This window comes from Nelumbo lutea, chromosome 1 (assembly GCF_056320005.1).
Source record: "Nelumbo lutea isolate HS-2025 chromosome 1, American lotus-T2T, whole genome shotgun sequence".
Lineage (NCBI taxonomy): Eukaryota > Viridiplantae > Streptophyta > Magnoliopsida > Proteales > Nelumbonaceae > Nelumbo > Nelumbo lutea.
This window is the reverse complement of record NC_142684.1, coordinates 85,445,176-85,589,354: the sequence shown is the minus strand read 5'-3', so window position 1 is coordinate 85,589,354 and position 144,179 is coordinate 85,445,176. Positions and strand designations below refer to the sequence as shown.

Sequence of the window (144,179 nt, the reverse complement as noted above, 5' to 3'; positions counted from 1 at the left end):
CTGCTTGTGTTTTTGGCCCGATCAGGGCCGGCTTGGTTCGACCAGGGGTCAACCCCAGGTTGTGTGCAGCTCACGCGCGGACACCAAACGATTTTAAATTTTCAAACGTCGAAAATGCACGCTAAACTGACTTCTCCTCGGGGGTGTGCAACCGGTTTTGCGGGGAGCCGTTGGATGGTTTTGATCTTGGCCGTTGATGCGCGAGTACAGTGGCTATAAATAGTGGGGGGGGGGCCCTGGTCACTTTCCTTCGCCATTCTTCAGCATTCATTTTTTGAGCTCGCGTCCAAGGCTGTCAGCTCACATCATTTTTCGTAGTCTGGAATCTTTTCCCAGTGAGTCCTCAGCCCTCTTTTTGATTCAATGTCTAGCTCGGGTAGCTTAGATAGTCTTCTAGGAGGGTCAGATGCTGGTTCTACAAACCGAGTTGCTGCCCTGACAACCTTAGTGAGTCCGAGGCGGGGCCCGAAGTAGAGCTCGAGGAAGAGCTCGAATTCGAGCCCGTAGGTCAAGTCACCTCGGGTAGCTTGGCATCCACCTCCCATTGAGGTCGGGTACCAGATAAGTTCGGGCCGTCCACTATGACGCCCAGGAGGCTTTGGTCCCTTGTCGCTCAGTACAACCTATCCGGGGAGTATACTTACATTTTACCCTCGAGCGACTTCCCTTGGGAGCACGGTCCGAACGAGATTGTGATATTCCAGGAGCAGCTCGTTGCTCGGTTGTGCCTTCCTTTCCACCCTCTCATCGTCGAGGTCATGAATCACTTTGGCGTTACTGTTGGTCAGCTCCACCCGAACTCCATTCGTAACCTTGTTGGGACCATCTCCCTTTGTTGCGAACACTGCCTTCCTTTGGACCTGGAAATCTTTTCTGCCATTCTTATGCTCAAGAAACAAGTGGGTCCCCTGCCCGGGTGTAGGCGGGCCTACTACTTGTCACCTGTCTGAGGTTCAAGCTCTTGCACGATCTTCCAAATAAGGTCCCGCCATTCGAAGTGCCATGGGATGGCCGTTTCCTACCGAGTGGGGATTGGCTGTTCCTGACCCTAGTGCCACGTTAGACGAAGAAATGGTGAAGGGCCTCCAGGACTGGGCCTGGCTTGGACTCAAATGCAAAGTCTACCTGACGGAGGCCAAGCTTATTCAGGCCGGTCTGAGTTCGGGTAGGTTTCTTGCTCAGAGGCTTGCTTTTGCTTTGTTTTTATTCTCGTCTTTTGACGCCGAGCTTCTTTTTGCAGGTGTTATGGAAGCAGAGAAGACTCGATGTGCGAACTTGTTTGATGGTATGAGGAGGAGGAAGTGAGCTTCTAAGCGGGTCTGTGTCGATCCTTCCCGGGTTGCGGAGCCCGAGGCACCGAGAATGGAGCCTCCTAGGGAGCTCGAGGCGGCCCCTCCATTTCAGGAAGCGACAGGCGTCCTCTATGCCGAAACATCTTATACCCGAGCTGTGCCTTCAGGCTTGGGAAGTTAGGATGAGGTTGGGAGCATGCTGATGCCGAGCTACGCTCTCCGAAAAAGTAAGAAGGCTACTTGCCCTAAGGAGGTCGTGGTGTGGTCCGATCTTCCTACTAATCTCATAGGCGCTCGTGCTGCATCTCACGCCATGGTGGTAAGTCGAAGTAGTTTTTTTTTTTTTTTTTACCGAGCTGATTTGTTCTCGTTCTGGCAGGTGAACTCCTCTATCCATGCTTTGGCAATCCAGGTGGAGAGGGGCTTGAAGCGAGAACAAGCTGCTGAAGCGGCTTCCCGTGCTGCGCGAGTCGAGCCAATGAGGTCTCGGAGGGACAAAGAGGCCTTAGGAATGGTGGTGAGACACATGGCGGACCTGAAGTTGGACCTGGAGCATCAGGTCGAGTACCTTCAGGATGATATCAGAGAGAAGATTGGGATCTTCTCTCATGCCGTTGAGGAGGCGAAGGTGAAAGTCGTTGAGGATTACATCGCTTCGCCGCGATTTGACGACTGGATGGTGGGCTCGTACAGAAGGGGTTTCAAGTTGAGCCGATGGATGATAAGGAATACGTACCCCGAGCTCGACATTAGTGCCATAACTACTTCACGCGTCAATCAGGAAATAGCTGCCGCAACTGATGATGACGCGGATTCCGAAGATGAAGTGGAACCATCGGGTATTGTCGAAATCCCTTCTGAAGGCGAGGAAGATGTACCTCTGGGCTTGTGAGCTTGTTTGTGTTTTTTGTTTTTTGTTTTTTTTTTGGATGAAGTGTAAACAAGATTATTTTGCAATGAATAGTTCCCCTTTTTTGGCAAAGTGTTGGCTAGTTATTTTCTTTTTTCGCCGAGCTGACTATGTTGCTGAACTGCTAGACTTAGGCCCCGAGGCGAGTTAACATAGTAAGGCTATGTGCCCGATCTATTCTCCGCCTGGGTTAGTTAACAGGATGAATTGGGCCTTGGGCTATGCACCTCGGGTCAGTAAAGCTATTTTCTTTCGTTGATGAGGTGCCGAGCTCATCTTTAGCTCAGTATTCTGGCCCTTACAGTGCTGAGGTTCTTGTTAGCTCGGCATTCTGGGCCTTAGGGTGCCGAGGTTTTTGTTAGCTTGGCATTCTGGCCCTTAGGCTCTGGTAGTGGCTCATGGCCTGCTTACGGTGCCGAGGTCATCTTTAGCTCGGTATTTTGACCCTTACGGTGCCGAGATCCTTGTTAGCTCGACATTCTGGGCCTTAGGGTGCCGAGGTCTTTGTTAGCTCGACATTCTAGCCCTTAGGCTCTGGTAGTGGCTCATGGCCTGCTTAGTTTGATAATTTATAGGTAAAATCATCTTAAGTTGACGATATTCCACGCCCGGGGTATCTGTTTACCCTCTAGGGTATCGAGCTCGTATGCTCCTCCGAGTACTCTTTTTACTCGGAAGGGTCCTTCCCAGTTTGGCTCGAGTTTGCCAACGCCGGGTTTAGGTACCATGACCTTGCGGAGAACCAGGTCGCCGATGCGGAAGTTTCATTTCTTAACTCTGGCGTTGTAGTATCGAGCTACTCTTTGCTGGTACGCCGCGGTCCTGATGTATGCGAGGTCCCTCACCTCATCAAGTAGGTCGAGTTTGGTACGTAGCTCGTCGTTATTAGTATTGTCGCTGTATGCTTCCAACTGAGGTTGAAGGGAGTTTGGCGTGCTTTTGGCACTTCTCGCACTTCTTGACTAGCCCGACGGTGTCTGCTTTCATTGTTGGCCAATAGTACCCCTGTCGTAGTGCTTTCTGGGTGATGGCCCTACCCCCCAGGTGTCCGCCACATAGGCCTTCATGAATGTCGTGGAGTACGAGCTCGGCTTCGGAAGGTCACAAGCAGCGCATGTAGGGGATCGCGTATGATCTTCGGTACAGTCGTCCTTCTATCATGACGTACTTGGCTGCCTGGCACTCTACCCTCCTGGCGGCGTTGCGGTCTGCGGGGAGGGTTTCATATAGCAGGAAGCTCGCGAGTGGACTGCTTGGGCGACAGGAGCAACCTCCTCTGCCCCCCGGAGAATGCTAGGCCGAGGTAAGTCCTCTATGTACACAGTTCTCATGATGTTGTCACTGGTGCTGGCTAGCTGGGACAGGGCGTCGGCCTCAGCGTTCTTTTACCTCGGGACTTGCTTGATGAAGTGTGACTAGAAGCTAAGCAGAGACTCTTTTACCTTTGCCAAGTAAGCGATCATAGTTGGCTCGCGGGCTTCGTATTTCCCTGTAACTTGGTTTACCATAAGCTTGGAATCGTTGCAGATAATTATGTGTTTTGCCTTCACCTCTTGCACCAGGGCTAGCCCGGCTATCAATGCCTCGTATTCTGCCTCATTGTTGGATGCCACGAACTCGAAGAGTAGCGCGTACTCCAGTTTCATGCCACTCGGGTTGTGGAGAACTACACCAGTTCTGCTGCCCTGCTGATTTGAGGAGCCATCTACGTGAAGGATCCAGGGCTCTTCATCCCAGTTCTCGCTTGGCTAACCGAATTGGATGAGACCTCACGATGCTCGGACTCAACCGGCCTAGAAGCACCGAGCTCACCCGAACTGGAAGCCTCGTACTCAACCGAGCTAAGGACCTCGGAGCTGAATGTGCATTTTGCAACAAAATCCGCCAAGGCTTGGCTTTGATAGCAGTTCGTGGCTTGTATTGGAGGTCGTACTCACTGAGTTCGATGGCCCACTTCGTCAATCGACTAGAAACCTCGGGCCTAAGCAATACTTGCCTCAAGGGCTTGTCGGTGAGGACGATAATGGTATGGGCTTGGAAGTATGGACGGAGTTTACGAGCCGCAATGACCAGCGCATAGGCTAGCTTTTCTATCTCTGGATATCTCGCCCTCTTCGGGCCGGGTCAAAACTAGGATACTGGCGAGGTATTTTTTGAGCTCGTCAAATGCGAGCTGGCAGTCCGGGTTCCACTCGAACCCTTTGCTTTTCATTGCCTTGAAGAAGGGCAGGCAACAGTCTACTGATTTAGACATGAAACGACTTAGAGCGGCTATTCTGCCATTTAGCCTCTGAATCTCTTTCACTTTTCGGGGTGGTCTCATATCTAGGATGACCTTTATTTTATTCGGGTTGGACTCAATACCGCGTCGGTTGACGATGTACCTCAGGAACTTACCCAAGGTGACACCGAAGACACACTATGCTAAATTAACGTAGAATTTGAAAGACATAATGCAAGTCTTGTATTAATTCATGTGAGAACCGTGTCTTGACGACCATGTCGTCTACATAACACTCTATCTTAATAACAATTAAGGGTCGAAACAACTTATTCACAAACCTTTGAATGGTTTCCCCAGCATTTTTCAGTCCGAAGGGCATAACCCTGTAGCAGTATAGGCCAAAGTCGGTTGAAGGCGGTTTTTTCCTCATCGGATGGGTTCATCCTGATTTGTTGTAGCTCGAGTAGGCTTCCAGGAAGCTTAGCAACTCGTGTCCCGAGGTCACGTCCACTAGGTGGTCGATCCTGGGGAAGGGGAAGCAATCTTTCGGGCAAGCTCGGTTTAGGTCGGTGTAGTCGACGCACATGCGCCACTTGCCGTTTGCCTTCTTTACCAGAACAGGGTTGGCCACCCAGCTCGGGTAATGAACTTCCCTTATGAAATCTGTTGCGAGGAGCTTATCGACCTCCTCATCGACCACCTCCAGCTCTCTGGGGATAGGTTGCGTTTCTTCTGTCTAATGGACCTAACTACAGGGTCAGTATTCTACTTGTGAGTTATAAGGTCGGGGTTTATACCGGGCATCTCTGCCGCGGACCATGCAAAAACATCTAAATTGCTGAGTAAGAAGCATACCAATTCGGATCGTAAGGGCTCCTCCAGGGAAGCACCGACCTGAAGCGATCTGGCTGGGTCCTCTGCCGAGACAGGGATGGAAACAGTTTCCTCCGTGGGTGCAGCTCGCTCCTCATTCTGTTCCACCGGTCGCTCCAGTTCGAGGTTGCTAGTTACCTTGGCCTTTCTCTTAAGGGCGGCGACGTAGCACTTGCGAGACTCGAGCCAGTCGCCTCGCACTACCCCAATGCCAAAGCCCGTGGGGAACTTCATAGCTAAATAGTAAGTGGACACCACGGCCTTTAAAGCGTGGGTGATCGGCCGACCTACTATGGCATTGTAGGGGGAGGGGGTTGGAACCACCAAGAAGTCGTGCCTGAGTCTTACCGTGCTAGGCCACATGCTGACTTCCACAGGTACTGAGACCTTTCGCAGGGGTTTGACCTCCTCTCTGCTAAAGCCGACCAGTAGGGTGTTCGTGGGCTTCAAATCACTCTCTCGGAACTGGAGTTTGTCGAAGGCCGCTTTAAAAAGGATGTCTGCCAAACTGCCGAAGTCAACGAGTACGTGCCGAACTTCAAAGTTGTTGATCTTCGCCTTTATGACAAGTGCGTCGTCGTGGGGGTAGTGGACCCCGCGTGCATCGTCTTCAATGAAGAATATGGGGTCTTCCAACCTAGGCCGCTTTGGGGGATTTTGTTCTTCTCTGGCAGCTTCTCGGGTTGATGCCTAAGCTGCTGCCGAGGTGCATCCTGCTACGATCGATCCTCCAAAAATCACGTGGATTGTACCCAAAACTGGTCTTTCCTCCGGGGGCTGCTTCTGCAGTTTGGTTGGCCGGCTGCTGGACTCGGGAGCATCTCTGCTATGCTCTCCATGCCGACCTGTCTTATTACTATTATTGTTATTATTATTATGCTATACAAAACTTCTCAGGTATCCGCGACGGATAAGTTCTTCTATCTCGTCGCGGAGATTATTACAATGTTCGGTGCTATGACCGTGATCTCTATGGAAACTGCAGTACAAGTTTTTATTCCTCTCGTTTGGGTTTCCCTTCAGACGAGGTGGCCATTTCACGTACGGGGTGTCTTTGATCCTCATTAAGATCTCAGTCTGCTTCGCGTTTAAGGGTATGTAGTCCGTCCGACCTGCTAAGGGAGCTCAGAATGGCAGGCTTGGCTTCGTCCCCCGAGCTGGGTCTTTCTTCCTCCTGTCATCTGGGTTGGAGGGTTCACCTTCCCTCTTCCTTTTTTTGATCCCGCTTTCAGTCCTTTGGTTGATCTCCTCCTCTGTTCTTATGAATTTGTTCGCGACCTTGAGGAATTCAGCTACGGTCGCGGGCTGGTTGACTACCATGTGCCACTTGAACTCCTTGTGTGTCACACCCCTCTTAGCTGCTGCGAGCTATACCATGGGGTCTAAGCACGGTATCTGCAAGCACGCACCATGGAACCGTTTGACATAGCCCCGGATGGACTCTCCTTCCCTCTGGACTATTCCGAGAAGGCTTTCATCGATTCAGGGGCACCGCTTGCTAGTAACGAAGTGCACGGTGAAGACTTGCACGAACTAGGTCCAGCTTCTTATCGACCCGGGGTCAGGTTCCTATACCAGGTGCGGGCCACTTCCTTGAAGGTGGTAGTGAAAGCCACACACATGCAGGACTCGCTGGCCCTCACCAAGTGCATTTGGGACTAGAAAGCATTGACGTGGTCATTGGGGTCAAAGGACCCATCATACTTGTCTAGGGGAGGAATTTTGAAATCTTTGGGCATGGGAACCGCAAGGAGTTCTGATGACAAGGGGGAAGGAACTGAAAGAATAGGGGCAACTTTTACCTCGTCCGAGTTTGTTTCTTTACCTTGGAGCTCGGGCAGGATGTGAGTGGTAGTTCGACGACTTCGTCGGCGTCTTTGCTACAGAGAAGGCCTGGTATTGGCGCTACTTGCCTCGATGTTGCCGAGCTCAATTGGCCCGGACTGTTGGTAGTCCGCGGCCCGGATGCCAAATTGGTTCTCTACGAGCGGGAGCTCGAACTTAGAGTGCCGAGGTGCTGACTTCGGCAAGGAGGTTCCTGATCCACCAGTGAGCTGCGAGGCGGGGGTGATTGGTCTTTCCCTCCTGCTCGGGGATGAGGCTTGGCTCTTGGACGGGTTCTGAAGCTTGGAGGCTTCCCCTCAGTGAAAGCGCCCGCCCTGAGAGGAGGGCTTGACCGGCTTCAGAGCAGGGTGCCGAGGTGGGAGCTGTGGTTGGTTCAGAGGCAGTTGGAGGAATTGTTGTTGGTAGTGATGCTGGGAAATGTGGTGCAGTATTTGCTGCTGATGGGGTTGATGTTGCTGGAACTGCTGCATTTGGGCTTGCATTGCCCACATGCACCGCAGCAGGTCATCAAGCTCGTTCTGGCTAGTTGCCAGGGGGACAGCGGTTGGTTCGACGAAAGTTGTCTCAATAGGGGGTGGGTGGGAAGGGGAACATTCACAGGTGCCACCGCACTCGGTGCATTGAGGCTCGGGATTCCGTTTGTTGAGAGGGGAACAGTGAACTGTCTGATACATATAGTGGCGAGCTGAGGGTGTTTCCTACAACATTCAAGTCGGCGTTGTGCCTGTTGTTGCTGGAGGAAGCCATGGAAGCTAAGGTTTCTTTGAGAGAGAGAGAGAGAGAGAGAGAGAGAGAGAGAGAGAGTTAAAGGTTAGGGGAGGCTTTTTGAAGTCTTCCCACAGATGACGCCAAATGATGATGCGCAATCCGGTCGGTCCTAGCTACCGGTCACCTTACCTTTGACATGAAGATGCCTGAAACAAGGAAGAAATTGGAGACTTCCGGGGAGGAACCCAGTTGGAACACTCCGAAGCTCAAGTCAGTGCTCTAGAGAAGGCAAAGGAAAATGAAAGACTTCAAGACCAAAAAGCACAAAATATCACATACCTCCTTCTTTGGGAGATGGGGGCCTTTTATAATCACCTTGTACACTCACTCCCATACCTTTGCCAGATCGAGCATCATCACCTCCGCCAGATCGGGTGTCACCATCGTTGCCAGATGCTAGTTCGGGTGTCATAACCTCTGTCAGTTGCCAGTTCGGGCATCATAACCTCTGCCAGTTGCCAGTTCGGGTGTCATAACTGCCACTGTCCTTGTCAGGGCCGTCTCTGCCACGTCTGAGATGGCGGTGGCAGGTGGCCGTTGGAGGGCGGCTGTCATGTGTCAGACCCCTAATCAGTCAGGCGCGCCGCTTCCGTGTACGGGTTTCCTGGGCGTCAGGTACGGTTGTTCAGTCAGGCGACTTGGAGCCGAAGTGGTGTGCGAGGTGAAGTCTTGAGTTCGGATAGAATTGTGGCCTGAACTGGCCCGTGGTGGGTCAGCTCGGGTTTTTGCCCTTTGCGCTCCTTATAAGGCTTAGGACCTCTAAGGGAGAGCTCGGGTTCTTCCTTGGGGAGCTCGGGATTCTTCTCCTCAGAGCTCGGGTTGTGGGCTCGCTGTCGTGTCGAGCTGGCGCTTCTGCCAGGTCACTCTCGGTTGCTTCCACGTGTCGCATGGCCAAGGGGTCGGGCCAAATCTCCCTCCATCATTAACCAATAAATATTATTCTTTTATAAAAACAATAGTAAAATAATTAAAATATTAAAAAAATTAAATATTATTTTATTGATAAAACATTAAAGTTTTAAAAAAATTAAAAAATTAAGTAAAATAATTAATATTTTATTAACAAAAATATTAAAATGTGAAACAAACAATAGGGTTTTAGCCTTTCAGGGAAAGTGTGAAGTAGGGGTTCAAAAATCAAGTGTGGGCGGTCATCCCTAACCATGAGATTTTGCCGTGGATAAGAAATTGGGGTGTGGATGGGACCGGTCCACGATATAGTGTGAACCGGTCCCATATAAACAATCTACAGAACAGATGTTCATCCCATGGACATAGTGCGCCTAAGTTTGGAAGAATTAAGATGTCCTTCTAACAAGTGTGCCTAACACTGATCTCAGCCACATCCCACCCTACTTTGAGAACATCTCCCCATGAATACTAACAACTACAAAGATGTTCCTGATGTGTGGCCATACATGGTGTGAGGTCGCACGCTGTACGAAGAGCAGATTCGGACTCAATTTGGAAACATCTCATGAATGACGAGGGGTCCAACAAGCTTTGACACGACCCATTGGCCAATGGCCATTGACGTCCCTAAATCCGATATTAATCAAACTATCAAAGTATCCGATACGATATGGGATTCCCATTTTTTTAACGCTGTGTTCGGTTTGAAGAAATACCTTTCCGTACTTTTTTTTTTCTTTCAAATCAAACACAGCATAAGCGTACAAACTGACCCAATATCTCAATCCAGTGGCAGTGGGTCTCACGTTGAGCGCCAATCCACTTGCAATTGCGTGCGACTGGTGCAACCGTGAGCAAGAGATATCTCAGAATCTCTCACTCAGATCAAGAGTCAAGACTCAAGACTCAAGAGTTGACCTCATTGACGGAGATTGATTTACTCCGCTCGATGGATACAATGGATGCACCAAATAAAAGCGTCTCCCTGTCCCCGATACAGAATATTAAGCAACGTGAATAACGGTCTTAAGTCTTAACCCAGATTTCCACATAAATAAATATAAAATATAATCCTGACCAGTCAGTTGATGGACTCACCTCTTCGTCACAGCCGTTGAATGCTTTAATCGGTCAAATACGTCCTTCAACCATTCTCATATTTAAAGACAGTCTACATCTCCAACGGTCCTGATCAACGTAGTTGGTGAGACAAATTCCTTCGAGCATGAACTGGACCTTTATTAAAAAAAAAAAAAAAAGCTTCGAAACACAAATGAGCACGTTGTTAATTTGTCACGAGCCTTGTTATTTTATACGATTCAGAGCACGCTGTTGGTCAAATAAGCCTTATTTTATATTAATGCCTTCGTAGAAAGTAGAAAGATGAAGATCTGTGGATTCTTCTTTGCTGCTATGTATGACAATTTGAGCAGGTTTGATGGCCACCACCATCCCATGCCATGCATTTGACGACTTTGGATATGCCGACCATAACACACTTTGTTGGATGCATTCACCTAGTGAAACATCGGTTACGTTGTATTTTAAGTAGTCAATATTTTTAATGTGTGGCTAGATGAGCATCGCAAGTAGTGGTGGATTTGAGTCAAGCCGATTTAAATATCTGGTTATTTGAGTTTGGCTTGTTCATAAATTGTTAGGTTTAAATTTGAATTTGAATTCGAATCGAATTAGAGACTTAAGTTTGAGCTTGATTCGAGTCAAAAGTTCAAAAGTTCTAATTTGGTTCGGTTGCCTCTAATAGAAAGTCTCCCTCAATTAGTGTTGAGTCAGATCTTCCTAACAGTCAAGGTTTCCTTCAACTATTGGGGCACTGAGCCGAGGTCTCCCTCAGTGGCTGAGGTGCCAAGCCGATATCTCCTTTAGTAGCCGAGGCTGTGTACATATATACTCGATTCAGCTCGTAACTCGCCAGTCTCACGAGCCAAGCTTTATTAAGTTTGAGATTGACTCGATTAACAAACGAGCCTATATATTAGATTTGAGTTCGACTCAAAGCTCGAGTTAGACCAAACTGAAGTCGAACAGCTCGACTTGTGACCACCCCTAGTGGCCAGTAATATATTGTGGCCAGTACATCCAGACTCACATGGGTCAATGGGTCAGGTGTGTTTGAGATAGGATAAATCAGTCCCCAACCAATTTATTAATTGCTTGAATAAGACAGGCTTTAAATTGAATCAATAATTAATTAGAATAAATAGATCTGACCCGATTAGAACTAAGTAACTTCACATTTGTAATTAGGGTAGAGGTGGGTATTTGTAGTTTTGTAGTTTGGGGTATTGACACTTACATGCTTCAATTTTCAATTGCAACAACCAAATATATTTAGCTTTCAAAAATTCACACTCAACTCTAACACCATTAACCGTGAGAGGTAAAATACCCGTATTAAATTCCTTCCATGCAGTCCTGATAATGAGTTGAAACAAGGTCAGTCTACTACAATTCTGAAAAGGGCCCATTGTGACAAAATATGTAAAGAGTAGTTTTGGAAGTTTGAATTGTTTCCAAGTGTGTCTGCCGGACTCGTTGATTTTTGAAAGTTCAGAATACTCAGTTGTTTTGCTTGAAATTTGAGGCCTTAAATGTCACTACCCCCAATGTATAGGGTAATTATCTGAAATTTTGCCTTATAATTATCCATGATTTTACTTATCTATGATGTGGAATTGTAATAATTGGTTAAGAGTTTCTCTGTTATAGTAATCCAATTTATGATAATAACATCTTAGAACTTCATTTTTTATAATGTAACCTCAATAAAAATGACAAAAATAATAAAATATTTATATGTTATGGAAATAAGATTTTTTTTTTGAAAATTATCTTATTTACTGTACATGAATTTATTCTTTTACAAGCATAAAATATAACAAAAATAACATTTTGGAACAGCAAAAACGTTCCTGACCCAACTATTAAATCCAAAACACAAATCAGACAACCAGAACTGATATAATCGAGTCTGTCTGATTAACCCAATTGATGGTTGCTGAGATCGGAGATAGTAACCCTTTTTGTACTTGGTCAGACTTCACGGCAGTTCCTCACTTCCATCAATCACTTTCTTATAATTCAATATTTTCTGCAACTACGTACAAACCCAAGTAGCCCAGAGGAAGGATCTATGATGAAACAAAGAAAGACTCTTGGAGCTTTCTCTCTGGGATGCGCTGTTGCTTTATATAAGCAGTTCAGTGTAGAGTACGGCAAGCTTTTGGGTTCATGAGTATGGCCAGAGAGCCAAACCAGGTGATAGGCGGGAGTACGAGTCATCAGTCGTCGCCGAGGACGAGATCCCCTGCTCCATTCCTGTGCAAGACGTACGGCCTCTTAGAGGAAGAAGAAGCCTTCGATCATGAGAGCCGTCGCTGTAAAAGAATTGTGTCGTGGAACAGCGAGGGGAACGGATTCGTCGTTTGGTGCCCTGAGGACTTCTCGCAGTTCATCTTGCCCAGATATTTTAAGCACAATAACTTCTCTAGCTTCATCCGTCAGCTCAACACCTACGTAAGTTACTGGAAATTAATTCCTAATTATTACAAATTTAATAACATTCAACTGGGTTGATGAGCTCCACCACTCATGCAACCGTGTTCATCCACTCGGACCATATTCTGCAGCGTTTGGATCGAGGAAACTAGCTTGCCATGAGCTCGTTAATGGCTGAGGCTTTTTATCCAGATGCAGGTCGTAGTTGCAGAAATAGATGCGGGTCTATGAAAACCAAGTTCAAACCATTCTTCTTCACTATAAAGTTGCACCTTTTGGGGAGTTGAATAAAAAAAAAAAAAAAAAAGAAATAAAAGTAACAGTCTGAACCCAGAAATCTGTCTGTCGATCCAAACCAATACAACCACCTAGCTTACATGGATTATTATTATTTACAGCTTACCAAGAACATGTTTTCTGTGTTTTCTTTGAAATCAGATGATTTTGATTTGTTTTTACATTGGAGAACACCCCCTTAAAACCTTCCTATTTTAATTATATCTTCATTTGAAATACTAGAGTAGAGAAATAAAAATAGCTGAATTGATTGAAGGAAAGAAAGAGGAGGGGGGAGACTCCCCATCATTATTTAGACCCTTTAAATCTTTGGTTTGGGCTTAGAACCTCATGAAACCATGGATATAGTCCTTGTATAATATGTAGGAGCCCTGCATGAAAGCAAGCAATTATCAAACGATTCTCTACATATATATTTTTCATTATACATTAATACCACCAATTTTACTTCAATAACTGTGCAAATCCAAAGCAGGGATTCAAGAAATCTGCCTCGGACCGATGGGAGTTCCAGCATGAGAAGTTCCAAAAGGGACGTAGGCAGCTGCTTGTGGAGATCACTAGAAAGAAGTGTGAGCCAAGTGTCTTCCCAGCTTTCCTCCAAGCCTCTACCAAAGACAAGGCCACCGCCGTTGACAAAACCAAACATCTGCTGCTACGGGAGAATGAGACCCTAAAGAAAGAGAAGTCCCAACTGCTAACGGAGATAGCACATTTCAAAGCACTAGAGACTAAGCTCCTGGAGTGCCTTTCCCAATTCCCAATACATAGGTAGCCACAGTTGAGTATAAAATAAGAAAAGGAGAGTAACAGTAGAAGAACCAAACACATTCCTCTAACTTTGTAATGGGGGTGGGGGGCAAGGAAAGAAATTCTTGGTCTCCTTCCAATCCATACCCACAAAATTCCATCCCTGAATCACTTTCAAGGTCGACTAGTCAACTGAGCATATATGGAAATTAAGCCTTTATGATGTACTTGGAAATTACTTCATGCAAGAATTTTTTAATGGGATCTGAGTTTTCTTGTCCAAGACCACCATTCAATTGCAGATAAGTGTATATAGAATATCAGGTAAGCAACATAAATCTCTTAAGACGAAGTTCGATCTGTGTACTTTTTATCCAAACCATCTGAGTTTGATTTATCGCATTCTTCTGGATTATTAGGAAACATAAGAAAAAATACGAATTGAATCATCTAACAAGATCACCAATGGCACATTCTGGGTCCGCCCTATGCACATGTATACACTATACTATATATATTAAGGAAGAAATTGACCCAAATAGATCATCACCAGGAGGAAAAAAAAAACTATATGTTGATATTTCAGAACACACGATTCCAATTAAGTCCCATCCTGTAAAAAAAATATCATCAAATGCAGATTGATTCGGGCTTCAGCCTTATAAGACAATCGGAGGGTTTATTCATTAGCTGAAACCAGATGGAAATAAATCATTCCTTACAAGCTAGCTAGTGGAGTCAGTGATGCCACCTTTCCCAAAACCTTTCTGGGTTCAGTCTCTTCTGCTTCACCAAATTAAGATCGGTAGAATAATCTCCGGAAATTTGCTGTTGTTCGCTTCTAAATATCTGAGCCGCCATGCAGAAATGTTGGGAAGAATATTGGGCAGTTGGAAAACTCCTTCGACACTCACAGACATCATTATCTGTTAGGATGTCGAAGCTTCCCAACTTGACCCATTCTCGTTTAAGATGTCAAACAACTCTCTTGGAAAGCTAAATCCACACTTTGGCTCTACGCAAGGTGGAATGGTATGAATCCTGAGCAAAAGAAAAATCCTGAATTAATGCTCATCTAATTCTTCCGTTTTGATTTCTCAGTTCAGGAATCAGGAGCAAGCGTTGAAAGAGAAAGAAATGGCTTATCCTTTTAGTGTACTATGTTGAGTTTGATAGAAAATAAGAGAGAAACAGTCTCGATCGAGGGAAATTTTCTAGGATTTTCACAGCCAGAGACTTGTCCACAGTAGATGCAGGGAAATGGCCATCCATAAAGGAGGTCGAGATCTTGACAAAATCTTCTACTTGGTAATAAACAAGTCATTTCAATTGAACATGACCTCGAAGCCAATAAACCCCAAAATCTTCTACTTGGACTGAACACCTTCAGACTTGAGAGCTTGACTAATGGGCCGGATTGGACCGGTTCAGCCATTCTTATTCTAATGATTTTTCGTGTAGCTCATGATTTCTTAAAGCCATATTAACGTCTACTGGAGAATGACTGTTCAGCACACTTTAAAATTTAAGCCCCAGCCACCGTACAGGATTGATGTCAAATTCATGGCTAGGATGCGGTTTATATGGGCGACTGTAATTTCAGAAATTTGCATGGGCTGCAGTGTATTTGTCCTTGGTTGTGAGTAGGAATGACAACGTCCCCACGAAAATCCCCTTCTCCGTTCCCATCCCCATCCCCGTTAACGGGAACAAGGTTATTTCCATTTCCGTTCCCATGGGATCTCCATTTTTTGTGATTTTTTATAATATTAATTATTTTCTTTTTATTTTTTATTTTATTTGAAAAATAAAAATATGATAATTAAAATTTACAATCCTATTAGAAAAGATTCAATCATATTTTTAAAATATTAATACATACATGTATGTATACATATATGCATATATAACGTATGCATACATATATACATATATTAGTGGAGATCCCATGGGGTAGGGATCGGGGTCCTCGCAGACCGAGGAGTGCTCTCCCCGTCCCTGCCCCATCCCCACTAACGGGGATGGAAATTTTCCCATCCCCACCCCATTCAGGGCGGATCCCCACGGGGATCGAGGAAATGGGGAAAATTGCCATCCCTAATTGTGAGACTTTTAATATAAATAATTAATTTTGTTATGAAAAAAAAAGAGAAATCTTAGCCCATCTAGCCCGTAAACACGACAAGTGCAAAAACATTGCCATTGCTTCACTCATACTCAGTTTGAAAGGAGTACAAATATAAATTTGTAGAATGAAAAACCTTGTATTTTATATTATTTTATGTGTATTTATATTATATAGATATTTATATTTCAGTATTTGTACTCTCTCCAAACTGAGCTTCATTTTCAATCCTTGAAAACAAGTATTTTGCATTCTTTGGTGGTGTTTTGTACCTTTGTCAAGAAAAAGGTTCCAACTCATCAAAAGTAGGCGTTTCTTCCAATGATGGTCTTATTTTTTGTTTGGTTAAATGGTTTATTAGGAAAACGACTGACTTGGGTTCTGCAAAAAATGTTTATCCGGCTTAATTGTCATAAACTGAATAAAAGAAATCTGATTTGCTCCTCAAGAACATTGCAGATGTGAATTGGGAACATCACCCTTACTTTAATTTTATCATTAATGGGTAGATGTTCCCAGTACAGTACATGACCGGGATGTATTGTGAGGTTGCTGTGAGGAAAGTTTTGTGAGTAACAAATTCGACTCTGGATCTTGTGACTACAAGAACTCTGCTCACATCTACCCACAACACACTACCCCGTGCATAATACTATGTAGGTGGATGGATGTTACGTGGATATTGATCCAGACTCTCAACTGCTTGGAAGAAACTCTAGAACAAAGTAGTGTTTAGTACCAAGGTTTAAAATATTGATACATGGCGATACGCCGGTAGGGCGTATTGGCCTGTACCATTATTGTTTTTTTATGTATTTCTTTTATTTTTTTTTCAAAAATGATTCAGAGGGGCCGATTTAAAGCCGGTCTACCCCCTGAACCACTCACTGACCTGAAACACAACCTGTACAGATATATCGGGAAAGCTCTAATACAATACATATCGACTGATACGTGATGAAATTTTGATCCTTGTTCAGTACTACAATCTCATTCTTTTGGGTGAGTATCCCAACTGCTGCAAAGAGCACACATATCAAGGGAAAGCATATTTCTTACATTTCCTTGTATTATGTTGTAAATAATACATCATAGCCCAGATGGGTATCCTCATGCCATTTAACAAACATAACAACATCTAGTAAGATGAAAAAACCGCAAAATGCCCATTAATACTAAAAATTAATTAGGCAATGTTTGTTTGCGGCGTAAAATGTCATCAATGCAGAAATCCATTAATGGAGTTTCACACCAAACAGTTTAAAAGTCCATTGAGCTTCACAAAACGTGATTATCAATATAATATGTTATGGGCCCGCGTGTAGGATCTCGTCACGGGTCGGTCCACGGGGAGAAAGCCCTGCTTTCCCTTGCATGCTCCCTTGCGTGCAAAACCTATTGTGGAAAACCGAATGGGTGATTTGTCCAAGAGACCACCCGAACTCTCCTTACTCTTCTCTTGACTGGGAAAACTGAATGCCTTTATTTCAATTCGTGGCTCCTTAAATAGGAGATTACAAGAGGAGACATTCGACTAAGCTAGGACAATCCAACTTTAAATCAAACTCCTACTTCTAATAGATTTCTAACAGCACTCAGTTCTTATCTCTAATAGATAAGAACAGAACTAGATATGTAAGAACAGAACTCCTACTAAGAAGATAAGATAAGATGAGATTAGGATAAGGGATGAGGAATGGATTAGCTGGCGGCGAGTTGATGAGCAGAACCGACGTGGTTAGACAAGTGCGGACCCACCCAGATGAGCTGTCATGTGGGTCCCACCCTACTACTACTGTCGGGCGGTGCACGCGTCTCACAGTGCTGCTGTCTTGTGGTGCGTGCCGCTGCCCAGTGCTGCTGCCGTGCAACGCATGCTGCTGCTTAGTGTTGCTGTCGTGCGGTGCGTGCTGCGCGCTGCCAGGCGGTGCGATCGGCACTGCCGGGCGGTGCATGCTGCTGGGCGGCCCGCTGTGCGTGCTGCTGCATATGACTGCGCCGTAGTGCGCTGTCGGGTGGTGTGTCCATAACATCACACCCCTCCTGGACTACGAGCTTGTCCTCAAGCTCGAATTGGGTGTCAAAAACACCCTCAAAGGAATCCTGGGTGGCTTTGCCCTACTGGATCGGGTTCCCATGGAGGGGGTTCATCCTCATCTTCCTCTTGTTTCACCAGGAGGCAGAAAAGTCTCTTGCACCTGTGCCCTGTTGAGTAGAGTTCATTGCAATTAAAACATTGCCCCCTCGCCCTGCGTTCTGCCATCTCAGCCCTAGACAAGTGCTTAATAGGGGGTGTACTGCCGCTGCTCCCCACACTGGATGCTGATCTGAAATTGGTGCTCGTCTGTGGCTTCTGTTCTGGACTGGCTACTGGATATGGAGCCATTCCGAGTGGTTCCCTGTTGGCTGCCAGCGAAGACCCTCCTCCAATAGGCTTCGGATTTGTCCAAGTCGCTATTGGGCATCCCATGCTGGATGACCCTCGGCTAATCTGCAGTTTGCGCTCGAAGGCTCGGGCTAAATTCATTGTCGTGACCAGGTTAGGCGGGCTCTACATCTCTACATCAACTCTCAAAGGTTCGGTTAGACCAGCTGTGAATATATCCACCTGCTGGTCTGGGCGTACTGAAGAGGCCCTAGCGAGAAGGGTCCGGAACTGCCGCTAATACTCTACTACGATACCGGTCTGCTTGAGATTAATGAGTTCCCCCAAGGGGTTGTTTGTTAGTGGGGGTCTGAACCGAAGGAGGCAGTACGACTTGAATTGCCCCCAACTAAGACCTGGTTCCTCCTGCTCCACTCGGTAGAACCAGAGTTGCGCTTCTTCGGTCAGGTGGAACGCGGCCAAGCTAACCTTGTCCCTGTCATCGGTGCGCTTGTTGCAGAAGAACTGTTCGCAGCGGTGCAACCATCCCCGTGGGTCTCCAACACCGTTGTAGGATGGAAATTCTAGCCGGCTATACTTGGGAATAACAGCGGCTGTTGGGGCAGCGATCTGCTGTTCACTGGACGTCTTCGCCCCGTCCAGATGACGGTTGTTGGTGGTGGCGGTTCCCTCAGAGCTTCTTTCTTTGTTGGAGAGGAACGCTTCCAGCAGGCGTCGCAACTCCCGGACATCATCCTTGACCTCACGAACTTCCAAGCAGGTTTCGGCGAGCCTAATCTCTAGCTCGTGGACCCTGGAAGACAACGACTCATGTTCCCCCATGACAGTAGGCTCTGATACCATAATGTTATGGGCCCGCGCATAGGATCTCGTCACGGGTCGGTCCACGGGAAGAAAGCCCTACTTTCCCTTGTGTGCTCCCTTACGTGCAAAACCTATTGTGGAAAATCGAATGGGTGATTTGTCCAAGAGACTACCCGAACTCTCCTAATGGGTGATTTGTCCAAGAGACCACCCGAACTCTCCTTACTCTTCTCTTGACTAGGAAAACTGAATGCCTTTATTTCAATTCGTGGCTCCTTATAGGAGATTGCAAGAGGAGACATTCGACTAAGCTAGGACAATCCAACTTTAAATCAAACTCCTACTTCTAACAACACTCAGTTCTTATCTCTAATAGATAAGAACAGGAGTAGATAAGTAAGAACAGAACTCCTACTAAGAAGATAAGATAAGATGAGATGAGGATAAGGGATGAGGAGTGGACTAGCTGGTGGTGAGTTGGCGAGCAAAGCTGACGTGGTTAGATAAGTGCGGACCCACCCTGATGAGTTGTCGTGTGGGTCCAGCCCTATTGCTGCTGTCGGGCGGCGCACGTCTCACGGTGCTATTGTCGTGTGGTGCTTGTTGCTGCCCAGTGCTGCTGTCATGCGGCGCGTGCTGTTGCTTAGTGCTATTGCCATGCGGTGCGTGCTACACGCTGCCAGGCGGCCCGCTATGCGTGCTGCTGCCTATGACTGCGCCGCAATGTGCTGCCGGGTGGTGTGTCTATAACATATTATTACATTGAATTTATCAGTGTAGTATTTACATCAATAATCGATGTAAAACCTCACTATAAGTGACGTTTTTCACTTCATCCAAACGTTGACAAATCTGAATCGGGAGTGGAATTTTACATCAATCTTGATTTGCATTGCAAACAAATGCGACAAAACCAAACTAGTGATGAGGTTTTACACTGCAAACAAACACAACCTTAAGAATACGATCAAAGGGGTGAATAAAACAAAGGGAAAATTCCCAATTAGTACCTTGTACTTTGGGTCTAGTGCCACTTTGGTCGCCGAACTTTAAAATGTGATAATTCAATACCCAAACTTTTAAAACGTGACAATCCAGTACCTACTGTTAACCAGCTGTTAAGTAGCATTTGAAAAAGACACAAATGTCCTTCAAGTGTATTTAATTTTCTTTATCAACCATCTAAATGTTCACAAAAAATTAACAATCCCAAATTTTTTCCTTTTCCATTCAAGAAAGTTGAGGTACGTTTGAGTGGGCATTCTCGTGACCCCAACTTTCTTGAATAGAAGAGTCAAGGATCTGAGACTGTTAATTTTTTGTCAATGTTTGGATAATTGATAAAAAAATTAGATGACACTCAAAGGACATTTGTGTCTTTTTCAAATGTGACTTAATGGCTAATTAATAGCTAATTAACAACATGTACTAAATTGTCATATTTTGAAACTTCAGGTATTAAATTGTCACATTTTAAAATTTGAAGATCAAATTGACATTAAACCCACCCTATAGGATACTAATCAAGAACTTTTCCTAAAACGGACCGTGAAGAAATGGGCATGTGGGAAATCGGTGCAGAGATGGGAAAAAAGAGTTCATCCATTTGCTTGGATGCTTCACACCAAGTTGCTCAGAAATGAAGAATATCTGGTGATCCCTGATCACGAAGACCGGCATCGAGTTCCTCCTTTGATTGAATATCCTTTACAGACCCACCCATCTCTGGGCCTCTGGCTGCCTTTTCGAAACAACCCCTCTATTTCACTAAACGGCAGGACAAAAGAACCAAACGAAAGCTTCTACTTCGTGCTTGCTTTTTCGATTTCTTATGTGATAACCAATCTTCAGATGGAAACTGGAAAGGAAAGACCATGGACCATCTTCGTGCTTACTGCAATCATCTCCGGTGAAAAGATGATACATGAAACATCTTAGATGGGAAAACTTATGATGCGAGAAAGACATGGTATGAAAAAAGTTTTGACCAATCAAAATTCATTCATGAATTTTGATAAATAATATCAGATTAGCTACTAGTTTATGATTTCGGTTGTTTGATTTCAGATATCATATCTTTCTAATATCATAATGGAACCCATCTTAGATATACCCTACTTAATCAATAAGAACGGATTTGATTAGGTAGGGATTTTTGGGATCGATGTGGATTCGAGTTGATTGCTGTTCAACACCCCTGTTTGCGTTTAAGCTTGGAGCCAAAAGTGTTGCTTGCAGCGGGTTCGTCAGGATGGCGGAGTGTCTTATAGTCAAAAACTAAAAGTCAAAGCTCAGGTGCACGCCCAAAGTGTTGAGTACCGTCTGAGAGGGCCTTCAATGGCAGCTTCATTTTGTTAGGGGCAGTTTGGGAGGGTTGAAAGAAGTTAGCTAAACGGGTTCTGCTTCATCAGAAGATGTTCTCAATACACGGCAGAGATGATGTGGGACGCCTCCTTGTGAGGTGCAGATCTAAACTCCAACAATAAGCAACTAGTCTTCAAAGAGGCCGAAATGGACAACCACTCATGGAGTTCACATTGTCTTCCCACTAAGTGCACCCCACAATAGATCACAACCATTCATTGAGACATCTCCACATGACAAGTACAAATGATGTTCTCAATGCATGCTGAGATGTATTGTGGGGTTTACTTTGTGTTCTCGAGATTTTTCACCATATATGTCTTTAGGGGTGCAAGTCAAGCAGGTTGGGTTGGGTTTACGGTCAACCTAGGCCCAACCCTAACATTTGGTCTCAAGGCCTGAGGTCAAGCCCAACCTGCATTGTAATTTGATGCATTCGGATTGGGCTCAGGCTCGGGTTGGTCAATGAACTTGTTTTAAAATTGTATATATATATATATATTTTATGTAAATATGTATACAATTATGTAGAGGAGGAGCCAACTATATTGGTGCCCCCCCCTCCCCCACACACCCACACACACCAAAAAAAAAAAACATGAAAAGTCCCACTAAAATGTTAATCTCTCTCTCTCTCTCTCTCTCTCTCTCTCTCTCTTTATATATATATATATATATATATATAGTAGGGCTTAGGTTTAAAGCTAGGCCCAGGCCCTACCCGAAATTAAAAACCCCGAACCCAACCCAAGTACCAAAAAATTCAAAACTATCCCGTACAAAAATTTGAGCTCGGGTTGGACCTGTCCAAGTTAAACCCCTATGTGGAACCCACCTTAGAAATCCAGAGGCCACTTGTGCTTCAGCCCTTCCAAATGGGCACTAGGCTAAGTAGTGAGGACTGTTTGGGATGGTTTTCAAGTGGCTTTGCTTTGGCTTTAACTTCCAAAGGTGGGAAGTGATGGAGCGCGATCCGGCTGGTCTTAGCTGTCCATGACCTTGCTTCTGAACGGGGTAGCAGGGAACCTGAAACGGAGGAGATGGGGAAGCTCCAGGGGGAACCCGGTGTAGAAGCTCCGAAGCTCAAATTAGAATCCTTCAAAAGCAAGGTAATACCAGATAGCGCAAAGTTTGCATACCTTGTTTGTTGGGGGCAGGGGGCTCTTATAATCACTTCATGCACTCGTCCCGAGGCCCTTGTCAAGTCGGGTATGATTACCCTTATGCTTGTTAATTCGGCTGTCGTATTTTCTGCTGGGATAGAACCGTCACTGCCTAACCGTCTTTCTAACTGGAGATGGCGGTGTCAGTGACGGTGGCAGGTGGCCGTTTAGAGTGCGACTGCCAAATGTCAGATCCCAAGTCAGTCAGGCACGGTGCCCTCAGGCACGGACTTCCTCAGTGTCAGGCATGGTACGACTTGTTTGGTTTGGTGCCCAGAAGGTGATGCGGAGTGCTGAGCGAGGTGAAGTCTTGAGCTCGGAGGTATCTATAGGGTAGGTAAGTTCGACGAGGTGTATCCCGAACTGTTACAAGGTGGCCAGTTCGGCGAGGTATATCCCGAGCTGTTACAAGGTGGGTCAGTTCGGCGAAGTGTATCCCGAGCTATTACAAAGTTGGCCAGTTTGGCGAGGTGTATCCCGAGCTGTTACAAGGTGAGTCAGTTCGGCGAGGTGTATCCCGAGCTGTTACAAGGTTGGCCAGTTCGGCGAGGTGTATCCCGTGCTGTTACAAAGTTGGCCAGTTCGGATTACTCTGGTTTTGGGCAAAGGGTGAGTTCGTTCCCCCCGTAGGGAGTTCGGTCCGCTAGTGTCCCCTTGTTCCCGCCTAGGCTTGGTCCCTTTTGTCGAGCTATTGTTTCTGCCATATGTCATGTAACAGTGAGGTCGGGCCAAATCTTCCTTCATCAATTGCCCCCCACTCCTCGCGCCAAGGATCTTGCCATGGTGTGAGGAGTTTCGTGAGGTAGCAGGTGGATTTGTCCCATCCTATGAATCTTGATTGCGCGAGTTGCTTTTTCCAGGGTTCTTTCGGTTTCCGAGAAGGCTGGAAACGTGCCTACTCAAGAATGCTGACGGTTGTGACAGCGCACGTTTTAAATTTCAAAAATTCGCGCCGCTGGGACGTGACAGCGGGTCATTCAAAAAGGCGTGCCACTGCTGTATGTGCATGAGCGACTGTCAGGGAGACGTGTGGTGCATTAGTTTCGGAAAGACGCGTGTCGAAGCGACGTCGGTTTCAAAAAGACGTGTGGTGACGTTTCTTTTTTTTCGGAAAGACATGCGCCAATCACGTCTCGACCTTATGGGACGTGCGGTCAGTGAAAACGTGGGCCGTCGGATCGTCTTCGATCTGCACGATCGATTCTTGGTTACTGTAGCTACAAATAGTGGGGGACCCCAGTCGGTTTGTCACTTCTGTATTTTGTCTACTGAGCTCGCGTCTAACCTTTCAGCTCGCGTCCAAGTTTTTTCCAGCTCGCGTCAAGGCTGGTTATATAGCCTTCACGGTTCTTTGGCTTGTTCCAGTCTCCGGAGCCATCAAACTTTCTTCCGGTGAGTACTTTCCTGAATCCATCTTTTCCCCAATGTCTAGCTTTGATAGCTCAGACGATTCTTCAAGTAGGGCCGACGTAGGTTCCACCAACCGACTCGTGTCCCTCGACTGCCTTAGTGATCCTGAGGTGGAACTTGGGGACTATGAACCAGTAGCCGTAGCCGCTTCGGGCAGTTTGGCGTCTACCTCCCGCCGAGGTCGGATGCTAGACAGGTTTGGTCCTTCGACCATGACGCCTGAGGGGCTTCAATCCATACTTATGTCTTACAACCTTCCTGGGGGGTATACATATTTTATTCCTTCGGGTAGCTTTCCTTGGAACACGGTCCCGACGAGATCGTGATTTTTCGAGAACAGCTCGCTGCGGGGTTGCAACTTCCTTTCCATCCCCTTCTCGTCGAAGTCGTAAACCACTTCGGTGTCACCATTGGCCAACTTCATCCGAACTCTATTCGGAACCTGGTGGGGACAGTTTCCCTTTTTTGCAAGCAGAACTTCCCCTTGGACTTAGAGATATTCTCCTCTATCTTGATGCTCAAGAGACAGGCGGGTTCTCTTCCTGGGGAAGACGGGCATATTACCTTTCTCCTCGCCAAGGTTTTAAGCTTCTGCACGATCTTCCTAATAAGGTTCCGGCGTGGAAGCGGGACTATTTCGGCGTGCGAAGTGCACAAGGATGGCCCTTTCAGACCGGGTGGGGTGAGGCCGCTCCTGATTTAGGCGTGACTCTCGATTAAGAGACGGTGAAGGGCCTCCGGCAATGGGCACGACAAGGTTTAAAGTGCCACCACTACTTAACGGAGGCCAAACTTATTGCAGCCGGCCTGAATTCGGGTAGGTTTCTAGCTATGCAGTTTCTTGCTTGCTCTGTTCTTTTCATTTTTTCTGATGTCGAACTCATTTCTACAGGTGTGATGGATGCAGAGAGAACTTGTGGGGGGCGTCTGTTCCAAGGTATTAAGATGAGGAAGCGGGTCGCCAAGCGAACTCGTACCGAGCTGCCCCTGGATGAGGAGCCCCAAGTTCCAGACCACATGCCGGAGGATCTGCCCAGGGAGCCCGAAGTGACTCCACCGATGCACGAAACTGCCGGGGCGCCTTACGCTGAGACCACTCATACGGGCGCTCCTGCATACTCAAGTGCTCCTGCTCACTCCGGGTCCGCTCATACACGGGCGAGGCCCTCGAGCTCGGGGGCTCAAGGGGAGTTCAGGAGTGTGTTGACGCTGAACTACGCTCTTCAGAAGAGTAGGGAGGCTACTTTCCCTGAGGAGATCGCGGCGTGGACCGATCTTCCCTTGAATCAGGTCGCTTGCCGCGTTGTAACACATGCCATGGTGGTAAGTTAGATTCTGTCTTACTTTTTCATTTTTTGTTGCTTCTGCTGTTATTGCTAACTTGTTTCTTTTGGTTGGTGAATTCTTCAATTCATGCCTTGGCGGCCCAAGTGGAGAGGAGCTCGCGACAGGCGCGAGCTGCTGAGGCTGCTGCTCATGCTGCTAAAGAAGCTTTCCGTGCTGCAGAGGCAAATACTCAGGCTGCTGAGGGGGCTGCTTACGCTGTTGAAGAGGCTCCTCGCGTCGCGATGGCCAGGCAAGCAAGGTCTCAGCGTGACGCCGAGGCCATGGGGGTAGTTGTCAAGCATATGGCCGACTTGAAGTTGGATTTGCAGCATGAAGTCGAATATCTTCAGGAGGACATCAGGGAGAGAACACAGATTTTTTCCCAAGGCATTGAAGACGCCAAGAAGAAGGCAGTTGAGGACTACATTGCCTCTTCGCGTTTTGACGATCTGATGGTGGATTCTTACAGGAGGGGGTTCAAGTGGAGCAGGTGGATGATCCGGAATACGTACCCCGACCTCGATGTAAGTGCCATATCCATTTCGCGTATAACTCAGGAGATAGCCATTGCTGCCGATGGCAAACCGGACTCCTAAGGAGAGGCAGGGCCTTCGGGTGTTGTTGAAGTGCCTTCTAATGGCGAAGTGGCTCCGGGCATGTAATTATTATTTTTTCTGTAAGTCCTTTCTGATGGCCAATGTACTCCTGTTTCTTGCAATGGAATAGATAGTCTTTTTGCCCGTGTTCTTTTTCTCCGAACTGATTCTTTGTCGATGTCACTTTGTCCGGGTTATTATACTTCCGCGATCTGTTCTATCGCGAACTGGTTTTTTGCCGAGCTGATAATATGCTCGACTTCTTTGCTTGTTTACGTAGAGGTTTCTCTTGGCTTGCATCGTGGCACATAGGACCTGATTTCGTCCACTTCGCTTGGTGGTTTATAGGTAGTATCGCCTTAAGTTCACGATGTTCCACGCTCGAGGTAGTTGTTTGCCTTCCAAGGTTTCGAGTTCGTATGCCCCCCCGGGCGCTTTTTTTACTTTATAGGGCCCTTCCCAGTTTTGTCCAAGCTTGCCCACGCCGGGTTCGGGCATCATAATCTTACGAAGGACCAGGTCACCGACTCGGAAGCTTCGTTGCTTTACTCTGCTATTGTAGTAGCGAGCTACCTGCTGCTGGTATGCCACTGTTCGAATGTGCGTGAGGTCCCTTACCTCGTCCAATAGGTCAAGGTTGGTATGTAACTCGTCTCCGTTCGTCCGATCTTCGTATGTTTCTAATCGCAATGTTGGTACTTCGATTTCCGCCGGGATCACTGCTTCAGTGCCGTAGGTGAGGTTGAAGGGGGTTTTTCCCGTGGTGGTTTTTTCAGTAGTTCGGTGAGCCCATAAGACACTCGGTAGCTCTTCGGCCCACAATCCCTTAGCTCGATCCAGACGTGCTTTCAGTCCGCGCAGGATGGCTCTGTTCATTACTTCCGTCTGACCGTTTGCCTGCGGGTGCACGACTGACGTGAAGTTTTCCCGAATCCCCATGTCCTGGCACCACTCTTGGAACTTGATATCCTCGAACTGCTTGCCGTTGTCGGATATTAGTACCCGAGGTAACCCGAAGCGACATACTATGTTCTTCCAAAAGAAGTTCTGTATGTTTCGAGCTGTAACAGTTGCCAGAGGTTCGGCTTCTATCCACTTCGTAAAGTAATCTACTGCAACAACTAGGAATTTTCTTCCACCTGTTGCTGGTGGGAATGGCCCCAGGAGGTCGATGCCCCATTGTGCAAAGGGCCACGGGTTGGCGAGGTATTTGAGGTCGGAGGAAGGTTGATGGTGGATATTGGCGTGCTTCTGACACTTGTCGCATTTTCTGACGAGCTCGACAGCTTCTGCCTTCATCGTTAGCCAGTAGTATCCTTGTCGAAGTGCTTTTTGGGCGAGTGCTCTGCCCCCCAAGTGTCCGCCGCACAGGCCTTCATGAGTGTCGCTGAGTACAAACTCGGCTTCGGCAGGTCGCAGGCAACGCAAATAGGGGAGCGTGTAGGACTGTCGGTACAACCGTTCGCCTATTATGACGTATTTGGCTGCCTGGCACTACACCCTCTTGGCCGCATTGCGTTCTGTCGGGAGGGCTCCGTCTATCAAGAAGCTCACGAGTGGGCCGATCCAGCTCGGCTTTGCCTCCAAGACGAGAGCGACTTCCTCTGTCCCCTCGAGAATACTAGGCCGAGGTAAGTCCTCTATGTAAACAGTTCTCATGTTGTTGTGACTTGTACTGGCTAACCGGGACAGGGCGTCGGCCTCAGTGTTCTCTGACCTCGGGATTTGCCTGATGAAGTGTGACTGGAAGTTGAGTAGGGCTTCTTTTACTTTGGCCAAATATGCGATCATGGAGAGCTCACATGCTTCATACTCGCCTGTAAATTGGTTGACCACGAATTGAGAATCGCAGCAGATGACCAAGTGTTTTGCCTTTACCTTTCGCGCTAGGTCCAGCCCGGCGATCAGTGCTTCGTACTCTACCTCGTTGTTGGATGCCACGAACTCAAAGCGTAGTGCCTATTCTAATTTTGTGTCGCACGGGCCGCACAAGACTATTCCAGCTTCGCTGCCTTGCCGGTTCGAGGAACCATCCACATGAAGGATCCAGGGCTCCTCATCCTAGTTCGCGCTTCGCCTGACGAGGAGAGATGCCACACTGGCTGCTACTTCACGGGGTTCGGACTCTATGGGCTCGGGAGCTCCGGGTTCGCCCGAACTGGGACCTCAGGCTCGACCTGTGGGGCTTCGTGTCTGAAAGTGCACTCGGTGATAAAATCTGCCAAAGCTTGGGCCTTAATAGCGGTTCTTGGTTTGTACTGGAGGTCGTACCCGCTGAGTTCGATGGCCCATTTCGTCAGCCAACTGGAAACCTCGGGTTTGAGTAAAAGTTGTCTTAGAGGTTTGTCAGTTAAGATGATGACGGTGTGAGTCTAGAAGTATGGGCGGAGTTTCCGAGTTGCTGTCACTAAGGCGTATGCTAGTTTTTCTATCTACGGGTACCTTGCCTCTGTTCCCTGCAAAATTTTACTAACATAATAGATGGGTCGCTGGACCAGGTCTGTTTCTTTTATTAGTAACGAACTGACCACCTCGTCGCTTGCCGAGAGGTACAGTTCTAAGACCTCGCCCACCTCGGGTCGGGCTAAGGTCGGCACACTAGCGAGGTAACCTTTTAGCTCGTCAAACGCGAGCTGGCAGTCCTGGGTCCACTCGAACCCTTTGCCTTTGATTGCCTTGAAGAAGGGTAGGCAGCGGTCTGCTGAATTGGACATGAAGCGGCTTAGAGCGGCTATGCGGCCGTTCAGCCTCTGAACCTCTTTTACTTTCCGAAGTGGTCTCATATCTAGAATGGCTTTTATTTTATCCAGGTTGGCCTCAATACCGCACCGATTGACAATGTACCCTAGGAACTTGCCCGAGGTGACGCCGAAGACACATTTGTTGGGGTTCAATTTCATGCTAAACTGACGCAGGATTTGGAAGACAGAATCTAAGTCTTGTATTAATTCTTGTGAAAACTGAGTCTTGACGACCATGTCGTCTACATAGCACTCTATCTTCGTGCCAATCAGGGGCCGAAATAGCCTCTTTACAAGTCTTTGGAAAGTCGCCCCGGCATTTTTTAGTCCGAAGGGCATGACCTTGTAGAATACAGGCCAAACTCGGTTATGAAGCTGGTTTTTCCTCATCGGGTGGGTCCATCCTAACTTGGTTGTAGCCCAAGTAGGCGTCCAGGAAGCTTAGCAACTCGTTTCCCGAGGTCGCGTCCACTAGGCGGTCAATTCTGGGGAGGGGGAAGCAATCTTTCGGGCAAGCTCGGTTCAGGTCGGTGTAGTCGACGCACATGCGTCACTTGCCGTTTGCCTTTTTTACCAACACTGGGATGGCCACCCAGCTCGGGTAATGGACTTCCCTTATGAAGTTTGCTGCGACGAGCCTCTCGACCTCCTCATCGACCGCCCTCCAGCGTTCTGGGGCTAAGTTGCGTTTCTTCTGTCTAACGGGTCTAACTACAGGGTCAGTATTAAGTTTGTGAGTTATCAGGCCGGGGCTAATGCCGGGCATGTCGGTCGCGGACCAGACAAAAATATCTAAATTTTGAAGTAAAAAACTCACTAGTTCGGTTCGTAGGGGATCCTCGAAGCTCCGATCTGAAGTGTGCGAGTTGGGTCCGTAGCCAAAGTCGGGATTGCGACCGTTTCCTCCATGGGCGAAACTCGTTCCTCACCTTGCTCCGCAAGCCGCTCTAGTTTGAGGTCGTCGGCCACCTTGGTTTTTCCCTTCAAGGCGGCAACATAACACTTGTGGGACTCGAGCTGGTCGCCCCGCGCTACCGCTACACCGAAGTCCATAGGGAACTTCATGGCCAAATAGTATGTGGAATCCGCCGCCCGTAGGAAATGCGTGATCGGCCGCCCTATTATGGCATTGTATGGGGAGGGGGTCGCGACTACCAGGAAATCATGGTTGAGTCTGACTGCACAAGGCCATGTGCCGATTTCCACAGGGATAGTTATTTTTCCGAGGGGCCTGACTTCCACTCCGCTGAAACCCACCAGGGGAGTGTTCGCGGGCTTCAGCTCACTCCTCTGTAACTGCAGCTGGTCAAATGCTGATTTAAAGAGGATGTCCGCTGAGCTGCCCGAATCTACGAGTACGCTTCTGACCTCAAAGTCGTTGATCCTTAGTTTAATGACAAGCGCGTCATCATGGGGGTAGTGGACCCCTCGCGCGTCGTCCTCCGTGAAGAAGATTGGTTCTTCGGTCTTTGGTCTCTTTGGGAGGTTCCATTCTTCGAGGGCCGCTTCGCAAACTGAAGTCCGGGCTACTGCCAAGGTACACCCCGCTACCACCGAACCTCCCACGATTACATGGATGGTTCCCCGAACTGGCCTCTCTTCCGGAGGCTGCCGCTGCAACGGTTCGATAGGTCTGTTGCTAGACTCGGGGGCATCCTTTTCGTGCTCTCCTTGCCGACCTGCCTTATTGTTATTATTGTTGTACTGTACAAAGTTTCTCAAGTATCCGCGACGGATGAGCCCCTCTATCTCGTCCCGGAGGTTATTACACTGCTCGGTACTATGACCATGGTCTCTATGGAAACTACAATACAAATTCTTATTTCTCTCGTTCGGATTTCCCTTTAGGCGAGGTGGCCACTTCACGTACGGGGCATCTTTGATCATCATTAAGATCTCCGTCCGCCTCGTGTTTAACGGCGTGTAGTCCATCCGAACTGCTATGGGAGCCCGGAACGACTGGTAAGGCTTCAGCTCCCAGGTCGGGTTTTTTCTGTCGACCGGGTTGGAGAGCTCACCTTCTCCCTTTCTTTTCTCATTCCCGCCTTCGGTTCGTTGGTTGATTTCTTCCTCTATCCTCATGAACTTATCTGCGAGCTTGAGGAATTCGGCCACGGTTGTGGGCTGGTTAGCCACCATGTGCCATTTGAATTCTTTGTGCGTCACCCCTCTTTTGGCCACCGCGAGCTGCACTGCGGGGTCCAACCGCGGTATTTGCAAGCATGCTTCGGCTGGTGACAAAGTGTGCGGTGAAGACCTGCACGAACTTGGCCCAGCACTTTATCGACCCGGGGGCCAGATTCCTGTACCAAGTGTGGGCTACCCCCCTGAGGGTGGTGGTAAAGGCCACGCACATGCACGATTCGCTGGCCCTGGCGAGGTGCATTTGGGACTGAAAGGCGTCAACGTGGTCGTTGGGGTCGAAGGACCCGTCGTACTTGTCCAGAGGTGGGAGCTTGAAATCTCTGGGTAAGGGGACCGCCAGGAGTTCTGATGCGAGGGGGGAAGGAACCGAGAGAATCAGGGCAGCTCCTACCTCGTCCGAGCTCGTCTCTTTCCCTCTGAGTTCTAACAAGGCACGGGTGGCGGTTCGGCGACTTCGCCGACGCCTTCGTTGCTGATCGGGCCTTGTAATGGTGCTACTGGCCTCCGTGTTACCGAGCTCAATGGGCCCGGAATGCTGGTAGTCTACCTCCAGGGTGCCGAATCAGTTTTCGGTGAGCAGGAACTCGGGCTTGGAGCGCCGGGGTGCCAACCTCGCGGGCGAGGTTCCCGACCCGCCTGCGGGTTGCGAGGCGGGGATGACATTTTTCTCTCTTCGGCCAGGGGACGAGGCATGGCTGTTAGGGGGGTTCTGGGGCCGGGAGGCCTTCACCTGGTGGGGGCATCCATCCTGCGGGGAGGACTTGACTGGCCTCAGAGCGGGGTGGCGAGGTGGAAGTAGTGGTTGGTTCAGTGGCAGTTGGGGGAACTGCTGTTGATAGTGATACAGGGAGATGTTGTGCAGTACTTGGTGCTGGTGAAGCTGGTGTTGCTGGAACTGTTGCATTTAGGCTTGCATTGCTCGCATGCACTGCATCAGGTCGTCCAACCGGTTTTGGCTGGCTGCCAGGGGGACGACAGTCGGTTCAGTGAAGGTTGTCTCAATTGGGAGAGGAAAGGGGATGCTTGTGGCAGGAGGGTTTACGGGCGCCACTGCTTGTGGCGCGTTCAAGCTGGGGGTCCCATCCACCGAAAGGGGGATGGTGAACTGTCCAACGCACACCACGGGGACTTGAAGTTGTTCCCCGGTGGGGTTTGTCTCCGTGCCACGTCCGGTGTTGCTGGAGGAGGCCATTAGTGTTGGGTTTTTTTTAAGAAAAGGGGTTATGGAAGTTTGGACGGAGGCTTTTTGAAGCGTTCCCACAGACGGCGCCAATTGATGGAGCATGATTCGGCCGGTCTTAGCTGTCCACGACCTTGCTTCTGAACGGGGTAGCAGGGAACCTGAAACGGAGGAGATGGGGAAGCTCAAGGGGGAACCCGGTGTGAAGGCTCCGAAGCTCAAGTTAGAATCCTTCAAAAGCAAGGTAATACCAGATAGCGCAAAGTTTGCATACCTTGTTTGTTGGGGGCAGGGGGCTCTTATAATCACTTCGTGCACTTGCCCCGAGGCCCTTGTCAGGTCGGGTATGATTACCCTTGTGTTTGTCAATTCGGTCGTCGTCTTTTCTGCTGGGACAAAATCGTCACTGCCTAACTGTCTTTCTAACTGGAGATGACGGTGTCAGTGGCAGTGGCAGGTGGCCGTTTAGAGTGCGGCCGCCAAACGTCAGATCCAAAGTCAGTCAGGCGCGGCGCCCTCGGGCACGGACTTCCTCAGTGTCAGGCATGAAACGACTTGTTTGGTTTGGTGCCCAGAAGGTGATGCGGAGTGCTGAGTGAGGCGAAGTCTTGAGCTCGGAGGTATCTATAGGGCAGGTCAGTTCGGCAAGGTGTATCCCGAACTGTTACAAGGTGGCCAGTTCGACGAGGTATATCCCGAGCTGTTACAAGGTGGGTTAGTTTGGCAAAGTGTATCCTGAGCTGTTACAAAGTTGGCCAGTTCGGTGAGGTGTATCCCGAGCTGTTACAAGGTGAGTCAGTTCGGCGAGGTGTATCCCGAGCTGTTACAAGGTTGGCCAGTTCGGCAAGGTGTATCCCGAGCTGTTACAAAGTTGGCCAGTTCGGATTACTCTGGTTTTGGGCAAAGGGTGAGTTCGGGCCCCCCGTAGGGAGTTCGGTCCACTGGTGTCCCCTTGTTCCCGCCTAGGCTTGGTCCCTTTTGCCGAGCTGTTGTTTCTGCCACATGTCACGTAGCAGTGAGGTCGGGCCAAATCTTCCTTCATCAGGAAGGCTGAAGCGTAGCGGCTTCTGGCTTTCCCGGGTAAGCCCACCTGCACTTGGGCAATTTAGTCTATGATCAATGTTTAATGAGAAACCCGAAAAAGCCCAAATATGGTATGGTTCAGCCAAAGAAAGGGGTTTTCACTAAAGTTTCTTTGAAATAGTTTGTACAAAGGGGTTCAATTAGAGTTTCAACCCTCCCAAGCGAGCTCTGAATCATTAAGTGAATTGCTAATAAAACTTCATTTTGGAAAGAGTGCAAATGTCGGTTCAATGCATATATGCATTTTGATTCAATTTAGATAGTTTGGTAAGAATGCAGTGATAGTATTCACAGATTTCGAAACATATTTGCACCCAAAATAAGAGCAAATTAAAGTTTACATAAAAAAGAATGTAAATTTTACATTCAAAGTTGATCAATGTTAAAAAAAGGTATATTTTAAACTTGAAATTCTTATTTCCATCCATTATTGATGGAGCGTGATCCGACTGGTCTTAGCTGTCCGCTGCCTTGCTTTCGAACGGGGTAGCAGGGAACCTGAAACAGAGGAGAAGGGAAAGCTTGGGGGGGAACCCGGTGTAGAGGCTCCGAAGCTCAAGTTAGAATCCTTCAAAAGCAAGGTCGTACCAGATAGCGCAAAGTTTGCATACCTCCGTTGTCGAGGGGCAGGGGGCTCTTATTGTCACTTCGTGTACCCGTCCCGAGGCCTTTATCAGATCGGGTATGATTACCCTTGTGCTTGTCAATTCGGCCGTCGTCCTTTCTGTTGAGACAGAACCGTCACTGCCTAACCGTCTAACTGGAGATGGCGGCGTCAGTGGCGGTGGCAGGTGGCCGTTTAGAGTGTTGCTGCCAAACGTTAGATCCCAAGTCAGTTAGGCGTGGCGCCCTTGGGCACGGACTTCCCTAGTGTCAGGCATGGTACGACTTGTTTGGCTTTGGTGCCCAGAAGTGTATCCCGAGCTGTTACAAGGTGGGACAGTTCGGCGAAGTGTATCCCGAGCTGTTACAAGGTGGGACAGTTCGGCGAAGTGTATCCCGAGCTATTACAAGGTGGTAGTTCGGCGAAGTGTATCCCGAGCTGTTACAAGGTAGCAGTTCGGCGAAGTGTGTCCCCTTGTTCCCGCCTAGGCTTGGCCCCTTTTGCCGAGCTGTTGTTTCTGCCATGTGTCACATAATAGAGAGATCGGGCCAAATCTTCCTTCATCAATTGCCCCCCACTCCCGTCCTTCGAACCTTCACTGTACGAGACGCTTTTGCTAGGGTTCTTTCAGTTTTCGAGAAGGCTGGAAATGTGCTTACTCAAGAACGCTGGTGGTTGTGACCGCGCGTTTTAAATTTTAAACCAATTCGCGCCGCTGGGACGTGACAACGGGTCATTTCAAAAAGGCACGCCACTGCCGTACGTGCGCGGTCGACTGTTAGGGATACGTGCGGCGCGTGAGTTTCGAAAAGATGCGTGTCGAAGCAACGTTAGTTTCAAAAAGACGCGCTGACGTTTCGCTTTTTTCGGAAAGACGTGTGCCAATCACGTCTCGACCTGAAGGGTTGTGATGTCGGTAAGAACGTGGGCCGTCGGATCGTCTTCGGTCTACACGGTCGATTCTTGGTTACTGTAGATATAAATAGTGGGGGACCCCGGTTGTTGTCACTTCTGCGGTTTCTCTACTGAGTTCGTGTCCAACCCTTCAGCTCGCGTCCAAGTCTTTTCCAGCTCGCGTCAAGGCTGGTTATACAGTTCACAGTTCTTTGGTATTTCTTCAAACATTCCGGTGAGTACTTTCTTGAATTCGTCTTTTCCCCAATGTCTAGCTTTGATAGCTCAGACGATTCTTCGAGTAGGGCCGATGTAGGTTCCACCAACCGAGCCGTGTCCCCAGACTGCCTCAGTGATCCTGAGGTGGAGTTTGAGGACTACGAACCAGTAGGTCGAGTCGCTTCGGGCAGTTTGGCGTCTACCTCCCGCCGAGGTCGGATGCTAGACCGGTTTGGCCCTTCGACCATGACGCCTGAGGGGCTTCAATCCATACTTCTGTCTTACAATCTTCCTGGGGGGTACACCTATTTTATTCCTTCGGGTAGCTTTCCTTGGGAACACGGTCCCGACGAGATCGTGATTTTTCGAGAGCAGCTTGCTGCAGGGTTGCGACTTCCTTTCCATCCCCTTCTCGTCGAAGTCATAAACCACTTCGGTGTCACCATTGGCCAGCTTCACCCGAACTCTATTCGGAACTTGGTGGGGACAATTTCCCTTTTTTGCGAGCAGAACTTTCCCTTAGACTTAGAGATATTCTCCTCTATCTTGATGCTCAAGAGACAGGCGGTTCTCTTCCTGGGGGGAGACGGGCGTATTACCTTTCTCCTCGCCAGGGTTTCAAGCTTCTGCACGATCTTCCTAATAAGGTCCCAGCGTGGAAGCGGGATTACTTCGGCGTGCGAGTGCACAAGGATGGCCCTTTCAGACTGGGTGGGGTGAGGGCGCTCCTGATTTGGGTGTAACTCTTGATAAAGAGACGGTGAAGGGTCTCCGGCAATGGGCATGGCAAGGCTTAAAGTGCCACCACTACTTAATGGAGGCCAAGCTTACTGCAGCCGGCCTGAGTTCGGGTAGGTTTCTGGCTATGCGGCTTCTTGCTTGCTTTTTTTTTTTTTTATGTCGAACTCGTTTCTGTAGGTGTGATGGATGTGGAGAAAACTCGTGGGGGGCGTTTGTTCCAAGGTATGAAGAGGAGGATGCGGGTTGCCAAGCGAACTCGTACCGAGCTACTCCTGGATGAGGAGCCCCATGCCCCAGACCATACGCCTGAGGATCTGTCCAGGGAGCCCGAAGTGACTCCACCGGTGCACGAGACTGCCGGGGCGCCTTACGCTGAAACCACTCATACGGGCGCTCCTGCGTACTCAAGTGCTCCTGCTCACTCCAGGTATGCTCATACGCGGGCTGGGCCCTCAGGCTCGGGAGCTCAAGGGGAGTTTAGGAGCGTGTTGAAGCCGAACTACGCTCTTCAGAAGAGTAGGGACGCTACTTTCCCCGAGGAGGTCGCGGCGTGGACCGATCTTCCCTTGAATCAGGTCGCTTGCCGCGTTATAACACATGCCATGGTGGTAAGTTAGATTCTGTCTTCTTTTTTATTCTGTTGCTTCTGCTGTCATTTGCTCACTTGTTTCTTTTGGTAGGTGAATTCTTCGATTCATGTCTTGGCGGCCCAAGTGGAGAGGAGCTCGCGACAGGCGCGAGCTGCTGAGGCTGCCGCTCATGCTGCTGAAGAAGCCTTTCGTGCTGTAGAGGCAAATACCCGGGCTGCTGAGGCGGCTGCCTATGCTGCTGAAGAGGCTGCTCGCGTCGCGATGGCCAGACAGGCGAGGTCTCAGCGTGACGCTGAGGCCATGGGGGTAGTTGTCAAGCATATGGCGGACTTGAAGTTGGATTTGCAGCATCAAGTCGAGTATCTTCAGGAGGACATCAGGGAGAGAACACAGATTTTTTCCCAAGGCATTGAAGATGCCAAGAAGAAGGCAGTTGAAGACTACATTGCCTCCCCGCGTTTTGACGATCTGATGGTGGACTCTTACAGGAGGGGGTTCAAGTTGAGCTGGTGGATGATCCGGAATACATACCCCGACCTCGATGTAAGTGCCATAACCACTTCACGTATAACTCAGGAGATGGCCAATGTTGCCGAAGGCGAGCCGAACTCTGAAGGAGAGGCAGGGCCTTCGGGTGTTGTTGAAGTGCCTTCCGATGGCGAAGAAGTGGCTCCGGGCATGTAATTTTTTTTTGCCAATGTACTGTTTCTTGCAATGGAGTATGTCTTTTTCCCCTTGCTCATCTTCCCCGAGCTGTTTCTTTGCCGGGTTTTTAAATTTTCGTGGTCTTTTTATGTCGCGAACTGATTTTTTGCCGAGCTGATAATGTGTTGTCTACGCCGAAGTTCCTCGGCTTGCCTTGTGGCACATAGGGTCTTTTTTGCGCCCCCGAGCGCTGTTTTTACTTTATAGGGCCCTTCCCAATTAGGTCCAAGCTTGCCGATGCCGGGTTCGGGCACCATAATGTTACGGAGGACCAGTTCGCTGACTCGGAAGCTTCGTTGCTTTACTCTGTTATTGTAGTAGCGAGCTACCTGCTGCTGGTATGCCGCTGTTCGGATGTGCGCGAGGTCCCTTACCTCGTCCAGGAGGTCGAGGTTGGTGCGTAAATCGTCTCCGTTCGTCCGATCGTCGTATGTTTCTAATCGCAACGTTGGTATTTCGATTTTCGCCGGGATCACTGCTTCAGTGTCGTAGGTGAGGTTGAAGGGGGTTTCTCCCGTGGCTGCTTTTTTGGTCGTTCGGTGAGCCCATAAGACACTTTGTAGCTCTTCGGCCCACAATCCCTTAGCTCGATCCAGACGTGCTTTCAGTCCGCGCAGGATGGCTCTGTTCATTACTTCCGTTTGACCGTTTGCCTGCGGGTGTGCGACTGACGTGAAATTTTGCCGAATCCCCATGTTCTGGCACCACTCTTGGAACTTGATATCCTCGAACTGTTTGCCGTTGTCAGAGATTAGAACCCGAGGTAACCCGAACCGACATACTATGTTCTTCCAAAAGAAGTTCTGTATGTTTCGAGCCGTAACAGTTGCCAGAGATTCAGTTTCTATCCACTTCATAAAATAATCTACCGCAACAACTAAGAATTTTCTTCTGCCTGTTGCTGGTGGGAATGGCCCTAGGAGGTTGATGCTCCATTGTGCAAAGGGCCACGGGCTGGCAAGCTATTTGAGGTCGGAGGCAGGTTGATGGTGGATGTTAGCGTGCTTCTGACACTTATCGCATTTCCTGACGTGCTCGACAGCTTCTGCCTTCATCGTTGGCCAATAGTATCCTTGTCGAAGTGCCTTTTGGGTGAGTGCTCTGCCCCCCAAGTGTCCGCCGCACAGGCCTTCATGAGTGTCGCTGAGTACAAACTCGGCTTCGGCAGGTCGCAGGCAACGCAAATAGGGGAGCGTGTACGACCATCGGTATAACCGTTCGTCTATTATGACGTATTTGGCCACTTGGCGCTGCACCCTCTTGGCCGCATTGCATTCTGCAGGGAGGGTTCCGTCTATCAGGAAGCTCGCGAGTGGATCGATCCAGCTCGGCTCTGCTTCTAAGACGGGAGAGACCTCCTCTGTCCCCCCGAGAATACTAGGCCGAGGTAAGTCCTCTATGTACACAGTTCTCATATTGTTGTGACTCGTACTGGCTAACCGGGACAGGGCATCGGCCTTAGTGTTTTCTAACCTCGGGATTTGCCTGATGATGTGTGACCGGAAGTTAAGCAGGGCTTCTTTTATTTTGGCCAAATATGCGATCATGGAGAGATCGCGTGCTTCGTATTCGCCGGTAACTTGGTTTACCACGAGCTGAGAATCGCTGCAGATGACCAAGTGTTTTGCCTTAACCTTTCGCGCTAGGTCCAGCCCGGCGATCAGTGCTTCGTACTCTGCCTCGTTGTTGGATGCCGCGAACTCAAAGCGTAGTGCGTATTCTACTTTTGTGCCGCTAAGGCCGCACAAGACTATTCCAGCTCCGCTGCCTTGCCGGTTCGAGGAACCATCCACGTGAAGGATCCAGGGCTCCTCATCCCAATTCGCTCTTCCCCTGACGAGGAGAGATGCCACACTGGCTGCTACTTCACGGGGTTCAGACTCTATGGGCTCAGGAGCTCCGGGTTCGCTGCAACTGGGGACCTCGGGCTTGACCTATGGGGCTTCGTGGCTGAAAGTGCACTCGGCGATAAAATCTGCCAAAGCTTGGGCCTTGATAGCGGTTCTCGGTTTGTACTGGAGGTCGTACACGCTGAGTTCGATGGCCCATTTCGTCAGTCGACCGGAGACTTCGAGTTTGAGTAAAACTTGTCTAAGAGGTTTGTCAGTTAGGATGATGACAGTGTGAACTTGGAAGTACGGGCGGAGTTTACGAGTTGCTATTACTAGGGCGTATGATAGTTTTTCTATCTCCGGGTACCTTGCCTATGCTCCATGCAAAATTTTACGAACATAATATATGGGTCATTGGACCCGGTCTGTTTCCTTTATTAGTACCGAATTGACCGCCTCGTCGCTCGCCGAGAGGTACAATTCTAAGACCTCGCCCACCTCGGGCCGGGCTAAGGTTGGCACACTAGCGAGGTAACCTTTTAGTTCGTCGAACGCGAACTGGCAGTCTTGGGTCCACTCGAACCCTTTGCCTTTGACTGCCTTGAAGAAGGGTAGGCAACGGTTTGCTGACTTGGACAAGAAGTGGTTTAGAGCGGCTATGCGGCCGTTTAGCCTCTGAACCTCTTTTACTTTCCGAGGTGGTTTCATATCTAGAATGGCTTTTATTTTGTCCGGGTTGGCCTCAATACCGCGTTGATTGACAATGTAGCCTAGGAACTTGCCCGATGTGACGCCGAAGACACACTTGTTGGGATTCAATTTCATGCTAAACTGACGCAGGATTTGGAAAACAGAATCTAAGTCTTGTATTAACTCTTGTGAAAACTGAGTCTTGACGATGTCGTCTACATAGCACTCTATCTTCGTACCAATCAGGGGCCGAAATAGCTTATTTACAAGTCTTTGGAAAGTTGCCCCGGCATCTTTTAGTCCGAAGGGCATGACTTTGTAGCAATACAGGCCGAACTCGGTTATGAAGCTGGTTTTTTCCTCATCGGATGGGTCCATCCTAACTTGGTTGTAGCCCGAGTAGTCGTCTAGGAAGCTTAGCAACTCGTTTCCCGAGGTCGCGTTCACTAGGCGGTCAATTCTGGGGAGGGGGAAGCAATCTTTCGGGCAAGCTCGGTTCAGGTCGGTATAGTCGACGCACATGTGCCACTTACCGCTTGCCTTTTTTACCAACACCGGGGTTGGCCACCCAGCTCGGGTAGTGGACTTCCCTTATGAAGTTTGCTGCGAGGAGCTTCTCGACCTCCTCGTCAACCGCTCTCCAGCGTTCTGGGGCTAAGTTGTGTTTCTTCTGTCTAACGGGTCTGACTACAGGGTTAGTATTAAGTTTGTGAGTTATCAGTCCGGGGCTAATGTCGGGCATGTCGGCCGTGGACCATGCGAAAATATCTAAATTTTGAAGTAAAAAACTCACCAGTTCGGCTCGCAGGGGGTCTTCGATGGAAGCTCCAGTGCTTAGTGTGCGAGCTGGGTCCGTAGCTGATGTCGGGATTGTGACTGTTTCCTCCGTGGGCGAAGCTCGCTCCTCACCTTGCTCCGTCGGCCGCTCCAGTTCGAGGTCGTCGAACGCCTTGGTTTTTCCCTTCAGGGCGGCAACGTAGCACTTGCGGGACTCGAGCTGGTCGCCCCGCGCTACCCCTATACCGAAGTCCGTAGGGAACTTCATGGCCAAATAGTAGGTGGAGACCGCCGCCCGTAGGATATGCGTGATCGGCCGCCCTATTATGGCATTGTATGGGGAGGGGGTCGCGACTACCAGGAAATCATGGTTGAGTCTGACCGCACAAGGCCATGTGCCGACTTCCATAGGGACAGTTACTTTTCCGAGGGGCCTGACTTCCTCTCCACTGAAACCTACCAGGGGAGTGTTCGCGGGCTTCAGCTCGCTCCTCTGTAACTGCAGCTGGTCGAATGCTGATTTCAAGAGGATGTCCGCTGAGCTACCCGAATCTACGAGTACGCGCCTGACCTCGAAGTCGCTGATCCTTAGCTTAATGACAAGCACGTCATCATGGGGGTAGTGGACTCCTCGCACGTCGTCCTCCGTGAAAAAGATTGGTTCTTCGGTCTTTGGTCTCTTTGGGAGGTTCCGTTCTTCGAGGGCCGCTTCGCGAACTGAAGTCCGGGCTGCTGCCGAGGTACACCCCGCTACCACCGAACCTCCCACTATTACATGGATGGCTCCCGAACTGGCCTCTCTTCCGGAGGCTGCTTCTGCAATGGTTCGACAGGTCCGTTGCTAGACACGGGGGCATCCTTTTCGTGCTCCCTTTGCCGACATGCTTTATTGTTATTGCCGTGCTGTACAAAGTTTCTCAAGTATCCGCGACAGATGAGTCCCTCTATCTCGTCCCGGAGGTTATTACACTGTTCGGTGCTATGACCATGGTCTCTATGGAAACTACAATACAAATTCTTGTTTCTCTCGTTCGGATTTCCTTTTAGGCGAGGTGGCCACTTAACGTACGGAGCGTCTTTGATCGTCATTAAGATCTCTATCCGCCTCGTGTTTAACGGCGTGTAGTCCGTCCGAACTGCTAGGGGGGGCCGGAAGGACTGGTTCGGCTTCAGCTCCCGGGTCGGGTTTTTTCTATTCACCGGGTTGGAGAGCTCGCCTTCTCTCTTTCTTTTCTCGTTCCCGCCTTCGATTCGTTGGTTGATTTCTTCCTCTGTCCTCATGAACTTATCCGCGAGTTTGAGGAATTCGGCCACGGTCGCGGGCTGGTTGGCCACCATGTGCCATTTGAACTCTTTGTGCGTCACCCCTCTTTTGGCCGCCGCGAGCTGCACTGCGGAGTCCAACCGCGGTATTTGCAAGCATGCTTCGTTGAACCGCTTGATGTAGCCCCGAATAGATTCTCCTTCTCTTTGGACCACTTCGAAGATGCTTTCCTCTGTTTTGGGGCACCGTCGGCTGGTGACGAAGTGTGTGGTGAAGACTTGCACGAACTGGGCCCAGCACTTTATCGACCCGGGGGCCAGGTTCCTGTACCAAGTGCGGGCTACCCCCCTGAGGGTGGTGGTAAAGGCCACGCGCATGCACGATTCGCTAGCCCTGGCGAGGTGCATTTGCGACTGAAAGGCGTCAACGTGGTCGTTGGGGTCGAAGGACCCGTCGTACTTGTCCAAAGGTGGGAGCTTGAAGTCTTTGGGTAAGGGGACCACCAGGAGTTCCGATGCGAGGGGGGAAGGAACGGAGAGAGCCGGGGCAGCCCCTACCTCGTCCGAGCTCGTGTCTTTGCCTCTGAATTCCGACAAGGCGCGGGTGACGGTTTGGCGACTTCGCCGGCGCCTTCGCCGTTGAGCGGGCCTTGTGCTGGCGCTGCTGGCCTCCGTGTTACCGAGCTCGGTGGGCCCGGAGTGCTGGTAGTCTACCGCCAGGGCGCTGAATCGGTTTTTGGTGAACGGGAGCTCGGGCTTGGAGCGCCGGGGTGCCGACCTCGCGGGCGAGGTTCCCGACCCGCCTGCGGGTTGCGAGGCGGGGATGACATTTTTCTCTCTTCGGCCTGGGGACGAGGCCTGGCTGTTGGGGTGGTTCTGGGGTCGGGAGGCCTTCGTCTGGCGGGGGCGCCCATCCTGCAGGGAGGCCTTGGCCGGCCTCGGAGCGGGGTGGCGAGGTGGAAGTAGTGGTTGGTTCAGTGGCAGTTGGGGGAACTGCTATTGATAGTGATACTGGGAGATGTTGTGCAACACTTTGTGCTGGTGAAGCTGGTGTTGCTGGAACTGTTGCACTTGGGCTTGCATTGCCCGCATGCACTGCATCAGGTCCTCTAATCGGTTTTGGCTAGCTGCCAGGGGGACGGCAGTTGGTTCAGTGAAGGTTTCTCAATGGGGAGAGGAAAGGGGATGCTTGTGGTAGGAGGGTTTACGGGTGCCACTGCTTGTGGCGTGTTCAAGATGGGGATCCCATCCGCCGAAAGGGGGATGGTGAACTGTCCAACGCACACTACGGGGACCTGAAGTTGCTCCCCGGTGGCGTTTGTCTCCGTGCCATGTCCGGTGTTGCTGGAGGAGGTCATGAGTGTTGGGTTTTTTGAAGAAAAAAAAAGGGGGTATCGAAGTTTGGAGGGAGGCTTTTTGAAGCGTTTCCCACAGATGACGCCAATTGATGGAGCGCGATCCGGCTGGTCTTAGCTGTCCGCTGCCTTGCTTCCGAACGGGGTAGCAAGGAAAGCTTCGGGGGGAACCTGGTGTAGAGGCTTCGAAGCTCAAGTTAGAATCCTTCAAAAGCAAGGTAGTACCAGATAGCGCAAAGTTAGCATACCTCCGTTGTCGGGGGGCAGGGGGCTCTTATAGTCACTTCGTGTACCCGTCCCGAGGCCCTTGTCAGATCGGGTATGATTACCCTTGTGCTTGTCAATTCGGCCGTCGTCCTTTCTGCTGAGACAGAACCGTCACTGCCTAACCGTCTAACTGGAGATGGCGGCGTCAGTGGCGGTGGCAGGTGGCCGTTTAGAGTGCTGCTGCCAAATGTCAGATCCCAAGTCAGTCAGGTGTGGCGCCCTCGGGCACGGACTTCCCTAGTGTCAGGCATGGTACGACTTGTTTGGCTTTGGTGCCCAGAAGGTGATGCGAAGTGCTGAGCGAGCCGGTCTTGAGCTCGGAGGTATCTATAGGGCAGGTCAGTTCGGCGAAGTGTATCCCGAGCTGTTACAAGGTGGGTCAGTTTGACGAAGTGTATCCTGAGCTGTTACAAGGTGGGACAGTTCGGCGAAGTGTATCCCGAGTTGTTACAAGGTGGGACAGTTCGGCGAAGTGTATCACGAGCTGTTACAAGGTGGCAGTTCGGCGAAGTGTATCCAGAGCTATTACAAGGTGGCAGTTCGGCGAAGTGTGTCCCCTTGTTCCCGCCTAGGCTTGGCCCCTTTTGCCGAGCTGTTGTTTCTGCCACGTGTCACATAATAGAGAGGTTGGACCAAATCTTCCTTCATCAATTATGACTAAAAATTATTTAGTAGGAAAATAAATTTATCAATGCAAAACTAAATCAATTTCGCATTTGCATGAACTAAAATTAAAATACACTCTTCATATTTGTATTTATACCATACTTGCACTATTCCCAAATAAAGCCTAAACCATTATTGGCAAATCTGTATGGTGTATATATTCACTTCACTAAGTGACATCGTTTGTCATATGAAGACCATATTGGAAGCTTCCTACACAGACCCACCTATTTATGTTGTTGCATGATAGTATTTGATGCTTTATATATCCATGATGTTCATCAAATTGAGGATGTTTTGGTACTATGATTTCTTAGAGTAAATCCATTATATTGGGCCCCATTTTGTTGTGGTTGATGTCGAATGTTTTGAGCCACACCGCACTCCGTGTGATCTTCCTGTGTAACATGTCTTCGAATCATGTACATCACCCCTTTTTTTGACTGAAAAATAAGGTAGAATGTTAATGCTAGTTCGTGGGATATACTTACTTGTTTTTTCACTTTTTTTTTTTTTCTGATTTTGTTCGCGGTGCAATTTTATTTGCATTGGTACGGATGTATGAGTGCAAATGAAAAGAATAAACTTACACTATAATCTAACAAAAATAAAGTATAATTTGAAATAAGAATAAATAAAAAATTGCACTGCCTTATTTTTGCATCACTGCAAAATAGATTTACACTACAACCAAATGCAATCTAACGTTTTATCACAACTAGGGGTGCTTATAGTTCGGTCCATTAGTCTTTTTTCCAATCGAATTGGTCCTTCGGTTTTTGGAAAATTGTGAATCGAAACAAATCAATTAAACGATTGATCGGTTTGATTTTTGACTAGCTCAGTTCTTTAGCTTTTTGCTTTTTTTTTTATATATTTATAATATTATAAATAAATATATAATATAAATACTAGGAATATTAGATTATAAATAATATATAATACCGAACCGAAACTGAACTGCCCTTTTCGGTTCGGTTCCCTTGGTTTGGTTTGCAGGTTTTTGGTCTCTTATGAGCACTACCCCTAATCACACCCATTCAAGGTTTTAAAAGATGGTCTTAATTTACATATGCAACAAGGTATTTTGAGCTATTATTTTCTATAAAGAGGAAATAGGGATCCATTGCAAGCTTATTAAGAGAGTGTTTGCAATTTGCGAACATGGCAAACACCTCCCTAACCCTAAATGATTTTTCTTTTTTCAGAAAGTAACATGGTTATTCATAAAATCATGGCATCTGGTGTTTGATTTATAAATGGACACAATAGTAATTAATTATCAAGGATCGAAGTAACATGATGAAAGAGACCCAATCTAGTAGATCAATTGGGCCAAGCATTAGTTGGCCATAAAGAGTATGGCCATCCGCTGGATGATTCAGGAAGTACAAATTCTGATTCACCTTTATTTAATTTCGTATTTTACTTTGGCCTCAATTTCTATTTTATTTCATCTGCTTTGCAACACCAACAAAGCAAAACATAAAACTAAAATTCAGATATGCACTCTTGTACTTTTGCATCAGTTCAAATGAAATTGAACCGCAGACAAACTTTGCCTATTGAGATACATTGCATAATTTATTCTTGAAAGCAAACGGTAAAGAATTGCACACCTCAATGAGAGAACGGTCGTGAAATCATTACTTTCCTCTCCAATAGGCAAATAGCCAAAGCCAAGGTTCAGAGTAAATCAAGCCTGTAACTCCACACGCGTATTTCCAGTCACGTGGCGTAGACTGCTTGGTGCTGAGTTCTGGTCTGCTACCAACAAAACCATGCATAATGGCAAACACCTACCTAACCAGGCTGTTGGGACAGTGTGGGGAGTGTTCTATTGGTAGCAGATGCCTATCTCTTGGTGTTTGCTACAGGGATGGCAGTAAGTGGGTTTGGGGAGGGATTTCATAAATTATTCTAGACTCTTTTTTATATATCCGAACGCTTCAGACCCTATTCCCCCTGCATTTTAGGGTGTAATGGATCGGATTGGCTGGTTGAGTTATCCATATCTAATTTTTTATTATTAGTAATAAATAAATAAAATAGTATGAATAAACATAAAAAATTTTAATTATTTTCATATGAATTATAAAACTCCAAAACCCGATTTTGCCCTAAAAGTTAATTTTCAACATAAGGGAGCTCACATCTGTACTCCATAAGAGGGCACCCCACAACTTTTCACAATACATCTCTGCTATGTATTGGGAATATTTCTTGGTGATGGTATCAGAATTGATTATGTCATCATTGGAAAATGTTTCCAATAAATGGTGGGAATATGCAGTAGAACGTTGTGGGCCCACTGTGGGGTGCAGATGTGAATTCAAGAAAATCCTCCCTCCTTGGAGTGAATAGAGTTAGGTGAGAGCACATCTATATTTCATAGAGCGCTCTCCATGGCACATTCCAACCCTATATTGAAAACCATCAAACCTTTAAATTCAGATCTGTACTTCATAGAGGTGTTTCACAACATATTCCTGTCGTATATTGAGAATATCACAATGTTTCACAACACATTCCATCGTGTATTGGAAACACCACAACAACATCTAGATGTTCCTAATACATGGCGGGGATATGCAGGACACTATGGGGCGCAGATGTGAACTCGCCGGATAGGATAAATACTGCCACCCTACTTTGCTGTAATGATAAGGAGGGCGAAGAATGCCACCACTGGATCCAATCGTGCAAAAAGCTAATCGTCAAGCTGTCTTTTGGAATTGGTGACCGAGTTGAATCACGAGCAAAGAGACGCTCCCACTGACAACCTCCATCACACCATGGAACTTAAGAGGGAAGGACCCACTCTTATATCCAATCAGACTCATTCATCTAAGAAGAAGATAGTCCAGCCCTACGACCACTTCCATGCACTTTTTTGTATCGATCTAACGGTTGAAATTAATCAGTCGACCTCATTGGTCACCGTCGCTCCTCGCAGTGGGACGGACCACTCGCGGAGATTGTCGCGGTCCACCCCTGGTGACGTCAACTCGTCAAGATCACAGCATTTGGAGCGTACGACAGTCGGTCATGGGGTCTGAAGCTGCTGCTGCAAACGCGGGAACAAGACAAACCCCCTCTAAATTCTTTTTCAATTAAAAAATAAATAAAAAAAGATGTCTTTATTATTCAGATTTAGCGGCGAAAATGCTGGTTTTGAGGTTTTCTACTTTTCTTCCTCCAATTTAAAGCGGCTCGTTTCAGAAATCAGCTCAAGCCACTCTCGATCTTCAAAGAATCTTTTACTTTAGATTAGAAGTCTGAGAAGCGAGAACCCGAGAAGGCTGAAGCTGTTGTTGAGCAGGGTCGATTTGGAGCCGAGCTAAGCTAAGCTAATCCATCTAACTTTACCCAGATTCTCTGTCATTCACTCTGAAAGCACCCACTTGAAATTAGTTTAGTGAGAGCACACACTCGCTTTATCTCTTTTGCAAAACAGGAAAAGGATTTATGAATTACGATGGCAAAAGAAAAGTAAGGGAAAAAAAATAAAAGAATCTGCAACCCTTTTCTTACTCCCCCAGAGAGCTACTGCTATCTCTTCCACTTAAGTTAAAGGTTAAAGCTTCAATTTTTGTTCTCCTTTACTCTTTCTCTCTGCGTGCTCGCCAAAGCTAGCTTTTCGAGCTGCTAAGTGCTAACCTCTGTCATTTGCTCTCTCTTGCCTTGGTGAGGACTGAGGACAGATTCAAGGAGAGAGAGAGAGAGAGAGAGAGAGAGAGAGAGAGAGATGAGAGGTCCTCTGGGGGCAGTCATAGGGATGTACCCTTCAAGTGATGGACAATCCGAGGTGGGTGGGATCATCAAACACAACAGGAAATGCAGAGATATGGTTGCTCTGATTTTCTTTATTGGTTTCTGGATAGGAATGATCGTTAATATCAGCTTCGCGTACAATCGAGGAAACCCATTAAGGTAAAGCTAAATGCTACCCATATCATGTACTTCGTGATTCCTCAAATGGGTGCCTGATCTTCTCGCGTATTTTGTTTTTTAAGCACTTTAGAGGTTGCGTTTTGTTCTCTCATTTCTTTATCTCTCATTCTATCTCCATCAGCTTTGAGGTGTCTTACTTATTAAGGCATAAGTTTTTTGTTTTTTGTTTTGTTTTTGCTTTAAGTTTGCTACTACTTTTGTAGATTTGTCTCTTGGGCATTTTGATTGATTTTGCTTATGTAAAGGTAACCTTTTGTGGGAGTGTTGGTCCTTTGCAGTCTGTCCATTTCAATATGGAGGTGCTTTCAAGGTAATTTTTTACTTTCTGAGTTTTTGTATAATGGGACTTGGGGGGTTAGTGCAGAGATTTCTAAGATTCTAGTTGTTGAAAGTGAATTTTCTTGTCTGCAAGATCAAGAAACAGAGCGTTGGGTTTTGGGTTAGTGACAAATTTAAGCGGTGGCTCCAATTCTAACTTTTGGGGGCTTCTATCTAGTTGGGTGGTGGACTTCTCAACTTTGAAGGCCTTAAACAGTGCACAAGAGTTCTGAGTTTTTGAATACTCATTTTAGTACAAAGCACAACTTTGTTGATTATATGGGGTATTCGGAGGTAATTTTGAGTTCTAATGATTTGAAGGCCTGATGTGTGTGGTTAGTTATCTGGCTGGTTTTTTGATACTCTTTGTAGAGACAAGTGTCTGATATCTCCGATCAGTCCTTGGATAGTTTGTTGTCCATATAATTCTATCTATATGGTTCTTTTACTTCTGGTTTTCTGCAGGCTACTCATTCTATGTTTTCCTCTTTTTCTCTCATTGTACAAAACAAGATGGAGGTCTTTCTCAAAGGCTGGGCTGAAGTTTCTGTTGGCATGTGAAAACTTGAAATATGATTCGTTTTAATCTCTTTAGCTCTTATGTTAGTTGCTTAGTTTTCCTGCATTATACTCTCAGCAGAATTGCAGTCATAACCATTAAATAATCGATCCTGCAGATGGAGAATTGGATATGTCACACGATTTTGCATTTCATAAACCAAGGTTCTGTGGTTCCTGAATTCCTCGGCACAGATTCTTTGTTGATCAACTTTGTTTCCCGGGTTGAAAGCTATTATGTGACTGTATTTGGGCAGGGTCCATGTAGTTTGGTGACTTTGATTTTGTTTCTCAACAAATGAGCAATCTATCTTCAAACAAGGAAAGTTTAAACGTATATTGAAGTTTCACAAAAGAAATTTGTAATCAGAGGCTTCAGAATGTAGTAAGAGGCCAAACTTGAGAGGTATGACGTATGATTAAATGTTGTGCAAATTGGAAGAAGAGAAAGTGAGAACTATTCAATAAGGGAAAAAGTTGAAGAGAATAGTGCCCACAAACTGGGGTTAGATGGGTACAGGCATGTTTTTGAGTGATGTGGCCAAATGCCCAAATCAAACCAATTAAATTGAAGGGAGTAAAGAATATAAGTTGCTATACTATTCATCCTTTATGGGATAGAGTAAGGAAACTAAGAGCTATACTTGCAATAAAATGATCATAACTGAGACCAAGGTGTTGAGATAGATGAGCGGAAGGGCTAGGATGGACAAAATAAGGAATTTGTTTGAGGAAGCTTAAAGGACAGCTCCAATGGGTGAACAAGAGTGTGATTTTGTTTAGCATATGCAAGAAGGATAAATGACATCATTCAAGAGTTAAAGACTATAGCAATAAAAGCTTCAAGTATTTGTATGTTTTGGTGGAAGATATGGTTCCATATAGAAGGGTGATGACAAAATAGAAATTTCCACCCCCTTGACTTGTTGATTAAGACTTCAGAAACTTGGTTTGAACATGTTTTAGTATTTTCTCTTTGTTTTGGTGAAATTCCTTGATCATGAGATCATTTGAATGATTTTTAGGACTATAAGGTTCTCTATTCTAGGCGATTTTCCCACCTTAGTTGCTTTCACATTTATCAATATATATGATAATCTTTTTGATTCATTTCAACTTTATGCACATGTTCATGTATATTATACATCTTTTTTGTTAATATGAAAAATTAAATTTTGTGGATCTTTGCAGGCTAACATATGGCCTAGACTACAAAGGAAATGTTTGTGGAGACAAGCATGCTAATCCCGATTTACGTGAATTGGACCTCAGATACTTTTTAAATCCCAACCAGGTTTATGAAGCTGGCACGAAGAACAGCCAATTTAAGTTAGCAAATGCCAGGACCATCTGCTTGATGGATTGCCCTATCCCATCTGATGATTCTCTGAATTGGGTTTGTGATTACCCAGAGGGTGATATTCGTATCTCAATGGATGACTGGATTGATAGAAATTATGATTATTTTGAGTTCCTTACACCAGACATGAGGAATACCTCCCTTCAGCTGCAAGGTCCTTGTTACCCTGTCATATTTCCAAGTGTGAATGGTAAGACAGAGATCTTATTCTGTTCTATATATGTGGAAAAAGTGCTCATCTGTACGGGCTGGCATACATTCATCCACAGTTCATGAATCTCCTTGTTGGGGCAGGGGGATTTCTATTTATCTAATTATTTTATATGTTTCCATTTCCTTTCCAGTATATTGGAGCTGTCAATATATTGCACGTGCATCAAACATGTCTTTGCGGCATTGGCATGAGATGGGTGGAGTAAATATCAATGAAGACATTATAATAGATAAATCCATTCACAGATCCATCAATTCTCGATCTGCCACCCTAAAGGTTGGGAACTTCTTAATCTTTTTTTCTTTATAGCCAACTTTGACACTGATGGTATTGTAATGGACACAAACAGAATTCTGAAATAAGAAATATGGATTTGGTATTGTTAAGAAACTTAGAAAGTAAATAATAACAAACCACATGAAGAAATAGGAATATAGGTTTTAGCATGGTTCAAAATGATCACCTATTTCCATTGTAGGTTGATAATGGATGAAGTGGCTGATCTCAATGACTTATTATGTTATTTTTAAAAACTTTTAGTGTATGATAATCAACCCAACTTAGTTTTGGCCATTAAGGAGCTACAACCTCCTTAATAACTTATTTACTAAAAGACAAAATAATAAGCCATTCAGTTCGGCAACTTCAGCTGTTATCAACTGGCCCCCACTCTCTTATAAGTTATAAGTCAGACACTGCAAGACTATACTTTAAATAATCCCATATCAGATGGCTTCAGAGGCAAGCCATTTACAGATAAACCATGTATTCTGCACTTAGTGATTTTCTAATCTTAATGAATTTCTCACCATTAATAAAAACAAAGCCCCCGCATAAACCCAAATTACAATAATACCTTAATAACATAAGTACAGAAATGCCGAACCATACTTCAATACTTGATTATTGTATTCTTCAGAACACATGCATATTCTAACAGAGATTATTCAAGGTCCCATTTTTTCACTGTAAGGGGACATTTTTTTGTCCAATCTAGAATGTTTCGGTTATAATTTTTGCTCTATTAAGGCCAACACTTTGTTTTATGTCCAATACATCTAATAGGAGTAGCAGATAGCATCAGTTTTGTAGGTATTGTATTTTCAAATTACTAAAGCCACTTCACATGCATATGTCCAATAGGTTGTTGAAGCAATTAAGAATCTGTGTTATTTCTGAAAATGTGATTTTGTGGATTGATGGCACCACAAAGAAAGAGAAAAAAATAACAGAAGAAACAAACATGCAAAACACAAGGATTTAATGTGGTTCAGCAGATTGCCTACAGCTATGTGCAAAGACAAATAAAGAAATCCACAAAGGGTACAACAATGTCAATGAAAACTTCTCTTTCCAAGATGATGCTTTCTCTCCAAGCCATGACCCAGGAGAAACACTCTTTTGACACTGATCTTATGAAAAGGATCCCTACACCAAACACTAAGAACTATGGGAGTGGGATACAAATTGTATCATTGTCATCATCATCCAAGACTTGGCCCTTCAAGGATCCACTCAACCTAAAAACTTAAGCTATTATGTGAGGTCCCTGAATAGGTTTTTATTCTCTAACACACCCCCTCATGTGAAAGTCTATTGGGCTTGAAGCGTGGACAAGCACAGGCCCACCCATACCTTGTGCTGAAATTTAATTAATTATAATGTAGGCGGCGGAGATCAAACTCCAGACTACTTGGTCAAACAGATTCTGATATCATCTCAAGGAACTGTTCAACCCAAAAGCTTAAACTGTTAGGTTGAACAGTTCCTTGACAATCCAACTATATGGGGTGGCTACATGAATCCTATTTCGCCATTCTGTTCAGTTTAAAAGCCTATCCATTTGTTAAATTATTGGCACATAAATCATTTCCTACTACTTCTACCAATGCCCTTTTTGGTCTACCCCTAGCCTGTCTAGGCCCTTCAATATGCAACAAATCACTTCTGCTTATGGGTGCTAGTGATGGTCTTCTATGCAAGTGATGAAACCATCGTAGTCCACTTTTCCTCATTTTATCACCTATTGTAACTACTCCTAGTTTCCTTTGAATGATTTCATTTCTGATCCTATTCTTCCTTGTTTTTCCACTCATCCATCTCAGCATACACATTTCTGCTACACTCATTTTTTGGACAGGTTGCTTATTGTCTGTCCAACACTGCTCTGTACACAGCCTAGTTGGCCTTACAAATTGTATAGGACCCCAAAACATATAATGCTATAACCAAGTTTTACCTGGTGGAGAACCCCAAATGCTCTCAAATCCCAAAAAAATATCTCTCAAAAAAGTTTCAAAACAAATTTTTATAGAATGTAAAATGATCCTTTTCCTTGTCATACAAGAAAGCTCCAATAAAAGTACTTATTAGTTTCTAAATAGGAAACTGCCTAAAAGGACCATACATTACGTGAATTGAAGGCACAAATTCTAACATTTTTGGATCTTCTGGGTGGTTGTTTCTTATGACATATTGGCAGAAACCCTCCATGATGGGTTCTTTTCTCATGATATTCAACTCATCAAACATTTTACCACAGAAGGAAAAAAAAGGAAAGAAAAGGAACCCCCTTCAGAACATTTATCATTTTATCTCATATACGGCAGAGACACTTAATACTTTCAGTAATAGCTTATTATTCTGTTTTATCTATTATGTTATTTGTTTTTTTGACATACACTGCCTATCTTATATTCATTATTTCATAATTTATCATTTATCTATTATCTGCAGAGATATGTGGCAGATATTGGGAAAGCATGGCCAGTGCTGATTGTTTGTGGAGGAATCGTGCCACTGTTTTTGTCAGTTTTCTGGCTATTGATGATTCGGCATTTCGTTGCCGGAATGACATGGATAACAGTCTTCCTGTTTAATTTTCTTATAATATCAGTCACGATGTTTTACTATCTAAAAGGTCCAGTGAATTCTCTTTCATCACTTTGTGTTGTTTTCTTATAGTGTGTTTACTGTCAAATATATGGCATTGTTAAAATAGGTATATATAGTTGCCACACAGTGTTTTGGACATTGTCAATTATTCTTCAAAATTTGAGAAGTCATCTTCTTTGACACGTCTAAACTTCCATTACCATTTAGAGCTTTAACATGATGAGATTCTGTTGTGATTCTGTTGAACCCTCACATTGTCCAGTTTTTGTATGGTCCCATCCCTATTTTCCCACTTCATTTGCAACCTTCAGGGTTGTAAGATTATATAAGCAAGGAAATATAAGTTTCTCCCCATCCATCAAAATAAATACGAGGTTCTCTCTTGTCTCCTATAACATTTTAAGTACAGTCCACCAAGCATGTAGTGCTTGTATGTCAGAAAATTGCATTGTAGAAATTGTATGATATCACTTTTCTCCTAATAATTTTATATTGAGGCAAATTATAGTGTCATTTTTGTGTTGTTCCTTTGTACAAAAATCCACCTGCAATATATGATAACTTCACCTGCTTGAGTTGGGTGAACTTCATAGAATGATGTGCACCATGTGCTTGTATGTGCTCTTCACCTTGTCTGCGAAAATGTGAAAATGAGATTGGTTATCCTTACTATCTGCCCAGTAGGTACCTATGATTTCTTCTTGCTGTTTTAGTTCCAAGTATATTTCAGATGTTGTCTTTTATAAAAGGATCAAATTCATATTATTTTGAAATATGCTTGGTCATTGCTTGAGCACCTATGGAATGACATGTGATCCTGATTTTAGTTTGATTTTCATGCTTTTAGCTGGATGGATTGGACATGATGCCATCTCCCCCATCATTGGTGAGAGTGATCCTTACTATCATGTATCTGGAAGGGTATGTTCTATATTAGCTAAGTACTTGGCTAGAAATTCCTTTACCGGAAGTTACTTCACTCAACAAATCATATTTCTTTCAGGAGGAATATCACATACGTGCTGTTGCTGTTCTTATGACCGTTATAATGATTATTGCCATCCTCTCATCTATTGCCATCATTCGACGCATACTTATGGCAACATCTGTCCTAAAGGCAAGTGCGATTAAATAATTCTAGACTTGACATATGTACTCTTGATTTAACAAAGGATACTTACACATGCCAATGCTTCACATGGTAATCGGGCTCTCGTCTGTTGGTCTACTGGGATAAATTCTCTGACCATGCCTACTTTATTCTACACTTGACCATAATAATCTAATAACATAGGATTACTCACACATTACATCCTCAAAGTTAAAATTGAAAAACAAAAGATGGAAAATTTACCTTGATCAACGGTATAACCTTCAAGCCTGACATTCTATCCCCCAAATTCCTCAAAATTGAAAGTGAAGTTAATCACTCTGTGACAGACATAAGTGCAGTTGGAAGTATCCAATAATTTTAGAGTATTTGGATATTTTTGAAATCACAATATTGTCATCACAAAATGACATTGGAGAAATCTTATTTTGATTAATGACTGAAAGTTTTATTCAAAAAGGACAGAAAAAGGATAACAGAATTCAGATTTTCTCAACCCCCTGCTGTTGGGTGGATTGATGGGACCAAACATTACAGGCTGGTAGCCATAACAACGAAGACAGTAATACCGAAAAAAAATGCTTGAAGAAGTCTCCTACCCCAGGAAGGACTGGCTGCAATACAATAAGGTCCTCCTAACTAGGAGTGTAATCAAAGCCAAGTTGAGTATTGGGCTATTCGAGCTTGACTCAACTCAAAAACTCAAAGCTCAAAATTTGACTCAACTCAATTATAAATAAATTAACATTACAAATATTATTGATAAATATATTAGGAAACTGGGTTATAAATTTATTTATTTAGATGTAGCTGGAATTCTCCATCAGACTTGCAGGGCCTATCCCCCCCCCCCCCTTTTTTTTTTCAGGTGACGGATAAAAAGGGGAAGGACTATGTGGAGAGGACCAAGGGCTGCAGTATGTTGGACACTTTTGGAAGAAAGAAACTCCGGGATATTCTCAGAAGCTGAGAGAGGAGCAGTAGATCTGAGGGCTATCATACATATTAGGGCGGTACAGTGGCTGAAATCTTTGGAGCTATTCACAGACTACACTGTGGATGGCATGTTGAGGAAGTGGGTGAAATTGCAAATTGCACACAGACCAAGTTAGTAATGAGTGTAGCTTGGACCCCTCCACCTGGTGGATTCTTGAAATTAAACTTTGATGGCTGTAGTAGGGGAAATCCGGGACAATCGGGGTTTGGGGGTGTTTTTAGGGATGAAAATGGGGTCATTTCTACCATTTTCTCAGGCCCAATTGGAGTGGGTGACTCCCTTAGAGCTAAGATCTTTGCAATTATGGAAGGAGTCTGGAAAGCTAAGGAGTTGAACATCAGGAAACACATAATTGAAGGGGATTCAGAGGTGGTGATAGGGTGGTTGATTAAAGATCACAATGGCTTATAGAAGTACAACAATGAGAGGAGGAAATTCAAGTGGCTGGTGCGGGAGATGGAAGTTAAGACATGTTGGGTTAAAAGATCGGTTAATTCCCTAGCTGACGGTTTAGCTAAACAAGGAGCAGAAAGGGATTCACTGTTTTGGTCTAAGCTGTAACTTTAGTGTTTTTTTCTTTTTTTTACTTTTTTTGAGGTTCTTTGTTGCTCTTGGAAGATAAGTGTGTTTGTCTTCCTCTTGTAAATCTTCTATTGATGATTTAATGAAAGTGTTATTGATCCAAAAAAAATATTTATTTAAATTATAAATAAATCAATACAAAAATGGGCTTTTTACAAAAAAAAAAATTAATAAAGTTTGATAAAATGGCAAAATAAGATATGTTTACAAAAAAATTGCAAAAATAGTGATAAGAACAAAAAGTTAATTTTTTTGGACCAAAAGTGATAAGAACAAAAAAATTACAAAAAGTTATGTTGCTCAAACAAAAGCAACATAACCGATTCATATCTTTCAAAGAGGAGAGAGACGATTAACACATACCAGAGAAACGACTTTGCTTGGTCATATTCTTTATTCCGTTCAGCCCAGGTTTAGTTTTAATTCAACCCTTTCTTCTTTCCTCTATCAATCTCTTCTTGCAACCAATATCAAAGACAACCCAGTTGTGAAATACCTTTCTGGGCTAGAAAAAAAAGTAAACAGAAGAGTTGGTCATAGCAAGCTGCAAGACACAAACCTGAGTTTGCAAACTAAAAAACTCCATTTGTGTCTACTTTAACACTTCCAAATTCCGAATCCCTTAATTATAACTACCGATCTTGATCCCTACTCTGTCTTCGGTCAGAATTTATCTTTTTATTGATCAAATGGTTTATTCATCTCTTTAGTTCTGGGTTCACACTAAAAACAACGAACAGGGTGAGTGATTTACAGAAAAGAGTTCATCCAATTAATCCTCTGGTTAGATTTTTTTTTTTTTTTTCTTTTTGTTTACTCTGATGAGAAATGACATCCTGATCAAGTGATCCATGGCGGGTTCTTCTAGTTTTTAATGGATTCGATTTTACCATGTCTAGTTCTGCATAATATTTGGTTTCTAATTCAGGATCCAACAATTCACTGGCAGCAATGTTTCCCACATCAACTATAATTGGTATTGGTACCCAACATTTCTATCCCAGATTGGACTTTTATTGATGATTCAAAAACAGATAATCTGTAATGGTTGGACATCTATCAAAATGGGTTGCTAGGTTACCCTGAGATTGGGAGATTTGAATAGATAGAAGGATGATAGTTGAGAATGGAACAGTGTTGTTGCAGACGTTTTTTGAAATTAGGAACTTGGAAGGCAGTGAAAAATGAGAACAAAATGAAAAATTTTCAAAAAAAAACATCTCATTCATTCATGGATTCACAGTGTGCTCCAATCTTGTAGCAGAGTAATGTCTGTTGTTTTTTTCATCACCTATGACTGAACGAGGGAAAGTGAGGGAACGAGAATGAGAGAGAGACGAACACAAATGATTATGAGTGGGTATATAACTGAGGGTAATTTGGTCCACAAAAAATAAAGTTTTCCCCAACTTACCATTTTTGTAATTATCTTTTAAACATAACTGAATTTGTCAATAAGATAAACTGTCATTTTATATGTAAAATATCCTACAAAAATCAATATTTATTTATATTATAAATAAAAATATATTAAAAATAGTATATTAGGCTTGCAAGCCTCTCAAGATGGGTATCGTGTAGCTCAAACTCAACTCGGACTTGATTTTCTGAGTCGAGTTTGAGTATTTAGTGAGCCGAGCTCAAGTAGCTTAACTCGCTTACATCCCCACTTTTGACTCCTCTTGACAGGATTGCCTTGTAGAGAATTAGTTGGTTTTGGACTCATGAATGAGATGTATTATTTTACTTGAGAACTTTCACGGATTTTGACTTCTTGTGACTATTACTTGCTCTAATGCAGGTTGCTGCAAAGGTCATAGGAGAAGTTCAAGCTCTCATAACTTTTCCTATCATACCATATGTTATACTTGCGATCTTCTACATGTTTTGGTTTTTGTCTGCTCTGCATATGTTCAGCTCTGGTCAGATACTCCAGAATGACTGCAGCTCCAACTGTTGCGCTTATGATCTTGTGTCTAAGCGGGTGAACTGTGATCGTTGCTGTGGTTACAGCCTCCATTACTCACCTCATGTTGCACTTGCTGTCCTTTTCCACCTGTTTGGGTGTTATTGGGCCACACAGTTTGTCATTGCATGTTCCTCCACTGTGATTGCTGGCTCTGTTGCTTCTTATTATTGGGCTCATGGTGAGACCTCGGTAAGTTAGTACATACACGGCACATGGTGGCATGGTATGAACATGAAACTTAAAATAGGGGTTGGCAGGTCTGAACTATTTAGGGAGGGCATCAAGACCATGGGTACTAATAAAACTAATTACTGTTTGTACTTGAATTTGCAATTTCTTTTCTTGTAAGCTACATGCTGTTGTATACTGGATCTTCTTTATTTATGATTAGCAAAACCTCCTTTGTTCATGACATTATGTTAGTGAAAAAAATAAAAAGAAACTTGACCTTGCTTTTATTGTTGTATTGCCAAGGTAGAGTAAAAACTGATTCAGTAAGTTCACGCCATAGTTATCAAGGCATTTCCTAGGTGACAAGGTGCTAGGGGAGAGGGGGGCTAAATACCTGCCTTTTTTTTTTCTTTCATTGCATGTGCTATAATGTTCTTGAATTCAATGATCTTTTGCCCTGCTTTTCTGCCTGGATCTTGATGTAATATACAAATAAATTTGGTTTCATTTTCACTTGGCCCATTGCATTGTTTGATTACTTGCATTTATGCTATTAAGGAAATTCATGATTTTGCATATGCCTTGTTGCTTTGCTGATGAGATTATTTTATTGCATAAGATATTGCAATCTATCATTGAAATTGCATTGCCTTTTGAAAAAAAAAATAATATAATGTACCTTGATTTCATTGTTATTGTTTGTTCCTTTTTATTTTTCAATATAAAATAACAATATAGTGGAAATATGTTATATACCAATATGGAACAAATCCTGTAAGTTAAAAGTTTTTCCCAAAACCCACCGTCTATACCATGCCTGGTGGTGGCCTAAGTGCTTAGGTTACTTTCACCTTGATGATTATTGTTGGCACCCGAGTTCTTTAATGTGAAAATGTTGTACGAACAATTTTCTAAACCTTCTGCAATCCGTTACCTCAATGTTCATGAGTATTTTTTAAAAAGTTACCCTGTTACCTGTCTCTGAAGATAGCTTTATTCTCTGTTGTTTTCAATTGAGAGCCCATGGTTTGTTGCAAGAAACTATTTTGTGTGAAAAGTAACACTTCAACAATTCCCTCCTTGCCCTTCTTTAATTTAATAAGGAAAGGAAAATGTTCTTATCCTTTACAAAATAAGGTATGCAAAATTTCATATTCCCTTGTGCTTCCTCTGCATCTGACTGAAGATCTTGAATTTTATTAATGCAGCAAGAAATTCCATTTCTTCCAGTATTTGCTTCAATGAAGCGGCTTATGCGTTACAGCCTTGGGTCAGTGGCTCTAGGTTCTCTACTCGTGTCATTGGTTGAGTCTGTTCGCTATATACTTGAGTCAATACGTCGCAAGTTGAAAGTTGCTAATACCACACCTGTAAGCTGGCCTGGCAAAGTGAAATTTTGTAGTTCTCGGTGTTGCTTTACATGTATCCAGTCAACCATCAGATCTGTCAACCGCAATGCCTACATAATGGTAAGCAGAGGAAAATTGATCAAAATTTTTTTCTTGATTGGTGATAGTAATTCTTTTCTTCGTGTGTTTATATTAAAGAATGATATACAATGTTGTACCAGGCACCCCTGTTTTGGGCTAGCCCCTTCTACCTTCCCCTCTTTTTATCTTTCTTGAGCATATTACATAACCCCATCATTGCACACTTCTCCCCTCAAAAGTTGATTCCTAGTCACTTGGGATCCAACTTCGGTATATTATCTACTCCATTTTGAATTGTTTTACCTTTCTCATAACATGTGCATATGTCTATGGGTTCATTCTGCTCAAGTAAGCCATATTATATTTACATGAGAGTCCCCTTCCACCGCAAAACTTCTGTAATGGAGAGATTTGGCCCATCTCATTCCTTGTAGGACTGCTATCAATTCTGCCTGCAGAATCATCAAAACCAATATGAACTTTAATTTCTGATTACGTCATCAGTGAAGAAATTAGCAAACGCATGACACATCCAAGGATTTTACCCAGTGAGCCCCCTCAACTGCAACTCCTGATTATGTCATCAATGAAGAATTTTCTTTAGAATCATCAAAGCCAATATGGAAAGATGTCATATTTTCCTCCACTTTCCACAGACTATTGTTCAGTAAAGGGAATTTTAGATGGGATGGGTTGACAGGAAGGAGACAAAAATGGTCTCTGCCTCCCGTTTGGAGGCATAGAAGATTCATGATTAGATTGACCCTGCATATTAAAAATTCTCTATTGGATTATTATTTCCAGCTACTGCAAGTTATCCTTGGTTGATTTCTACATTCTACCCTATTACAAAGAACTTCGGTGATTGCTCAGAACCCTCCTGCGGTTAAGGTAGTAAAGGGGAAAAACAACAGCCAAGTTCTCTAACAATTTATGACAGTTGTATTACAATTACCTACCAAGATCATTTGATTGCTAATTTTATTTTTCAAATTATCATACAGATTGCTATAACAGGTAAAGGCTTCTTCAAAGCTTCTGCAATTGCAACAGGCTTAATCATGAATAACATTCTCCGGATAGGGAGGGTGAATGTGATAGGAGATGTTATCCTTTTTCTTGGGAAGTTGTGTGTCAGCCTATCCAGTGCTGTCTTTGCATTTCTGATGTTGGATACTCATAAATACAGATCTGCACACAACAAGATCTCTTCTCCTCTGTTCCCAGTTCTGGTAAGCCTTTTGTGGTTTCTTGAATTATGTGAATTGATGGTAAAGATGCATTAAATGTTTAGAAAATGAAATGATCTTGAAATTTGTTGAACTGGAACTAAAATAAGTCATCAATACATTCATCGATAAAAAAATGGTCATTTCATTTATCAAAAAAAAAGGTCATTGATACGAAGCAGCACATTACAAATAGAGAATGAACCAACAAATTACTAATAGTTGATTCTGGGCACCTACTTAAGTGAAGTATTCAGACAGGAAGGTAATATCTTGGCCTCTCTAATGAAGAATCTAAGCGCCATTAAAAAAATGAAGAATTTAAGTGCCCATGTTCCACCAACAGCCCTATACACCCCTCAATGTTTACCTGACAATCTTCTATCATCATTACTTTCCAATTGTATGAGCCACCAAACTCTGAATTAATACCCCTTTGCTGTTCATAACCACTGTAGACCTGTTCATGGACCGGGTAGCCCGATGGTCCGGCCCGCATCCCGATTGGGCTTGGACATGTAATTAGGCCCGTGGGCCTGACCTCGGGACCAAAACAGCAAGCCCGACTGTGCTTCGGGCCAGGCTTGGGATTTGTCAAAAAAGCCTGGCCCGAGCCCAGCCAGGCCCGGCCCGACTCAGCATTATATATTTTATAAAATATATAATATATGTTTTATATAATATAAAATATATAACATTTATTAGAATATATATATATATATTAGTAATTTAATATATACATTTTTTTTATTTTTTCTTTATAATCTCTCTTTTCTCTATTCAGCCGCTTCAGCAATAGCAGCGGCATGAGCTAGACTTCGGGCCCGGGCTTTGGGCTTTTTATGAGGGCCGGGCTTGGGCTCGGGCCTTAGAAAAATCTGTTAATGCAGAGTGAAAGCCCGGCCCATGAACAGGTCTAATAACTAGTAACGGCCTGCCATCCCATCTTTTCAGAATGCAGTCCATGGAGTAACTGCCTCATATAAACAAGGGAATCCCAGCCAAGAGTCTTTGTTGAAGAAAGTTAGCTGCATTGATATTCTTTGGCACAACAATAGAAAACCTTAATCTTTGGAGGTCACCTCATAGTGCTTTAGCCTGAGTAGAAAGGTTGAGGGTGTAGACTTATGATTCCCAAATACCTGTACAAAGGTGCTGTATCGTGTTGGATACTTCAATTTTAAGTTTAAAATTTCATATCCAATACCATACTCAGCTGTCCTTACATAAAGGGTGTGAAGGGTATTTACCTTGCATCCTGATTTTAGGAGGACAAGTTTACCCCTGCATATTTGACTGTCTTTAGTGGCCATTGCTTGGTGTCATGGTACAATCTTGAGCTGACAGGTGTGAGAATGTGGATTCATAGTATGAGCAGCCACTTCGTACCAAAAAGAAACTAGTTCATCCCTCCCAACATTGGGTAATGGTGTTTTTATATTTGACCAACTTCCTAACATCCGCTAATATAACTATATATATATATATCAATGTAAACAACAATGACCTTGGTAATTTGTAAAGTGGCATTTACTGGGAATCAAACTAGATAGAAAACAAAAGGATAACGAGGCTTCAATATGGTTCAACTGACAAATCAATGAATACTAATGAAACAATATATCTATGTTTATCCAGGTTTGTTGGTGGCTCGGTTATGTCGTTGCCACACTTTTCTTTGCAGTGGTGGAAATGTCAATCGACACTATTATCCTTTCCTTCTGCCAAGATTCCGAGGAACATCAAGGGAATGCTCAGCATGCCCCTCCCCTTCTCATTGAGACCCTCAATGATCAAAACGAGATGCAGAGACTGACACATGGATCCTCCTGAAAATTTTTTTCCCCTCTTTGTTTCTTTATTTGTTCAAATTGGAATTCAGAAAGCTTGAGATTTTATTATCAGGGGCTCTTGATTTTACCAAGTTGCCTGCCTGTCTTCCTCTTTGTTTTCTTTAGTTTCCTTTTGTTTTCGATTTATACCGTTTCCATTTCTCGAATGTATATATTATTAAAGGCAAATGTAGGACAAATTCAAGTTTTTGATCATGGATTCTATAGCATAAGGGGAAAAAAATGTACTATTGCTAAAAGGGGTCTGGGCATGGATACTGTGCCATGTTTAAGCTTTGGGATAAGTTAATCATAGGAAGAAAGATTGAGATAAAGCCCCTTGTTTGGCATGGTGAATCATGATGCCAAAAGGGATTTCTATCATTCACCATTTCGGTGCAATGAGATGCGCGTCAAGATGCATCTCAATGTCACCTTCATCGTTGCTCCAGTAATTCACTGGAAGATAATGGAGTTCCATTTCAGAGCTATAGTGGTTACTGACTAGTTTAGCTGAAAAGATGCCATACCAACAAGAACTATTGTTAATTATTGATTTTATTATAATTATTATTATTCCATGTGTCGCCCAAAATGGGTATAGCACAAAATAGCTTATAAAAAACAAAAGAAATAACAAATGGTCAAAATGGGAATTTAAACAATTATTTTTTGATACACAACTTAAGCACTTAAATTTGAGTATTGATTGATGTTGGTATAATTTCAGAGCATTCAGCATTACGGATTCGGATTTATTCCTTAAGTCCAGATCTACTCCTGACACCAACCTCACAACACGTCCGTATTTGATGTGAGGTGCACTCTGTAAGAAGCAAATCCTGATCCTTGTTCATCAGGAAATTGGATTTAATACTCACAAAATTGTTCACACGTTCTTACAGCCCCTTGCAACCAGCTGTGTATCGAGTATATTTCCCTTTGAATAAAAACATAAATTCAAAGATGTGAAGATACTTATATGTTGTCATTCATGGAAAGGTATTCCCAATGCACGGCTGCAATGTAACAATAAGTAAAATCTGAATTGCAACCTTACCACGACCAAACGCTCTGGAATGCCCCTTATCCTTACGGAGGGATTAATGTTGGATCTAAATTCTAAAGCATGTTTCAAAGTATCGACACTTCGGTACCAAGCTCTTGCACAAACCCACCCCTTTGATTCCCTTCACCGGAAAAAAAAAAAAAAAAAGAAATGAGCATAGGGCAAAATTAAAAACGGGTTGCACCACGACGAAATAATGTTAAACTTGCTTTGCCAGTGAAATTTGAGTAGCGACCATATGCGGATCTGCCAAGAGGACAATACACCAGGACTAGAAGAATTAATATTGCTCCAGCTGTTCCACACTTTCAACTAGGAAGAAATACCCTGTTCGTTTTTAAGAAGGTAATTTATCTGGGTAAATACATTTATGTGGGCAAGTATTTTTCAAAAAGCACTTACCCGAGAGTAAGTGCATGAACGGATATTCTTTTATTTATTGAATAAATAAGATAATAGCCCTCATTAAAATGGGCAATTTTGTCTCATTCAACAACTTTTTCCTGGATTTACACCTGGTAATACCCAAGGAAAATAAATTCTGTAAAACTCACATTAATCTCAAAAAAAAAATGAGTATCTTGATTAATGGGAACTAAAATAATCCCATTGACCAATCCACCCCCCCCAACCTCAAAATCCAAAAAAAAAAAAACGAACAGGCCGTAAGAAACACATTCTAATAGCTCACATTGTGTCAATTACGGGGATTTACTATTCTGAAAGAGTTTGTTCTTTTCAGGAAAATGGTGTATTTTTGTACGTTTACTCGTCCGAATTTATTCAAACTTGAAACCATAAACCCAAAACACCCCAAGTTTTAATAAATTCTATTTTATTGTTTTTTTTTTTTTTGCTAGGCGAACATAAAATATATACCTGTAAGCGTCCAAAAGAAGATTCTCAGTCCTCCGTAAGCCAATCAGGAGGATCGTCCACCCAATTATGAAAGTTTTAGCTTCTCGAGAAACACATCTACTCGATTAGCAGTTCAATTAACATTTAAAAAAAAATAATACTTGACAAGATCCAAAATATCAAGCAAAAGGAGTTCCTTATACTGCAGGGCATCTCCATTAAAGATAATCAAGTCACATATCATACTATCAAAAAAAAAAAAAAAATCACGTACCATACTTCAAAAATGAGTTTTTGTGTATGACAAGCTCCCATTCTCAACTCGATAACAGAGCAACTTGAACAAAAAGAAAAATGAAAAATGGAGGTATAGAAAAATGGCTCCAAATAGTCGAGCAAATCTTCCACTACTCAGAAAACCACTCCTCTTATCTGTTGATTCCATGTATCATGGTTTGTAGTTTCAAACTCATAAAAATAAATAAATAAGCGCCTTTGAAGAAAAACTCTTTTGACCTGGGTCCACTATCTACCACCCCAGCTTCCTTCAGAATATTTTCTAGGAAAAAAGGCACAAGTTTAGAAGTGAGAAACAAGAAACAGAAAAAGGTGAAGCTCCAGAACTCTTCAACCCATCATGTGAAGTTTCTCACCACTCAATGAGATTTTCTTGCAAAACTCAACTTTTTGGGGTTGATTTTGTCCAATTGAATAACTATTATACCACCATTTGCTTCTTCTGTCCAGTTAATTGATTCTTTCTCTAAAAGCTTAATAACCTGTTGATTGGAATTCAGACTCTAGTCAGTTCTTATTCCATTTTATTCTTGGAAGATTTTGCTTCAAATTTCTAGGCCATGAGCATTATGGTTTAAAGGAAAGTAGGAAACAAAGAACATATTCTTTTACTACACTAACAATTTAATGGAAGAAAATAAATGACTGTACAACAACACTTTGGAGTCCAGTTTTCAAATCAACTCATTGACAAGAAACAGCTCGACCTAACTTCTTTAAAGAAGTTACTGTTGCTCTTTCCACTCAGCATGTTGAAGGTAATATTTTTTTTAAGTGCAATGGAATTGTAAAACTATAGAAGGCTGGATTAATTCAAGATTCCATCATAATTATTAGATCATTTTTTATCATTTTCTTTGTCATGTTAGTTAAGATTGCATTCATATAAACAAGTGTAGGCTGGCAAGGTCTACACTATTTAGCGTAGCATATGTACCTCAGTTTTATCTTTCGACCTTGATATCCTTGAACTTTTCTAGAAAAATATTTATTGATAAAAAAGCTTTCTAGAAAAGATTATGGGAAAAATAAAATAAAATCTTTAAGTCTATCAACCATGACCTCAAGAGGTAAGGGCTATTGCAATGATACAAGAGCCTTCCACCCTCATTATTTATGTCAACAGTACATAATCTGGGAGTTTCCCACCAAGGCAAGAGCTGTCTTAGGCAAGGGGCATAAGCTCTGACCACTTGAAAGATTAGAACCTCATCACTTATGGTGCTACCTATCAATTAGCCCAGAATAACAAGCAATCACCTTACCATATATGCCCCTCCTATCCCTAACTAGACCTGTTCATGGGCCAGACTTGGACTTGGCTTTTGTCAAAATTTGAATGCACCCAGCCCAAAGCCTGGCTCATGAACAGGTCTATCCCTAACCAGCCTGAGTTACTGAATGAACAACTAGCAAAACTAAACTTCATGATCTCTGAAGGAGGAACCCACTAGAATGATCCCAAATTTGGGGTGGGAGGGGGATGAACTGAGAGAGGTGTTCCAACCTCTTATAATCAAATCAATTGAGAGATCTTTAAAATCCTCCAAGTCATCAGCCAATAAGCTACTCCAATGCATATCCAGTGATCTGGTCATTCCTACTCTGAATGAACATAATTTCAGAATATCTTGGAATTTATCTCTTCTTCCAAAGATTTGTAACCAAAAGACACCATAACTTCTCCCCATGAGACCATATAAGTCAATAATATCTTGAGATTAAAAAAACCATTACCCAAAACGATGATCCTTGTTATCCAGGGTCAAGGGAGGATTGATTGGATATGGACCTAACCTCAAGCAATTCTACAGTAAGTGGTCACTCTCAGGCTTGAACCTGTGTTGTCATGCCTGTTAGCCCCAAATTTTACCATTGCACCAAACAATGACCCCTTCAATAATTTCATAAAAAATGAAGCAATAAATACTAAGTAGTGCCAAAGAAGTGGTACCAATTTGCTTTATGAACGGCACACACAAGGATCCAAGGATTAAAAGTATCAGTATTGAGTATTGTATCGGGGCACTCAGATACAGACACACTTTGGAAACACATGGATATGGTTTGGACAGATTGGGAGGAAAGGAATGCTAGAACATTAAGGAGAGAGATGAGGTTACGGTTTGAGAGTGTCTACTCAGCAGGGCTATAACTTGTAACTTGGATTAAAGCCTGACTTGTTTTCACACTGCTCCTTTGATGACTTATGGAGGAATTGGGGACTGATTGTAAAAAGCTCAACTGTCAAGGAGAAGCCTGTGATAGAGTGGAGGCCCCCTGAAGAAGGTTTTATTAAGTTAAACTTTTACGGATGCAGCTCAGGCAATCAAGGTCCCTCTGGTATTTGGGGGGGAGGTGCTCAGAAATGCAAATGGTCACATTTTGGCTTTATTCTCGGGTCCCATTGGAGAAGGGGATGCTGTGAATGCGGAACAATATTTTTATAATTTTGTAAACAATAAACATGCTATTATACAATGTAATTAAAGTATCAATTAATAATTTTATAAATGCATAATCTTAATTTAAAATATATCAAATATATTAAAATTTCTAAGATACATATCATATGCAAATTTATAATTTTTAATTACTAAAATAATTATTCCATTATTAATATTTTTATTTCTATAATTTTTATGAAAAAAAATCATCTTTTGATATAAAAGTAGATTAGTGGATTTGAAAAATTCAATCTATATTATATTCTCAAGTATTTGGTAAACAATATCTTTATTTTTGTAAATGATAAATATGTTGTTATTTAATGCAAATTAAAATATTAATTAATAATTTATAAAATATTAAGATACACATCATGTTCAAAATATATAAATTTTAAGTACTAAAGTAATTACTCTATTATTAGTATTTTATTTGTATAAATCAGATTAAAAACCACTTTTTGATATAAATGTGGATTTGAGAAATGATTTATTCCATTAGTACTAATTCTGAATACTTTTTTACCTTTAGTTGGAGTTGTTGAAGATAAATATATGTTTTTTGTCTGGATTAAATATATGTCATTTATTGTCATAAGATCAAGGTTGGTTTAGTGGTTCAAGGTTGCATTTAAGGCTTGGGCACTGGGTGATTTGGGTTCAAAACTTCAAATCATGCCAGATGCATTTTTTAAATATAGACACAAAACATGAATGATGTGTCTATATCAATCAATATCGCCTCATATCGGTGCATATCGATTGATACAACATGATATAGGCAGATATGGGGCCCTATCGCCCCGATACACATAATTCAGGGGATAGGGCCTAGTTGTAGCATTTCCCATATCCCTTGTGGCGAATACCGATATGATACGCCTCATGTTGGCTGTATCATATCAATATTTAAATCATTGGAGATATCTTTGACAATTTGTGTATACTATAAGCATACTACAGGTATTGATCTTTCTTGAACCATCTCCCACCCAAGAAGGAAAAAGTGATGTAGAACCAGCTCAATTCTAGCCCTTAGTTAGAGAATGTTGGATGGTCTTCTTTGATCAGAAATTTATGGTTGTTGATGGTTGTAATGGCTTCTTAAGGGAATAAGAAAGAAAATAGGGAGAGAGAAAAAAGAGAGAAAATACCTGAAATCACTCACAGGGTGCAAAATCACTCTATGGTATGGGAATCACTCACCATATTTAGCAAAAGCTGAAAAAAACTAAATAAACTTCATTACTCTATGTGTAAAACGTCCATATATATATATATATATAGACTCTAAACTCATAGTAATCCTAGGAGTCAAACTGCTAGACTCATAATAGTCCTAGGAGTCAAACTGTTAGACTCAATAATCCCAGTAGGACTCAAACTAAGTTGTCATATCCTATTTCAATTCAATGAGACTCAATAACTCTAATCCTACTTATGCAATGACACTGAAATTTTAAATATAAGAAAACCATAGATAGGCAATCAAACCCTATAATTAAACTCTACAGAAAATTGTAAAATGACAAAAATACCCTTGGTGTCCAATTCAGTCCAAATATCGGGCCTGACTATTTTTTGGGCCAGTCTCAGGCTTTCCCAAATAAGTCTGGCTCGAGCCTGAGCCCGACTTGATAATACTATATATAATAAAAAAATAAGATATAATTAATATATTATAAAAATTTCTATTCATGTCAGGCTTTGGGATTTATATAGGGCCGGGCTTGAGGCCTTGAGCTCAGACCTAGTCATTTTTTGTTTATAAAGAGGTAAACCCGGCCTGGCCCATGAACAGGTCTGGTATGGTGGTTATTATATTTTCAGTGCACACACACATGGACACAAAAAGGAGGGATCCGAATCAGTCCCCAAAGAGCTTTATAGCATACTGCCCTTTACAAGCAAAACAGCTGTTCAGTTAAAAACGAAAGTATCTTATTTTATAAGAGAATTAGAGAACTAATTTAATGCAAGGACTGGTTCCATAAAAAACTGTTGAATTTTGTGTTTTATCTGTGGGTAGCAAACATTTTTATTTTATGCACTAGTGTTGTTTAAAGATATATTACTTTCAGTGCATTTGATACTAAATTTATCAGGAACATCGGACTGATAATTAGCCAAAACACACACACACACTCACATGAAATACATAATTTATTGATGGAAATAGTCTGACCCATCTGATTTAAATTGTTGCAAGGGGATGCTTGAAGGGTCAGCTCTTGAATGTGGTATACCTTAACAAGATCGAAGAAATACACAATTTATCTATTGATGTGTTTCACACACTATTCATACTCATTCATGGCATGCAACTTAGATGTGTGTATTGAACTCATTTATTGGATTGGTGGCAACTGGTTTAAACCAGTTTTTATGGATTTATATTACCCCAGGGTATTTTACACCAATTCAAGTGCACATTTATCTCAAAAGTTATTATTGGAGGAATTACTTATAGAGAAAGTGCAAAATATGACCTTAGACCATAATTTCACAAAATATGATGGTTAATTTGGTGGCAATTAGACAAGAATTACTCTTTTACCACTCAGAAAAAGTTTAAATTGGAAACAAAAACTTAGTCTAGGGTTTTTGGAAGACTTTATATAGCCATGAAAGCCCAACTCCCTAGCCTGGATTTATGGAAAAATGGGAGCAAGCACCATCAGGAATAGTACCAAAGGAATAGGGTGTGGATGATTAGTGGGAGATACCTTATTCCTTCTTGTAGATCCTAGAATGTCGAAGATCATCTTCAAGATTGGCAACAAGAACTGCATGCATCAGTATGGATACAGTTGATAGATCTATCTAATCTACCATGTTAAAGATCGTATCATTTTTCTTCTTTCCATATCAACTAGCTGGAGACAAAATGAATCATCATCCATAAGGCATTCACTAAACAACTGTCAAGTGGCCAAGAAGTCAGAATTGAATAAATAAAATCTGAATGAACCCGTCCACTTTGTTAAAATGCACTTTTTGTTCCAGGGTTATTTTAGTCTTTTCCCTGCTTTTAACTCTGTTTTTTGTCCCTGTTCTCAAGTCTCTGTATACAGGGGTAATATTCTAATTCTACCCTTCATTATGAATTAAACATACAGGAGCAGCAGCTCTCTCACTCTCTCTCTCTCTCTCTCTCTTGATAGAGACTGTCAAGCCCCATTCTGTTCGTCTCCCTCTTCTCTCCATCATCATCACTTCTCAATCTAGACTCGTACCAGAACCTTTTCCTTTTATTTATTTAACTAAATACAGGACAGATAACATGGTATCAGAAACTGGTTGGTTGAGTTTCCTGACTGCATCACTGAAGGACGCCTGGAACTGGTTCGGCTAAGGTTTTCTACTAATGCGAGAAGAAAGGAAGGGGAAGAACCTAAAAGGACTGATCACCCAGAAGGTTAGGAGGCTTCCATGCCTCAAGTTGCATCGTTGGTTGACTGTTTGATGATGTTTTAGACTCCCTCTACTCGGCAGTTCGAAGAGGGACTGTGAATGTGAAGTTCGGTTGATCGTTGCTTGTGTTTGATGTGTTTGGTTGGTTGACTCAGAAGTTCTTATGCTAATGTTCCAGGTTTAGGGGTTGCGGCTATGCTGTTGAGGTTTCGGAACCAATAGTTAAGTCAGTTGAATGTTGTTGTTGAGTTGGGAAGGTGTTCGTCTTGGGAGAGTGTTTCAGAAATAATTGATGGCAGCTTCTGGCAATGAATCCAAAACAAATGTGATGGTACAACCTGATTTCATGGTTATACAAATGACGCCAGTTAAACACTTAAATTTAATGGTACCAACTATGTACCATGGGTGAAGTCGGTTGAGGTAAACTTGACTGCCAGAAGAAAGTTAAAATATATAAGAGAAAATAAACCAGACCCAGGAGTTGCAAGGTATAATGATTGGACCCAGGAGAATGCGCAAATTATGCCTCTTTGGAACAGTATGGAACCTCGTATCAATGTGAACTTGATGTTCTTTAATACTACAAAAGAAATTTGGGAACATGCTAAGCAGTTGTATTCGGGACAAGACAATGTAACTAGAATCTATCAATTGTATCAGAAATATTTTCAACTACAGTAAGGTGATAGGAGTGTGGAAGAGTACTATGCTTGCTTGAAGAGTTTACGGAATGAGTCGGATTCGTAACAGCCACTTTCAATTGATCTTAAAGTGCAGAAACAACAGAGAGATCAGTTGGATATGGCGCGTTTTTTTTTCAAATTGAGGTCTGAATTGAGCCAGTGCATGCCCAGATTTTACTCATTTTAGGTAGTAGTGATATACCTACACTATCAGAAGTTTTCTCCAGAATAAGAAGGGTTACGAGTCCACATACAAGTAATTCTCTAGTATTAAAGAATTCTGCCCTAGTCGCAACCAAAGGTGGTAAAGGTGGCTCACGTGGTAGAATCAACTATCCTAGAGGGGGTAACCTTGGTGTGAGAGGAGGCCGTAGTGGTGGTAGAGATGGGAACTTGAGGTCATGGTGTTGGTGTTGGTGGTCGAGGAATGGTCAAAGAATGCAGCTATTGGGGATGGGAAGGACATACGATGAACTACTGTTATGCTGCTGTAGTTGGGCCACCATCTACATGGCCCACCATCTACTCGGGCCAATCATGCCGTTGTAGAAGGAGATAGTGATGCTACAGGAGTTAGGAGATGACTCACACTGCTTTAGGTACTGGGAAGGAGAAGGAAATGGATTATTGATTTTTAGGCCCCTCCCTCTATCGCCCAGTCGGTTACTTTGGTTGATGGTACTACCTCCCTTATTTCTAGTACCAGTGATGTTACTTTACATTATGATTTCACTTTACCGTTGGTTCTATATGTTCCTAAATTTCCTTTTAGTCCTATGTTTGTTAGTAAATTGACAAAATCTTTGAATTGCCCGTCCAATTCTTTCCATCCTATTGCATTTTTCAAGATATCAAGACGGGGAAGACGATTGGTAGTGAGCATGAAACCGGAGGACTGTATTATCTCGATGGTGGTGGGTTACAGACAACTCTTCATTCTTCCATTACACCGTTGCAATGGCATTGTTAGAAGTGTCATCCTTTTCTTCCAGCTCTCAAGAGTCTTGTCCCAGATGTTGTGTCTATTCGTGAATTATAGTGTGAAGTTTGTTAGCTTAGTAAACATCATCATGTCTCTTTTGTTCCAAGGGAATCTACTAGAGTTTTGAGTCTTTTTGAACTTGTTCATTCAGATGTTTGCAGTCCTTGTCCAGTTGAGTCTTACAATGGTTTTAAATATTTTATTTCCTTCGTTGATAAGGATGAATTGGATTTATTTAATGAAATCTCATACAAAAGTGTTTGATATATTTATCTCTTTTTATGCTGAAATTAAGAATCAATTGGTATCTCCATTAAATACTTTCGGTTTGACAATGCAAAAGAATATTTCCGACACCTGTTTTGTATGTTTTTGAATCTCATGGCATAATACATCAATCATCTTGTTCCTCCACTCCACAACAAAATGGAGTTGCCGAGTGGAAGAATAGACATTTACATGACAATGCTCGGGCACTTTTGATTCAAATGTCGGTTCCAAAAAAATATTGGAGTGATGTTCTTACTTCTTGCTTTCTCATTAATTATATGCCATCTTCGGTGTTAAGTGTCTCCTCTCCTTTTTCTATTGTCATTCCTTCTCAATCTCCATTCCCTTTGCCTCCGCGTGTCTTTGATTGTTTTTGTTTTGTTCATCGCTTAGGTCTGGGGTTGGATAAGTTGGATGCTTGTGCTCTTAAATTTGTCTTTTTGGGATACTCTTGGACCCAAAAAGGATATAAGTGCTACAGTACTTCCCTTCATCGCTCATTCATTATTCCTAATGTGACCTTCTTTGAAGATGTTCCTTTCTTTTCCTCAGCTGAGTCTACTTATCTTGATACTCTATTCCCAGTCCCCACCTCCTCTTCCCTTACCAGTGGAGGGGGTGTCTGTGACTACTCCTATTACTTAAAGAGTCAATGCGACCACTGAGCCATCGCGTGCATGCTCACGGCCTTCCTGGTATTGCGTTTCAGCCTTCTCCATCTCTGTTTCAACCTTCATCAGCTCCTCCGTTGATGGGTCCATCTCATTTATATCTCCCCATTGCGCTTCGCAAAGTTTAAGCGTGCTTGAACTAAACATCCTATATCTCGTTATGTTTCATTTGCCCATTTATCCCCATCCTATCGGAATTTTGTATCCCTTCTATCTTCTGTATTTGTTCCTAGATCTCTTCATGATTCTCTTCTCTCTCCAAAATGGAAGAGGGCAATGGATGAGGAATTTCATACTCTTCAATTTAATCATACTTGGGACCTCACTTCTCTGCCTCCAGGGAAGAAAGTAGTTGGTTGTCGGTGGGTTTACACTATTAAGCATCTTGCCAATGGTAGTGTGGAGAGATATATAGCACTCTTAGTAGCCAAAGGGTATACACAGACATATGGAGTTGACTATATTGATACCTTTTCACCTGTCGCTAAAATGGATTCGGTCTGGGTGCTTATTCCTTGGTTGCACACTTTGATTTGTCGTTGTTTCTGTTGGATATTAAAAATGCTTTTCTTCACAATGACCTAGAGGAAGAGGCATATATGGAGCAACCTCCAGGTATGTTGCTCAAGGAGAGGAAGGTAAGGTGTGTTGGTGAAGGGATGAGAGATCCATCGTATGGATGGCCAAACCCTGCAGAAAGGTTGGGAAAATTTTCAAAATTTTCTCTCTCCCATCTGGGAATCGCATTCCCTATTTTAGAAATCTGCATTTTCAAGGATCAATCTTGAACCAAACCGGACCAGATCTGAAACCATAAGGGAGGAGAGGGATATACCTGATACGGAGTAGCGGTAACTCCCAATTAAGGTATTCACGCCCAAGGAGAAAACCAAAAACCGCTTCCACTGAAAAGTGTGAGGTGAAGCAGGATTAGCAGGATGGCTCTTCAGCAAGAACCGAATTCTTCAACAAGAATGGGGTAGAGAGCTGGTGAGCACGACTTCAGATTGCTTCTTCTACCAAGAAGCGATATCAAGAAAATTCTTGATCACTCCCACAAGTGGAGATCGAACTGGGTAGGGGTTGCAAGAACAAGGAAGAACTTTGCAGATTGTTGTGTCTTGTCTGGTGTGTTTTGCATGTCCGCCCTGCTCTCTTATTTATAGTCTTAAAGAGACAACCTCCTAATCTGATTAGGAGTTTCCTGATCCAAATCTTTATTTGGATCTGGACTCTTTAAGTGATAAGGATAATCCCTTATCTTATCTGCAATTTAAGATTAGCTTAATCCTAATTAAATTAGGAGTTTCCTTATCCAAATCTTTATTTGGATCTGGACTCTTTAAGTGGATAAGACTTATCCTCTTATCCTTACCTGTTGATCCAAACCCAGATTTGCCCCTATTTAATTAATCTAATTAACCCAGTTCGAAATTGGGCTTTAGGACCATTAAGTTCATGTGCTCACTTAACCTCTTAACTTGCTGCCCAATTGGCTTTCCTTGTATGGCATGGGACCCAAACATTGATCTACACATCAGCCACATGGGTTCAGCCCAGCCTTTGTTACAAGGCCTAGCTGAATTCACTGTAGGAGACAGTGAACCCCTGAGTTCATCACCATGGGCTCTTAATGGGCCCAACATTTACACTAAATGGCCCTTGGGTCCAGTCACCTTATGAAAACCCAAGGACTGTGGGCAGATGCAAGATTAGCCCATCAAGTATTACCCTCAATGGTCTTACACTTAACCTCTCAGCCCATAATGATCAAACACTGTCCGACAAGAGAGGACATCTCCCTCGGCTGCAAGGAATAGTGTTGCACTCTCTACTCACATAGATCCCGGGAATTAAAACCTTTTGCAAACATTTTGAAACCATAATATATATGTATGTATATCTTTATATAAATACATTTTGCAAAAACAAATTTCAATGGTTGAAATCAACTACCGATAGTTTTAGGTTTCCATCAAAGAGAGTGCATCCCCGATCATTCACTTTGTCCGACAAAGGGGTTGATCCTGTCACTATGATCACCCACTCAGATGAATTCTCGAACTGTCCCAACATACCCAGGTTTTGACCCCCTCTAAAGATCTAACTGATTGGCATATCAAAGACAAACCGATCCGACACCTAGTGCAGTATCATAATTGAGTCTAGGGGTTAGGTGTAACATTCCAGTTTTGCCCATTTATCTCCAAGGTCCAGGGCAATACTAGAATTTTTGTCTGGTTCAGGGTTTCAAGAAAACCCACACTGCATGTACCTCAGGTCTCACCCTGATAGCTAAGACAAGCCACCCCAACCAACTTAGCAGTACATCAGTGTCAGCCTTGGCAGGATAAATCTCCCCAGATCTATCCAACGGCTGTGAAGATTCTAAACTAACACGAGTCTCATATGTGTCCAATTTAAGAGTATTACACAGAAACACACCATAATAACATGAATCAAATATGTACTTTATTCATTTACAATAAATGTCATAATGTACATCACGCTGATTAGAGCTAAGGGCATACACTATCTAGCAGTTGGTTAAAGAAAGCAATTTATGGGTTGAAACAATCTCTGAGGGCCTGGTTTGGGAGATTCAGTAGTGTAGTACAACAATTTGGGATGACACAATGTAGGGTTGGCCATTCAGTGTTCAGTAGAGATACTACCTCTCGGAAGATTGTGTTGGTAGTCTATGTTGATGACATTATTATGACAAGTGATGAGCATGGCATTGAAAAGCTCAAACAATTCTTACAAAGCCAATTCCTGACTAAGGACTTGGGGCACTTGAGATGTTTTCTGTGCATAGAAGTAACAAGGTCAAAGTGGAGAATCTCTCTCACAAAGAAAGTATGTACTTGACTTGCTAGAAGAAACTATTCTATTAGGGGCAAAGCCAGTGGATTATGGATACCCCTATAGATCCGAATGTGAAGATGTCTAATAGTGAGGGGTGGGGGCTAGCTATTCCTGGACAGTATAGAAGAATAGTAGGAAAAATGGTTTATTTAACCATCACAAGACCAAACATTTCCTTCAGTGTTGGATCATTGAGCCAATTCATGCAGAACCTAAGGACAGTCCATTGGGAAGGTATTGTTATTTGTTAGAGTTCTATGATATTTAAAGGGTGCTCTAGGTAAAGGGTTGTTGTATAAGAAAGGAAGAGAACTTTCCTTGGAAGGGTACATAGGTGCTAATTGGGCAGGGTCAATTAATGACAAGAAATCAACAACTAGTTACTATACATCTTTGGTAGGGATTTTGATCACTTGGAAAAGCAAAAGGCAGAATGTGGTGGCTAGGAGTAGTGTTGAGGCCGAGTACAAAGCCATAACCCACACTACATGTGAGTTGGTGTGGTTGAAACAACTATTACAGGAGATGGGAATATTACTCACAACTCCCATGAAGCTATATTTTGTGACAACCAAGTAGCCATTTATATCTCCTCCAATCCAGTGTATCATGATAGGACCAAACACATAGAGGTGGATTGTCACTTTGTTAGAGAAAAGGTGGTTAATGGAGAAATCATTACCCCACATGTGAAGTATGAAGATCAACTAGCCGACCTGTTTACTAAAGGCTTGAGTGGTGCTCGGATGAAATATATTTGTAACAAGTTGGAGTTGCACGATATATATGCTCCAAGTTGAGGGGGAGTGTTAAAATGCAATTTTTGTTCTAGGGGAGAAATTGTTTTATGTGATGGAGTTGGAGAAGGATGTTGGGGGAAATGAAGTTGTTGCAAGTACTCAAGAGAAGGAAAAGGAAGTATGTCGTTTAGATGAGGGAGAAGAAGGCTGCAGAGAGACACCCAAAGTAAAAGGAGAGGAACAAAAAGAAGCCTAAAGGAAGTTTGCCAAAGGAAAGGTATATCTTAGAAAAGAGGCAGAAGATGATAAAAAAAGAAAGAGAATGAATGAGGTGGAAAGCCTAGCTTGTGGTGTGTCCTATGAGAAGACTGCAAATAGGAAAAGGGGGAAGAAAAGAGGAGAATAGGAATTGGAAATGAGTTTGGGTTGAGGAAAAAAAAAAGAGTGGAATGAAGATGCTTTATTGGAATGTAAGAGGTTTAGGAAGTGAAAAGAAAAGGAGAATCATTAGGAATGTGATAAGAAAAGAGAGATCAGTTATAGTTGTGATATAGGAGACAAAGCTTTCGGATTTGGACAGAAGGTGGATAAGAAAATATCTAGAGTAGCAGGGGTCTAAGTTGGTCCTTTGCCCCGTCATGGGGTGCCTTGGGTGGGATCCTTACAATGTGGAAGAATGAGGAAGTTGATTGTTAGGAGGAATTCATAGGACAATACTCAGTATCAATAAAAGCCAAAAAGGTGAGTGATGGTAAGGAGTGGGTGTTGACTAATGTGTATGGGCCGAATTCATATAGAGAGAACACATTCTAGGAAGAGCTAGCTGCAGTCAGAGGCATTTGGGAGGGTCTGTGGTGTTTGGGTGGGGATTTCTATGTAATAAGACATACAAATGAGACAAACAACCCCAACCAGCCCTTAACAACTAGTATGAGACACTTTAATTCCTTGATTGAATCCCTAAAACTAAAAGAACCTACCTTGTTACAGGCCTCTTTCACCTGGTCAAATCTCCAAGAAAATCAAGTGTGCTCAAAACTGGATAGATTCCTTTTCTCCATTTATTGGGAAGAGTTGTAGGGAACATTGACACTGAAAGCCCTACCTAGAGTGACATCTGATCATTGCTCCTTAAGCCTCTACCAAGAAAATATCATTGGAGGCCCCACACCTTTTAGATTTGAAAACATGTGGCTAGAAGTTCCAAACTTTTTGCAAAAGATAAAAGAATGGTGGTCAAAAGGTGGGATAAGGGCTAGAAACAAAGTGGTGAGGTTCTCTAAGAAACTGAAAAGATTGAAGAAAAAGGTCAAGGAGTGGAACAAAGAAGAAAAACAGTTGTGTATGGGAAAAAAAGGAGAAAAAAAAAAGGGAAAAACGAGCCTACTCTAATACCAAGAAGAAAAACAGCCTTTTGAGAAGAAATGACTGTTTAGAAAGTTGCAAAAATTCAAAAGAAAGTAGCAGAAATCAGAGTTCAAGAGGAGAGAAGAAGGTGGCGGCAACTTGGGTTCAGAGAGAGACTTTCAAACATAATCTCTTCTCTTACTTCCTTAATTCTATTTCATTAAGTTAAACTTTACTAATTTACAAAGAAGCCCCTAGTTGTGCAGAAAATTAAAAAGACATAACATAAGAGAGAATAAAGCCCAGATTAAGGCCCATTACAGCAAAGAACATAAAAGATAAAAAAGGATAAACAGCCTATGGGCCATTCGACCCATCTTCTCTACAAAGAGATTCTAAGAAAAGAAGAGATTTCTTGGAGGCAAAAATCTAGATGTAAATGGCTTCTAGAAGGGGATGGAAATACCAGATTTTTCCACTCCCTAACAACCAAGAGAAGACGGAAAAACCAAATTTCCAATATAGAGGTGGATGGAAGAGTAATAACTACAAAAGAGGAAATTGAAAGATGCTTTGTGGATCATTTTAAGTCAATCCTAACATCCTTTGATGAAAACATTGCAGAATTGGGAGATTTACAATGGGACAGAGTGCCAAAATCCGAAGTTAACCTCCTAGAAAGAGCTTTCACTATTAAAGAGATACATGAAGCAATATTCTCAATGGATAGATCTAAAGCTCTGAGGCCAGATGGATTTTCAATGGCTTTCTATCAGGATTGTTGGGAAATTTTTAAAGGTGAATTAATGGATGTACTTGTGGAGTTCTATCAAGAAGGAAAATTATCACCTTGAGCAAATGCAACTTTTAATGCTTTAGTGCCAAAAAAGAAGGCCAAAACCCCTAAGGATTACAGACTGATAAGTCTAGTGGGTAGCCTGTACAAAATCATTGCTAAAGTCCTAGCTGGTAGGTTGAAGACTGTATTGCCCTATGTTATCTCTCAGAACCAAAGAGCTTTTGTAGAAGGGAGACAAATTGTGGATCAAATCTTAGTGGCAAATGAGTGCATGGCAGCTAAGAGAAAACAAGGTGGCAAAGGTTTGATTTGTAAATTGGACCTTGAAAAAGATTATGATATGGTGGATTGGTCCTTCCTATTGAATTTAATGGAAAAAATTGGACTAGGTGAAAGGTGGAGGATGTGGATTAAAGAATGTATTAGCTCAACACACTTTTCTATTATGATGAATGGGGTAGCAAAGGATTTCTTCCAGGCTAAAAGAGAACTAAGACAGGGTGATCATTATCCCCATTCTTATTCACCTTTGTGGTTGGGGTTTTGAGTAGACAAATCACCAAAGCTAATCAAGAAAACCAGTTTAAAGGTTGGAGGATGGGTAGATCAGAAGTGGTGGTGTCTCAATTGCAATTTGCTGATGACATAATCATTTTCTGTGAAAGTTGTGATGAATCCAGTTTAAGAAATCTGAAAAGATTGGTGGATGAATTTCAACAGGCCTCCAAATTGAAAGTTAGTTGGAGAAAAAGTTGTGTAGCTGGAATCAACATTGAAGGGAGGGGACATCCAAACCATGGCAAATCTCCTAGGTTGTGAAATGAAAAATTGGCCTCTAGAATACTTAGGTGTGCCCTTGGGTGGGAATCTGAAAGCTGAAAGTTTCTAGAAACCGGTGGTAGAGAGGTTCATGAAGAAGTTGGCAATGTGGAAGAGAAATTATATATCCTTGAGGGGAAGAACCACCTTGATAAAATCAACCCTAGCAACCTACCCATTTATTTCCTCTCCACCTTTAAGATCCCAGTGAAAATAGCTAGGAAGTTGGAGAAGATAATGAGAGACCTTTTGTGGGAACCAGGTAATGAAAAGAAAGATCATTTAGTGAAGTGGGAGCAAGTTTGTTACCCTAAGGAATAGGGTGGATTAGGTATAGGGAACCTAGTAAAGAAAAACAAGGCCCTTCTAGGGAAATGGTTGTGGAGATTCCCCTGTGAAGAAGAAAGGTTGTGGCACAGGGTCATTAAAAGTTTACATGGTGATTCATCAAAAAAAAAGCTTACATGGTGAGGCAGATAATGGCTGGGATGCAAAATTAGCCCCCAATGAAGCTCCATCCTCTCCCTAAAAGGCAATCTTTGAGGTATATCCAACCTTTCTTCAATTTATCAGGTTTGATATTGGTTGTGGCAACAAAGTTTTATTCTGGGAAGACCTTTGGGTTGGGGATGTGCCTCTTATGATCAAATTCCCAGACCTCTACTCTTTATCAAACCATAAAAACAAACCTGTTGCTAGGCTTGGTGTGCTTTCAGAATCTGGGATCTCTTGGGATTTTGGTTTTAGAAGAGGGTTGAGGGAAAATGAGTGAACCTCTAGTGCTGTTGATTTCAACACTTGAGAAGGTCTACTTGGACCAATCTATAGCTGATTGTAGGGTTTGGTCCCCAACTTCTCATGGTTTATTTTCATGTGCATCTTTCTTTGGTTTGCTCACTTATATTGATCCTATGGGAGTGAACTTCCCAGTGAGAGAAATCAGGTCTAAACCGATCCCTCCAAAAGTACAAGCTTTCTGTTGGGAAGTGTTCATAGGGAAGATAAACACTTGTGATGTGCTATAGAAAAGGAGGCCAAACAATTGCCTCTCTCCTCATGTGTGTGTCCTTTGTTTGGGATGTGGTGAAACCCTAACCCACTTACTATTATCCTGCTCTTTTGCTTCTGGTATTTGGAATGGTGTTTGTTCTCTCTTTGGATGCAGATGGGCTCCCCCACAAGATGTGGTAAGTCTACTCAGCCCCTCTTTCCTATGTCAACAAAAGAAAAGAGGAAAGTGCGTATGGAAGGCAATAAGAGCAGCTACAGTATGGACTATATGAGAGGAAAGAAACCAATGAATCTTTTCAGGAAAAAGCAAAAGAAAGGAGGAAGTTATTGAAGCCATAAAAATCAAAACTGCACATTGGGTGAAGACCATGGAGATATTCAAAAACTACTCCACGAATGAGATACTAAGAAAGTAGCACAAACAAATGTACCCAAAGTACTTGTAAGCATGGAATGGAAGCCACCAGCACTGAAGAAACTAAAACTGAACTTTGATGGGAGTTCTCTTGGCAACCAAGGAAGGGCATGCATTGGGGGTGTGTTAGAAATCATCTGGGTGTGGTGATGGCACTCTACTCAGGACCAATAGTTTTAGTGACTCAATACAAGCTGAATCTCTAGCCTACTTCAAGGTTTAAAGATGGCTGAGCAGATAGGAACAACAGGCTTAGAAATAGAAGGAGACTCACTATTGGTTATCTCTTGGGCCAAAAACATCACATCAGTACCTTGGAAGCTCAAATTTATCTTCAGAGATATTGATACACTTGCAAGGAAGTTCAACTCTCAGTTTGGTTGGGTCAAACGGGATGCAAATGGGATGGCAGATACCCTAGCAAAACAAGGGGCAAATAGATCTTCATTGTATTGGGCAGAATTGTAACTAATTGTTGGAGATTGCAGTTTATTCCTCTGCAATCTTTATCTATTGTAACTTAATTTCTCTGTTATTAATGAAAGTTTTTTGCTGATCAAAAAAAAAAACCAATGATGGTTATACCCACTAGTAGTGGGACTTGATAGAGACAAAGGACCAATATAGTAAAACATCCCAAAACTGCTATAACCATCCTCCCAAAACCTCAATCTAGAGCTATCACTGAGTTTGAAACCAACAAGTGCAGCAAAATCATTGCAGTCCTTACACCATGATACTTCCCAAAAACTAATACCATAAGTAGAAGATAGTGGTCTAGAAACCCAGCCATGAATAGATTCATCAAATTTAGTTGCAATAATCCTCCTTCAAAGGCCAAATTCCTCTCTAGGAAATCTCCATAACCATTTTCCATGGAGACATTATTCACAAAAGCCATTTTCCTAAAGCCTAGAGGCCCTAGACCAAGGATTAAAGTATCGGTATCGGGTATCGCATCAGACAAAAAATATGGAAATGTTTGGATACGCTAAGAAAATGCATACAAATTCAATAATTATATTAATAACTTCAAGTTTAATGTCAAAATAACTATAAATAATGTATAAATACATAAGAATTGTATATTTTAATGATATATTTGAAGAAATATATTACTATTAATATAACGAGATGCATATATATTATACAATTTTATTGATAATGCATCAATTTATATTTTTATTAAAATCCAAAGCACAAAACATATGCAACTATTCTATTTCAATTATTTTTATTTTACTATTTTCAATTTTTAACATCAACAAAAAAATCAACTAAAAATTAATTTGCAAATGTTCAGTAAATAATACTTTCATTTTTGTAAATAATAAATATGTTTATATAAAATGTAAATGAAAATATCAATTAATAGTTTACAAAAATATATAATCTTAACTTAAAATATATCAAATCTATTAAAATTTTGAAGACACATATCATATGAAAATTCATATATTTTAACTACTAAAGTAATTATTCCATTATTAATATTTTTTTTATGAACTTTTTTAAAACAAAAAAGAAAAATTTTTTATATAAATGTAGATTAGTGGATTTGCTAGATTCAATCTATATTATATTCTCAAATATTTTGTAAACAATATTTTATCTTTGTAAATAATAAATACATTGTTATTTAATACAAATTAAAATATTAATTAATAATTTATAAAATAATTATTATAATTTATCAAGTCTACATAAATAATTTTAAGTAATAAAGTATTTATTCTATTAATAATATTTTTATTTGTATAAATTTATTGAAATTAAAAATCCTTATATATATATATATTTTTTTTTATAAACATATATATATATATATGTGGAAAGTATTAAAGTATTAAAGTATTAAAGTAATACTTACATTTATTTGTATATAATATATATATATATATATATAGTGTATAAAGTATTAAAGTATTTTATTGGTTTATAAAATAATAATTTTGAATATTATTCTTTTTTATTTGGACTTGGAGTTATTGAATATATTACTTGTTTAGATTAAATGTAAGCATTAATGTTAATAAAGGAATAATTTATTTCAGTTGTTATCACAAAATAGAAAGTGGCTTGATGGTGAAGGTCTTTGCACTCGTGGACGCTAGGCGACTCGGGTTTCAGAGATCGAATCATGTTAACTGGTTTTTTCTAATGAAGTAATTTATTATTAAATGCGGGTTCGATATGCCTCTGTATCAGTGCGTATCGACCGATACAATGCGATACGTGTCAATACGGTGGCATATCGGACTGATATGCATGACTGGTACGATACAGTGCCAGTCATGAAGTATCTCATTTCCTCCCCTACCGATACCGATACGATACGCCCCATATCGGGCGTATCGTGTTGATATTTTAATCCTTGCCCTAGACCATAAAATATATTAGACAGAAAGCCACTTTCATTTCACCAAGGGGATAAATAAAGTTAAACAGAATGGCAATTCAATGATAACAGTTCTAATGGGAAGATTGACAAGATGATGTCAACGAAACATTGCCCTATATGATATGAACAAAATGTTGATATTCTGTCTGGAACCAAGATTTTTATTTGATTTTAGAATAAACAGTTCAGTGTTCACTTGTAACAAGTTTTTCTTTTTCTTGTTTTTCACTTTTCCCCAGAAAACTACAACTCGAAAAAAATATAACAAATTAATTGATTGATGCACTATAAGTGTTTTTTTTTTTCCTTTTCTTCCCAGAAGATTGCCCATTCATAAGAATGTAACAAACCACATGAAAGGTGTACTGCATTTTATCTTATGTCAATATATCATTCCCACAGAATTTGAGACAATTAAAACTTCTAACGGAAATCAACAGAATAGCCAGACGTACCAAACGTTTTCGAGCCCCTTTTGTGGTATCTTCAGCATTGGTTTCCACAATAACCTTAAGGTATTGAAAAGCTGATGGAAGGCAAGATATGCATGTTATTTTATGAACTCATCTTGGGAATAGGTGAGACCTATGAGAAATATTGCTTGCCTGGAATTCCAGAAAGTGAAGTAAGATGAACCTTGAGAAGCCGTATTGCTTCCTTGGCATCATGCTCATGCAAATCAATCGACAAATCTGATCTAGTCTCCTCAGGTCTGAGAATAAATTCAAACATAGAATGTAAATATATCTGCTAGAATTTTATATCAAAGAAATAAAAAATAAATTGAAGGGCCCAACATGCTCGAACCTGGATTCAAGTATCTTTTGAGAAGACTTTTCATCTGCTTCTCTGGCCTTGCTGTAGTAAAATTGTCCCTAAACATCACATTCATGAGTCATGACAAAAAAGTATATAAAACTATGTAATAGTGGGCAATCAATTATATATAAATGTTGAGTGTCAGATACGGCTTCGGATGCAGATTACCAGGAATTAACATCAAGCGTAACAACAATGCAGAAAGCTAACTGCTAACAGATTTCAATTAAGCAGAGAGCAATCAAGTATATAGAGGAATCAGGTAAAGAGATGTGTATGAAGAGTTAATTTCATGAGAAAACAGATTAGAAAATTTGCAGATAATTTGATAGATATATAATGTCAACTTATACTTTACCCTTTACTTGCAAGTCCAAAAAGTTAAATTTGTTTTTGTAATCATTCATGGAGACAGAGAGACGAGAGAGAGAGAGAGAGAAAGAGAAGAAGAGGAAGATACGATTGAGAGAAAAAGAAAACCTACTTCTGGCTGCCGCCAGTTCACTATTTATATTAACTTAATATAAAAAAATGAAAATTACAAGTATGCCCCTGGTGGCACTCCCTAGAAACAAACTAATAAGAAAGAAAGAAAATAACTAACTGACAGCATCTTAAGAGGACAACCCACTAACAGCAACTATAAAATAACAATTAAATAATCCTCACAACACTCCCCCTCAAGTTGGGCTGAATATGTCTATCATGCCCAGCTTGTCACGTAACTCATTTTGTCATGAGTATGGAAGCCCTTTTGTGAGGACATCAGCGAGTTGTTCCTTGGAATTGACATAAGGGATGCAGATTTCCCTTTTTTCCAATTTTTCCCTTATGAAATATTTATCCACCTCAATGTGCTTGGTCCTCTCATGTAGGACAGGATTGATGGCGATGTTTATGGCTGCCTTGTTGTCACAGTAAAGAGACATAGGATTATGAGCAACAACTCCAAGCTACCTTAGAAGATTCTTTAGCCAAAAGACTTCAGCCACCCCATGTGCCATAGCTCTATATTCAGCTTCAGCACTTGACCTTGCTACCACACTTTGTTTCTTGCTTTTCCAGGTCACTAGGTTTCCTCCCACAAATGTGCAATACCCACTCGTAGACTGTCTATCATCCACAGCACCTACCCGATCAGCATCTGTAAAGACTTCCACCTTTAGGTGATTATGTTTACTGAATAGTAGACCTGTTCCGGGATACTTTTTCAAGTATCTAAGAACTCTCTTTGTTGCCTCCATGTGTGGTTTCTTAGGAGAGTGCATGAATTGGCTTAGAACCCCAACTGAATAGGCAATGTCTAGACGGGTCGTGGACAAATAATCATCTTTCCCACTAACCTTTGGAATTGTTTCACATCTTTTAGAGGTTCACCATCACAGTCACCCAACTTGTGGTCAACATCCATGGGAGTATCTGCTGGCCTTGCACGTAATTTGCCTGTGTCCTTTAATAGATCAAGGGTGTATTTCCTTTGAGAAATGAAGATACCCTTTTCTGAGCAGGCGACTTCAATTCTAAGGAAATACTTCAGGGGACCTAAATCTTTCACTTCAAATTTAGATGCAAGGAATTGTTTCAATTTTTGTATTTCTGAACTCCAACTTCCTGTAATGATGATATCATCCACATACACTATCAATACAGCAACCTGTTCCTGACATCTTTTCACAAAGAGTGTATGATCAGATTGACATTGTTTGAAGCCCATCTGCTGAACTGCCATGTGAAACTTACTGAACCAAGCTCTGGGAGATTGTTTTAAACCATAAAGAGACTTTCTCAACTTGCACACCTTATTTTCACTTCCCTTGGCACAAAATCCAGAGGGTTGAACCATGTATACTTCCTCCTCTAAGTCACCATTCATAAAAGCATTCTTTATGTCCAGTTGATGCAATTCCCAGTCAAAATTAGCAGCTAATGACAAGAGAACCCTAATTGAGTTCATCTTAGCTACTGGAGCAAAAGTCTCATCATAGTCAACCCCGTACACTTGAGTGTACCCTTTGGCTACTAATCTTGCTTTGTACCTTTCAATTGTTCCATCTGCCTTGTGTTTAATTGTAAACACCCACTTACACCCCACGGGGTCTTTCCTCTTTGGAAGATCCACCAATTCCCAAGTTTGATTTTTATGAAGAGCATTAATCTCCTCCTTCATGGCATCTGTCCATTCGGGGCATTTTAAGGCTTCTACAACATTTCTGGGAACAGGGATGCAATCAACTGCAGATAGAAAGGCTCGATATGAGGGGGAAATGTGACCATAGGAGACAAATTGGGTAATGGGGTGTTTGGTAGTGCATGACCCGACTCCCTTTCTTTGAGCAATAGGAATGTCAAGGTCATCCACAGTAGGAGTAGGGGTATCAATAGATGCAACAAGGATTAGACTTACCTACTGGGAGTCTAACGGTGTCGGTTGCTCAATGTTTGGCTGCTCTACATCTCTACACATTGTTGATCTCTACGACGTGTACGTTGGAAGACACGAAAGGGAGCAAGGTCCAGAATAGAAGGAAGAGAGACTTGGTGGACCTGAACCTGCTTCTCCTCTTCCACACTACTACTCTCCCCCTAAGGAGAATTAGGAAAGAATGGCTCAGACTCAAAGGACACATCCATAGACACAAAAAACTTATGACTAACGGGATCAAAACACTGATACCCTTTCTGAGATGAGGGATACCCCAGAAAGATACAAGGAATGGACCAAGGGTCTAACTTACCTCAAGGCGGAGATAAATCATGGACAAAGGCACGACAACCAAAAGCTCTCATGGGAATGGAAAATAAAGGGGACTGCAGGAACAACAACTGACGAAGTTCAGCACTTTGGAGAGCATGCGATTGATGACATAAGCAGCTACAAGTATAGCATCCATCCAAAACCTTTTTGGAACATTCATGTGTAACATCATCCCGTGAGCTACCTCAAGGAGGTGTCTGTTTTTTCTTTCTGCAACACCATTTTGTTGTGGTGTTATGGCGCATGAGCTCCTATGAATAGATCCGTGGGAGGCAAAGAACTCATTGAGCTCACCATGGAAGTATTCTTTTGCATTGTCGGATTAGAAGATCTGTATTTCAACATGGAACTACGTAAATACCATCCTCTGGAAGTCTTTCACAATCTTTGTAACTTCGTCTCTACTACGCATAGGGAATACCCATGTATAGCGAGAGTAGTCATCGATCAATGTGATAAAGTACTTATATCCGCCCTCAGAGATTACAGTAGTAGGCCCCCATACATCAGAATACACAACATGAAAATGAACACTTGATCTTTTATTACTTGAGTGAAAAGTCGTTCTACATTGTTTGCTCAACTGACACGTTCGACACTGGAACTCTAACACTAAACATGACTTAAATAAAACCGGAAACAAAGACTTTACTATTTCAAAAGAAACATGACCTAACCAACTATGCCACAAAAAATTTTGACTCTTATTTGACTGACTATGTGAATCTGAGGATGACACCGAGAGACCAGCTTTGTTGTCGAGAATGTAGAGACCACCCACTAGGCTCCCTCTACCAATCGTCCTCCCAGAAGTTAGGTCCTGAAAAAAACATGAGCCAAGAAAAAAGGTTACACTGCAATTTAAAGAGCTTGCGATACTACTAATTGAAAGCAAATTTATAGGAAGTTGAGGGACATGCAATACACAATTCAAGTTAAGGCCATGGGGAAGAGATATTGATCCTTGGCCTGCAATGGAGGAGAATGAGCCATCTGCAAGCCTCACTTTATCCCTTCCTGACAAAAGGCTATTAGTCTGAAACAAGTTCGACTTACCGGTCATGTGGTTAGAGGCCCCTGAGTCAATGATCCAAGGGGAACCAATGGGAGTGACATGGAATGCAGAAGCCGTATTACCTGATGTAGATGCAAATGAAGTAGGAGTACCAGTGACTGAGCTATCCATCTGTCGCAAAGCCCTACCATAAGACTCCAAGTGATCTCTGAAGGAATTCATTATATCTTCCTTGGGGTCAGAATTATTAAGGTGGTCCCAGGTAGTATTGACAACCTGAGTATCTTGGGTTGCCACATGTGCTGCATTATGTGTCGTGTTCATCTTCTTCTGACCTTGCCCTTTACCTTGTTCTTGGTTCTTCACTACCCACATGAGTTTCCCGTGAATGTCCCAACATGTGTCACGTGTATGCTGTGAGCGCCGACAGTGGGTGCAAAACAACTTGTCTTTATCATCAGCCTTCTTGGTGTCACTTTTCTTCCTCATGTTGTTATTACTCATCGTAGTCAAAGCAACTTGTTGCTCCACCTCAGTTGTAACCATCACACTCCACCTACTTTCTTCCGATTGAACAAGGGAGTATACCTCGTGAAGTGACGGCAACTCTTTGCTTCCTAGGATCTGAACTCTCAAAGGTTCATAGGCAAGGTTCAGTCCCAACAAGAAGGCAAACACACGCTGCTAAGAAACCAGTTTCCTGTAGGCCTTAGCATCGTCATCGTGTTTCCACTCTATAGCCTGATAATGATCCAATTCTTTCCATATGGAAGTAAGGGCTGAATAATAGGAAGACAAACTACGATTTCCTTGTTTACAGGTTAAGGATTCAGCTTGCAACTGGTAAACCTTGGCATAATGCCTTTGCTCAGAATAAGTAGTTTTGGCCTGTTCCCAGATCTCACTAGCAGTGTATGCCCACATAAAGTTCTTCTTCACATCAAGTTCCATGGCTGCAAGGAGCCAAGACATCACCATACTATTTTCTTGGTCCCACCTATCATGTTCAGTTGTCTCACTCTTGGGTTCTTTCACCCTTCCATTTATGCAACCAGCTTTTCCCCTTACCGTTACATAAAGTTTTACACTTTTAGCCCACTCCAGGTAGTTTAGACCATTTAAAGGGGTAATGGGCATGGGAAACATCATGTTTTCACCTCCCATACCAGCTATGTTGCGGGTCGGTGTAACCCCCGATGAGGTTGAATCATAGTTTGCCATAGATTACTACTGAAACCAATCCAAATCCCACACAACTACACAACATACACAAATAGAATACCAACCCTCAAGAAATTTACTTCTGGGAACTCTGTGATGGTTCAGTCATTAAACCAGCCCGGTAATCAGTCCAACACCAGCCAAGAAAGACGTTAGAATAGTATACTATCAGTCCGACTACAGCCCATACAGTCTAACAATCCAACATCCAAACGAATGTATAGAACCAAGGAATAAGAGCCTTCACACCATTGGCCAGAAACAAAAAAACAAGAACACATACCCTATCCAGCACCTATACAAAGGTGCCAACCAGAAACTGGCTTCACAGCATCGAACAGAAAAGAAGGGGAGTCTCTTTCTGCATCGCCCTTCTTCAACTGGGGTTTCCTTGATATTACGACCAAGGAAAAACCCAAAGGAAGAGCTGCAAGTAGTCTGCTAGGGTTTCTCTGTCTTCCACGTCCAAGAAATCAAAGAAGGAAAAGAGGACGAAGCAGGTTCAAATAGGAGAGGCTGAAATTCTTTTATAGCCTAGAACCTTGCTCTGATACCATGTAATTATTCATGGAGAGAGAGAGACGAGAGAGAGAGAAAGAGAAGAGGAAGATACGATTGAGAGAAAAAGAAAACCTACTTCTGGCTGCCGCCAGTTCATTATTTATATTAACTTAATATAAAAATTACAAGTATGCCCCTGGTGGCACTCCCTAGAAACAAACTAATAAGAAAGAAAGAAAATAACTAATTGATAGCATCTTAAGAGGACAACCCACTAACAGCAACTATAAATAACAATTAAATAATCCTCACAACAGTTTTTATAATGTCAACTTATACTTGACCCTCTACTTGCACATGTGCATAGTAAAGGGATGTGTATGAGAAGTTAATTTCATGAGAAAATAGTCTAGGAAATTTGCAGATAATTTGATAGATATATAAATGTCAACTTATACTTTACCCTTTACTTGCATATGTGCATAGCACGTGCCCTTACACTAGCATGTGTGTGTGTGTGTTGTAAGATATTTGGATATAAGTATAACTTGAAGTCTTTGAACTACAAACATAAGAAAAATGCATAGCTGATTAAAATGCATGGTTGAAAAGGCTATGATTGTAAGATTAAGGAGATCTAGGGTTCAAATGAGAGAAAAAATATTGAAATAACAGGTAAATCAAAGAAAAGAAGTTAGTTCAAGTAGTCGATCAAGACTACAATCAGTCTTGAATCTAAAAGTAAAAAGGTTTTAGATGGAGAAAAGAGAAGAAGAAGAAAAGGAGAAGTAGAAGTACACAAGGGTTTTAGAAAAGAGAGAGAGAGGGACTGATTAATTGAATCTGTCACCCCACTCTTAATATTTATATGTTTACTGATTGCAGAAAAGGTAGAATTGCCCTTAATGCTTACATGACAAATAAACTAATAATAAGTTGAAATAACAAGTTGTCTGAAATAACGACCAACTAACACTGACATAACTAACAAAGAGTACATGTTGTGTTGTCATATGAACACAGTGGGGCCCATAGCTGTGGGGCCCACATCAGTGTTCTCTACACTCCCCCTCAAGTTGGGAATAGATATTTGTCATTCCCAACTTGCATAAGTCTACCTCTAACTTCTTCCTTGGTACAGCCTTGGTGAGAAGATCTACGAGCTGCATGCTGGAGGTGATATACGGGAGACACACTTCTTGAGATGAAACCCTTTCTCTGACAAAATGTCGATCAACTTCGATATGCTTAGTTCTGTCATGTTGTACCAGATTGTGACCTATATTAATAGCAGCCTGATTATCGCAATACAACATCAAGGGCTTCTCATAATCAATACCCAACTCTTCAAGTAATGACTTCAGCCACTCCATTAGCCATCGATCTGTATTCAGCTTCAACACTAGAGCGAGAAACAACACTTTGTTTCTTACTCCTCCAAGAGACAAGGTTACCTCCTACAAAGGCACAATATCCAGAGGTAGACCTCCTGTCATCAGCACTCCCAACCCAATCAGCATTTGTATAGAACCCTATCTTCATGTGATCATTATTCTTGAATAATATACCTCTACCCGGACATCTCTTCAAGTATGCTAATATTCTCTCAACTGCAAGGAGGTGAGTAGTTCTAAGAGAATGCATATACTGACTGATAACACTGATTGCATAACTGATGTCTGGTCGGGTAAGACAAAGATATAAGAGTTTCCCAACCAACCGTTGGAACATGGCTTTGTCTTCAAGAGGCTCTCCACCTTCTGCACTGTTCAATGGGTGTATCTGCAGGCTTGACACCCAACTTTCCAGTTTCTTCTAACAGATCTAGAACACACTTCCTTTGAGAAATGAAGATCTCATGTTTAGATCTAGCAACCTCAATACCCAAGAAGTATCGTACTGCACCCAGATCTTGAAGGGATAGGATATCCATCACATGGACGCCCAAAGATTGCGGAATAAGGGGGGCGAAATTCAAAATTTTTCTCTCCCTTCAACTGGGAATCGCATTCCCTATTTAGAAAATCATATTTTCAATGATCATTATTGAACCATAAACTGAACCAGATCTGAACCAAAAAGAGTAGGGAGGGATTATACCTGATACGGAGAAATAGTATCTCCCAATGGAGGTGTTCACGCCCAAGGAAGGATCCAAAATCTGCTCCCACTGAAGATGGCGCAGTTCAGGATGGAGCAGAATCAGCAGTGTTCTTCCAAAAGAACTTGACCCTTTGCAAGAATCAACAGGATGGCTTGTGAATACAGCTCCAATCAATCTTTTCCCAAAAGATTGAGATCAAGATCAAATCTTGATTTCTCCCAAGAACTGGAAATCGAACTGTTGGAGGTGGCGGCTGTAGGAAGGAAGCGGCAAGAGAGTATTCGCAGGGTGCAAAATTCTCTCTTCTTGTGATTTCAGCTCTAAAGACAAGAGTTGTGTTTTGCATGTCTAAAGGCTGTCGCCCCCTCATCCTTTTATAGACTTAAAGGAATCAGCTCTTAATCCCATTAGGAGTTGCTGATCCAAATCAAATTTGGATTAGAAGTCCCTTTAAGTGATAAGGGATAACCCCTATCTTATCTGCAGATTAGATCAGCCATCTCCTAATCTAATTAGGAGGTTTCCAGATCTAAATCTTATTTAGATCTTGGACTCTCTAAGTGGATAGGGTCTGGGCCCAATACTATCAGCTGATCCATCTCAGAATTTGCCCCTTTAAATGACTAATCAAATCAGCCCAGTTCGAAATGGGCTTAAGGCCCATTTAAGGTTATGTATTCACTTAACCTTCCAAACTGCTGCCCAGTTGGGCTTCCTTGTATGGCATGGGACCCAAACATCGATCTACACATCAGTCACATGGGTTCAGCCCAGCCTTTGTTACAAGGTCTGGCCGAATACACTGTTATAGACAGTGCACCCCCTGAAAACCATCTCATGGTCTCTATGGGCCCAACACTTACCCTAAGTGGTCCCTGGGCCAAGCCACCTTGTAACACCCAGGCAGTGTGAGCAGATGCAAGATTAGCCCATTAGGTATTATCCTCAATGGTCTTACACTTAACCTCTCAGCCCATAATGATCATACACTGCCCGACAAGAGATGACCTCTCCCTCGACTGCAATGAACATTGTTGCACTCTTTGCTTATATGGATCCCGAGAATTAAAACCTTTTGCAAACCTTTTATAACCATAATGTATATACTTTTATATCTCATATGAAATATATTTTGCAAAACAAATCTCAACGATTGAAATCGGCTGCCGGCAGTCTTGGTTTCTATCAGTGTGAGTGCATCCCCGATCATTACCTTTGTCCGACAAAGGGGCTGATCCTGTCACTATGATCACCCACTAAGATGAATTCTCAGACTGTCCCAACATACCTAGGTTTTGACCCCCGCTAAGGATCTCACTGATTGGTACATCAAAGACAGCCCAATCCGACACCTAGTGCAGTATCATAATCGAGTCTAGGGGTCGGGTGTAACTTTCCAGTTTTGCCCATCAATCTCCAAGGTCCAGGGCAATACTGGAAATCTGGTCCAATTCAAAGATTCAATAAATCCTACACTGTATGTGCCTAGGGTTTCACCCTGGCAGCTAAGACAAGCCACCCCAACCGACTTGGTGGCACCACAGTGTCAGCCTTGTCAGGATAGGTCTCCCCAGACCAACCCAATGGCTTTGAACATTCTAAATTAACACGAGTCTCATTAAGTGTCCAGTTTAAGGGTATTACACAGAAACATACCAAGGGAACATGAATCAAATATGCACTTTTGTTCATTTACAATAAACTCATAAAGTACATCATCTTGATTGAAGCTAAGGGCATACAAAACTATCTAACAGATCTTTCACCTCAAACTCTTGATGGAGTTGTTTGAGGAACTCAATCTCACTATTATCATTCCCTATCACCACAATGTCATCCACATATACAGCAAGCAAGGTTAAAGAAGAGTCCACTCTTTTAAAGAATAATGTATGGTCTGACTGGGCCTGTACATAGCCGAATTTTCCAAGGGCTTGTCTGAATCTGTCAAACCAAGTTCTGGGGGACTGCTTTAGTCCATACAAGGCTTTATTCAGCCAGCAAACCTTCTTACCTATCTCTGCATCATAAAATCCAGGGGGTAATTGCATGTAGACTTCTTCCTGTAAGTCTCCATTTAAAAATGCATTTTTAACATCCATCTGGAGCAAAGGCCAAGAATAACTCGTTGCAACTAAACGGGCTTTATACCTTTCAATGGAACCATCAGCATTATGTTTCACGGTAAATACCCATCTACATCCAACCGGTTTCTTTCCTTTAGGTTGGTCAACTAGCTCCCAAGTATTATTCCTCAAAAGGGCATCCATTTCAACCTTCATTGCATCTTTCCACTCAAGAACTGACAAGGCTTTCTGCACTGTTCTGGGGATAGGAATATCAACAATGGAAGTGAGAAAGGACCTGTAAGAGGGAGACAGGCGATCATAGGACAGAAACTGGGAAATGCAGTGAGTTGTGGATGTGGTGCAACGTCGTTTCCCTTTACGGACTGCAATAGGGAGGTCAAGGTCATCCGAAGAAAGTGAAGTAGAAACAGTGGAAGGTATCTCAGTGGGACCTGGATCCGGATCCGCAGAAGGAACTGGGGTTGGCCTGGACTGCTGATGACCAAAATCATCTTGCCATCACCACCTGTGATAGACTTTCAACCCCTAACACCTCTGACAACCCTCCCCATTACAATCCTCATCACTTAATGGAATGGGTAAAAGAACTTCAGATGAGTTAACCCCACTCTCACTGCTCTCCCCCTGAGCAAAAAAAAACCCCATTCTCACTACTCTCCCCCTGAGGAGAAACCCTAGGGTAATAGGGGACCTCCTCAAAGAAAGTAACATCCATCGAGACAAATCTCCTTCAGGAAGTAGGGTCATAGCAGCAATAACCCTTTTGAGTGTGCATAACCAAGAAAAATGCATTCGGAGGCCTTAGGGTCAAATTTGGAACGATGAGGTCCAAAAATCTGAACAAAGCAGGTGCAAACAAAGGTTTTAAGGGGAACAGTAAATAATTCTTCATCTGAGTATAGAAGGGTAAACGGAGGCTTCATGTCAAGAACCCGTGAAGGAACCCGATTAATGAGATACACTGTTGTGAGAATAGCATCGCGCCCCAGAAATGGATAGGCACATTGGAGGTAAACATAATGCTTCTAGCCACCTCCAAAATGTGCATATTCTTCCTCTCGGCAACCCCATTCTGCTATGATGTATAAGGACAAGTGTTCTGGTGAATAATCCCATGATCAAGCAGATAAGAGGCTAATGGCTTGGTGAAGTATTCTTTCGCAGTATCAGATCTGAGGATTTTGATTTTGACCCCAAACTGGGTTAAAATCATCTAATGAAAGGTCTGGGTCAGAACAAGAACCTCATCTCGAGAACGCATAAGGTAAACCCAAGAAAAATGGGTATAGTCATCAACAAATAACAAAAAATATCTATACCCCCCCATTGAAGGGATGTGATACGGACCCCAAATATCGGTGTGCACAACATCAAAAGAATTACTACTTCTTTTATTACTCAAAGATTAAGATGTTCTACAATGCTTTGCAACCTCACAACTCTCACATCTCAAATTTGGCATCTGAACTAACTCAAACAAATTAGGAAACAGACTCTTCAAAGGCCAAAATGATAAATGACCTAACCGATTATGCCAAAGCATAATCGGACTAACAGACTGAGAAACAAAAGAATTCTTATCTTCATGATTTTTCCAATGAGAACTCTCTCCAAGCAGATAGATCTCATTCGTCTCACGGCCAGTCCCAATCACCTTCCTTGTCTCCAAGTCCTAAAAAACACATCAGTCAGGGAAGAAAGTTACTGAATAGTTCTGATGTTTTGTAATACTACTAACTGAAAGCAAATTAGTATCAAGCTTAGGGACATGCAACACTGAGAATAAGGAAACGGTATTAGACAACTTGATGTTTCCCTTGCCAGAAATGGGAACAAGGGAAATATCAGCAATGGGCACTTTATCTCTACCAGAAGATAAGTGATAAGTAGTGAATAGTGATGGCAAGCTAGTCATATGGTCAGATGCACCTGAGTCTATCACCCAACAATGTTCAGTGTTACCTGGAGCTGAAGCATGGTAAGTTGAGGCCCGAGTACCTGACTGAGCAAAGGTTGATGTAGCAGGAGCTGATGATGAATGAGATGACTAAGCTGAATTCCCAACCTCCTTTTCCAACTGTATTAGGGCAGCCCAAACAGCAGCTAGGGTGTCTAGGGGCGTGCCTTTTGTGCCCGATGAGGATGCAAAATTGGTATTAACAACCATATGAGCATTACCCCTTTTGTTCCTCGGTTTTGCTAGGACTATATGAGGGTGCAACTTCCAACATGTGTCTTTAGTATGCTTGGGTTTCTTGCAATGTTCACACACTAGATCCCGCTTATCTTCCTTCTTCATATCTCTTTCTGTATCACCCCAAAACTTAGGTTTAACCGCTGCCAGGGCTGGTGGGAAGGGTTGATGCTGCATCATAACCTTTCTCCTAGTCTCTTCACTATGCACCAAGGAGTAGGCTTGGGATAAGGTCACACTGTCCCTTGTTAGTATCTGTTGTCTCACAATATCATAATCAGAATTCAGACCAGCTAGGAATTCAAACACCCTATTAGTCTCAACCTGCTTTCTATGAGTTTGTACATCTTTCTAACTTTCCCACTCAAGTGTTTCCAGATGGTCAATTTCATACCACAGAGATTTCAAATTGGAGAAGTAAACAGATACTGGTTTCTCTCCTTGCTTGAGGTTATTAACCTCACACTTCAATTCATAGGCTCTAGCAACATTAAGGGGTTGGGTGTAGGTCTCTTTCATGACATCCCAGATCTCCTTGGCTGTTTTTGCCCACAAATAGTTTCAGTTGATATGTGGCTGCATAGAGTTGCACAGCCATGTCATAACCAAGTAGTTCTCCTGAACCCACTTGGTATACATTTGGTCCTCCTTGGATGGTTCTTTCACATCTCCCAATAGGTAGCTAAGTTTTCCTCTTCCCCTAATAGCCACCCGATTGGGCCCATTCTAAGTAGTTGGATCCATCAAACCTCACAATTGTAATCTGAAATGCAGTCTCAGACATATTACCAGAATTGCTAGTCCCAAAAACACCTTCCCCCTAATTCTTGAACTCCATTCTTGGTTAAGAATCAATAGTCAAAACTGTTAGAGCTACTGTAATAGAAAACATCACTTAAACAACTGATCACAGTCAGCCTAGTTCTTCCACAACAAGGGAAACAGTTCTGAAACCAATCGACAGTTCTGAATATAAGCAATCCAATTCTTGATAAAGGTTCTCACCCCCAAAACAGGCTTTGAAGCCAAAACAAGTCTAGAACTCACTTAGAAAACAATCAGGAATGCTGAAACAGATTTAGGGTTTGATTGTAGGGTTAAGGAAATCTCTGTGAGAACAGAAACAGTGCTCAGCCGCACCTTCCAAATAGGCTCACAGTCAAATCTGGTAGTAGGGTTAAGGACAAACCCTAAAAAAAATCAAAGAACTCTGATCACCTCAGAAAATAAAGGAGAGCTCAGCCGCTCCTCCTAGATAAGTCCAACTTATCTTTGACTGATGACGATCTCAAGGAAAGATAAAAACTTACCCAGAAAACTCTGATTGCCACCTTGAATCTTGGCCTAAACCCTAATATTGATCCTTTTAACCTTCTCTGATTCTTCCTGATTACCAAAACACTCTCCAAGCCTCTACAAGCCTTCGAACAGCTGTTAAACCCTTCTGGTAACCTCCAAGAATCAGCCAACGAACAGTTCTTTCTAAGCTTCCAGCCCTAGGCAATTCTCATGTGGTTGGCTAGACTAGACACACATGAGAAACCTTAGATTGGCTCTGATACCAAGTAGTCGATCAAGACTACAATCAGTCTTGAATCTAAAAGTAAAAAGGTTTCAGATGGAGAAAAGAGAAGAAGAAAGAAGAAGAAAAGAAGGAGAAGCAGAAGTACACAAGGGTTTTAGAAAAGAGAGAGAGAGAGAGAGGGACTGATTAATTGAATCTGTCGCCCCACTCTTAATATTTATATGTTTGCTAATTGTAGAAAAGGCAGAATTGCCCTTAATGCTTACATGGCAAATAAACTAATAATAAGCTAAAATAACAAGCTGTCTGAAATAACTACCAACTAACACTGACATAACTAACAAAGAGTACATGCTGTGCTGTCATATGAACACAGTGGGGACCACAGCCGTGGGGCCCACATCAGTGTTCTCTACAGTTCATGAAAAAAGGTAAATGTCTAGAGAGAGAGAGAGAGAGAGATGTTGGCAAGATGGAACATGGTAGCCCAGTAGGGTCCACCAAAAAGTACATTAACCATTATCTACTGTCTTTTTGTGGGCCCCATCATGTCTTTTAGTGTCCTCCAAGTGCAACCCATGAAGAAAATTCAATTCCTTTATTAATTTAAAACTAAATCATGGCAATGAATAAAAAGAAATTTCTGGTTTGTGAAATTCTACATTCAAGATTATTAAACTAGATATCAAGAAACTATAGGTAATACACTTGATTATATTTAATCCATCAAAAAAGGGATCATTCTAGATTAAAATGTAGAGCCCTATATAGAACAGAGTCAACAGACAATTACGTTCAATCATCTAACTGATAACAAGATTTAAGATTGATTTTTCAAATAAGGAATCAACTAGAGTGAAGAAAGTAAACTTTAAGTCTGGACTTTTTCTACTAATGAAGGCTTTTCCTATACATAGTAGAACTAAAAAAAAACAAGGGAAGACAAAAACAATTTAAGTAAAAAAAATTAACAGACAACTAAGGTCAATCATCCAACTCATAACAAGACTACAATTGGTTTTTAAATTAGAAAGCAATTAGAGTGAAGAGAGTAACTTTTTAAGTCAGGACTTTTCTACATTAATGAAGGTTTTTCCTAAACATACAACTAAACAAAACAAAGGAAAATAAAACCATTTAAGTATCAAATAGGTTTCATATTATCTCCTCTTGGCAGGCCTGACCCCCTCTGTGTGTAGAGAACACAGAAGCATCAAGAATACAAAGAACAAAAGTGATTCCTGAAATGAAACTGCCAAACTTTATGCTGTACAAAGAACAAAAGTGATTCCTGAAATGAATCTGCCAAACCTTTAAGCTGTGTTTGGATTGGAACAAAAGTGAAAACTTGGGGGGCGGGGATGTGGGATCATCAAGGATGCCAGATTGGTTCCCCAAATCAAAGATTACTAAAGCTATTCAGTTTAAAGCCTGTTGTTCAATTCTTTCCAGTTCCATAACACTCACATTGGATTATGACACCTGAACTCGATAAATCTGTTTCAATGTTGTATGATAATAATACTCATACTGGATACTGCATGAGCACAACTTAATTGTATGCACACTTAAAGAATGCACAAATGATGTATGAAATTCTAGGAAGCAACTCAGCTGCCTGTAGAATATGTTTTCTATGCTGATTACATGCAATTAAACCATCTCTAGAATGAATCTTACATTATATGAAATATGTAGTACCATGTGATGCCTGGGATTTCAAATAAGCATCTGGTACGTCATATCAGCATCAAGTGATATAGCCCAAAATTGGAGATATTTATAGTAGACAAAAAACATCAGTATCTCCATCCCACCAAAAAAGTAATGAGAAGTTTTAGCAGACACTGGATTAAAACTCCATCTGCTTACTCCTTTTGTGAATTGATCATTCATGTGCCTTTGTTAAGTGGCACATCTGAAAATCATGGAAGCCAGAATAAGGTGACAAGGCGAATAATGTGAAAACCTTCAGCTAAAAGGGTTCAGAAAGCAGGGAATTGAAATCAAAGACATAGGCAAATGTAATTTCACTGATTTAAACATAAAAGCATATCATTTAATACCATTCATCTAAGCGCACGAATTCATTAAAGTTTATGACATAGAAGCAGTACAGCAGTACCCGCTCTAGAAGAGCATTAGACTGAGCATGATCTCCCTTTACAAATGCATCAGCAGCCTGTAAATTAAATAATAGTATCAGTGCACATCATCTAAACTTGAAGACGATAAAGATCAACCTTGTTTCTTCACACAGATGTAACAGCAGTGCAAACATGAAATACATTCTGTATTAAGAAGAAAACTTCTGGCAACAAAAAATTCTGAAAACATTCTACTTACAGCTCTATAATATTCCTTCATCATAACCCAATACTCCTTAACAGCTCTACGAAGGACTTCGTAGCTATCCTCCCCATCTACGGTGGTGTTATCTAGAAGAATTTATAAGATATAGAAACAGTAAAAAGGTAACAAGAAAGTCAAAAAAAGGATACTTTGCAACAAGTGAAAACATATACTATCAACAGAACAGGGGCACACCTCCTTAGAGAGTCAAACCATTTGCTTATTCACATTCTTTCATTACTTTTGAATATTAGATCTGGGAGATGCAATTGCCTTCTCAGAATTGTCATCTTTTACTCAAATTTGAACTTTTCAGGAATGCAAAAGTTCATTATGAGGATATCTATCTTTAACAATTGTCCTTAACTCCTTTTTCAAGAGTTGGACCCGAAAATTTAAGCTTTTTTTTGAAGATAAAAAATTAAATTTTATATTGAAAAATAAACAAAGTTTAAGCTTAAGCTTTGGACATTAGCAAATTTGAGCTTGAAGGACTATAAGGTTTTCAAAAGGATCAAGGGTGCATAATTCATAATAGGGCATTAGCAAATTTGAGAACCTCATTGTTATTTTGGATGTTTCACAAGGGAAATCATGAAAGTAACGTAAAAGCAATGAGGATATTTTCTAATGCAGTTTCACAATGGAGCACATCCATGGTTGTTTGTAAACTTCCACTGAACCGAAATATTTCCACAAATTTCCCTGTTTTAGTGGCACTTGAAAATGAAACTTTCTTGGATGAACATTACATGGCTTGAGTTAAATCTTGGTACTTTGATTTTTTTGATTAAATGTTGTATATGCAACAGAAAAATGAAAGACTTTAGTTGATGCCTATAAACAGTGTGATGGATTCATGGAAGCATAAAGAAAATATTATAAAAAGAGATAGGTACTTTTTTCATGGACAATAAATGAAAAAGGATAGGCTCCAACCAATGTTTTAAAACGCGGAGGCATGACGTGAGGCATTCTACTACCTAGAGGCGTGAGGCATAGTTTAGAACGCAAGAGGCGTAAGCCTCCTGAGCGCAAGGAGGCGTAAGCCTCCTTAAGAGGAGGGGGGTTAGGATGAGGATGAAGAGGAAGGGGGATCTCATTTTTTCTTTATTTTTAATAAAAATCTTTTATTTTAAGAAGAATAAAAATGCATAATATTAGTTGAAAGGGGGGGTCTTGTCGAAGTGGAGGTGAGCGAGCGAAGTGAGCTCGCACCCCCTAGCCAAAGGGGCAGGGGGCAAAGTGGCAAACCACTTTCTTTCCCTTATCTTTTCTTCCCTTCCTTTCCCTTTCCTTTCTTTTCTTTCCTATTCTCTTCTTTTTCTTTTTTCTTTTTTTTTTTTGTCTTTTTATATATGATGTGCATGAGGCGCATGAGGTGTGCGCCTCTAGCATGCCTCATGAAAAAAGAGCAAGAGGCATACGCCTCAGGGCGTTTTGGGAGTGCCCCGCCTGGAGGCGCGCCTCCAGACATACACCTCCCACGCCTTTTAAAACACTGGCTCCAACCAAATTTTAAGGCAAACCACTACCTAAAATAAAATGCATTTAATGGGTCAAAAAACATGGTTTAAAATGTCCCTAATTTCCCTAATATTTCCACGACATATTTCCATTTCCATGGGTAGCAACACGAAATTTTACTAGAATCGACATTTCCCCAATGAACACTAATAGAACTATGTGGAGTACAAGAGATAGTTTCCACAACGTATTTCCATTTCCACTTTCTTGGGTAGCGACATGAAATTTTACTAGAATCGACACATTCCCTAGTGAACACTACCAGTAGTATGTGGAGTACAAGAGATAGTATTATAACATAAGTTGGTGACAATATTGTAGACATGTGAAGTAACAAGTCATTGTCCACCTAACTTACATGACGACAATTTCAAGCTAGCTCAATATTCATTCCAAACATGTAGTTAAATATTAGTTTTTGTTTGTGTAGTAGATTATTTGGTTGATCTATTACAACCATGTATATTTTCTGAGTTCAAATTTTACTTTTAACTCATTCTAGCATAAAGCTCTGAATGGTTTACAGGGCAACTTCAGAACATATTCTTTTGTCTATAACCTTAGTTTCATAGCTTTGTTTAGTGATTTGGAACAAGATAATAATTTAAAAAGGTGTGCCTATGCTTCATTTATCATTTCATAAAATATCATTCTATATTTTGCATATTTTACAATGTTTCTACCATATCTATAATTTTTACAATATTTCCATACGCTATTTCCAACATTTCCAACATGTTTCTTATACTTGGATGACCGACATTTCCACTGACATCGACATTTTAAACCTTGCATAAAAAAACCTTTCTCAAACATATCGGAGATAATTACATATCAGAAAATCATAAAAAAGGTCATTACCCAATGTTGGCCCCCGATATCTCTGGGGTCATGGGAAGGGTAGACTGGATACAGTCCTAACCTTTGGCTTCTTCTTCTTCGCTTTTTTTTTCTTTTTTGCACAAAGTGGTTTCTCTCATATAAAACACAAAAAAGAAGACATAAAATGATGCTGACTGTTTAACATGTTCTCATTTATGACTTAATAAGCACTATCTACTGTGTGTGTGTGTGTGTCTTCACAGCTATGATTGTTTAAGGACATACCTTCAACAGTGTTTTGTTGCAATTCTACAATTCTAGTTGAATGTTCTCCAGGTGCGTCACTTGGAGGTTCAACTACCACAGTTCTTCTAGTTACTCTCATGCCCCTCACTGCTCTTGGTGGGCGGGCTCTTCTTGATACTTCTTCAGGTCTTTCAGGAACAGTAAACAATGCTGTTAGCACTTCCTTCTGAAGATCATATCTTTGTTTGTCTCTATAATGTGGTTCCACTCCATTTGCATTTGAAATTTTAGCTCTGTCACTGTCTCAATAGGAGAAAAAAGCAAGTTTGACCTTAAACAATACATTAAAAAGGAAGAAAATCATCTATACTAATGTTTTGATTGAGAAAAAAAAGAAGGCCATTAACCCAATACCAGACCCAGCTCCAACCAAAAGTTCCTAACAAATGCAGACAAACTTACATTTGTGCAAAATCCGCAGTCTTCAATTTTTCTTCATGGGAGAGAAATTCTGGTTTTGAACAATTATCCTTCAACTTGGAAGATAAACTTAAATAAGAAAATAGAACCGGTATAACAGTGAAAAGTTATGGGCGCAAACAGCTACAAACAATTTTCACATTTGCTTATTATCATATAAAAAATCATTGAATAACTTTGCAGGTCCATAGCTCAATCTAGACAAGCTCATGTTCTGTAAGGAACACACACACGAATCTAACTGACAAATGTTTTCAAGGTGAAGTTGAATATTATATGCTCTCAATTATTTCAATGCAATGTTTCCTTTTGCATTGACATTTTCAGGTTCAATGTACCTACACCAATATTTTGCTTGTATATTTAATTTGAAAATTATAACCACTTACTAAAATATTAACACATGAAACAAGTTCCACATTAGCTACTGCTTTTCTTTTTACTTAATATATGCATATCTCATGGACTATATCATTCTTCTAGCATATAGGTAAATTAGTGACATTTATAATTCAGGTACACAGGCAAATCGCATCTAAGCATGAAAATGAATTGTTTACTACCCCATATTGATCTTGATAGTTGTCATGCAAAATCAAATTTTTTGGCATATCCACTATTCAATATATGCCAGGTCCTGGAAATAAGAAAAGATTCCATCACTCATTCTTTTAAACCTCAAGTTCAGATTTTTTTTTTTTGGGTGGGGGATGGGGTTTTAAATGCCTTAAGTCCAGTCCATATCTCCTATAAAGATCTCAATGGTAACACAATTGTTTATCCAATCAGAAAATGACAACTCTTCAGACTTGTTAACTATCTACACACGATTACTTTGAATAGATATCCCTATTCATGGCCTTGATTTATTTATAAGTGACATTTAATTGCAAAGAGAAACAAACAAAGAACTAGTCCTTCGAAGAAGGCAAAGTCAGAGATTTTATTGTGATAAAGTATAACTACTTCAGAAAATAAGCATAAGACATTTTGCAGTCATTTGAAACTCAAAACTTACCCTTACAGCCGACACACCAATAATGTCATCATTCTTCTCCAAAGTTGATGTTGACATTACAAGTAATTTCTCCATGCTCTGTATGGAGAAGAAATTCATAAAATCAGAAAAACTCACCTCATAAATTACATCCACATCAGAAGTTGACAATATGTATTTTTTTATCAATAACAGAATTTCATTAGAAGACTTTTAAAGCACGGTAATTACAAGAACAGGAGAGGCAAACTTTCTTAACTCTCCCCAAAGAATATGTAATTTTCTTTGAAAAGAAAAAAAAAATATTTCAAAATTTGTAAGCTAAATGAAAAGATAAGAGGCATCAACCTTGAAGGTGTTTATTAACTGAGCTAGAACAAATAAAGTAAATGAAAGTACAAACTTATTTGTCTAGAAGAAACTGGTGATACTTTGGTCATGGTGCAGAGTGAAGATGGCATACACATTTAACCAATTGAGAAGATACAGGTTACTTAAATGCTAGAAAGTATCAATACCACACATCTATGACAAAGAACATACTATTACAAGTTGAATGTGCAAAAAAAAATTCGAGTAACTTGGATTAATTCTTTAAGACAAAATGAAATCAATCCTCTGACATTTATTCCTTTGTCTTGATTGTTTAAGGAGCAGTAAGAAGAATGTTCTACCAAGATGACACCAAGTCATATTGTACTTTTTGGAAAGTTGAATCTATGCAAACACCAAGTCATCTTTTCTTGTAAAAAAGAATTTCACTGAAGGGGAACCTGGGAAAAAGAAAAAGGAAGAAAACAAACAAAGACCAAAAGCCTAGCAGGTATGAAAGGGTCCACAGGGGTTTATTAGTGTTGAGATTTTTGGGCAGATTTGTGCAGATTTAGTAGTTATTGCTGTTATATATGCAGTGGTTCTTTTGAGTTATATATGCAGTTTTGTGTGTTAGGCGTCCTATAAGGGCATATTAGTCATTGTACCCCTTTTTTAATTAAGAGTATAAATACTAGTGAGGAGGGCGACCAGAACTGATTGCTCTCCTTTTCTTTCTCAATTTCTTCTCTTCTCTTTGATGTGGGTGCCGGCAGCAGCAGCAGTAATTTAGTGTTCTCATCCTATCTTATCTATTCAGTATTCTTACCGATGAAGGAAGATTTGGCCCGACCTCTCTATTACGTGACACGTGGCAGAAACAACAGCTCGGCAAAAGGGGCCAAGCCTAGGCGGGAACAAGGGGACACTAGCGGACTGAGCTCCCTACCGGGGGCCCGAACTGACCCACCTTGTAACAGCTCGGGACACACTTCGCCGAACTGACCCTTGTAACAGCTCGGGATACACTTCGCCGAACTGACCCACCTTGTAACAGCTCGGGATACACTTCGCCGAACTGACCCACCTTGTAACAGCTCGGGACACACTTCGCCGAACTAACCCACCTTGTAACAGCTCTCGGGATACACTTCGCCGAACTGACCCACCTTGTAACAGCTCGGGACACACTTCGCCGAACTGACCCTTGTAACAGCTCGGGACACACTTTGCCGAACTGACCCACCTTGTAACAGCTCGGGACACACTTCGCCGAACTGACCCACCTTGAAACAGCTCGGGATACACTTCGCCGAACTGACCTGCCCTATAGATACCTCCGAGCTCAAGACCGCCTCGCTCAGCACTTCGCATCACTTGGCACCAAAACCAAACAAGTCGTACCATGCTTGACACTAAGGAAGTTCGTGCCCAAGGGCGCCGCGCCTGACTGACTTGGGATCTGACGTTTGGCGGCAGCACCCTAAATGGCCACCTGCCACCGCCACTGACACCGCCATCTCCAGTTAGATGACGGTTAGGCAGCGACGGTTCTGTCTCAGTAGAAAGGACGACGACCGAATTGACAAGCACAAGGGTAATCATACTTGACCTGACAAGGGCCCCGGGACGAGTGCACGAGGTGACTATAAGAGCCCCCTGCCCCCCGACAACAGAGGTATGCAAACTTTGCGCTATCTGGTATTACCTTGCTTTTGAAGGATTCTAACTTGAGCTTCGGAGCCTCTACACCGGGTTCCCCCCGGAGCTTCTCCATCTCCTCCGTTTCAGGTTCCCTGCTACCCCGTTCGGAAGCAAGGCAGTGGACAGCTAAGACCGGCCGGATCGCGCTCCATCAATTGGCGCCGTCTGTGGGAACACGCTTCAAAAAGCCTCCCTCCAAACTTCGATAACCCCTTTTCTCCAAAAAAAAACCCAACACTCATGGCCTCCTCCAGCAACACCGGACGTGGCACGGCGACAAACGCCACCGGGGAGCGACTTCAAGTCCCCGTAGTGTGCGTTGGACAGTTCACCATCCCCCTTTCGGCGGATGGGATCCCCAGCTTGAACGCGCCACAAGCAGTGGCACCCGTAAACCCTCCTACCACAAGCATCCCCTTTCCTCTCCCCATTGAGACAACCTTCACTGAACCGGCTGTCGTCCCCCTGGCAGCTAGCCAAAACCGGTTGGAGGACCTGATGCAGTGGATGCGGGCAATGCAAGCCCAAATGCAACAGTTCCAACAGCACCAGCTTCACCAGCACCAAGTACTGCACAACATCTCCCAGTATCACTATCAACAGCAATTCCCCCAACTGCCACTAAACCAACCACTACTTCCGCCTCGCCACCCCGCTCCGAGGCCGATCAAGGCCTCCCCGCAGGATGGGCGCCCCCACCAGGCGAAGGCCTCCCGGCCCCAGAACCACCCCAACAGCCAGGCCTCGTCCCCAGGCCGAAGAGAGAAAAATGTCATCCCCGCCTCGCAACCCGCGGGCGGGTCGGGAACCTCGCCCGCGAGGTCGGCACCCCGGCGCTCCGAGCCCGAGCTCCCGCTCACCAAAAACCGATTCAGCGCCCTGGCTGCAGACTACCAGCATTCCGGGCCCATCGAGCTCGGTAACACGGAGGCCAGCAGCGCCAGTACAAGGCCCGCTCAATGGCGAAGGCGCCGGCGAAGTCGCCGAACCACCACCCGTGCCTTGTCGGAATTCAGAAGCAAACACATGAGCTTGGGCGAGGTAGGGGCTGCCCCGGCTCTCTCCGTTCCTTCCCCCCTCGCATCGGAACTCCTGGCGGTCCCCTTACCCAGAGACTTCAAGCTCCCACCTCTGGACAAGTACGACGGGTCCTTCGACCCCAACGACCACGTTGACGCCTTTCAGTCGCAAATGCACCTCGCCAAGGCCAGAAAATCGTGCATGTGCGTGGCCTTTACCACCACCCTCAGGGGGGTAGCCCGCACTTGGTACAAGAACCTGGCCCCCGGGTCGATAAAGTGTTGGGCCCAGTTCATGCAAGTCTTCACCACACACTTCGTCACCAACCAACGGTGCCCCAGAACGGAGGAAAGCATCTTCGGAGTAGTCCAAAGAGAAGGAGAATCTATTCGGGGCTACATCAAGCGATTCAACGAAGCATGCTTGCAGATACCACGGTTGGACCCCGCAGTGCAGCTCGCGGCGGCCAAAAGAGGGGTGACGCACAAAGAATTCAAATGGCACATGGTGGCCAACTGGACAGAAAGGTTTACCTGAAAACGGCTCTGAACCTTGTCTGACAGAGGCCAAAGGGAAAACTCATATGATGAGTGGATGTGATCCTTCACAGAAAGGTGGTGGGGTTATGCAGCTGAAACAGTTGGCTCCATGCACCCTATGTGATTTCCCACATTTCCAGAGACAACCCGTAGTCTCCGTCACTGAGAGAGGAGGGAAATCTCATAGACGAATAAATGGAAATGGATCGTAGATTAAAATCCATATCTATGAAATGAACATGAATCAAATTAGGTTGTGGACTGATGTTTGCTCTTTTATCAGAAAATGGCAAACGGATCTTTTGCAAAACTACTTGATGACAACAAGTTGAAGGGCCCAAACTATGCTGATTGGTACAGGAACCTTATGCTGGTCCTAGCTTCTGAAAAGCTGGACAAAATGGCAAAGAATCCTGCCCCGGAGCGTCCGGGTGATAGGGCTTCTGAGGCCCGAAGGAGAGACTATCAAGAATGGGAGGAGAAAAACTCCCTTGCCCGGTGTTACATCGTTGCCTCCTTAGACAACCCGATACAGAGGCAGTTCGATCAGATCAAACTTGCCAAAGACATATTGGACAGTCTCAGGACAATGTATGAAGAGTAAAATCGTTCTACTCGACAAAAGGTCTTGAAACAGTTCATGACCTCACAAATGTCCAAGGGTCAACAAGTTCACGACCATTGTCTTCGGATGATGGGATACATCAACGAACTGGAGGCTCTTGGATCCGGGCTGGACCTTGCTACCCAGATAGATGCTATCCTTAACTCTTTGCCTTCTTCCTTTAATCCGTTCATCATGAACTATAACATGAACAAGCTGAATGTCAACTTACAAGAGCTCAGCAATATGTTGCAAAGAGTTGAGGAACTGATTAGAAATGATGAGCCTGTAGCCATGCTTGTTGAAGCTGGCAAGACAGGCAAGAGAAAGAGGAAGGCAAAGAAGCCTCAGAAGAAAGCCGCTAAGAGCAAGAAGCAGAAGAAAGACAAAGCATCAGATGCCTGTCACTTCTGTAAAAGACCGGCCACTGGAAAAGGAATTGTCCTGCCTACCTGGAATCCAAGAAAGGTAACTTTGAAACTTGTGTTATAGAAACCAATTTGTTGGTAGCTTCTGCTTCCTGGTGTATTGACTCCGGGGCTTCGACTCATGCTTGTAACTCACTACAGGGGTTCAAGGTAAACAGAAGGCTGAGTGAAGGAGAAGTCACACTCTTCTTGGGGACTACTGCAACTGTTGCAGCCGCGGCCATAGGAACCGTGGAATTAATTTTTAGAGAAGGAATAATTGTACTGAAAGACTGTCTTTATGTACAAAATTTAAGGAGAATTTTGATTTCTATCTCAAAACTGTGTGCAGATGGTTATTCTGTCTTCTTTAGTAATACGATTACTATTAAAAGAAACAACAGATTCATCGCATACGGGGAACTGGAGAACGGTCTCTATGTTCTACATCCTTCTCTAGAAACTAACATAACCGAAACTACGTCGGCTGAAATCCCTAAGAAGAGAGCTCGTGATACAGTTAATCCCGCGTGTCTGTGACATTATCGACTTGGCCACATCGATGTTGACCGAATCACAAGGTTGGTAAAGGATGGTCCTTTGGATTTTCTAACTGTAGAAGATCTTCCCACTTGTGAGCATTGCCTACAAGGCAAGATGACGAAACGGCCATTTAACGGTAAGCCTGAAAGATGTACGGGCACACTTGACCTAATACATACTGATGTATGTGGTCCCCTGAGTGTTAGGACACGAAATCAACACGTGTATTTCATCACCTTCACAGATGATTTCTCACGATACGGTTACGTGTACCTAATGAGACACAAGTCTGAATCCTTTGAAAAGTTCAAAGAGTTTAGACAAGAGGTCGAGAAACAGTTAGGGAGAGAGAGATTAAGGCCCTTCGATCAGATCGAGGTGGCGAGTATCTCTCTGACGAATTCAGGGACTACTTAAAAGACAATGGGATAGTATCACAATTAGCTCCTCCTGCTACACCACAACTTAATGGTGTTTCGAAGAGGAGGAATAGGACCTTATTGGATATGGTCTGGTCGCTTCTCATACACTCAAAGTTACCCACATCCTTTTGGGGTTATGCATTAGAGACTGCGATTTATGTGCTGAATCGGGTTCCAACCAAATCGGTTCCAAATACTCCATATGAACTTTGGACCGGAAAGAAACCAAGTGTCAGACACTTGAAGATTTGGGGTTGTCCAGCACACGTTAAACGAACGAGTGCCTATTCTATGACCCAAGTGAGCAGAAAGTGTTCTGCAGTCGCAATGCGCAATTATTGGAAACCGACTATATCCTGGACACCCATCGTCAGGAAGTTGTTCTTGATGAGGAGAGCTCAGGAGCAGTGGGAGATGTCCCACAAGTTCCAGGTAGTGACCAACCTAGAAGATCCACTCGGGTATCCAGACCACCAGTCCGTTATGGTTATGACCAGGATAGTTACCTGGTGGAAACCTTGACTAGTGAGGAGGATCCCGTGACTTACACGGAATCTATGTTGGACATAGATTCTCAGAAGTGGGTGGAGGCCATGAGAGCAGAGATGGACTCAATGGAGACCAATGGAGTCTGGACTCTAGTAGATCCGCCCTCCGGGGTAAAAGCAATCGGTTGCAAATGGATTTACAAGAGGAAGAAGGGCCCCGATGGTAAGGTTGAAACCTTCAAGGCTCGTCTAGTGGCGAAAGGGTACACTCAGAAAGAGGGCATCAATTATGAGGAAACCTTTTCGCCTATGGCCATGCTTAAATCCATTAGGATCCTGCTAGCTGTAGCAGCATACCATGATTATGAGATTTGGCAAATGGATGTCAAAACTGCATTCCTGAATGGAGATCTTACTAAAGATATCTACATGCAGCAGCCGCATGGCTTCATTGCTGCAGGTCAGGAAAACATGGTATGTAAACTTAATAGATCCATTTATGGACTTAGCAAGCTTCTAGAAGTTGGAACATCCGTTTTGACTCTGCCGTCAAATCGTTTGACTTCGAGCAGAATCCGGAACCCTGTGTTTACAGGAAGTACAGTGGAGATAAGGTTACCTTCTTGGTTTTGTATGTAGATGACATTCTACTCATTGGGAATGATGTAGGTATGTTAACTACGGTGAAAATATGGTTATCACAGCAATTCTCCATGAAAGATCTTGGAGAAGCCTCCTATATACTGGGTCTTCGACTCTATAGAGATAGATCGAAGCGGATAATAGGATTATCCCAATCTGCTTATATTGACAAAATAGTCAAGAGATACAGCATGGAAATCTCCAAGAAAGAAAATGTTCCTTTCAGGCACGGAGTCACTCTCTCCAAGAAGATGTCTCCCAAGACTTCTGAGGAGATTGATGGCATGAAAGACGTTCCCTATGCCTCTGCCGTAGGGAGCATCATGTATGCCATGCTGTGCACTCGTCCTGACATAGCTCAGGCAGTGAGTGTAGTAAGCAGATTTCAGGCCAACCCAGGGCAGGAGCATTGGACTACTGTGAAAAACATACTTAAGTACCTTCGAAGGACAAAAGAGTTCTGTCTAGTATTTGACGATAGCTCACTACATATCCAAGGTATACAGATGCCGATTTCCTGTCAGACCCAGATGATAGAAAGTCTACATCTGGATATGTTTTCACGATAGGATCGTGTGCTGTTTGCTAGAAAACAGGGGTCCACTGCAGACTCCACGACCGAGGCCGAATACATTGCCGCAAGTGAGGCTGCCAAAGAAGCCGTATGGATGAAGAAGTTCATTCATGAGTTGGGAGTAGTTCCGTCCGACACATCACCCATCCCATTGTTGTGTGACAACAATGGAGCCATTGCTCAGGCTAAGGAGCCACGAGCCGACTCGAAGTCGAAGCACATCGAGAGGAAGTACCACGTACTGCGGGAGATTGTTGGTAGAGGGGACGTCCTGATTCAGAAGGTAGCGTCAGCGGATAATGTAGCAGACCCATTGACAAAGCCACTATCACAGAAAGTGTTTGAGAAACACGTGGAAAGCATGGGACTCCGGCTAGTACCTGATTGGACCTAAGTGCAAGTGGGAGCTGTTAGACAGTTTTGTATGCCCTTAGCTTCAATCAAAATTGATGTACTTTATGAGTTTATTGTAAATGAATAAAAGTACATATTTGATTCATGTTCCCTTTGTATGTTTCTGTGTAATACCCTTAAACTGGACACTTATTGAGACTCCTGTTAGTTTAGAATGTTCACAGCAAGTGGGTCAGTCTGGGGAGACCTATCCTGACAAGGCTGACACTGTGGTGCCACCAAGTCGGTTGGGGTGGCTTGTCTCAGCTACCGGGGTGAGACCCTAGGCACATACAGTGTGGGATTAATTGAATCTTTGAACTGGACCAAATTTCCAGTATTGCCCTGGACCTTGGCGATTGATGGGCGAAGCTGGAAAGTTACACCCGACCCCTAGACTCGATTATAATACTGCACTAGGTGTCGGATCGGGCTGTCTTTGATGTACCAATCAGTGAGATCCTTAGCGGGGGTCAAAACCTGGGTATGTTGGGACAATCCGAGAATTCATCTGAGTGGGTGATCATAGTGACAGGATCAGCCCCTTTGTCGGACAAAGGTAATGATCGGGGATGCGCTCTCACTGTTGGAAACCAAGACTGCCGACAGCCGATTTCAACCGTTGCAATTTGTTTTGCAAAGTATATTTTATATGAGATATAAAAGTATATATATTATGGTTTCTAAAATGTTTGCAAAAAGATTTTAATTCCCGAGATCCATATAAGTGGAGAGTGCAACACTGTTCCTTGCAGCCGAGGGAGAAGTCCTCTCTTGTCGGGCAGTGTATGATCATTATGGGCTGAGAGGTTAAGTGTAAGACCGTTGAGGATAATACCTGATGGGCTAATCTTGCATCTGCCCACAGTCCCTGGGTGTTACAAGGTGGCTTGGCCCAATGACCACTTAGGGTAAGTGTTGGGCCCATAGAGCCCATTTGATGGGTTTCAGGGTGTGCACTGTCTTAACAGTGTATTCGACCAGGCCTTGTAACAAAGGTTGGGCCGAACCCATGTGGCTGATGTGTAGATCAATGCTTGAGTCCCACGCCATACAAGGAAGCCCAACTGGGCAGCAGTTAGGAAGGTTAAGTGAGCACATAAGCTTAATGGGCCTAAAGCCCATTTCGAACTGGGCTATTAATTTACTTAATTAAAGGGGCGAATTCTGAGATGGATTAGCAGTTAGGATAGGGTCTTAATCCTATCCACTCAGAGAGTCCAGATCTGAATGTGAATCAGATCTAGAAACCTCCTAATAAGATTAGGATAAAGCTAATCTAATCTGCAGATAAGATAAGGGTTTATCCTTATCACTAGAAGAGAAGGCTGATCCAAATATGATTTGGATAAGCACCTCCTAATGGGATTAGGAGCTGATCTTTTCAAGTTAACAAAAGGTAGGAGGGGGCGGCAACCTTGAAAGAGACCAAGAAACACATCAGATCCTCTTTAGTGCTGAAATCAAGAAGAGAGAATTCTACACCCTGCGAATACTCTCTTGCCGCCTCCCTGCTCTTGCCGCCCTGTTTGCCAGTTCGATCTCCAGCTGTGGGAGAAGTCAAGATTGGATCTTGACATCAGTTCTTTGAGAAAGGACTGAAAAGGGAAGTTGTGCTCACGTTCCATCCTGCTGTTTCTTGCGAATGACAGAGTTCTTGGGGAAGAACACTGTTGATTCTGCTCCATCCTGCACTGCGCCATCTTCAGTGGGAGCAGTCTTTGGATCCTTCTTTGGGCGTGAACACCTTTGTTGGGAGATATTGCTTCTCCGTATCAGATATCATTCTCTCCGATTCCTTTTCGTTCAGATCTGGTTCAGTTTAAGGTTCAAGATTGATCCTTGAAAATATGATTTTCTAAATAGGGAATGTGATTCCCAGTTGAAGGGAGAGAAAAATTTTTGAAATTCGCCCCTTATTCCGCAATCTTTGGGCGTCCATGGGATGGATCTCTCATCCCCTTCAAGTATGTCGGTTCGGGTTACCTCGGGTACTAATCTCCGACAACGGCAAACAGTTCGAGGATATCAAGTTCCAAGAGTGGTGCCAGAACATGGGGATTCGGCAAAATTTCACGTCAGTCGCGCACCCGCAGGCAAACGGTCAGACGGAAGTAATGAACAGAGCCATCTTGCGCGGACTGAAAGCACGTCTGAATCGAGCTAAGGGATTGTGGGCCGAAGAGCTACCAAGTGTCTTATGGGCTCACCGAACTACCGAAAAAGCAACCACGGGAGAAACCCCCTTCAACCTCACCTACGGCACTGAAGCAGTGATCCCGGCCGAAATCGAAATACCAACGTTGCGATTAGAAACATACGACGATCGGACGAATGGAGACAAGCTACGTACCAACCTCGACCTACTGGACGAGGTAAGGGACCTCGCGCACATCCGAACAGCGGCATACCAGTAGCAGGTAGCTCACTACTACAATAGCAGAGTTAAGCAACGAAGCTTCCGAGTCGGCGACCTGGTCCTTCGTAAGATTATGGTGCCCAAACCCGGCATGGGCAAGCTTGGACCTAATTGGGAAGGGCCCTATAAAGTAAAAAGAGCGCTCGGGGGCGCATACGAACTCGAAACCTTGGAAGGCAAACGAGTACCTCGAGCGTGGAACATCGTGAACTTAAGGCAATACTACCTATAAACCACCAAGCAAAGTGGACGAAATCAGGCCCTATGTTCTACAAGGCAAGCCAAGAGGAACTTCGGCGTAGACAAACAAAGAAGAGCACATTATCAGCTCGGCAAACAATCAGTTCGCGGCATAAAAGACCGCGGAAATTTAATAACCCGGCAAAGAAACAGTTCGGGGAAGATGAGCAAGGGGAAAAAGACATACTCCATTGCAAGAAACAGTACATTGGCAAAAAAAATAAATTTACATGCCCGGAGCCACTTCTTCGCCATCGGAAGGCACTTCAACAACACCCGAAGGCCCTGCCTCTCCTTCAGAGTCCAGCTCGCCATCGGCAGCATTGGCCATCTCCTGAGTTATACGCGAAGTGGTTATGGCACTTACATCGAGGTCAGGGTACGTATTCCGGATCATCCACCGTCTCAACTTGAACCCCCTCCTGTAAGAGTCCACCATCAGATCGTCAAAACGCGGAGAAGCAATGTAATCTTCAAATGCCTTCTTCTTGGCGTCTTCAATGCCTTGGGAAAAATATGTGTTCTTTCCCTGATGTCCTCTTGAAGATATTCGACTTGATGCTGCAAATCCAACTTCAAGTCCGCCATATGCTTGACAACTACCCCCATGGCCTCGGCGTCACGCTGAGACCTCGCCTGTCTGGCCATCGCGACGCGAGCAGCCTCTTCAGCAGCATAAGCAGCCGCCTCAGCAGCCCGGGTATTTGCCTCTGCAGCACGGAAGGCTTCTTCAGCAGCATGAGCGGCAGCCTCAGCAGCTCGCGCTTGTCGCGAGCTCCTCTCCACATGGGCCACCAAGGCATGAATTGAAGAATTCACCTACCAAAAGAAACAAGTGAGCAAATGACAGCAGAAGCAACAGAATAAAAAAGGAAGACAGAATCTAACTTACCACCATGGCATGTGTTACTGCGCGGCAAGCGACCTGATTCAAGGGAAGATCGGTCCACGCCGCGACCTCCTCAGGGAAAATAGCGTCCCTACTCTTCTTAAGAGCGTAGTTCGGCGTCAACATGCTCCTAAACTCCCCTGGAGCTCCCGAGCCTGAGGGCCCAGCCCGCGTATGAGCAGACCCGGAGTGAGCAGGAGCACTTGAGTACGCAGGAGCGCCCGTATGAGTGGTCTCAACGTAAGGCGCCCCGGCAGTTTCGTGCACCGGTGGAGTCACTTCGGGCTCCCTGGGCAGATCCTCCGGTGTATGGTCTGGGGCTTGGGGCTCCTCACCCAGGGGCAGCTCGGTACGAGTTCGCTTGGCGACCCGCTTCCTCCTCTTCATACCTTGGAACAAACGCCCCACGAGTTCTCTCCGCGTCCATCACACCTGCAGAAACGAGTTCGACATCAGAAAAAACGAAAAGAACAGAGCAAGCAAGAACCGCATAGCTAGAAACCTACCCGAACTCAGGCCGGCTGCAATAAGCTTGGCCTCCGTTAAGTAGTGGTGGCACTTTAAGCCTTGTCGCGCCCATTGCCGGAGGCCCTTAACCGTTTCTTTATCGAGAGTCACGCCTAAATCGGGAGCGGCCTCACCCCACCCGATCTGAAAAGGCCATCCTTGTGCACTTCGCACGCCGAAGTAGTCCCGCTTCCACGCCGGGACCTTATTAGGAAGATCGTGCAGAAGCTTAAAACCCTGGCGAGGAGTAAGGTAATACGCCCGTCTCCCCCCAGGAAGAGGACCCGCCTGTCTCTTGAGCATCAAGATAGAGGAGAATATCTCTAGGTCCAAGGGGAAGTTCTGCTCGCAAAAAAGGGAAACTGTCCCCACCAGGTTCCGAATAGAGTTCGGATGAAGCTGGCCAATGGTGACACCGAAGTGGTTTATGACTTCGACGAGAAGGGGATGGAAAGGAAGTCGCAACCCTGCAGCGAGCTGCTCTCGAAAAATCACGATCTCGTCGGGACCGTGTTCCCAAGGAAAACTACCCGAAGGAATAAAATATGTGTACCCCCCAGGAAGATTGGAAGACAGAAGTATGGATTGAAGCCCCTCAGGCGTCATGGTCGAAGGACCAAACCTGTCTAGCATCCGACCTCGGCGGGAGGTAGACGCCAAACTGCCCGAAGCGACTTGGCCCACTGGTTCATAGTCTTCAAGCTCCACCTCAGGATCACTTAGGCAGTCTGGGGACATGGCTCGGTTGATGGAACCTACGTCGGCCCTACTCGAAGAATCGTCTGAGCTATCAAAGCTAGACATTGGGGAAAAGATGGATTCAAGAAAGTACTCACCGAAAAGTTTGAAGAACAAGCCAAATAACCGTGAAGACTGTATAACCAGCCTTGACGCGAGCTGGAAAAGACTTGGACGCGAGCTGAAAGGTTGGATGCGAACTCAGTAGACAAACCGCAGAAGTGACAAACCAACCGGGGTCCCCCACTATTTATAGCTACAGTAACCAAGAATCGACCGTGCAGACCGAAGACGATCCGACGGCCCACGTTCTTACCGACCACACAACCCTTAAGGTCGAGACGTGATTGGCGCACGTCTTTCTGAAAAAAGCGAAACGTCAGCGCACGTCTTTTTGAAACTGACGTCGCTTCGACACGCGTCTTTTCCGAAACTGACGCGCCACACGTCTCCCTGACAGTCGCCCGCGCACGTACAGCAGTGGCGCGCCTTTTTGAAATGACCCACTGTCACGTCCCAGCGGCGCGAATTGGTTTGAAATTTAAAACGCGCGTTGTCACAACCACCAGCGTTCTTGAGTAAGCACGTTTCCAGCCTTCTCGGAAACCGAAAGAACCCTAGCAAAAGCGTCTCGTGCAGTGAAGGTTCGAAGGACGGGACAAATCCACCTGCTACCTCGCGAAAACTCCCCGCACCATGGCAAGACCCCCAGCACAAGGAGTGGGGGCAATTGATGAAGGAAGATTTGGCCCGAGCCTAGGCGGAAACAAGGGGACACTAGCGGACTGAGCTCCCTACCGGGGGCCCGAACTGACCCACCTTGTAACAGCTCGGGACACACTTCGCCGAACTGACCCTTGTAACAGCTCGGGATACACTTCGCCGAACTGACCCACCTTGTAACAGCTCGGGATACACTTCGCCGAACTGACCCACCTTGTAACAGCTCGGGACACATTTCGCCGAACTGACCCACCTTGTAACAACTTGGGACACACTTCGCCGAACTGACCCACCTTGTAACAGCTCGGGATACACTTCGCCGAACTGACCCACCTTGTAACAGCTCGGGACACACTTCGCCGAACTGACCCTTGTAACAGCTCGGGACACACTTTGCCGAACTGACCCACCTTGTAACAGCTCGGGACACACTTCGCCGAACTGACCCACCTTGTAACAGCTCGGGATACACTTCGTCGAACTGACCTGCCCTATAGATACCTCCGAGCTCAAGACCGCCTCGCTCAGCACTTCGCATCACTTGGCACCAAAACCAAACAAGTTGCACCACGCCTGACACTAAGGAAGTTCGTGCCCAAGGGCGCCGCGCCTGACTGACTTGAGATCTGACGTTTGGCGGCAGCACCCTAAACGGCCACCTGCCACCGCCACTGACACCGCCATCTCCAGTTAGATGACAGTTAGGCAGCGACGGTTCTGTCTCAGTAGAAAGGACGACGGCCGAATTGACAAGCACAAGGGTAATCATACTTGACCTGACAAGGGCCCCGGGACGAGTGCACGAGGTGACTATAAGAGCCCCCTGCCCCCCGACAACGGAGGTATGCAAACTTTGCGCTATCTGGTATTACCTTGCTTTTGAAGGATTCTAACTTGAGCTTCGGAGCCTCTACACCGGGTTCCCCCCGGAGCTTCTCCATCTCCTCTGTTTCAGGTTCCCTGCTACCCCGTTCGGAAGCAAGGCAGCGGACAGCTAAGACCGGCCGGATCGCGCTCCATCACTTACCTTATCTACTTTTAGTAGCAGGGATTAGTAGGAATCTTATCTATTCAGTGTGCTTATCTTATCAGTTCAGTAGTATGGATTAGTAGGTAGTTTTATCTTATCTTATCAGTTCAGTAAGATAGATTAAGGGAGTATTATCTTATCTTATCAGTTCAGTAGGATAGATTAGTAGGGAGTCTTCCTAATTAGCAAGGAATCTTCCTAAAAGTAGGATTCTTATCTCTTGTAATCTCCTATTTAAGGAGCTGAGAATATTGAATAAAACCATCGAAAATTTCAGTCAAGAAAGAGAGCAAGGAGAGTTAGGTGATCTCTTGGACAAATCACCATTAAGGCACCAAGATAGGTTCATCAAGAGCAGGGAGGAACAAGGGAAAACAGGAGGTTTTCCCCGTGGACCGACCCGTGACGAAATCCTATTCCCGGGCCCATAACACTCTTTCTCTTCTTCTTCAAGAAATTTCTCTTTTCTTTACAGATTCTTTGATTCAACAGTTTTCTACTATTAGAAAGAAGTTCATGTTTTACCACAGATGCCCCCCATGTGTAGAGTTGTTTAATTTTTGACAAAATGACATATTGGGGCTTCAAATATTAATAACTTTCCTTCACCAGAAGTGGCACGTATCATGACATGTATGACCTGGATAGAAACAAGAGCATATAAGGCAAATTCCACACATCTATTACTTCCTTACCAACAATTCTAAATGAGAAGAAGAGAATTGCTTCAAAGCATGCCACTGTTAATTTAAAAGGTGTTTCCTTGCACTCAATACCCCTCCACTAAAAAAAGAACCCTTTTGCCTATTGTGCTTCCTTAACTAAACAACATTATTACTCAACACAGACCAATTATTTGAAAATTAATATGTACTTCACCAAAAAATTCAAACTTATTATATAAAATCAAGGTGAAAAAAGAATTGAACTTTTTCAACTGAAAAACAACAAATAAGAATTAGATGTATCATAATCAATCTAAGAAAATGGAATAAATAAAGATTTCACAGAACCTTCAGTTTTGTTGATAAATATTCTTTGCCAATAAAAAATACAAATTAGATGCTATTTACATTATTAAGATTATAAGCCAGTACAAGAACCACGACAGCGGACCACAACCTGCTCGTGACACTATGCTAGCCAAGCCTGGCCTGGTTTAGATTATGTTCAATAGTCCAGGCCATACCTGCACTTAATTTAAAATAAATAATAAGAAACTTCAGCCAAGACCCAGCTTATATCAAAGAAGCCAAAGTTTAGATTAAGCTTGGAGTTCTCTGCAAAGCTGGCTTATCTGTACCTAGGGGAGGAAGATGCCATCCCAAGACCAGCTAAGCTCAGTCGTCCAAGTAAACCAAGCTGGTGGAGACCAATCTTATGCACTGATTCAGAGAAAAATTACTTCCAAGCATGACTAATCTTTCTATAACCTTGATCATTCATTATTTCTAACATTCACCTTTAATATGTGACTGAAGAACACAAATGAATAGTCTAAACAAGATACATACTGTAATTAGAAATCCCTCACTAAATAGTCCAAGAATTTCTGTGCCCATGCTCAACTCATTATATGAATAACATATGAAATGAATCTAAACTACTTACCGGTCAGAAAACAAATGAATCCTAGGTACAAGGAGAATATATGTAATACCTTTTCCATGTCATATCCGCAAAGACCTACATTTCCAATTTGATTAGTTATTAACCATTACACACCATGATACTTTATATAAATGACAACATTATTGTTATAATGCAATGCTGAACTTGTATGTACATATACATGTACATATACATGTACATGTATATGTATATGTATATGTATATGACAACATGATTGTTATAATGCAATGCTGAACTTGTATGTACATGTACATGTACATGTACATGTATATGTATATGTATATGTATATGTATATGTGTGTGTACATATATGACAAGCATAGATCTTATGTTCAAACAAGAACCAAAACCCCCTATTTGGTAATGTTGTTTAGTCATTCGTCCTAATAAAACATCTTCTTAAAAAGCAATTAAAACTATAAAATCATTATTTTTTGTGTGAAATCTAAGAATTTAAGACCGTAACATGGACTTGTTTGGGCTTGCCTCGAGGGGTGTGGCATAAAGGCGGCTTGTAGAATCAGGAATGTAATATGTCACATTAGCTACTTGAAGTAATGTAATTGAGAAGAAAAGAGATTATGGGTTTTATATTCTTGAAAATGTTTTATATGTTTGATTTTATTTTTAAATTCCCATTTGAATATGCTTTACATGTTATGTTTATGTATTTTAATTTTAGATAATAGGTTTTAAAAATATATATTCTAAAATATCAGTTATATTTTTATTAGTATTATGTTTAATAATTTTTTGATTTTTTTGCATTTTTTTAATTTTTGGCTTTTTTATTTTTTTTACATTTTTTTTTAGATTTTTTTAATTTTTTTGCGCCTTGCTTAAAAAGGCGCGCACCTTTTTGAATAGTCCCAAGTGAGCTACTCAAAATATAATAAGACAATGATGGTTTACCAAGAACTTCTTGAATAACATCCCTACGAAGCTGAAATCCATCTCCAAGCATTCTAAACAGAAACTCTTCCATGTCCTTATGCATTGTTTCATTTGTTGAAGAGCTACCATCTTCTTGCCAAAGTTCAGATTCTGGCAAATCCTTGGAATCAAATTTCAGCGGTTTGGTGGCTTTGCAAGATTCACTCTGCACTTGTGTGGGCCTAATATATTCTTTACCAATGACACTTGAAACAGTACCCATTGAAGCAGAATATCTTCTTGGCTTTGATGTCTTGGAATCCTTATATGCACAAGTCAACTTCTCAGAAATATCATCTGATGATGAAACTGATGATGTTGTATCCCTCAAACCATTATTGAGTGGATGTACGAAAGTATCAGAACTATCTCCTTGCAAATTAGCCAGAATCTCAGCAGCTTTATTTGCATCGCTTTTTGCCTTGCAGTAAGCTGCAGCTATGTCTTTTAGAGAGAATACAGCACCAAAGGCATCAAGTAATATCTCCAAGGCTCTTCCCTCATCGTCATTCCCTAAACTGCATGAACTAGATCTCTCCATTGCAGATGTTCTTCATGCCACAAAGGAAAATAGGAAGTCAGATAATAGTTAGGGAATAAAACAGCTAATGAAAAGTTCAATAACATTTGAACAGAAATAATTGACAAATCAAATTTCTTAAGCATAAACCATTGCTGGTAGGAATCAAAGGAATTCATAGTTAGAAGGTAAATGATATCTTTCTATAACTGCAAAACTAACCTAGAAATTGAAAATTTGTTATCAAACATTCTAACCTGGAATATCCACTTAACATGTGTATCTTGTTAAAATTAGTAATTCTAACTTTCGGATGTGTACTCCCTTGTTCTCCTACTATCAAAACTAGAAAATGTCATTTTGGATCAAAACTCTTCAGATGATAGAATTTGGTCTCCCTTGCCTAATGACCTCTTCTCTTGTGCTTCCTTTTTCAACCTTCTTGTCCTTTCAGAACCTTTGGGACGAACTTCTCAGTGAAAGAAAGCTAAAATCAAATTCCTGAATCCTGACTCTCACATCAAAACTATAGTCCCTAACCACAATGACCAAGTCTTCATTAAATGAACCCCAACTCTCTCCATTTGCATAAAACCCTTAGAGAATCTCCACAATTCTCAATGTTAATCAGTGAAACCTAATTTTTAATGACTACTATCCAACTTAGTTAAAACAAAGTCAGGATCCAAATTATGTAGGAATATTTGAAATTCTGATTTTTTTTGTTTTGATTCCAGGAATAACCAAAAAGAGGTATACATGGACTAAGAAATTCCTGTGATCTTGATCTTGGTATAATACAGAGAAAACAGGAATAAATATAGTAGATGTGAAAGAAGAGAGAAATTAATTTTGAGGAAAAAAAGGAACAAGAGAAATAAGTGATAAAATGAATATTGTTTAGTTGATTTATTCAAGAGTTTTTTTTCTTTATGAAAATTCGATTGGATCTCAAAATTCCACCAAAATGTCCATAAAATTTTCATACCAAACCATGCCAAGACATAGCCAAAAATTGAAATTTAAATCCTTGACTGAGACTCACAGTAAGGTACTAAGAAGCAAATGTATTGAAGAACAAAGCCAACAAAGAACCTATAAACTCGTGAGCCAATGTATAAATGATTTAATAGAAATGAGGGGGAAAAACGTATCATTTCATTGATAATGAGGTGCTATCCGATACAAAAAATCAGAGGCAGGTCATGGAGACAGATGCATACGCAGTCAATGTGAGGTAAGAATGAAGACCAATATTACAAAAGATGTAAAATGATTCAAATAAAGAAATAGACAAAATAACAAAAGTCTTAAAAAGAATGGTAGTCGTCAAACAGAAAATTTGAATAGCGATGAAGTAATATCCAAGAAAAAATATTGAATGCAGATTACGTACTCGATGCTTTTGCAGTCAAAATAAGATAAAAGGAATAAACCCCAAATCCACGGATTCTTGAGCAATTTTTCGAAGTGAACAACAAATCCTATTAACAAAATAAGAATTAAACAAAAAGCTAGGGAAAGAAGCTCTCTGGAAAGACAGAAGGCAATCAAGATAGAATATCATAACAAATACAATCAATCCAAACCACCTGGAAACAGACAAAAAAAGGACAAAAGGAGGTTAAACTAAACTAATGTAAACGCCACGAGATGAAATTCATGAGTTTCTCAATAAATAATAAAGCATCCACAATGAGACAACATTGTAGTAGTACTAAAGTCCAATTCAATCCAAGGCGATGAGAACAAGCAATAAAAAACAATGAAACAATCGAAGTCTGCAATCCAAGCGAAGAACTCACTTCAAACTAGGGTTCTGGAAGACGATTTTACAATCAATGACGGAGGGGAGCTCCCGCTTCTTCTCGCTCCTCTGCTTCCTTCTGAAGGAAGCCGAAAGAGATATAAAAAGATAAAACGCGGCAGACCGTTCGTAGTTTTATGCAACTGCTCTCTGCTCTTGTAAGGGCTTCACTAGAATATTATAATTATACTAATAAATCAATACTAAAAATACAAATAAATGGTAGGTAAAGGAATAACTTTTCTTGCTCTTTTTTTTAACTCTGATTATTTCTTCTGTGACTGTCATGTACATAACATGACATAAGGAATAACTTTTCGCGCTCAATTGGGAGTGTACAAATACAAATACGTAGTGTGCAAAACCTTGTATTTTGTACTAGTGGGGATCGTGCGAAGTACGGAAAAACCTTATGAAAAAGATATACTAATTTATGAAAAGGAATAATTTGTTTAATTATTGGTTTAAATTACAATTTTCTAAAATAATTTCCCGAAAATGTAATAAATAATTTGATTAGAAATTGCAAAAATAATAATTTACAATGAAAATTATACAACTTTTTAAATTTTCAAAAGTACACAAATTATCTTTAAATTTCTATAATATAATTTTATGAAAATTTTATTATATTTATGTAATTTTAATTTTATTTAAATTCATTTATAAATTGCTATTTAATAATTTATCATCCGTTTAAATAGTTTATAAAAAACATTATTGAAATATATGTTTAAATTGTTAGTAAATAATCTATTTACAAAATTACACTAATTTATCTTTTATTTTCCAAAACATGTTAATGGAAAATTGTCTTTTCCAAAATTCCAAAAATCATAATCTTTTATCTTCCAATATAAATATCTTAAACATTGATTATCTTTTTCCAAATGTACATTATGAGGAAATTAATTTTGAATAATTATTTACAACATTTTGAGGAGATTTGATTATTTTTTAATTATTATCTTGATATTATAATTATTATTTTTAATTATCAAACATAGTTTTTTTATTATTTTGAATAATTATCAACAATTATTGGCTACATTTTGAGGAAATTCAAATATGTTTGAACAATTATCTTGATATTATAATTATTTCTAATAATAATTAACTGTATTTTTTATTATTTTAAATAATTAACAACAACAATTATTCAATAGTTATCAATAATTATTTAATAACATTTTGAATAGTTATCTTTGACGAATATTCTTACTTTTGATGATTTTGTATAATTATTGCAATTGATAATTTCCATAAATGACAATTTTTAACTATAATTTGCAATTTCCTATAAATTTTGAATAATTATTGATATTTTAAATTTTCATAATAACTATTAAGAATCAATATTTATTGATAATTATTTACTAAAACATTAGCAATGGATATTTTTTTATAATATTTAACTATAATTCTCAATTTTGTAAAAAATGGTTAAAGAATTTTCGATTTCTATAAAATACTGGTTATTAACAAAAATAGATGGTGGAACATAAATAAATAACCTCATAGGAATACATTAAAAGGACATATCAATGTCATTAAAATATCAAACATACATGGATCTGCATAGTATTTAAGTGCTTATAAGTACTTATTCAATTTTTTCTTCCAAAATTATCCCTAGTTGAATTTTAAAATACCACTTACAAAATTATCCTTAGTTGAATTTTATAAAAGTACTTTTTTGTAAGCACTTTTACAATATGAAAGTATTTTTACAAAGCACTTTTACAAAAGCACTCTTACAAAAGTACTTTTACAAAATCACTTTATAAAAGCACTTTTAGGAAAGCACTTTTACAAAAATACTTTTATGAAACCACTTTTATAAAAGCACTTATACGAAAAGTACTTTTGTAAAAGTGGTTTCATAAAAGTGCTTTTATTACTTTTGTAAAAGTGCTTTCATAAAAGTAATTTTATTAAAGTGCATTTGTAAAAATGCTTCTAAAAAGTACTTTCTTAAAAATGTTTTCAAAGGGTATATTTTGAAAATTTGAAAGAAAATGAAAGACAAAATAGTCACGAATGCTTACTTAAGTGCTTATTAGAAAAAAAATACCAAACGCCCAATATAAAATAAGTGATTATTTTAAAAAATAAGTACTTGAAAAAGTTGGGTGCCAAATGCAAATAAATGTTTATTTAAATAAACACTTATTTTTAACTTAAGCACTACCAAACATAGCCTAAATAAGAAGAAGTTAATCTATAAATAAAATATCTTTAAATAACATAGCAAAATAGGTGTGCCTTTGTGGAAGAAAGACAACAAAACATGCCCCGACTGACTTGCAATGTAGGTGTTTGTAAAACATTAACGGGAGTATGATGGTTCAGCTGGGGTAGGTGCCAGCTTGGAATTGATGCCAATTCACAAACGGGCATTAATGTATAGAGTGGGGGTTTTTGACATTTTGTATGTTTATAGATTTGCGGTGCAATTCAGTAATCTACATTGGGCCTATCCTTACTTTTTCAAAACATTAACCATAAGAAAAATAGTGAAACAATGAAGAAAAAAAAAAAGGATTGGGAGAACGATGGAAGAACAACAATGTAAAAGTTTAAAAAATAATCCACCTCTACTTTTTTTTTCAAGCTTGAACACCGATCAAGCTCTCCAGTCGCCATTGATGTGGAGTGGAAGAACAATGGTGAAAAGCAAAAAAGGGTTGGATTGAGAAAATGTGGGGTAGTTTTTGAATTTTTGAAATTTTAAAGATACCACTAGAAAACATTTTTCGTGTGCCCACCAAGCACCACCTGAGTCTTAAGGCTTCATCTCTTGAGATTGCAGAGTGTGTGCATAGTTTTTGTTTGCAGGGGATAGTTTTGTCATTTTGATCAACAAAATGCCAACAATTTTATGTCTCTCAAATACATGATTATCGAGTCTATATAAAATTATAGACCTGTTAATTAATTAATTGTCTTGAGCATGGTTTTCAAAACTGGACTAGGATTGGCCGGTTGGATAGGAAAAACCAGTCACCGATCACCTAACCGGTTTTATTTTTCCCCAAACCCGCTTTTTCCCCCAAAACCGTTGATTTTGGTCAGCAAACCGCTGAACTGGCCAATTAATCGTTCGAATGGTTTTGACCATTTTTTTAATTTTTAATTTTTTTTATTATTTTGTCATAACGGACTGGCCGTTTGGGTCAAACGATCAAACTGTTTGAACCGGTAACCGGACCCCTGACCGGTTTAGTTTTAAAAACCATTGTCCTGAGCCTAGTTATTAATTAATTGAGCCCGTTGGGTCTCACCCGTTAAAAATCCAATTTTATTTTACGGGCTTTTTTGTTTGATAATTATCATGTTCTCTCTTGTCATCTAGTACTTTGATACATTGTCATATGATGCTTACTTTAGAAATGAGCAACTAATATAGATTTACTACTCTAATACTAGTCACAAACTGTGTGGGTTTTTATTTATAAGCAAAATTAATGATATAACTTAGAGACATTTATAATTAAGTGGTATCCATTCAAGTCTAATTCAAGTATTATTTTTTGGGTTATGTTTAGTTTATCTGATTATAATCCAAGTAGTATTTTAGTGATAGTGGCCAATTTATTATGCTCTAGATAAATTTATGTTATTTCTTGTATCTTAATGTTATTTTTTATTAATTTTTATTGGTTAGTTATTGTTTTCATATTATTTTTAGGTACATTTATAAAAAAACTCCTCTTATAACAATTATATAAACCACCTTTTGTGTTTTGACCCTAACACAGGCCTCTCCTATAGTTTTTGAAAAAAAATAGTGTAAATACCTCATTCCCCTTGGCTCTTTAGTAATAAGGACATTGAAGTTACCAAAATATCCTTATCATTGTTAAAGCATTATCAGACACAATTTAAAGTTTCGACTTTATCCTCCACTAGTTTATTTTCCAAATAACATTCAAATAGTAATTCTCCATACTCTTTTTTGGATGATGTAAGGTAAAGAGGCTTAGGTGAAGTAAAAGGAAGCAAATATTTTTTAAGGAAAAATTCTCCATTAGTACCTTGTACTTTGGGCCTAGTGCCACTTTGTTCCCATAGCTTTAAAATGCAACAATTCAATACCCAAACTTTCAAAACATGACAATCTAGTACTTGTTGTTAACTAGTTGTTAAATAACCGTTAAGTGACATTTAAAAAAGATATAAATGCCCTTCGAGTGTCATCTAATTTTCTTTATCAACCATCCAAAACATTGACAAAAAGTTAATAGTATCAAATCCGTGCATCTTCTATTCAAGAAAGTCGGGGTCACCAGATGCCCACTCAAATGTGAACCCAACTTTCTTAAATGGAAAAGGCAAAGATTTTGGACTATTAAGTTTTTTGTCAATGTTTAGATGGTTGATAAATAATATAAATAACACTTGAAGGGTATTTGTGTCTTTTTTAAATGCCAATTAACGGCTGGTTAACAACTAGTTAACGACAAGTATTGGATGTTACATTTTAAAAGTTCAAGTATTGAATTGTCACGTTTTAAAGCTCGGGGATCAAAGTGGCACTAGGCTCAAAGTATAGGGTACTAATCTGGAAATTTTCCTTTTTTAAGGTGTTTTAGTAAATTGTATGTAAATGAAATTGGTTAGGGGTAAAATTGGTATCTAAAAAATAACTCATCAGTGCATTACACTAGCATCTTTTTTTTTTGCAACGAAATGAATGTATTTGCACAAATTTTTTCACAACAATAAGGGGGTTTTGTTAAGGTCAAAACATATGGGAGTTTCATAGGATTATTAAAAAACCCAAGGAGATTTGTACAATTTCCCTATTTTTAGATGGAATTTAAAATAAATTAATTAAACTATATTTAAATTTAATAATTTTCATTAATGTTTGTTTTTATTAATCCTTATTAAATTTACTTAACCATATTAAGTTTTTTATTTTTACTAGAAACTAAGTTGGTTTTAAATTGGCAAAAATTAACTACAAAACTAATAAATTTAAATTGATATTAATTTTTAATTTATCTATTTCCTTGTTACCAATTAAAATATTTGTTATTATAATAGTAAAAACTATTTTTATCAATAATAAAAAATATATATATTTTTACTTTATTTAAGTAACTTACTAAATTATGTTTACTATGGTTAATTAATTTTTATTAGTTTCAAAGGGAATATAAATGGATCATAATTTTTATGATGCTTTATTCAATGTTTTTTAACTTGTCGTTGACTTGTATAGTTTAACCATTCAAACCATCACTTGACCCTAATTCTAATTTCGGGTTTCCCAAAACCCATTTTGTTTGACATGAGCATTTGAACCATTTGACCAAGTCATTAAGTCATAGGTTACAATATATAATGTATTGAAAACTTATAGAGGATTTAACCTTGTGTTAGGTTGTCAGAGGGAACTGGACAACTTTTCACAAGTTTTGTAGTCCCACTATACCCAAAAAAAAACCTCAATTGTTTGGCCTCAAATTTCAATTTTCGGCTCTTATAGTTATATAAAAAAAAAGAATAACAAATAGGCTTATATTTTACATATATAGATGGTTGATGTATAACGAATTAATTCATCCAACCCGAAAAATAGTTAAATCATTTACCAGTGAACTAGAGGCAAAAACTATTCAGCATCCAAGTTAGCTTTTAAAACACCAATTTTATTTATTGGGTGAAGTAAATAATGTTTATTTTGAAATGCATATTACTTGATTAATTAACTATCTTTTAAATGGAAATAGATTATTTAGCCTAGTAATATTCATTGAATAATTATATTTCAATATAATTAATCTTTATTGATAATATATAGATGAAGTTAATGAATTTTAGGCAATTTAATATAGTAATGGAGAGGGAATATAATTAGTGTCATGAGTTATTAAAGTAGTGAGTTAATGACATAATTACTACCGAAATAAGTTAAAAGAATAATTAATGACATATATAATTAAAAAAAACTTAATGAGAAAGAGAATATAGAGTTAATTGAAAGAATTAAAAGTCTGGCTTGTTGAATTATTTTATTCAATTTTAATATTATAAAAATAGAAAAGAATATAAAAAAAAAGATAAATGCCTTTGAGAAAAAAAACACAAAAAAACAAAAAGGAGGAAATCATTTCTCTTACTCGAGCTTGAATCTACTACACACAAACTCTTCCCATTTGTTAGTAATATCTCACTTATGGACAAGGAAGTTGGAATCATAATGCAGTTGTTTCAAAGCCAATTTAAAGTTTGAAACATTAGTTGCAAATAATGTTATTGTAAAGTATGGGAGAAGGTTCCAATTCAATGCTATTTTCACCATCTACGCCAATTGATTTAAGTTGTTAATGATATTTGATCAAGGGTGATTTGGCCCGACCTAGTAAAGAGGGGATATGTGGACACGACCTAACCAAGAGATGACAACTCAGCTTATTACGACCAGTCTGCAACAGATCGAACTTGGGTACCCAACCACCCCGGGCTAAAGTGACCTCGGGACAAGATCGCCTCGGTACCAGATCGCAACAAGAACACCTCGATGCCAATGCACTTTGGCACTCAACCCAGTTTGGGACTTAAAAACATAAACTCGGGGATACCGACATGCCACTACCTGGTGATCTCAAAAACCCCTCCAACGGATCTTGGGCCTCACGGGATCACGCCGTGTAACAGCTAGCATTATCTCCCCGACCGATTCGGGCAAAATTGATGAACCTTATCAGTTGACAGCGTTATCTTCCAACTAACATGGAAACAGATCCTATCATGACAAAGATCCTAGAGCTAATCCGCAAAACCCGCAAGGACTCGAATATATAAAGACTCCACCCCCCAGAGGTTCAAGGTGTGCGTGATTATTATGCTCTCTAGCTCTCTAGCTCTCTACACTCTAAAACTTTCTAGCTCGCAACAGTCTATTAACTTAAGCATCAGAGCGACCTTGCCGGGCTATCAACCTCGGGTTCTCTGATCCTTATTGATGGAGGGTGATTTGGCCCGACCTTGTAGCACGGGGACAAGTGGACACATCCTGGCATAAGTGACAACTCAGCATGATAGCCTGGCCATAACTCGGCGTAACGAACTCACCGGAGCTCGGCCAGACAACTCGGTGGATGTGGCAACTCACTAGGAAGTAACATCCAGCTTACCCCGAATTCTCTCTAAGGGAGGAGCGCCCCGAGCTCCCTTCAAGCGAGGAGTCCCAAGCTTCTCTTAAGACCCGAGCTCCTCCAAATGAGCCCCGAACTCTTCCTTCCTGAGAAGGGAACACCCTGATCTACGACCAAGTATCCCGAAGTGGAAACATTTGGGTCAGCACCATTAACACTCCTGTCCATACTTGCCTAAGGCTCGCCTCAAGCATAAGCGCCTCGGTGTAAGGTAGCTCAGCAACCTGCAGGAAAGATCTGCCTGATTTGACAGATCTCCAATACAAAAGGACCCCGATCCCCAAGGAGCAAAGGTATTGAACTTGCGCCATCTGCACTCTTAGCTCTCTCTTTGCATTCTCTACAGTTCTCTCAAAGTTCTAACTTAAGCATCGGAGTGTTCCCGCCGGGCGAGCTCCCCGGGAATTCTTCACTTTCCTCTTCGTCTCATGTACCGTCTGTCACCAGTTAGGAGCCGGGTTTTCGCCAGCTAGGAATGTTTGGATCGCGATGCATCATTTGGCGCCGTCTGTGGGAACGCTTCAAAAAGCCTTCCTCCAATCTCTGCAACTCTTAGAACTCAACATCCATGGCTTCCTCCAGCAATGCCGGACGAGGTGCCAACCAAAACACCTCTAAGGAGCAACCCTGGCTTACCACTGTCTGCATTGGACAATTCATCGTCCCCTTCTCTGCGAACGGAGTTCCCAGCCTGAATGTGCCTTAGACAATGGCACCTGTGAACGTTCCACTTCCTTCCACGATTGGAACAGCCTTCACTGAACCCTCCATCGCTCCTCCGGTGACCAACCAAAACCAGCTTGAAGACTTGATGCAGTGCATGCGAGCTATGCAAACTCAAATGCAACAGTTCCAGTAGTTTCAACTCTATCAGCATCAAGTGTTGTATCAGGTTTCCTAGTATCAGTATCAACAACAGTTTCCTCCACTGCCTCAAGCCTAGCAGTCATTCCCTCCTCGGCATCCGACCATGCAGCAAGCCAAGCCTCGCCGTCAGAACGAATGTCCTTCTCGCCGGGGAGAGACCTCGGCATCGTCTCACGGCAGGAAAGAGAGACTAGCTACCCCTACCTCGCAGCCTGCAGTCAGGTCGGGGGCCTCTCAGCCAGTTAGGCCCACGTCACCTCAGCATTCACAATTCAAGCTCCCGCTCGCCGAAAACCAGTTTGAGGTACTGGCCGCAGATTTAAGGCAAGGCCCCTCAGTTCCCAGCTACCAGTAGCAGTCCGAGCCCCTGGGTCCATCGAGCTTGGTAATAAAGAGGCCGACAGTACTAATGTCGGGCCAGCAAAGAAGCAGCGGAGGCGTCGCCGAGCTGCCACCCACGACCTGCCCGAGCTCAAGGGTAAGGAAATGTTAAGCTCGGGTGAAGTAAAAGCTACTCCGCTTCTCTCAATTCCATCGCCTCTATCTCCATAACTCATTGTTGTTCCTATGCCCAAGGACTTTGAAGTTCCCCCATTGGATAAGTATGACGGATCCTTCGATCCGAATGACTATGTTGACGCATTCCAGTCCCAGATGCATTTGGCGAGGGCCAACAAGTCCTGCATGTGCGTGGTTTTCTCCACCACCTTCAAAGGGGTGACCCGCACATGGTACCGAAACCTTGTGCCTAGATCAATAAGAAGTTGGGCGCAACTTCTCATTTTGTCACCAGTAAGCGGTGCCCTAGAACCCAAGAGAGCCTCCTTGGCATAGCCCAGAGGGAGGGGGAGTCCATCCGAAGTTATGTCAAGCGGTTCAATGACGCTTGTCTGCAGATACCTGACCTAGACCCTGCAGTTTGGCTCACTACAGCCAAGAGGGGCATCACAGACAAGGAATTCAAGTGGCATGTGGTTGTTAATAAGCCCAAGACTATGACCGAATTCTTCAAGCTCGCGGATCAGTTTATAGGGACGGAGGAGGAGATCAACCAGAAAGGTGAACAAGCCCTTGAGAAAAGAAAAAGGGAGATAAAGCCCTCAACTCTGGGTGACAACAAGAATAAGAAAGACCAAGCTCGGGGGGCAAGGCCAGGTCAGCCTTTCTGAGCTCCAACAGCAGAGAGGACGAACTACACGCCCCTGAATGCGAAGCGGGCCGAGATCCTTATGACGATCAAGGACGCCCCGTATGTGAAGTGGCCACCTCGGCTGAAGGCGGATCCTAGTGTAATAAATAAAAATTTGTATTATAATTTCCATAAAGACCACGGTCATAGTACCGAAAATTGTAAAAACCTCTGCGACAAGATCAATGAGCTCATCCATCGCGGATACTTAAGAAATTTTGTACAGAATAATAATAAATAATAAAGTAGGTCGGTAGGGGGAGAAGAGTAGAGATGCTCCCGAATCCTGTAGGCAAGCAGAGCAGTCGCAGAGGCAACCCCCTAAAGAAAGACCAGTTCGAGAATCTATTAATGTGATTGTCAAAGGTTATATCGTCGTGGGCTGCACCTCAGCTGCAGTTCGGGCATCAGCTTGCGAGGCCGCCAGGGAAGAGCAGAATCCCCCGAAGCGACCAAGGATGGAAGACTTGATCTTCTTCACAAAGGATGATGTGCATGGGGTCCACTACACCCACGATGACACGCTCGTCATAAAGATAAAGATTAATGACATTGAAGTTAGGCGTGTCCTCGTCGACTCTGGCAGCTCGACAAATATATTTTTTAAAGCAACATTCGACAAACTTCAGCTCCGGGAGAGCGATCTCAAGCCTGCAAGCACTCCCTTGGTAGGTTTCAGCAAAGAGGAAGTTAGGCCACTGGGAAGAGTCATTGTACCCGTGGAGGTCGGCACCTGGCCTAGCGTGGTAAGGCTCAACCATGACTTCTTGGTAGTCGTGACTCCCTCCTCGTACAATGCCATAGTAGGTCGGCCCATCACCCACGCCTTACGCGCAGTGGTCTCCACCTACTATCTGGTGATGAAGTTCTCTGCGGACTTCGGAATCAGGGTGGTGCGAGGCGATCAACTTGAGTCCCACAAATGCTACATCTCCGCCCTCAATGGAAAAGCCAAGGTGGTAGACGACCTCGAGCTGGAGCGAGCTTCACCCATAGAAGAGACTGTCTCCATTCTGACATCGACAGAAGACCCAACTCGAACACTTCAGATTGTCACTTCTATTGAGGAACCTCTGCGATTCCAACTGGTAAGTTTCTTATTTGAAAATTTAGATGTTTTTGCATGGTTCGCGGTAGAGATGACCGGCATAGATCCTAGCATCATAACTCACAAGCTTAATACTGATCCTGTAGTTAGGCCCGTTAGACAGAAGAAACACAACTTAGCCCCAGAACAATGGAGAGCAATTGATGATGAGATCAGGAAGCTCATCGTAGTTGACTTTATAAGATAAGCCTATTACCCGAGCTGGGTGGCCAACCCCATTCTGGTAAAAAAGGCCAACGGTAAATGGTGCATGTGCGTCGATTATACTGATATGAACCAAGCTTGCCCAAAGGACTGCTTCCCACTCCCTGGGATCGACCGTTTGGTGGATGCGACCTCAGGGCATGAGTTGTTGAGTTTCTTAGAAGCCTATTCGAGCTACAAACAGATCATGATGGACCCAACTGACGAAGAAAAGACTGCCTTCATAACCGAGCTCGGCCTGTACTGTTACAAGGTCATGCCCTTTGGGTTAAAAAATGTCGGGGCAACCTTTCAGAGACTTGTAAATAAATTATTTGACCCATTGATTGACAAGAAAATAGAATGTTATGTAGATGACATGGTCGTCAAAACCCAATTTTCACATGATTTAATAAAATATTTGCATTCAGTTTTTGAAATTCTGCGTAAATTTAACATGAAATCGAACCCAAATAAGTGTGTATTCGGTGTTACTTCGGGTAAATTCCTAGGGTACATCGTTAACCGGCACGACATTGAGGCTAACCTGGACAAAATGAAGGCAATCCTAGAAATGAGACTACCTTGAAAATTGAATATCGCTGCCTGCCGTATAGCCGCTCTAAGCTGTTTCATGTCCAAATCGGCAGATCGCTGCCTGCCTTTCTTTAAGGCAATAAAAAGCAAAGGCTTTGAATGATCGAAGAGTGCCAGCTCGCGTTCGATGAGCTCACAAGGTACCTTGCCAGCATCCCGGTCTTAACTCGACCCGAAGAGGGCGATGTTTTAGAACTGTACCTCAGCAAGTGACAAGGTTGCCAGCTCGGTATTAATAAGAGAAGTAGATTGGGTTCAACGACTCGTCTACTATGTTAGTATAGTGTTGTAGGAAATAGAGACGATGTATTTAGAGATAGAAAAGCTGGCCTACGCACCAGTCATTGTAGCCCGGAAGCTCCGTCTATACTTCCAAGCGCACATTGTCATCGTCCTTACTAACAAACCCCTGAGGCAAGTCCTGCTCAAGCCCGAGGTCTCCAGTAGGTTGACGAAGTGGGCCATCGAGCTCAACGAGTACAATCTCCAATACAAGCCGGGAACTACTATCAAGGCCCAAGCTTTACCAGATTTTGTCGCAGAAATGCACCTTTAGCTCTGAAATCCCCAGGCCGATCGAACACGAAGCCCCCAGCTCGGGCGAACCTAAGGTTCCTAGGCCGATTAAGCTCGAGCATTGTGAAGTAACAACCAACGCAATATCTCTCCTAATGAGATCAAGCGCGAATTGAGATGAGGAGTCATGGATCCTTCACGTAGATGGCTCATCAAACCAGCAGGGCATCAAAGTATGGATCGTTCTGTACGGGCCAAGCGGTGTGAAATTGGAGTATGCACTACGCCACGAATTCGCGACATCTAACAATGAAGCGGAGTACGATGCGTTACTAGCCGGGCTGGCTCTAGCAAATGAAGTGAACGCCAAACACATTGTCATCTACAGTGATTCTCAACTCGTGGTCAACCAAGTTACGAGTGAGTACGAAGCTCGTGAGCCAACCATGATCGCTTATTTAGCCAAAGTAAGAGAGGCGCTCCTCAACTTCCAGTCACACTTCATCCAACAGATCTCGAGATCAGAGAACGCTGAGGCCGTGCCCTATCTTGGTTAGCTAGCACCAGTGGTAACACCATGAGCCCCGATCTACGGTTAAGTATCTTGAAGTGGAAACACTTCGGGTCAACACCATTAACACTTCTGTCCATACTTGCCTAAGGCTCACCTCAAGCATAAGCACCTCGGTGTAAGGTAGCTCGGCACAAGGTAGCTCGACAACCTGCAGGAAAGATCTGCCTGACAATAGTACCTGCCGAATCTGGAGGCTACGTCCACGTCCCTCGTCAGGCGGCGTCGTGCCTGCCATTTCTAAAAGATGTGGCATGTTTGACAGGCCCGTACCTTGCAACGGCTGCCTGCATCCGCAACCTCGGCTCTAGCAGTAACGACTACGGCAGAGGCGGTTACGCCTGATTTGACAGATCTCCAATATAAAAGGACCCCGATCCCCATGGAGCAAAGGTACTGAACTTGCGCCATATGCACTCTTAGCTCTCTCTTTGCATTCTCTACAGTTTTCTCAGAGTTCTAACTTAAGTATCGGAGTATTCCCGCCGGGCGAGCTCCCCAGGAATTCTTCACTTTTCTCTTTGTCTCAAGTATCGTCTGTCACCAGGTAGGAGCCAAGTTTCTGCCAGCATGGAGTGTCCAGATCGCGCTGCATCACTTCTCCTTGTAGATCAACATAGTCGATTGTCCGCCTGAAAGCTAAATCACCTCCAGCAGGGAGCAACTAGATTGCACTACATCAATATGTATGGATAAGCAATGGTGGATGCACATATACAATCAAACATAAATCGGGAATATCCACATAAAATTACAAAGACTCCCTTGTACTAGTGGATTGGTGGTCTATGAATTTTCATTTACAATAAAAAACCCCTTAAACTTTTACTTTGCCATAAATACCTTATGCACCTTTCTTATTTTCTTTTCCTCACCCTCTTCTCCTCACTGATTGAAAATACCTCTCCAAATGAACCAACTGCATTCTTGATTCATTTCACCAACACGAATGTCTTCTTGTCTGCTTTCTCTAATAAACCAAGAAAAATCAAATGAATATAACCCAAAAAAAATTGTAAGAATTATTGAAACACTTAGACAAATTTGCTATTGTATTTAGAAAATTAATCAAATAAAAAATGACTTAATAAATAAGAAAAATATAGTTTGAAAAATAGAAAAAATCTTATGCATGTGAATGAGAGTATTTTTAAAAGTTATTACACTCCAATTAATGCGGTATTTAATCAATTGAAGGGTAGCCCTATTGGTGCGCTGGATGAATTGTCCCAACGGTGGTACAGTTTCAAATCCCGATATTATCAAAGAAAAGAGCTATCGATATGATGTTACACTATTCACTTAAAAGATTAAGAGGTATTAGGCAATGATTAATACAAAAAAAAAGAGAAAATTCTGATTAGTATATTGTACTATGGGAAGTTGACATTTAAAAAGACACAAATTCCTTTCGAATTTCATCTAATTCTCTATATCAACCTCATGGGATTAATACATCAGAACATGATACTAATATATAATTTTCAAAAAACGGAGGGGTATTTATCGCAAAGCCAGAATTGACAGAGGTCTTTGACAATTTATATACATGCATTTGCCAATTGTCACCGACCCCACTACCGTGGTCTTTATAATTTACGCTTTTCCTTTTGGGGTTGTGAGGAATATTCACGTAACATCTCCCTAGGTCTATAGTCGAGATCTCAGGAGTGCTTGTATTCCCAATGAATTTCGAACCTCAGGGGATTCTAATCTGACGGCTAACAACTTCAGGGCACATGCCCAATCTAACATACGATTCTTCCATGATTCTACTCCTTTCGTTTACGGTCGATGGAAATCACGGAAGAAGCTAAAGAGTTCAGATAATAGAATGAAAATGACTTAACCAGTACATTAACATCAACCAATGACGGTAGCAATCTATCCGTTTCTGAACTATGATCTGTATCTGCTACATAGGGGTGATAAGTTCAGAAGCAGAGTCCGAATCACTGAAAAAGTATATAAAAAAAAAAACTTGATTGATAACGTCGACGTAAAACTAAACTCAGATGTTCATAATGGAAGATCAAACATCAAACCAGTAAGAAAAAAAAAACCGTACTTCAGAAAACAGATCAAATAAAAGAAGTAAAGAACCAGCAGAAACACAGATAGACTGAAAAATTTACATTGTGACGTAGAGGAATCTATGTAGATCTTGCGGGTGAGCCTATGATCAGATCAACCTCTGATGTGCGTGACCTTGTGCCATCCTTTCTTCCAAGAGTCTCCGACGATCCTCACTCCCTTCTTGAAGAAGGACTTCAGCTCCTTCGCTCTCGCCTTCAACTGTTTCTCGAAATCCGCCATTATTGTCCGTCCAGTCAAGAAAGATCGAAGCTCGGTTAGGTTTTAAGTCGGGGTTTTGAATTTTGGGTGGGTTTCCACTCCTGCACTGCACCGACTGCCTCTAATCGTTTTTCGTCGCCTTCGAGTTCGAGCTTCGTGATCGTGGGCTTTTTATCGCTAGGGTGGTTGTCTTTTAAACGGAAGTTTCGATTAGATCCAAAATCTGGGCGATACGTGGAGTCAATCTAGTCAGTGGCCAGTCTTTGTTTTCATTCGGATTACGTTGATTTCGGGATAAACATCAAACACGAGTACGGTGTCCATATTATACCGAGTTTGTGGGCTTAGGAGTAATGTCTGTAGGCCCAAGTGACACACCTTCAAGCCCGGTCCACTACGATGTCAATAATGAAACTCAATATACTGTGAGTTTACTTTTGCTTACGTCGTAGCGCAGGGCTAAAACAAAAAATTAAGGCCTTTGATTTATTATCATGGCCTCACCAAGATCAAAGGTTTTAGTTTTATTGTTTCAGCCCATCTCTGCAACGGTTTGAATGATGGATCATGTCCCATGAAGAGGATAACATGTTCTAACATTGGGTATTTCTTACTACGAATTGAATGATTACTTGATTTCTCTCACTCATAATCGTGTCCTCTACTCCCCTTCCCTCATGTAAAACCGTGGGCCCATTATTAATGCAATCCAAATAGGTCCCACCATTTTATTGCAATGATAGGCTAAAGCTGTCAAAGACCTGATTGTGGTCAGGGATTCAGGGTGCAACCTATGTCCATCCATGGATTAAGCCAGACTGGGAAGGTACAATTTCATGTCTATCTCCATCCATTGACGTATATCCAATAAAAAACTTATGATGAAAGGAATTAGTTGTAAAATTATATTTCAACTATAATTTGTAGGTTTAATAGTGGTGAAGTACATGGGTTATAGTTGAAATTAGGAGATGGCCTCTAATTTGAGTTTTTTCTTGTTGTGAGTTTTAAAAATAAATAAAATTGATCTTGTTTGAAATAGGGTTTTTACAACAAAACATAGAAACACGTGTTTGTGAAGTAGAAGTTAAAATAAAAAATGCATTCTTGAAGTTTTGGTTTGATGATCTGTTATCATGTTGGATAAATTAACATTAGAAATGTGCATAATGAAATTGATGAAAAAAAAAAACCTAGAAATGATAAGATTAGAAATAAAGTCATTTGGAGGAAGTTGGGAATAGCTATAGTGGATGATAAAATGAGAAAAAGTAGACTAAGATGCTTGATTACATGCATATATAAAAGACCATCAACAACACTTGTAAGAAGAGATCTATTGCAAATCGAAGGGATTAAAAGAGTTAGGGGTAGACAAAATGGAAATGGGTTGAAATGGTTAGAAAGAATTTCGATGATGTTTGGTACCATTTAAGATTCCTCCAATTTGAACTTTTATAAAAAAAATAAAAAAATCAAAGAAATTGTTTGTATTGGGGCCATTACTGCCATGTAAGCTGGTTTCTCAAAAAATGAGTTTGTTTGACAGTAATTTTTGGTAATGATTTTTTTTTAAGGATATTATCTAAAACTCACCATAACTTTTTTGTATTCCTCTTAAGCTCACCACGACTTTTCAAAACCTCCAAAGAACCCTTTGTCAATGAGTTTTGTTGTTTAAAATTCACCTTCTATTAAGATTTACAGTAGATCACCGGGTGACCATTAATAAAAGTTGTCCACATAAGCATTTAAGTATTTTTCATGACCAAATTACCCTCAAATGGCCAATCAATCTTATTTTTTTTTTATGACAAAATTACACCCAAAGTTAGGGGGAATTTTGTCATAAAAATATTTAATAAACTTATTAGCCATTCAGGGATAGTCTGGTCATGTAAAATATTAAATGCTTACATGGACAACTTCTATTAATGGTCACTAATGGTGATCCAATGAAAATCTTAATGAAATGTGAGTTTTAGACAATAAAAGTTATTGACACTCTCTAAAGGTTTTGAAAAGTCATGATGAATTTAAGAGTGAAAAAGTCATGGTGACTTTTATATAATATCCCTTTTTTAATGAGAACGATCCCCCTTGTCCACATCAGAAGCCACATCATCACAACAAAAGACCAGCCTACAAAAGTAGAATCATTGATAATGACGACTCCTCTTCTAGGCCTGATTTTCATGATTGTTTTAAGTGATTTATTAATTCCTTGGAAATTGACCAACCGAACAATAGATTCATCAGCGATTTTTGAATCATTGATGTGGCTCTAGTGTCGTGCCAAACTCTGACAAAACAAAATTTATGATTAAATTAAGGTTTGAATGATGATGATGGGTGGTGTTCACCAATGTGAATGATTTTGTTTTTAGAACAAAAAATCAATGTATTTTTGCTGATGTGGCAATTGTTTTGTTTTAGAAAACAAAATCATTCATGTTTGGGAATAACTCCATTGTAAGTTCTAGGAAGCTCATGGTTGGATCAAAGGAAGGAGTTGCCACCCATTTAATTTAAGAGGGAATGAATCCTTTGTAAATTTCAGAAAGTTGAATTTGTTTTGAAAAATAATGACTCCGTTCTCTATTTGAAAGGCACTTACTAAGAGACTCCAAATCTACTAGGATCGGGAGAGGGAAGGTCTTAGGCGCCCATTTCTTCAAGTTGTAAATGACAACCCGATATATGAGTTGTTTAAATTCTCAACTTTGCAAAAATGCGAATTAATAAAGGTGCAATTATAGAATTTATGAACATGATCCCTTCTAGCATCTTTTAATCCTAGTTTTAAGGGCATATCATTAGGAATTAGGTACTAATTTTTCCTAAATCCCTTGCCTTTCTCCCTCTAATTATGAAATTACAATAAGCTTGAAGGAAAACTTTTACAGATTTAAAGTTCCAATCTCATTAGATCTAGGCTTCAATTTTTGGATTTGATTATTCTTTTATGCTCATGTACCTGTCTCTTCATTTCATATCATTCTTATAGATGTTATTGATGTAACGCAATCCGGCTACTCCCTGCAGGAGATGATCTAGCTACCAGCAATGACAGGAACTCTGCAAGAGATGAATTAGAGAACCTGAGGTGGTTTACCCGGCGAGGACACTCCGATGGTTAAGTTAGCACTCAGTAGCGAGCTTGAAGATGATAATAGATTGTAAGAGAGCTAGAGAGTAGAGATTACGCATCGCCTTCACCCCTAGGGGGTGAGGTCTTTATATACTAGAGTCCTTGTGGGTTTGGTGGAGTAGTTCCTGGATCCCTGCTGTGATGGGATCTGTTTCCGTGTTAGGTGGGGATAATGCCACCAAACGGTAAGGTTGCCCATTTCCGCTTGAATCGGGGAGTGGGTGAGATAATATAATTGTTACAAGGCACGGTCCCGTAAGATGCGGGGTACGGTGGTGAGCGCCTTAGAATTACCACATGACGGTTGGTGAGCATCTCTTGAGCTCGTGTTCTTTAGACCTGGTATGAATGCTAAAGTGCCTTGGGACCGAGGTGGTCCTGATGTGACCTTGCACCAAGGTAGACTTGTCTCGAGGTGGACTTGTCCCGAGGTAGACTTGTCCTGAGGTCGATCCGTTGCGAGCTTGGCGTGTCAGGCTGAGCTTTGTCCTACTAGTTAGGTTGTGTCCCCCTATTACTAGGTCGGGCCAAATCACCCTGCATCAGTTATGTTCTCTCATTTAATGTGTTCAAATGGTTTTTTTTTTTTGAAGAGTTTTCTGAGATCAACGATGTTATGGTAATTCATCTTGTTTTTTTATTACTTTTAAAATGGTATTTGAGAAATCGTTTCAGCTTGCAATGTTTTTTTCTTTTAACGAAATTTTGTAACCTTAGTAGTTAGTATACCTCTTGGATTTGTTTATTTATCATGTTCCTTACTTTTGCCTTTTTCTTGTCTCTTTAATATGTTGCAACACATGGTGTCTCATGTGTTTTTCTTTAGTCTACTTCTTTGTGTTGTTAATAAGTTTACTAATTATTACTTGTTTTTTATTTTAGTTTCACTTTTGTTTGTTTGTTTGCTTGTTTTTTTTCTTTTTTTTTTGTGTTTTATGAACTTCGTATATATTGGTTTCTGTCCGAGCTCCCTTCTCTTCTATTGGGTTTCGACTTGGATGATTCTGTGTTATTTGTACTGCTAATTATTGTTGTTTTCTTCAATGAGGCTATTGACTTGCTTCTTACAGGAAGCATTTCCAACTTATTTATATCTATCTATGATCCTCATGTATTGTTACTATGTTTTTTAATTTTGTTTTTCAGATTATGGCATATGATAATTGGTTTGTTTTCTCTGTTCCGTTGTGAGATCTAGTGGACAAAATAACAGATTATTTGAGACCCGGTTCTCCTCAGTGGGCAATCAAAAGAGAGGGTGTTCTATATAAGGCTTATTAAAGAAATGTTGAAGAAATAATTCAATCAGCTGCTAAGAAGGATATTTCTACACTTTAGATTTGTATTCTAGTTTGGCGTTGATGATTACAACTATGAAAAGTACAAATACTACTACACAAAGTATTAAGTGCTGGAGAACGAAAACCTGTTACTTAAGGCTGAAACCCTTCAGTTGTTTGAACAGATCAAGGAGTTAGGGCGTTAGGCAAAGAGACAGAACAAGGGTGTTGAACCGATTGTTTTTAGCAACTATTTTGCTGCTAATTAAGAAAAAATTTTCTTGTTTATTGAACAACAATTTCTTGTTACTTACTTTTAAGGATTTTCATGTCCTTAAGATGATAATATTGTTGGTGGTTTCCTTATGTTAACTTCCTTTGTGTTTATGACTGTGTGCTTTTCTTTAGTTGCTTACGTTGTTTTCCTTCTTCTACTTTTTATTGCATTTTTTACATTCATGGTCCATTTTTGGATGGATTCGTAACTATTTTAACCATTTGTTTTGTTTCTTTCTTGTAGGCTCTTATTGGGCACCCATTATTGCATTTGAGTTATGATCCGATTTTGAGTCATGCCAACCTAAATTGCTTCTTACTTACTCATAGGTTCTCATGGTTGTAGGGAATGTTGTTTTGAAATCAGTATAATTTTTTAAACTTTGTATTTGGGTTAGCTAATGTGTATAATTTGCCCATTATCTTTTTGTTTTATTGTAATAGTATTTGTTAGCTAATGTGTATTCTCCAATATATCTGGTATTTAGAAATTTATATAATTTTGTAAATTGTGTTTAGGTTAGCTATAGCTAATGTGTACAATTTGCCCATTATATTTTTTGTTTTGTCTTAATACTATTTGTTAGGTAATGTGTATTCTCTAATATATATATGCTATTTAGCATTTGATTCTACATTTGTCCTAAAACTTGTTGATTTTTTTTTGTTTACTCTCCTTCCTATATATTCAAATTAGCATGGAACCTTATTGTTTTCAAATGACTGTGTTGGCCATGATATTTGGGTATAGGTCCCATTTTTGTAAATAATCATAGAACTTTATTTTTTTTTATAATGACTAGGTTGTCTATATTGTTTGGGGTACTTGCTTTTATGGTTTCTTTTATACTACATTGTTGGGTAGGGTCCCTAGATTGTCTTGCCTGGAAGGCTATGCCCATCATTACTATTTGCCTTTCTTATTATCTTGACTACTTAGTTCCTTAGTGCTTTTTATTTTCATTGTTATTCTTTGGTCTATGATATGGCATATATAGTGATTAAAATATTATTGCTCTTCCATTTTATGGTGCTTTCTTTTAATGGTTGTTGTTGGGATTCCTTGCATAGTTACTCGGGTGATTATTTCTTTTTCCTTTCATTTTTTCGATAATTAGTTTTTTTGCTTTTTGTTATACTCTTGTTGTTTAGATAATAGTCTTTTAGGCCTGCAATCAATATTTCCATTCTAAGATTTAGCTGCGTAGAGGTTTGGGTATTGATATTATTATTAGATTGTTTCTACTTTTGGTTGATATCTATTGTTGCTATTATACCTACAAATATTTTGGCTCTTTTTGGCATTTGCTACATGAAAGCTTCACATATTCGTATTCTTGGGTTTTCTGTTTTTGATTATTAGATGGTGCATTCTTCTTCTTTGTTATATGCCTTCTTTGCTGGTAGATTTATATAAGCAAACCAAGTTGGTCCTTGGCACAAAGACAACAAAATCCGATGTAAATGTTCACTGAAATTAATTCCTTGTTGTTTTTGTCTTTAGGGGATATAAGCTAGTAAGTAGGTGGTCAGATGCCCAAATGCTCTATTGGGTATGCAGATGCCTACTCCGCCCCAATATATTTCATTATATCATTACTTCATCCTCTAAAAGAGAAGACAAAAAAAAAAAAGTCAGGCTTGAGTCCATGCAATATTTTATCTTTATTAGTTGGAGGTATGCAAATTTATAATGCATATAAATTTAGTCCATGCAACATGTATAGCAGGGCGTACAACTATAGGATTATTTTATCTATTGAATTACTTGGGTTTTTGCAATTCTATTTTATTTGTTTTTTATTATATTTTTCTGTGCATCTTCTTAGGTCGGAATCATTTCAGTTGCAATTTTTCTTTGGTTGTTGGACATTGGTATTTGCTAATGGTGTTTGGATTGCCTTATTTTTTTCGTGAACCTTTATGGGAACAATGATGCTATGCCTTTTATTTTATCATTGATTTTTTTTTTGTTTTTATTTTGGTTTCTGGGAAATCATTTAATTGGGGATTGGATTTTAAATGAGTTTTTTGTTTTTCAAACTTTACAACTCTTGGTTAATTACTATACAATCCCTAAGTCATATATCCAAACTAATTGCTATATTTATGAGTTACCATTGTTTCAGTCATACTTTAACAACTGTTATAAGTGCACAGATCACACGCATTGGCTATGTTTATAAGTCACCATTGTTTCAACTTTTCAAACT

The 144,179-nt window shown here is 41.9% G+C and overlaps 3 protein-coding genes and 1 long non-coding RNA gene across 15 annotated transcripts; 1 reads left to right on the top strand and 3 right to left on the bottom strand.

Moving 5' to 3' along the window:
- Positions 1–46,458: 46,458 nt before the first annotated feature.
- LOC148875857 (Plasma-membrane choline transporter family protein) lies at positions 46,459–62,152 on the top strand. Of its 5 annotated transcripts, none has more exons than XM_088965531.1 (11): positions 47,521–47,580; positions 47,767–47,882; positions 49,338–49,696; positions 49,851–49,996; positions 52,457–52,640; positions 53,463–53,536; positions 53,619–53,732; positions 57,107–57,463; positions 58,654–58,914; positions 59,880–60,107; positions 61,743–62,152. In XM_088965531.1, exons 3-11 carry the CDS (start codon positions 49,504–49,506, stop codon positions 61,935–61,937), a joined length of 1,752 nt encoding a protein of 583 aa, XP_088821657.1. In that variant the 5' UTR covers positions 47,521–47,580; positions 47,767–47,882; positions 49,338–49,503; the 3' UTR covers positions 61,938–62,152. The 5 variants fall into 5 exon arrangements, with proteins under 5 accessions (XP_088821653.1, XP_088821654.1, XP_088821657.1 ...); XM_088965530.1 differs by having other exon boundaries at positions 47,536–47,580; positions 47,683–47,882; XM_088965527.1 differs by lacking the exons at positions 47,521–47,580; positions 47,767–47,882 and adding an exon at positions 46,459–47,249.
- A 1,888-nt stretch (positions 62,153–64,040) lies between these two features.
- On the bottom strand, positions 64,041–122,955 carry SDE5 (silencing defective 5). 6 transcript variants are annotated; one of them, XR_016105305.1, is made up of 13 exons: positions 122,763–122,953; positions 120,417–120,988; positions 119,533–119,558; positions 103,700–103,777; positions 102,664–102,737; positions 102,241–102,500; positions 99,601–99,692; positions 99,321–99,436; positions 83,838–83,905; positions 83,636–83,742; positions 83,486–83,556; positions 64,517–64,642; positions 64,041–64,422 (listed from the first exon to the last, which is right to left on the bottom strand). XR_016105305.1 is itself a non-coding variant. In XM_088965569.1 (13 exons), the coding sequence occupies exons 2-12, from the start codon at positions 120,976–120,978 to the stop codon at positions 64,520–64,522; spliced, it is 1,518 nt and encodes a 505-aa protein (XP_088821695.1). In that variant the 5' UTR covers positions 120,979–120,988; positions 122,763–122,953; the 3' UTR covers positions 64,041–64,422; positions 64,517–64,519. The 6 variants fall into 6 exon arrangements, 4 of the variants coding, with proteins under 4 accessions (XP_088821695.1, XP_088821696.1, XP_088821698.1 ...); XR_016105306.1 differs by having other exon boundaries at positions 102,664–102,731; XM_088965569.1 differs by having other exon boundaries at positions 99,380–99,436.
- LOC148875856 (uncharacterized) lies at positions 114,175–116,846 on the bottom strand. Of its 3 annotated transcripts, XM_088966570.1 has the most exons (3): positions 115,381–116,846; positions 114,878–115,306; positions 114,175–114,804 (listed from the first exon to the last, which is right to left on the bottom strand). In XM_088966570.1, the coding sequence occupies exons 2-3, from the start codon at positions 115,259–115,261 to the stop codon at positions 114,424–114,426; spliced, it is 765 nt and encodes a 254-aa protein (XP_088822696.1). In that variant the 5' UTR covers positions 115,262–115,306; positions 115,381–116,846; the 3' UTR covers positions 114,175–114,423. The 3 variants fall into 3 exon arrangements, with proteins under 3 accessions (XP_088822696.1, XP_088822697.1, XP_088822695.1); XM_088966571.1 differs by having other exon boundaries at positions 114,878–116,846; XM_088966569.1 differs by having other exon boundaries at positions 114,175–115,306.
- A 12,724-nt stretch (positions 122,956–135,679) lies between the features above and the next one.
- Positions 135,680–137,402, bottom strand: LOC148875854 (uncharacterized). The gene is made up of 2 exons (XR_016105130.1): positions 137,100–137,402; positions 135,680–135,934 (listed from the first exon to the last, which is right to left on the bottom strand). It is a non-coding gene; the product is annotated as an uncharacterized LOC148875854 (long non-coding RNA).
- Between the last annotated feature and the right edge of the window lie 6,777 nt (positions 137,403–144,179).

Excerpts from the sequence above, each read along its gene's own strand:
- LOC148875857 (XM_088965527.1), top strand. The coding sequence starts at position 47,065 with ATGAGAGGTCCTCTGGGGGCAGTCATAGGGATGTACCCTTCAAGTGAT. Across the intron at positions 49,997-52,456 it reads CTCGATCTGCCACCCTAAAG|AGATATGTGGCAGATATTGG; the intron begins GTTGGGAACTTC and ends TATTATCTGCAG. Across the intron at positions 52,641-53,462 it reads GATGTTTTACTATCTAAAAG|CTGGATGGATTGGACATGAT; the intron begins GTCCAGTGAATT and ends TCATGCTTTTAG.
- SDE5 (XM_088965569.1), bottom strand. The coding sequence starts at position 120,978 with ATGGAGAGATCTAGTTCATGCAGTTTAGGGAATGACGATGAGGGAAGA. Across the intron at positions 99,693-102,240 it reads GCAACAAAACACTGTTGAAG|ATAACACCACCGTAGATGGG; the intron begins GTATGTCCTTAA and ends AAATTCTTCTAG. Across the intron at positions 83,906-99,379 it reads CTAATGCTCTTCTAGAGCGG|GGACAATTTTACTACAGCAA; the intron begins GTACTGCTGTAC and ends TGTGATGTTTAG.
- LOC148875856 (XM_088966569.1), bottom strand. The coding sequence starts at position 116,185 with ATGTCTAGCTTTGATAGCTCAGACGATTCTTCGAGTAGGGCCGACGTA. Across the intron at positions 115,307-115,380 it reads TGCAGCCGGCCTGAGTTCGG|GTGTGATGGACGCGGAGAGA; the intron begins GTAGGTTTCTAG and ends TCGTTTCTGCAG.